Below are 140,888 nucleotides of genomic sequence, written 5' to 3'. Positions count from 1 at the left end.
AAGTTTTAAGAGAAGCAGCTAACATTCACAGGATTTTTATCAGCCAAACTTTTTGTCTCTCATCTCTTTAGTCTGTATGGTGTCTGCCTGTCCTGCTGTGGTCTCAGGTTGCAAATTAGCATGCAGATCACGTGAAGTGAAAGAGAATGGTTTTACAAACAAGTGGATTTTATTTTGTAAGGAGCTGGAAGTGCGGACACTAAAACCCCCCTCAGTGTACGTAAATCAAAAATAGCTCCTTGTAAAAATGCAGAGCAGTATTTGCGCCTCCATGCAAGCAGTGGTCAAAGCAACGTTCATGTTCATGGAGTTCTTATCGGGCCTGAAACTCACCGGTCAGAGGGTAATTAACCGGTCAGAGGGGGGCTCACCGGTCAGAGGGGGGCTCACCGGTCAGAGGGGGGCTCACCAGTCAGAGGGGGGCTCACCAGTCAGAGGGGGACTCATCGGTAGAGAGGGACTCACCGGTCAGAGGGGGGCTCACCAGTCAGAGGGGGACTCATCGGTAGAGGGGGACTCACCGGTCAGAGGGGGAATTGGGATCTGCATCCCGTGTTTTAACTGTATGGGCGTCCATGTTTCCTTCTAGTAGCTATGAAAACACAGAAAAGACAACATGCAGACTTTGTACAACATCCCATTCATGCTGATACAGAGCAACAGAAGAGCTACCAGCTAACAGATTGTATACAGGTCTCTGTAAACACAGTTACAAGCCGTTAGCCGGCTGCTAGCATTAGCTGAAGTTATCGCTAGCTGTCGCATGAATTAACAAAACCATGAACACAAAGACAAATGAAATGACATCATTACATGTCTCGGAGAAAATCAGCAACCATGGCGTCGCTTTAGAGACCCTTCAAATCCTTCAGCTGTTGCGGAAATGCAGCCCGAATATTCTTCTTCTTCCTTGGGTTTTTATTGGCTGTTGGCAAACAACGTCAAGGTGCATTACCGCCACCAGCCGAAATATTGACTTGTGCTTGTCTCTTTATCCAGCGTTTTTTTAGTCGTCGCTTTTTCCATCACAGTGTTCTTCTCTTTGCTCTGCATAGCGGCAGAACTTGAGGGTAGAAGTGGGGCTAAAAACGTTCGTTTCTCTCTCTCTGTCATGTTTGTCAGGGTTAGTGAACAGCCTGCTATGAGATGATCTCAGGTCACGCCGCAGTCTATGGGTCACGCGCGCACATCGGTAAACAGTAGGTGTGTCTTTCGGCAGGTCACAGGTCATCCGGCAGGTCATCCAATGACTGCACTCTGTGTGTGTGAAATTATTGGACAGACTTATTGCAGCCTAGCTCCTGACCATAGACTGTAAATAAAAATGGACAGCAGAAGCTCCGCCTCTTCCTGTTGTACAGTTTTGAAGCCAAAAAGTCCCACTCCTCGGCGCAGCCATTGTGCAGCCAGAACCTGTGAAAGCCACTGTAAGGAGCTCCGCCCTACAGCGTAGCGCCACAAGACGCTGTGTGTCCTTTGAAGTTTCCCTCTACCGCGGCTGTCAATCAAAGCAAACCCGGAAGTAAAACCCTGTATTTTAAAATCTAATAACTAATGAAAAATAGACTTTTCTGAAAAAAGAGGCCTTGGACACAAAACAGTCAAATACTAACTACATATCACCACAGCATACGGATGTGAGAAACATTTGTGCGACGTGAGTTTATTTCTTAAAGTTTGACTGCTCCCCCATTCAAATGAATCGGGGAGATGGATTTTTTGACCTATACTGCAGCCAGCCACCAGGGGGCAGACGCTCTGCTGAAAGCTTCACTTCCAGCCGAGCAAGATGCACCCCTGCTCCTGACACAGACAACTGAGATTTCTCATCTCAGTGTTAAATCACTTTGTGTATCACTCCCTATCGATGTATAAATCGCTTTTTTACAGTTATTGACAAAAATGTATCAAAATAACATGTCCTACTCCAGCTTTAAATTGACTGAAGTTGCTGAAAGTGCTCCATAAAAGGTCCCCACATTTGAATAAAAATTTTACTGCAGCCAGTGACTGAATAGCAGATCTTTTCCACAAAGTATCTTTGATTATATTTTCATTGGGCAGTTTGCTTCTACCAGAGTACCCCATGTGTACAGCTTAAATGGTAGAAAACGAAATTCAGTTTTACATTCTTTCTTTGTGTTTCTGCTCTCCAGCAGCCTCCTGACAATGTTTCATTGTGGATCTCTTCAGTTTCACCATTATCATCCACACACAGTCTCAGCAAGGCCTGCATTCTCCCCACCAAGGATTTGAAGTAATCCTGACAGTTGCTCAGCTACAGGAGGTGTTTTCTCACTGAGGCCAGTGGCTGAAAGCGTTGCTGTGAGTGATACTAACTAGCATCCTTTGAAAGAGGCTGCATGTGCGTTAGAGAGAGAGTGTGTGTGTCTTTAGAGTTGTCTGTAAAGGGACGGAGATGGCGGGTTGGCTGCAGCTGGCCCAAAAAGAGAGATTATCAAATTAATTGAGTTATTTAAGCGAGACAAAAGATGTGACAGGCCCATTGTGCTTCATTTAATTTTTGAAGGTGGATGGCTTTAAGCTCAGGTGATTCTGCTTTTGTACTGTGATTACTATCCACACAGTGCGCGTTCCCTCAGCCAAATTCATATTCTGATAAATGGCTCTGGTATCCATAACATAAATCTGATTTTGACTTGGTTAAAATGTTGTCTTTTTATAAAACAGGCCAGGCTAGAGCTACCACACATGGTGCTCTAAGTTAGTGCACCTCTGTTGTTTAATAATGAAAGGGTGTTCACCCTAATCCCACATATAGGAGCACACAAGCACACAAGTGTTTCCAGCGTTATGTATGCATGCCACATGTTCCCAGCATACATTGTGTGGTGACAGCGTGGAGGGGATTGAGGGGTTACGTGGTGTCAACCGGAGGAGGGGGGGGGGGAGGTGCGAGTAACATTGCCTCATAAAAAGAATGAGACCCTGTAGGTAATCCGATTAAAGCTGGTTTCATTCAAATTGAGGCTTTGGAGAGCCATTTCTGCACTCTGTCACCAGTAGCCGTCCACAGCGGATCTCTACATTCACAGGAAAGTAAGGAAAGCAACTGAGAAACAGCCATCATGCCTGCTGATCTGAACGGATATTGGAAAATGATTTCCAATGACAACTTTGAGGACTACATGAAGGCTCTTGGTGAGTTTGAGGTCAGGGGAGCAGACATCATTTGGTCTGGATTAGAATTAGGGATCTGACTTTATAACATGGATAATTCTTTGATAGTCCATAAAAAGCCTGATCTCTACACCATAGTAGAGCAAGATTGCAGAGAAATAGCCATGGTTTTATAGCACACATTGTATCAGTATGATAATGAGAGAAAGCACTTTTTTTTGTACATCTCGTAGTCACAATAAAGTCACTTGGGCATAAACTTGATTGAACAAGCAACAAAGGCAAGTAAATGCAACTCAATACCCTGCTTCTTACATTCCTCCACTGTTTCTCTCTCTTTCTTTGGACAGATGTAAATGTTGCCATCAGGAAAATCGCTAACCTGCTGAAGCCTGACAAAGACATCACTCACGATGGGGACCACATAATCATCAAGACCCTCAGCACCTTCAAGAACTACAACATGGACTTTCACGTGGGCAAGGAGTTTGAGGAGGATCTGTCAGGAGTCGATGACAGGAAATGCATGGTGAGAATTTGGACCGATGTATTTAGAGGGATTACATTAAAGTTGCATTGCTGTTTTGAACTTTGACAAATATACGCTCTACTGCTAAAGTGACATTCCAGCAAATGAAGGGACATGTTGCATTTACACATCTCTCAAACCAAAACCTATAGTTTTATAAAATGACACCCTTCCAGGATATAACAAGCATATGCTGTGTTGCGATTTGGCCATACTATAACAAACTTTCCACCCACTCACAAAAGTTTCCTCAAACTTTTCACACTTTTTAATAATTTGAAATAGTGAAAACTGATGTCAGATATTGCAGGAAAGAACAGGCAGACTCACATTTGTTGAATGTGAGATGTGTCTCTGAATACTAAGTACAATCCCAGCTTATCTGTGGTGTTGCTTGACCTGTCTTGTTTGCTGGTTCATGCTTTTAAGAGATTGTTAAATTTAAATAAATCCTCCCCGGGTGCATCCTGTATAATATAACATGTCTTCACAACCTTTGACCTCATGCAGACTACTATCACCTGGGAGGGAGACAAGCTGGTGTGTGTGCAGAAGGGGGAGATAGAAGGCAGAGGCTGGAGCCACTGGCTGGACGGAGACGAGCTTCATCTGGTGAGAAAACATGGCCTCCTGACAAGAATATTAATAGATGCAATTTAAACACTTTAGTCCAAATCCAGAACGCCTCTCAGCGCCGTATGTGCTGTGCATATATTTTTACTTGTGACGGACTCATAAATTGGCCTGAAAGTTGCAGCGGTGGTAATATTTTGAGGTGCATGCACACAGAGAAACTATTTATGAAAGTTATAAGAAGTATGTGGATATGACTCATGCACTGCCAAAGATGTAGTATTATTGCTGCATAAGGAAATACCTCTCCATCTGAGAGAAGGCCATTTTGCGGATTATTACTACATGATTCAAAAGATTTTTATACGCAGAGTGGGGAAAAACTATCCAGATCTGCTTCTCATTCATCTTGTAATCATTAGACCTCTGGTGATTGAGCACATATCAACATCAGCCTCTACTATCTTGACTATTCCAATTAAAGTTCTGTAACAAGGACTTCATTAACTCTTTCTTTTGAAACATCTTGGTGAAGTTCACAGTGCAGCGTATTATGAAAGAATTAGCATCTTAAAAGACTTTAAAGTAATGACTAATGCATTACCATTTTCATTAGCTCAGCATTATCAGATTTCCCTCTCTGTGATTACTGCTGTGAAAGCAAAGCTGAAATAATCTGCTTAATTATTTTGTTAAAATGATGGCAACAGATGTTTTGATCAGCAGCCTTGAAATTAGTTATAAATTGAAAGCTCTGGGGGAGGGTTTAAATGTTGAGCCACAGCGGCCTCTGGTGGCAAAATATAAACAGTAAGACTCAGGTGTAGAAGGATAAGGAGGTGCACTTGCAACTTCAGAATATAAACAAGTATTTGTAATGCGGTACATTCAGTGCCTCCATCCTTTGCCATTAACCGATCCTCATTAATAGCAAAGGATCCAATCCTCAGCTCTACCACCCGTAATTACTGCTGCAAAGGCTCACAACTTTCCTTTCTGTGTTATTTTAGGATTTTTAGACCTTTATTTTACCAGGTAAAAATGTTTTAGAACCAGTTCTCATTTACAAGCAACCAAGAGGTGCCAACAGGAACACATACACACACATAGACATATAAACATAAAACTATTATTAAGAGAAAATAACTTGAATACCATATTTTCTGATGCAAATAAAACATAATTTGACTGATATGAATAATCTATGATGCATGATAGATAATCTATTTTTCAAATACATTCTCCACCATGTGTGATACATTATCAACTGTTCCAATCATTCAATATACTATCCTACCTGATGTATTAATTCTTTACTGGTATTGGCACCAACTCCCATGCAGTATACATTATTTACTGTGCAATAAACATTAACAGCCATGCAGCTTAAATTATCTGCTATTTCACAGTGCAATAACATTATCTATAGAGTTACACACATTATCTTCTCTTCAATATATTGTCTCTAGCATTCAACATGCATTATCCACTGTTCAATACATGATTTATTATGCAATATACATTATCTACCATGCAATTTACATTACCTGCTGTGCAGCATGCATAATCTAATGTGCAAAACACAATATTCAATGTGTATTAAGCATTAACTACAGAGTAATATGCATTATCCACCATGCACTGTACCTCACCCACCTTCCAAATTTTCTACCACACAATTTACATTTTGTACAAAGTAATATGCATAATCAATATACATTATCTACTATGCAAAACACATTACTCATGGTGCAATTAACATTATCTACAGTGCTACCTGCATTATATACTGTTCAATATACTGTCTCTAGGATGCAGCATACATTATCTACTATTCAATGTACATTATCTACAGCTTAATATACATCATTCACAGTGCAATAACAATATCTATAGTGTTATATACATTATCTTCTGTTCAATACATTTTCTCTAGCATTCAACATGCATTATCCACTGTTCAATACATGATCTATTATGCAATATACATTATCTACTATGCAATTTACATTACCTTCTGTGCAGCATGCATAATCTAATGTGCAAAACACAATATTCAATGTGTATTATACATTGACTACAGAGCAATATGCATTATCCACTTTTCAATTAATTATTTACAGTGCAATATGCATTATCCTACTTTCCAATTGACATTTTCTACCATACAATTTACATTACTTAGAGAGTAATATGCATAATCAATGTACATTATCTACTGTGCAAAACACATTACTTACAGTGCAATTAACATTATCTACAGTGCTACATACATTATATACTGTTCAATATATTGTCTCTAGGATGCAGCATACATTATCCTACATTACGCATGCATTACGGGAAATAAAGACCTTCATTTTATTTTCAATTAGGAAATGTGATCATGTCATTTTCTTTCTTTTTTTTCTCTTTTTTAAGAGTTTCATTCCTGTTTTTGTACATATTATAACTTAAGATTCTCTTTTATTGTTTTCAGGAGCTGAGAGCCGCAGGAGTTGTTGCCCATCAGGTTTTCAAGAGGTCTTAAACTGGCTGTATCTGATCTGGACAGTGCCCACCCGGTTAAGATTGGCTCCGAGTCACAACGGACAAATACAACTTCCCCTTCAGCATGTATACATTTCTTCAAAGGTGCATCCATCAAACTGTTATCTATATTTGGCATATGAAAACGGTTATCTCTCCATCAAGAATGCCCAAGTGAATTCTTGTACAGTACAATAAAGGGCAGGCCCAAGAGTGTATCATGTATTATCACTAAATGCTAGGCTGTATATCTATCTCAGGGTGGTTGATCTTTTGATTACACAAGTTTAGTTGTGTTGAACGCATGCATACTGCGACTGTAGGTGAAGTTTTTCTCATTGTTGAGCCTGACAAATTGGAATGTATTGTACACAGAGAAGGAAAGAGAGCAGAAATAATACAAATGAAAAAGGGTTGATCCCTTATAAGTTCTCTGAATGATTGCGTGGGATAGAAGAAAAGACACAAAGCATGTTTGGTGGTTCTTGACCAGTTACTTTGCATATGGAATGGATATCAGCTGTATATATGTATGCCTCCTAATGTCTTTCAGACTGTCACTAATAGTTATGTAATGGAATCAATAAAGTAAGACGTGCACAATAATGTGGTTGCCTCTATCTCTCTTTTGTATTTATCATGCTTTTTCAGTAAAAGAAAAAGAGACAAAAGAGAAATGACTTGTTGTTTATAATTTGTAACAGAACAGGTATGAGACACATCTCTCCCAAAATGCCTCTCCAGACAGCACTGAGACTCTGAATGCTGCTTTTGGAGAATTTCAGAGAGTGAAGTGAAGCCTGCAGAGCTTTATCCAGACAGCTGGAGCCACGCTGCGCTCTGAATCAACTAATCTGTCAACTCACTTTCTGCATCACTGTTACGAATCAGCCAGTCTATATAAACTGTCCAGCTCACTTGCTCATTCTTTGCTGCTGCTGCTGCTGCTCACCCTGCTGTTCTGCCTCCCTCTGCTTTGTGGGCACTCACACCCGGCCACCTGCCTGACGTTTATACCTGCGGGCTCTGTTTATTTATGGTCCTTCAGGGGGTTGCTATTGATCACACTTTGCCTCCGGCTTTAGCTGGCTAGAGAAATTATGCACTCACAAAGGGGTCGAAATAGTCCGCTGCCAGAGTCAAATCTGCATTTATTCTCAATAAGAAGTGGATGGATTGTGAGTCCTAAAGCCAGTTACCCATTTCTTCTTTTCATTAGGAATATAATGTACGAACAGCTCAATACAGAAGAGGATGTTGATCTATTGCTTGATTTTTAAAGTCCCTTATTGTTGTTTTTCTTATTGTTTATTTGTGGTGTCAAGATCACAGGATCACAGGGATCCCCTTGCTGCTCTTCCAAATTTTATGGACTGAATCCGGACTTTACCATTTTAGTAACACCTTTATCCTTTATCCTTTTATGTATGTTAACCTACATTTAATCTACATTCATATGCTTTTTCCCTTGCTAAATGTGCAAAAAAACTGCAGTTAAAGTCTAAACTGTGGACACTAGTTTGCGTCTTATATTTGGGCTAAAGGTGTAGTGTGTTTTACATCATCTAGCCTTTGAAAGTGGACTTACCCTTGGGACTTACATCCAAGTCACTACACTTTTATTCACTAGCAAGGACCACGCCACACAAGGATATAAGTTTGAACATTTAATTAATAAGTTGTGCATAGTGTGCCCAGCAGAAGGAGACTTAGGATGGGGGTTACGTCTCAGCGTTATCCTGCCGGAGCTGATCTTGACCCCAGGTTGGACCTGGAAGTGGACAAGGGCACAGAAGAAGCAAGCACAAGTTGAGTAGGAGAGGATAAGGAAAAAGGTTAAGTGAAGTAGAGTAAGGTGAGGGAGGGTGGGTTGAAGAATCACAGACGAGCAGTTGGAGTAGGCTAGTTAAATTTAAGTAGGCTTATCAGGTGATTGAGGGTGTGGTTTAGGCGTGGTCCTGCTCCCGAATTTAAGTTAACACCTTAATGTCATTCCTGGCAACTAATGGCAAGTGCCAAGAAGACTTAGAAGAGAGCTATCGTAAATGGCTCTTCTCTGGCAATGGTATTAACACAAGGGCAATTCAGCTGAGTGTCATGCCAGGATTGTCGCCTAGATGAAGGCAGTTAGAAGAAAGGCATGTCTCCTCGCCTCCATCTTAAACAGTCCTCAGTTGGTTTTCCTCCATCTGATTGCCCCCAGTGGATGCTGAGTATTGAACCTTTTAAACAGAGAGCTGGACCAGAACGTTCTGTACAGGTGTACATCGGGTTCTAACAGTGGTTTGACCTTAACTGTTTGGTAATAAAAACAATAATAATAATAATTCTAATAAACTTTATTTATATGGCACTTTTCAAAACAGGGTTAGAGGTGCTATACAAATGAGAAAGAGAATACAAGAGAAGTGTAAGGAATACAATGCATAAAACAGGATAAAAAGTCAAAGATAAGTGAGATATAAAAAGAAATAAAACAAAATAAAGAGGCTGATAAACATCAATGGATAAAAGGAAATAAAAACACATTGTACAGCATATAATAAAATGCTAAAACAATCAAAGGATCAAAGAGATAAAAGAGATAAGATCCTACCTTTGATACTGTCTGAAATGGAATAAAAGCAGCATCTGGAGTATTGAAACATGCTTAGATAGCATATTAAAAGAGGATAAAGAGTTCGCCAATCCGATCTCAATCTAAAATAACAAGATGTGTGTGTTTTCACATTTTTCACATTCATCTCTAAACTCTCCTGAGAGCTCCTTTGGATGACTTTGTGATGATTTGGCGCTCCCCTGTGGACAAAGCTGTACCTGCTAATGTAAATGATGGGCATTGTGTTGCTTTGTGATTTAAAGTATACATGCCTTGACTCCAGGATACTCTTTCTTTCTGCACCTCCATTTATTATGGCACAAACACAGATAGAAGCAGCCGTTATGTAACTATTAAAGCCTGCTCCAGCTCCTACATGGATAAAAGAAATTAACATTGCACAAATTAGCTCAACTTTACTCGTTCATATGTTAGCTTTAATTGCCAAGAATTTTAAGCGAGCTCACTGACTAAAATAAGTATTTTACAAGACAGGGGTGTGAAACAAATATAAAGAAACAACCACAGAGGAAGAAAATCATAGGAAGTAGGGGCTCTGAGTCCCAATACTAACACATTATAGAGTTCTGATGTCCTCCTGGTTACACATAGACAATTGGCAGGTATATATTGTGTAATTGTAAAAGATACAGGTGCATAACTGACCATGTTACACTATGAACATTTCAATGATGCAAGTCCAAAAATGTATTTAGAAATGTATCATTTATCATTCTCTGGAACGAGGAAATTCACCTTAAGTACACAATTTACAGTTTCCTTTAAATGCCTTGTATATGTGCACTTCTTTTAAATCCAGTGTAGGAATGGAAAACTCTGTCACTTGTGATGCAGTCTACACTAGGCGTCCCCAAATTTTTTAGCCCGGGACCCCCAAAAATTAGGTGCCAAAGACTTGGGACCCCCGCTATCCGTCAAAATGATTTAATGTGGCTTCGTTTAGCTGGTCTGCAGAAAATTAGCTGAACTATATGTGGATGTGTTTCCTGTGCCGTTATTAATCTACTGCTACTGATGCTTTTGATAATTAACTGTTCACTAACTCTAAACTTAGGAGTCATCTGGCAAAAAGAAAGGAAGAAAACTCATTACATTTTCTGATTTCAAGGTTTTATTTCAAATTCAGCTACTATTTTTGTCGTTATTCTTTACTATAATGGGTAAAATGTACTATTTTTAGATAACTTAAAAAAATAAAAAAAACATGGAAGACATCTCACGACCCCCCATTTGTGTCTCGCGACCCCCCAATGAAAGGGTGGGGAAGGATATGTGGCAAAGGGCTACAGGTTGGAATTTAATCCTGACTGTCCACCTCAAAGGCTGAAGCCTCTGTACATGGGGTGCATGATTAAACCACTGAGTGAAACTGACTTACCAGGATGTATCTTTTAAATAAGGATACTTGCATGTTCAGATATTCTTGATTGTTAAATCCACAACTAATTGTAAAGCAGTTTTTTTTTTCCAGCAATATATTTATTGTGTTTTATGTGACAAGACAAATACTAATGGTACAACTGACATAAAATATACATTATACCAACAACATAATCCCTCCAAATAAATAAATGAAAACGAGTAAAATACAATAGAATAAGACATGAATATAAAAAAAAGGCAAAAAATAATAATAGTAATTAAATAAAATAAGCAAATACAACACAGCACCATTTTTCGATTAATTCACTTCGTAAAGTCCGAGAAACTCAATTAAAGGTGACCAAATTTCTTGAAAATCTCCCCCCTTTCCCCTGACAATATAAGTAAGTCGTTCCACTACAATGCAGGATGCCATCTCCTTCACCCACATATGCATTGAGGGCACGTCCACTTTCCTCCAGTATAAAGATATCAACCTTCTGGCCTGCAGGAGTCCAAAGGTGATGAGTTTTAGTTGTCTTGAGGTAGAAGTACAGTTCTCTGGGTGTATACCCAACACACACATCTTTGCTTGAACAGGCACACTCACTCCAGCGATCTTAGATAAAGTTTATAAAACTGACTTCCAGTAATTCTGTAGTTTTGGACAGTCCCAGACACAGTGAAACAGAGTAAACTGTCCTTCCTAACATTTACTACAGGTATCTAGGATGTTGGGTGACCAACGATTCAATTTGACCGGGGTAATATAAGTTCTCATCAACCATTTATATTGTAGGAGTTTCATCCTTGTATTAATTGATTGTTTTTGAGCCTTTAAACATGCCGCTTCCCAATCTGCCTCATGTATATCCTAATTGTATAGCAGGTAATTGAAAATAAAAAAGATTTATCTTCACTTTGCATCAATATTTGCATAAAGGAATTGCAAATGTATTTTTTCCATTGAAATAAATAGTCTGGTAATGAATCCATTTTTTTTTAACTACAGGACTTGTTGAACTTTATTAACCTCTATGCTGAGTTTTCAGCTTCTCTGGCTTAGTTTGAGCTTACCACAGAAAAAGTTCAAATAGAGAGTACACACTGTTGGCAGAAGTTACAAAACAGCCTTTTCTGTCTGCACACTGTACACTGACCACCACTGTACAGTCTGTGTGTGTGTCTGTGCAGAAGAGCTCTTGTGATTGGTGTAGCATATTTGCTACCTCCCCCAATGACCGTGTACAGACGAGGAGAAAAAGATGAGTTTGCCTCCTCCTCCACCAAAACAACTGACCCTGCCAATCCCCTTCAAGCTGTAAACTCACTTATCAATACTTTTCTGCCCCCATGCCCCATGACTCATTTAAAAGCAGAACACCTCCCTGCACCTTCCCCTGACCGAGACTGTCTAAAGTCTATGCACAGCAGTGTCACCAGCTGCCACCATGCCTGCAGACTTCAATGGAAGGTGGATACTGGAGACCAGTGAGAAGTTTGAGGATTATTTAAAAGTCCTGAGTAAGAAACTTTCATTTTCTGTTTCAGATCTCTCAGTGATGCTTTAAAGTATCTTGAAATACCTTTTTAAGTAATAGAATCATCCAATTTCATGCTCACTCACTGTTTTTTCTTAATAATATGTTTCTGAACTTGTGTTAATGCTCGTTTGAATTTAGAGCTAATGCAAAAATATTTACTCAGGCAGGTATTTTACCAAAATTCTCACAATTATGAAGTCGTATTTTCTAATTATTCTGATAAAAAAAAAACATGCATGGTCAGCCACATGAATTTTTGATGAAAGACTTTCTATAGCCTAGAAGAAAAATGATTCATGTCCGATAATCTGGACGTGTAAATATGCATAACAAAGTTGTTGTTTTTATTATTCTGGCTCCAGATATTGACTTTGCCACAAGAAAAATTGCCATCTCCCTGTCTCAGACCAAAGTGGTAACTCAAGACGGAGACCACTTTGATTTCAAAACACTGAGCACCCTGAGGAACTACGAGCTCTCCTTCACCGTTGGGGTCGAGTTTGACGAGTACACCAAGGGACTAGACAACAGAAATGTCAAGGTGAGTTGACCCTACACTTAAAGTGGTGAGGGTCAATGATAGTTATACTTATCTGATGGGTTAATATTTCCCTTTTTTCTTGCTGCTGCTGATAATGAGGCTGCTGTTATCTAAGTGTACCCAGGGCAAAGATTGGTCTCTAGTCTCTGTGGGCTACAACCTACAGTACTGGGCGGACAAAAGACATGGACAGAGAATAACAGTGATGGCCTGCAATAGTGAATGCCATCCAAAATAAGACTTCTGAAAATAAGTCCAGGGTAGAAGAAGAAGGTCTGAGAACCTTGTTAACGTCATTGCCTTTCTTACTGTCCTAAACAATCAATAACTTAGTTAAAGAAAATTACTTGCAAATGGTTATGAGACACCTGTAGGCATTGCAGCATTGATACATCTATAGGTGCATTTCGACCAAGAGTTCCGGGGTCTTTTAACCCCCAGGACTACTTTACCCTGAACTAAAAGGTTCCTGTTCCCCCATTGTTGTCTGCGTTTCCACCACGGGCTGAAGTCCCGGGTAGATTGTGCAAATCAGGCCAGTGACGTATGGAGAAAAATTTTGGAATCTTAATAAAAAACTAAACTAGTATGCATTCCCAAGAACTCCCTCTGTGTTTCAACAACTGTGTAAACTCCACAAACACTGTTACGTTCAACCGAAAGTCCCAGGACCTTTGAAAAGTACTACCCCCCAAGCAGGGGTTTTTCAGGGCGGAGATTATCTACTCCTGAACTAATTTTAGACCCTGGTTCCTCCGGTCAAAACGCACGTTGTTCAGGGGTAAAGTCCCTGGTTCCAGGGTAAAGTTCCTGCGGTCGAAAAACGCCTTATGTCATTACTTAGTCCCACAGAACATAGGAAAGGTGGATGGGATAGTTAAGTTGAGTAATTATTAGACCTGTTGAATGACATTTATAATCCCGTGTATAAAATTGCTTCCATTTGTATTTCAAAGCAGATTTAGTCCCTGTAACAATGTAAAGTAATTAATGTGAACCTAAGGATGTCCCTTAGATTCAAGTATTCCACAATGTAGACTGATTTGCAGTCAGTTGCCATCTATTTATTGTTAACTTCTTTAATTTAGTTTCATCCCCAGGTCTGATCCAATCACCAAAATAGTGTTCTAATGGCTTTTGTAATGTGGTTACCCCCCCACCCTCAGTCTGATTAGCTCCACTTGTATGCTTAGCTCGTAGGTGGTAGTTAAACTAAAAGAACTTTAATTATAATTTCATTCTTTTTGACACAGAGTGCATATTGCCTTGAACTTGCCAACTGAGCTGTCTGACAGTATTTTTAAGTTAAATATGGCCTTCAAAAGTGCAGCAGTGTTGTTAAACTCAATCACAGAAGCAGCAGGAAGCAGGAAGATGCTGCAGAAGCTTAACATGTTAATGCTGACATCCCTAGCAACTATTAAAGCTCCTGTGAGGGTTTTTTAGCGGGACTGAAACTTGTATAAATTCCACTTTATAAACTGCAAAAGCAATCAAGACTATCAAGACTAAGATTGATTATTAAAAAATGTTACTTTTAATATCTGAAATTGCTGTCAGGGGGTAGATGTCAGATAAACAGAGCTACAGCATGCCAAGGAAAAAAACTTTTTTATGTTTTCCACAAGACAGAATCTCAAGGAGTGATGCAAACCCAGTTCAAAAAAAGTTGGGACGTTGTGCAAAATGTTAAGAAAAACAGAATCTGATGATTTGCAAAAAAAATAAAAATGTGAAAACTGAAAAAATGTATTGACAAGTTGGGGCTGCATGTAGGTCAGTTTAGCACCTGGACTGTTATACTTCTGATCCACGCTGGTGTAATATATGCAGAATGGGGTTTTGCATTGTCTTGCTAAAATATGTATGGTCCCCCCTGAAAAAAAGCATTGCCTGGATGGATGGTAGCATATGTTCCTCCAAAACATATATATATTGTTCACAATTAATGGAGCCTTCCCAGATGGGCAAGCTAACCATGCCATGGGCATTCATGCACCCCATACCATCATGAATACTGACTTTTGAACTGCGTGCTGATAAAAAGCATGGTAGTAATTTAATTGTTACAGAATGCTCTTATACACAGTATGAAAAAGGTCAAAATATTAATAGAAAAAAGGAATAAATAAGATATACATACAAATAAAATAAAATAAAACAGAATGAATAATAATAAAGTATATACAGAAGCGCAGAATACTTTGCTTTAGCTATGTACAAAAGCACTGGGAATGAAGGTATTATATATGTGATGGAATTCATAAATAAGCTGGACACTGGACACAGACGACTCAGGAGACTCTGATGGCTTACGTTGAAATAGTTTATGTAGAACTTGGCCAAGGAGAAATAACATAACAGTACACAGGCAGGGGAGTGCAGTGCAATGCCAAGTCAGTTCTGTCAGACAATTCCTCAGGCATGTTCCTTTATTCCCCCAAAGACGACACTACAGTCAGATAACCATATTTGGACAATAGGAAACAAAACAATCGGGAAGAAGAGCTGTGCTCTAGTCTGGAGAAACTAAGTTAGTCACAACACACAGATAAAGACAGGAACGGGGGAGAGACCTTGATTACTGCACTGACCCTGTCTCGTCTATCCCCCCAGTAGCCACAGCTGACATAGAAGGAAGTTAATCTGCACCTGACACTTAGACTAGAAAAACACAAGAATTAAACATTCTTACATACATATAAGAAGAAAGGTACTTTATTAATTCCCAGGGGGTATTCAATTTTTTCACTCATGCTATTTTTGTACATGCTATACAGTTTTTTTTTTTGGTATATACATACAAATGCACACACATGCAGTGAACATGCTTAGGGAGAGATGTCAGAGTGAGGATACTGCCACCAACCAGCGCACCCCGAGCAGTTGGGGGTTCGGTGCCTTGCTCAAGGGCACCTCGGCAGTGCCCAGGCAAGTGAATCAGCACCTCTCCAACCACCAGTCCACTTGCCGAGCTTCTTCCATGCTTGGACTCGAACCGGTGACCCTTCGCTTCCCAAGCCAAGTCCCTATGGACTGAGCTACTGCCGCCCCCAATATATTTAAGACTATGAAAATTCCACGACAATATACAGGATGTTGAAGTGGCAGGGATAGTGCACAGTGTACTGCACAGTGTACAGAATATAGTTCAGTGATCAGAGGGAGGAGTTGTGCAGTCTGATGGCCACAGGCAGGAGTGACTTCCTGTGGCTTTCTGTGGTGCATTTAGGGGGAATTAGTCTCGCACTGAATGTGCTGCTGTGATTCACTAGCATGTTGTAGTGAGGGTGGTGGATGTTGTCCATGATGCTGTGGAGCTGTGACAGAGTCCTCCTCTCTGTCACCACTGTCAGAGAGTCAAGCTCCACCCTGACAACATCACTGGCCTTGCAGATGAGTTTGTTTAGTCTGTTGGCATCTGCTCCCCTCAGCCTGCTGCCCCAGCACACCACAGCAAACAGGATAGCACTGGCCACCACAGACTCATAAAACATCCTCAGCATCGTCCTGCAGATGTTGAAGGACCTCAGCCTCTTCAGGAAGTAGAGGCAGCTCAGGCCCTTCTTGTAGACGGCTTTGGTGTTCCTGCCCCAGTCTAGTTTTTTGTTCAAGTACACCCCCAGGTAGTTGTAGTCCTCCACAATGTCCACACTGGCCCCCTGGATTGAAACAGGGGTCACTGGTGCCTTGCTCCTCCTCAGATCCACAATCAGCTCCTCTGTCTTTTTCACATTGAGCTGGAGATGGTTCTGCTCGCACCATGTGACAAAGTTGCCCACCACAGCCCCGTACTCATCCTCCTCACCCTTCCTGATGCATCCAACTACAGCAGAGTCATCAGAGAACTTCTGAAGGTGGCAGGACTCTGTGTTGTAGTAGTTTGGCCTTGTCCCTTTGGTATAGAGATTTCTCCAGATTCTCTGAATCTTTTAATGATAATATCTACTGTAAATGGTGAAATCCCAAAATGATTTGTGCTGTAGAACATTATTTTGATTTTATTGGACTATTAATTAACTCAGTCTCTCACAGAGTTGCGAATCTCTTCCCATCTTTGCTTCTGAGAGACTCCGCCTCTCTGGATCATTCTTTTTATACCCAGTCATGTTACTAACCGTATCAGATTAACCTCATTAGCTGTGAGATGTTCCTCCAGGTGTCTTTTTTAGCATTACAAAAACTTTGCTGTGTTTCGTTTTCCCTGTCCCAGGTAATTCCTAAATTCTGTTTAAAATTCTGTAAAATTTTGTTTTTATTAACATTTTACACAGCATTCCAACTTTTTGGAATCAAACTTATTGATATGACCGTTAAAAGAAAGCTAGATTTTATTTTTGTGCTAAGAAACACTACCGTATACATGTAGAGCACAAAATCAGTAAAGAGATAAGAGGTACTGCTTTTGTCCAAGGGGGGGCACCATAATCTACATAAACTGAAAGTTTCCCTTGGGAGCTGAGAACTAAATTATAAAGATATGTATTGAACTGCTTGTTGTGTAGTCTGCTATGTGCTCCTTTGCTGTATTATTTTGAATTCATAGACAATATTAGTGACAACTTTTACTGTAGGGTGTCCACGTATAGGCATGCAGTCAAATATATTCCCAAAATGTTATTCTAATAAAGGACATATACATTGTCTACAACTTAGGGTGGTTACAGTATATTCATTGTTTATCAATATTTAGCAATCCTGAACTAATTAGTCTTAATAGTTGCAGTTAATGGTCAGCCTAAAATAGGGGTTACAATCCATTACTCATTTGCATGATAAAACAATGTAGAAAAAAAACCTTGACAAAAGTGTAAAGAAAGTCTTTAAACACAAATAAAATCAACAACTGGCAGTTTTATTAAAGAAGAGTTTTAAGAAGTTGAGTATTGTAGAAGACACAGAGCTTGCAGCCCTGGTCACATATGAATAATAATGAATGTACTATATGTTGTCATGTAGAGTCTTGTGACCTGGGAAGGAGACAAGCTGGTGTGCACTCAAACAGGAGAGAAGGCCAACCGTGGCTGGAAACACTGGATTGAAGGAGGAAAACTTTACCTGGTGGGTTTGTTGTACCTGTTTTGAAAGTTAGCTTATTTTTTTAAACATGTGAACTGGAACATTTCATAATAATCTTTTTATTCTCCCTCACAGGAGCTGACGTGTGAAGACATAGTTTGCATTCAGGTGTTCAAGAGAAAAGAGTGAATGCTTCAATTTCTGTTTCTGTTTAGGTCTTTTGTTTGCTCACCATTAGCATGCTTTCCCAGAATATATGGATCAAATGAATAAAGGTGCTTTTAATAAAAGGAATCATGCTGTGTAACAAACGCATCTGTTGCCATGTGAAATAAACTTTGGGTTTAGAATTGGTGTAACATTACAATTAGCTTAAAATTGGAAGAGTTTCATATTGTGCCAGCTCTCATTTTACTGAGGTAATTTAGCAAGCAATGCCTAATCCTGTACATGGCTATTCGGAATCAATAAATGTCATCACAAGCTTTTGACCAATCAGAATCAAGTATTCAATAGAATCGGGTAGGTATTAAGAACTTAGCTTGGTGCTTCACAACACACACACACACACACACACACACACACACACACACACACACACACTGTACTTATTCACAAATGATTCATGAAGCAATGAATGAATGCCAGAAGAAATCAGGTCAATAGGTTCATTACGTTTGTTTTGGTAGCTGTTTTTAATTTTCAGTCTTTGAGGATGACTTATGGAAAATTCGGATGTTTCTTTTATTGCTATCTGCTGGAAAAATGAACATTTTCTGCAACTTACTTCAGTGATTTTTTCAGCGTTTTCACAACATGAATCAGACACTTGGTCAAAGGTCATATGCTGGTCGAAGATAATGCCTGGATTTATAGCAGTGGATTCACTATTTGGTTGTAACAGGTAAAAAAAAAAAAAGGTCAAGGTGTCTGGTCCTATTAACAATATTTCAGTTCAGGTTAAAGATTTTTGAAGAAAAATAAATCAGAGTATCATCGGCATAACAATGATATTACATCATGGAATTGGTTAAACATATTACTCATAGGCAGCATGGAGAGAGATAAGATGATAAAGGGCTAAATTCTGGGGATCTCTATACAGCAGAGGATCAGAGGAAGACACATCACACACACACGCACACACACATAAGACAGGGTCAAAAATGCAAAGAAAAAAAAAAAAAAAAAAGCTCCAGCTGGAAAAAGCCTGCTGGTCATCAGGAAAGGGAAAACTGATTGGAAGGGGCTCAGAGGAGTGAAATAGACATAGAACAAAAGTACCATTAATGCTGCTCTGGCTCTGATTGGTCCGTGATAACGGGAACAAGGGGAGTAATAACATTGCTTGATACAAAGACATTGGAAACACAGAGATTTCGCCATAATCTCAAATTACTCCACTTACAGATGAGTACCTATGGGTATTATGACCTTTTCTCCAAACCCAGCAGAAAAAAGTAACGTTTTTTACACCATTCCTACCAACAGCAGCTTTCCTTTTTCAGAGCACATGCATTTTAATAGCTTTTTTTTATCACGTGTTTTTTTTATCATCTCCAACTTTTAGTCATGTCTACTGAAACCCTTGACATCAGTCTCTGAAATAATAAATATGGTATTTGTGTTGAGAAAGATTAACAATGAATCTAAGACAAGGAAATGCATGTAATATGGCTATTACTACCCCGAATCACAACAGGTTTCATGAATTTACCTCTAACTAATCTACAAACGATACGGATCATTCTTCATTTCAAAAACCTCTGACACGGGCTGAATATATGGACATGGGTGCTCAGGTGGAGAATTATAGCCATCATTACAACCTCTAAATGAACTGCCTGATCTGAGTGAAATGTTTTCTGTGTTTGCTCCATGTTCATCTGTTGAGACACATGATATACAGGTATGACTAAACCACTGAGACGAACAGAACTACACAAACACATTTTACTGTCTAAGGGATCAGATTTCAGAAAAGAGAAGGAAATTCATGAGCTGACTTCAAAGCAAAAGTAGTGAGTAACTAGAGCATTGATAGAAATGTAGTGGAGTAAAAAGTACAATAATTGTCTTCTGAATGTAGTGGAGTAAAAGTAATAAGTTTCCCCAAAAATAATACTTAAGTATAACACAGATACTCAAGTACATTTACTCTGTCACTGTCCACCACTGTTAACGTCGACCCACACTTTTTTTCCCCCATGTTTTTTTCCTCATCAACTCTTGGAGGGGTGGAAAGTCATGTCAGTTCACATGTCACGTCATCATTTCCAGAGCGCAACTCTCGCGAGATTTCGTTCCAGGAACTTCCACGTCAGTATCGTCCAGTCGTCTGTTCACTGTAATCGCAACACTCGAACCCCGACTGCTACTGTTCAGAGAACGTTTATCGGATTCTATTGCCACAACACGGGGATAAAACATGGTAAGACGGATTCATAACAGTCACTAGGATGTTTCATGACCCTACATCTCACCCACTAACCACATGTAGAGACCTTTAAATGTGTAATAGAATGATGTATCCTTGGAAATAGCTTAGCTGCTAACTAGCTTGAGTTAGCATAAGAGCTTTTGATATTTCTAACACTGGTTGTAAATAACATTAATTTGTGATTACAGTTACTATCAACCAGTTGTCGAGTGAATTCTAAAGGTGTTATACTTCCAGAATCAATGCAATGTGTTAGGCTCAGTGTGAGGATGTCAACATTTACATTGGGTTGTCTATCTGTCAGACTACTTCGTTCATTCTGTGTTTAATATCATCATTAAGTATTCGAAATCGATGATATTGAGATTTTAAAAAGCATAACAACCTTTTGATTTCTGTTGTCTCGTCAGCCTCTGAGGCTGGATATCAAGCGGAGGCTGACAGCCAGGTCAGACCGAGTGAAGAGTGTGGACCTTCACCCAACCGAGCCATGGATGCTGGCTAGTCTGTACAACGGCAGTGTCTGTGTGTGGAACCATGAAACACAGGTATGATTCCAATTCAATTGATCACTCATACAAAGTATAACCACACATTATTGAAAGACTGTTGCCTTGATGAATTCTTAATCAAAGAGAAACATTAGAGGAGCAGTGATGTCATTAACAAGTCACCCATGTTCTTTTTCCAGACCCTTGTTAAGACCTTTGAGGTGTGTGATCTCCCTGTCCGGGCCTCTAAGTTTGTGGCAAGGAAGAACTGGGTCATCACTGGAGCAGTGAGTGGCATCTGTTTGTTTGTTTGTTTGTTTTGGGATCACAACTCTGACAGCTGTGTCCGTTACACCGCTGTTTCACTAATTAGTTACATGAGACTGTATGAACTTGTATTTGTAAATTCAAATCCTGTCTTGTTTGTGAGTTTTCACAACAACAGAATTTTGAACTTTAATACCATAGCAACAAAATGTTTGGCTCCCAAAATGGATATTTGGTTATATTAGATTTCCAACGTGCACATTGTACTGGTATAGAAAAACGTTGAACACAGGCAAACTTTTGACACACTTCAGTAATGGAAGGTAAAATAATGTTTTTCCTAAAGGTGATGTACACATGTATGGGCATCAATCTTTGCACCCCAACATAACAGGAGGGTTAAGGACTGAACGAAACACCTGTGTTTTCCAACTTGTGAATGAGAACAGTTAGCAATGTAGTGGCTGTGACAGACGGCGGAGCAGAGACACACACACACAGCAGGCAAGAAGAAGCGTGACTTAAGTGGCAAAAAATATCCTGCACTCCTCCCTGCATGTTTGTGGAGAGGTGTATATATATAAGTTCTTTACAGCACAGCTGCTGTCAAACAAGAAAATGACATCTTAAGTCTTTATGTTTCTATTTTCTTTACAAGCGCTCTCTCTCTTTACTTTATCTCTGCGTCGGATTAACCCATCTCTCACTCTCTCTCTCTCTCTCTCTCTCTCTCTCTCTGTGTCCCTCTCTCTCTGTCTCTCCCTCCCTTTCTGACCGTACATCTTTTTGTTTAGGTGCTTTTAGATACTATCTTACATAACAGTAATGGAGATTGTATTGTTTTAGAGCACTTAGCATTGGAAATATCAAAGTATCAGACATTCTGACAACCTCAGAGGTGTCACACTGATTACATTTGGGCTACACATCTGATTATATAGGTAAATGTTTGCTTCTCATTATGCCTCATTTAAACAGCAAAACACAACAGTTAGTTTGTACTTTTATTTTATACATTTGTCAATCTTCTTTGTCAAGTTTTATGATGAATCAAATGAGCTGTCCTTTTGGCTGATATTCAAACATTTATTTATCCCTGCTCAGGATGACATGCAGATCCGTGTGTTCAACTACAACACCTTAGAGCGGGTCCACATGTTTGAGGCCCACTCGGACTACATCCGCTGCATTGCAGTCCATCCAACACAGCCCTATATCCTCACCAGCAGTGGTACGCTAATAAACTCATGTTTTCATTGGTATCACATGAGACTCCTGAGTTATCCATCCCAAAATCACAACATACCAGTTTTCTCAAATGCACACAACATTTGAATGTACATGTTTTCTGTGTAGATGACATGTTGATCAAGCTGTGGGACTGGGAGAAGAAGTGGTCGTGCAGCCAGGTGTTTGAGGGTCACACTCACTATGTCATGCAGATTGTCATCAACCCCAAAGACAACAACCAGTTTGCCAGTGCTTCCCTGGACAGGACTATTAAGGTAGAGATTGCTTTACAGTGAGTGGGCGAGTTCTGGTGGACATCTTAATACTACCACAGTACTTCAGCTCCTCTGTCTTACTTTACAAATATTTCAAGTTAAAGGTCTTTTGAGTCCATTTAGTGACTCACCATCATGTCCTCTGCATTATTTCAGGTTTGGCAGCTGGGCTCTTCCTCTCCCAATTTCACTTTGGAGGGTCACGAGAAAGGAGTCAACTGCATTGACTACTACAGTGGAGGAGACAAGCCCTACCTCATTTCAGGGGCTGATGACCGCCAAGTCAAGATCTGGGACTACCAGGTTAGGAAATGTTATTCTACTCTACTTTTGCTTTAATTTACCTCACAGGCAGCTGATCTGAATCACTTAGCCATGGCCTTTACTAATTTCAAAGATCATAGCTTGCTTTAAAAGTTGGTTGAGTAGCCAATAGCTTTATTTATAAATGCTGCAAGTGTCTTTTTTTGTTTATCTTAGAACAAGACCTGTGTGCAAACTCTTGAGGGCCATGCCCAGAATGTCTCTTGTGTCAGCTTCCACCCAGAGCTGCCCATCATCATCACTGGATCAGAGGATGGTGAGTAAGAAACCCCATAACCCCTATACAGATACAACCCAATACATCCAACCTCATGGCCCCACTGATAATTGCTCACTATATGCAACGTGTTCTCTTCTGTCTGTAGGTACGGTGCGTATCTGGCACTCAAGCACTTACCGCCTGGAGAGCACCCTGAACTACGGCATGGAAAGAGTGTGGTGTGTGTGTGGCCTCAGGGGTTCCAACAATGTGGCACTAGGCTATGATGAAGGCAGCATTATTATCAAGGTGAGCAGATGATTGTTTAAAAGTGGCTTATGAGGATTTTTTTCATGTTACATCAAATGTTGAACTGTTATCCTTTTTCTCCTTCTGCTGTGAAGGTGGGTCGAGAGGAGCCGGCCATGTCTATGGACACAAATGGAAAAATCATCTGGGCTAAACATAGTGAAATACAGCAAGCCAACCTGAAGGCAATGGGTGACGCTGAAATCAAGGATGGAGAGAGGCTACCATTGGCTGTTAAAGACATGGGCAGCTGTGAGATCTACCCCCAAACCATACAACATAACCCCAATGGAAGGTATGCATACACTGACCCACAAACTTTCGACAGAATTTACAATAAGACCTCTGTCAGCGAACCTTTCTCCCTCACATGTACATCCTTTTACGCGACAGGTTTGTTGTGGTGTGCGGGGATGGAGAGTACATCATCTACACTGCCATGGCTTTGAGGAACAAGAGCTTTGGCTCAGCGCAGGAGTTTGCCTGGGCACATGACTCATCAGAGTAAGTTTGTTTTTTGTTTTTTATTACAGCTTTAATAAAGGTGAGATACTTCTCTGCTTTACTGACCTGCTATATTTGTTGTATTTTCACAACAGATATGCCATCAGAGAAAGCAACAGTATCGTCAAAATCTTCAAAAATTTCAAAGAGAAGAAATCTTTCAAGCCCGACTTTGGAGCTGAAGGTAATGTTAATATTCAATGGAGCAGACTGGTAGTTTAGGAGGAGCATGTACTGACTGTGTTCTTAACTGGATCTGCTCCCACTCTTCCTGCAGGGATCTATGGAGGCTTCCTACTTGGGGTGAGGTCAGTCAATGGCCTGGCGTTTTACGACTGGGAGAACACAGAGCTGATCCGTCGCATTGAGATCCAACCGAAACATGTGAGACCAACTAACTTTTCATTTTGGACTGATATTCCTCATATGCCATATTTCTCTTTTGTTCGTGATCTTGTAAAAGCCCTGTGTGTGTAAATAGTTTATTCAAGGCCAACCAGAAACTCTTTTCCAACAACTTTACTGAAACATGATTTTCTTTTTACCTCTCTTTCTCTTAACGTATCCAGATCTTCTGGTCAGACTCTGGTGAACTGGTCTGCATCGCCACAGAGGAGTCCTTCTTCATTCTGCGTTACATGTCAGAAAAAGTAGCCTCCTCTCAAGAAAACAATGAAGGCGTGACTGAGGATGGTATTGAAGATGCTTTTGAGGTAGGTGGTAGTGTCAGCATACACATGATCAGTGCTAGGAATACTTAATGGATTTATTGAACCAATAGGATGTACTCCTTGCTTTTTTTACTTTAGAACCTTTGTATCCTTATTTCTGTCTCCAGGTCCAGGGAGAGATCCAGGAGATTGTAAAGACTGGACTCTGGGTTGGAGACTGCTTCATCTACACAAGCTCTGTGAACCGGCTGAACTACTACGTTGGAGGAGAAATTGTCACTATTGCTCACCTAGACAGGTACAAAAACAGATAGTTGGTCTTGAATGTAAGGGAACTACTGTAAAGACTGTGAGCACATATTGCAACTCCTTTCTTCTCTACCCAAAGAACCATGTACCTGCTGGGTTACATACCCAAAGATGACCGCCTGTATCTGGGAGACAAGGAACTCAACATTGTCAGCTACTCCCTGCTGGTCTCCGTCCTGGAGTACCAGACTGCTGTTATGAGGAGGGACTTTGGAATGGCTGACAAGGTGCTGCCCACAATTCCTAAGGAGCAGCGGACCAGGGTGGCCCATTTCCTGGAGAAACAGGTAAGAACACACAATGCAGGGCTTCAACTTTTTAAAGCAGAAAACAGGGAGCTGCTGTGTTCTTTCTCCTCTGTTTTATACTGAGCTTGAATCTTGTAATGATTTTTTTGTCTCGTCTCATCAGGGTTTCAAGCAGCAGGCTCTAGCTGTGTCCACTGATCCAGAACACAGGTTTGAGCTTGCGCTGCAACTGGGAGAGTTGAAGATCGCCTACCAGCTGGCTGTCGAAGCAGAAGTAAGAGCTTACTAAACTTTATTATATATAGCATCTCATTCTTCTCAATTAAACACAACCAGAATGAATAAAGACATTGTTGAGCCATTGGATGTCAGTCTTACACATGTGTAATGTTTTTTATTCTTACCCCTGCAGTCTGAGCAAAAGTGGAAGCAGTTGGCAGAGCTGGCTATCAGTAAGTGCCAATTCGGCCTGGCCCAGGAGTGCCTGCACCACGCCCAGGATTATGGTGGCCTGCTGCTCCTTGCCACAGCCTCTGGTAACGCCACTATGGTGGGCAAGCTGGCTGAGGGGGCAGAGAGGGATGGCAAGAACAATGTGGCCTTCATGACCTACTTCCTGCAGGGGAAGTGAGTACTATAAGTCTGAAAAGTGGTGGCAAAAGAGGACTAATAAGGGAAGAGATATGTATGCAGTGTGCGGTGACCTTTGTAACTTTTCCATATGTTCTGTTCTCCACAGACTCGATCAATGTTTAGAGCTCCTGATCAGGACAAACCGACTACCTGAAGCAGCCTTCCTGGCTCGCACTTACCTGCCCAGTCAAGTGTCTCGTGTGGTCAAACTGTGGAGAGAAAACCTGGCAAAGGTTAATCAGAAGGTCAGTTTAGTTTTCAGGGTATGAGGGCTACAGCAAGGAATTCATATGTGAAATGTAGGCATTAAAGCTACAAGTAGAGAAACTAAAGGGACAAATATTTGTGTTTCTTGTTTACCATGTACATAATTGCCCTTCCAGGCAGCTGAGTCCCTTGCAGACCCCACAGAGTACGAGAATCTATTCCCCGGGTTGAGAGAAGCCTTTGCAGCTGAGCATTACCTGCGAGAAGCCTGCTTGGGCACCACCAGGCCTGCCACAGATTATCCTCTTGTCACTGTAAGTTGTTTAAATTCATAGCTGTAAATATATGCAGACAGCATCTCTATCCTCTTTCCTGTATTTTAACAAACACCCTTACTTTTTCAGCTCAACGAAGACAGGAATATTCTTGAGGAGGCACAGGGATATGAGCCCAAAGGAACTTTCATCCCTCATGTTCCCAAGGTTTGTCAAAGTATCCATTGTTTTCTGCGGAGACAACTTTTCTGGTATCTTACTAAAAGTTTTTTAAAAACTAAAGCAACTGTAACTCACTCTTTTTTTTTAACATTCATTTTCTGATAGACTCAAGAAAGTGAGGAGTCTGTGGCAGCCGCTACTGTTGCTGTAGTTGCAGCTGCAGCTGTGACGCTTTCACAGCCTGAGCCTGCTGCTCCTACAGTAGTAGACAAAGAGGAAGAAGAAGAAGAGGAGGAGGAGGAGGAGGAGGAAGAAGAGGGAGAAGAGGAACAGGAAGAAATTGCTGCACTGTCTCAAAAAGAGGTCCGTCTTTACCTTTAGATTATGGATTTTTAAACAGCTCAACACTTTTTATAACAAATGGAATTACCTCCCTATTTTTAGAAATATGAAAGTTAATGTTTGCAGCTTCACCTGTTTAACACTGTTAATATTTAAAATAACATTTCAAGTCTGTCACATAATATCTGAAAAGAAACACAATAAAAAAATATGCACATTATATCTCTCAAACATTTATTTATTCTTCCGCTAAAAATCTTGTTATTTTGTCTCTATGTAGACCCTGGACGAGCTGGAGGTGGACTTGGATAACATGGAGCTTGATGACATTGATACCACAGACGTCAACCTGGATGATGACTTCTTAGATGATTGAGACCTGCCTGGCTGCTCTGCTCTGCTCTGCTCCCTTCAGAGCTTATTTAAAAAAAAACAAGAAAGAGACCAAACCCCCTTTCCCCCATTTGTTTTTGTATTTGTATGTAATAATATTATATTGTCATCTTCGCCTATTGCAATGACAGGGTTCATATGGATCATTTTGATGATGATTGGGGTGATGAAGAAATTAGTCATATTTTATTCTCAGAAGAAATAAGAGACATCATGCCTATTTACAGAAACTCCATTTTGTACACTGTTTAAAGATAGCTTGAAATGCTTTCACCGATTCTCCATTGAGCAATATGTTGTATTTACTTCTTGCTTTGTGTTGTCTGTACCGGCAAATCAAAATTAATTCTGTCCAATAAACTGCAGTAGCTGTACATATCCGCAACTGACTGGGGTGTTCTATGCTAGAAGCTAGTCAGTGGATCTGGATGAGGAGGGATAATGTCAATTGGTGGCCAAAACAGAATTAGGGAAATATTCATTAGGGGGGAGGTAGAGCACACAGCCTATACCGGCAGGGTCTAATAGCCTAGACCAGGGTTTCCCAAACTTTTCAGCCCGCGACCCCCAAAATATGGGTGTCAAAGACTCGCGACCCCCACTGTCCCTCAAAGTGATTCAATGTGGCTTCATTCAGCTGGTCTGCAGAAAATGTGCCTACCTACAGTTGTGCTCATAAGTTTACATACCCTGGCAGAATTTGTGATTTTTTTTTGGCCATTTTTCAGAGAATATGAATGAAAAGAGAAAAGCTTTTTTTCCACACATGGTTAGTGGTTGGGTGAAGCCATTTATTGTCAAACAACTGTGTTTACTCTTTTTATATCATAATGACAACAGAAACTACCCAAGAAATCCTAAATTCTGCCAGGGTATGCTAACTTATGAGCACAACTGTATATGAGCATGTGGCTGTGTTGCCTGTGCCATTATGAATTAACCTACTGCTACTGATGCTTTTGATAATTAACTGTTCACTAACCCTAAACTTAGGAGTCATCTGGCGAAAAGAAAGGCAGGACACTCATTACATTTTCTATTTTCAAGGTTTTATTTCAAGTTTAGCTACTATTTTTGTTGATAATTTTTATTATAATGGGTAAAATGTGCTATTTTAGATCACTTTTGTCCTTCAACGTTTTTATTGCATTTTTTCTGTATTTCTTCATTTACCACAAGTTAACAAATTATATATATGCCAAGCAAGAGAAAAAAAATGCATTCATAATAATAATGATAAAGAAATAATAATATAAACAGTACAAACAATAAAGGAAGATACAAAATAAGAAAACAGGGTAAATAAACAAAAATAAATAATAATAAATATTTTCATATAACTTAAAAAAAAAACATTCTGGAAGACACATCAGGACCCTGGCCTAGATCAGCATTTCATCTTGTTTCTACCTCCCCTGTCTTTTAATATCTGTCTGCAGACTTGTGTGTTGGGTGGTGGGGGCTGCTAGAGTAGGTAGTATTGGTGTTGTCACTACCTGGAGCTTGCATGTACAGAGCCTGAGTCCGTTGAATGTGGCAATACTGTACAGGTTGAGTTATTAAATTGTGGTGTTCTACTGGTGGATGCAATGGACAGTGGGAGCTGGTACGGAGGGGGGATGCTCTGGGATGCCAGAGTTAACTATATAGCCTCTCCGAGGTGTCGTGGGCCTAACTAAAGGAAACATCAGTGAAGGGAGGAGCCCACTTGATAACCCCAGTCATGTGCTGGCTCTCGCTCCCCATCTGTCCTTTCTATCTCAGGCTTTGGGGGACATCAGGAACCATGGGGTAGGCTACTTAATGTATCAGTATAGGGCATAGTGGGTGGGTTTCTATACTTTATATAAAAAATGTAAACCATGTAAATGTAAGCGCCATGGTAAGCACTTATGGTGTACATATAGTGTTGTCCAGGATCTTCTGCAAACCTCACTGGGATTGGGGTTGAACCAATCTTGTAACCAATACAAACTCTACCAATAAGACTAGAAGGGAATCAGTAATCAGCCAAATTTAGTAAATTGGTGTTCTGCAGATGCCTAAAATTTCAAATTATACTGACACTTTTAATGAGTCATACACTACATCCTTTTTTTGATAGGGCAAAGCACAGGATGACATTTAAAACGGTTAATATAATCAACTGACTGAGGCATTGAGATATATACTACCAATACCTGAAAGAGTTTTCAAAGATTAAAACACTTTTTTATTGTGTAAAATTATTAAAGAAAATATTGTGCTGTACCAAATTCATAGGTAGACAACAAAGGTATGCACAACAAAATTGATTGCCGCTACATTGCTTCATTGGTTACTTAGTTGAAAAGAGACTAAATGGTATCTTAACAGCAGATTGTAAATTATATTGTATCAGACTTTTTGATTGATGATGTCCCACCACATCCAGCTGATGGTGCTGTTTCCTATTGTCCCCTCAGACAGTATGAGTCTGCCATTGTTGGTTTGTTTCATTACATTGCTGTTCAAAATAATTCAGAATTTATATTTTGCTGGCCAAGAAGCAATATTATGAAGTCAACTGAAACATTTATATCAAGGAAATACTGAGAAAGCTCAACCCAAATGTTTTTAATTTATTCAAAACGGATTTTACCATTAAGCCTCCTCATAATGATTAAACATCTTCTTCACAAGAGTGTACTGGCCAAGAAAGGCAGCAGCACAATTAAACCCTAGTATACATGTCATTTGGATGTTCTGATCGATGCGCTTCAGGCAAAGATTCCAACAATGAGTCTTGTGAATGGGTCACAGAGTGAGGACCGGGGTGTCAAGCATTTGGCTTCTGAAGACCTTCTACCAGCCTGTGGGGCTTCTGAAGACCTTCTACCTTCTACCTTCTACCAGTCTGTGGTGGCCAGCACTCTGTTCTTTGCTGTGGCGTGCTGGGGGGGAGGCATCAAGACGGGTGAGGCCAGCAAGCTCATCAAGCTGGTAAAGAAGGCCCGCTCTGTAGTTGGCCTTGAACTGGACAGTCTGGAGTCAGTGGCTGAGAGGAGGTTGATGGACAAACTGTGAGCCATCCTGGACAACCCCTCTCACCCTCTCCATGATGAGCTGCTGACACATTACATTATTATTGTTTAATACAATTTACCATCATATTATATACCGGTCATGGTTTGGCCAAATATCTCTGAAGGAAAGGAATTCATTAAACCAGATTGTTAAATGGTCAAGCAAGTTGATTGGTGAGCCACAGGCATCCACAGCATCCCTGTACACTAATCAGTTACAGCGGATAGCCACCTCTATTTTAAATAATGCCTCACACCCTCTGCACAGTGATTTCAAGCTTCTACACTCAGGACGACGGTTTTCAGTCCCATGGTGCAGGACACAGCGTAACAAGAAAAGCTTTGTTCCTGCTGCTATTACTGAGCTGAACAAGCAATAGCGTTTATTTTCTAACACAGTCCGCCTCCAATTTTATGACTTGAGCCCAGATTGTCTTATTTATTCATGTGATTCTATTGTTTTTATTGGTTGACTGTTCTCTGATATGCATTTTAAATGGAATCCTTAGCACTTTTATCATTTTATCATGTCTATTCATTTTACCATGTTTAGTGTTAGATTGGTTTTAGGATATTTTTGTATGTTTTGCACATAAAGTAGTTTGTTCTGTCTGACATCTAATTTTGTATTGACCTAACATCTCACTGGCTGCAAAACAAGTTTACCTACGGGTACAAATAAAGTAACCTGAGTAACCTGATACACATATTTATTTATAATATTGCTTAATCTGTCATTACCAACCATAATCCCACCATGTCAACCTGTCAACATTTTTAATGCTGCCTGTAACTACTGCTATTGAATCTGTTTGAAACATTTGTACTTATCTAAATTCCATTTGTAACATTGTTTAATTGTATTCTATCTTTATTTATCTATTTGTATTTTTACTTATTTTATTTTATTAATAGGAACTTCTTCTTGATTGTACTTATGTCTGGGTTGCTGCAACAACTGAATTTCCCCCCCGGGGCATCAATAAAATAATATCTTATGTTATTTTTCTGGGGAATACAGTTATTCAAGTCAGATGGGAGCAAATTGAGAATAGCCTTATAAATAAAAACATGCTAGTTATTTACTCTATGGGTGGAAAATACTGCCCAGTCAACTCAAGCATACAGTGAGCAATTATGAGTTTGCACCTTAACACAAGTAATGAACATTAATAAGCACATTGTCTGTCCCACATGAAGGTGGCCTCCTGCTGAAGGGGTCAGTGCTTTTCCTCTGTATGACCGCCCTTATTGACTCATGCACTGCGGCAGGACAGTGTCACTCTCCTCCTCTCCTGTGGATGGCGCCCCTCTGAGACAGGCTTGAGCGATTTTGTGCAGTTTCGTGTGCAACAAAGTACCGAGCTTGTCAGCTAGCGAGAAGAGAAAACTGACCCCCCTTAGATTGTCTGTTTTTTTCTACGGTTTTACACTACTTTGAAATTATTTGATTGCTTTCGGGTGTTTTGTTGTGTGGAATACAGGGGAACCTACAGGATTAAGTTGTTGGACGGTGTTTGAACGCTTCATGGAGGGGAAGCACGGTGCTTTCTTTTAAAATAAAACGACAGGTTCAACATTGCGAGCTGGCGTAAAAAAAAACCAACAGATAACCAGGACTACTTAAAGGGTCGGTCCACCAGGGAGAGCCGGGGGAAAACCACCGTACAGCCGCCGCCAGCGCCACAGGGAGTCGGGGCCGGAGAGGGAGCCAGGCCCGCGGCTTGATGTACTCTGCCTGCGTCCCCTCAGCCGCAGTCCGAGATGGGGGAGACGAAAATTATCTACCACCTCGACGACCAGGAGACACCGTATTTGGTGAAACTGTCGGTACCGGCGGACAAAGTCACTTTGGCAGACTTCAAAAATGTCCTCAAGAAGCCGAATTACAAATTCTACTTCAAATCTATGGACGATGACTTCGGGTAACTGCTTCAGGTTTTATTGTGTTTAACCGAGCATTAGTAACACCTCTCCCTGGAGTGCCTCTTCTTTAGTACAGCTGGATCTACATTCACTGAGTGGCCCAGTCCGTCCTGCTGTCTTTAAAATAACCTGTCTCTGATCATTAGCTCGCTTCTTCCATTGCAGTCCCTTTGTTAGCCGTTAGCAGCTCTGTTTAGCGTCCCGACCCCGTTTGTTTACATTGCCTGTGTGGCTAGCTTACACGTCTTGTGTCTTGACTTGCTCTGACCAAGTTTGGTGTTTAAACACTAGCAGCAGCCTTATATGACGCTTCCTTGTAGTTTCAGCCCAGAGTTAAGTGGGGACAGTTGACAAACAATGATATTAAGCAGTTATTATGAGTAACTGCTGTCATGTTGTCGGCTAATGTATGGCACATTTATGCTAACAGGCTCAGAATGTAAAGGGTTCAGTTAGCTGGTCACTGAGTGCAGAAGGCCCCTGCTGCTGCTGCTGTTGTTGTCTATTAGCCCGAGGAATGCAGAGTTGAACACAGGAATGCCCTGTTCATCACTCTGGCAGCTTTATGAGCATGTCCTTTTGTGTTAGAACATGGCTGGAAAAGTATAAGTTTGACACTCTTCCTGACAGTGTCCTCTGAGTAGAATGTAGAATATCTTTATTGTCATTGTCACAAGTACAACGAAATTAAGTGCAATCAGTGGTGGACAAAGTACACAGCTTCATTACTTAAGTTAAAGTAAAGATACTTCATGTCAAATATTACTCCAATACAAGTGAAAGTTGCTCTGTCACATTATTACTTGAGTTAAAGTACTGCAGTACTGGCTTTTTAAAAATATTTTAGTATTCAAAGTACTTTTTAAAATATCTCTAAACATTGTATTTTCACAAAGCATGAGTGCAGTCAGGAATACATAGGAGTACATTCAGTTACATCATGTTTATCTAGAAACCATTATTTGAAATCTCTAAAACTATACCATGGAATAAAAACAGAAACTAAGTTACTCCAAGCACAGACAACTTAGTTTGAAATGTTCATCTGGAATGAAACAAATGTTCTGTAGCTCAGCACACTTTCTCAGGTTGGACTGTGAATGTTTGTATGTTTGAGCAGAGTGGGATTTCAAACGATACGTATCATTCTTCATTTCAAAAACCTCTAACATGGGCTGAAGATATGACCACGAATGCCATGGGGGAGAATTATAGCCATCATTACCACCTCTGAATGAACTGCCTTATCTGAGTGAAATTTGCTCTGTGTTTGCTCCACGTTCAACCGTGGAGACGCACGATATACAGGTATGACTAAACCACTGAGACAAACAGAACTACAAATACACATTTTACTGTCTTAGGGATCAGATTTCAGAAAAGAGAAGGAAATTCATGAGCTGACTTCAAAGCAAAAATAGTGAGTAACTAGAGCACTGATAGAAATGTAGTGGAGTAAAAAGTACAATAATTGTCTTATTAATGTAGTGGAGTAAAAGTAATAAGTCCCCCCCCCCCAAAAAAAATAATACTCAAGTAAAGTACAGATACTCAAAAAAATGTACTGAAGTACTGTACTCAAGTAAATTCAGTCTGTTACTGTCCACCACTGTACATTGGACATTCATAATAATTCTCTTAGGCAAGATATAGTTATACAGTACTGAATTTGGGGTAGAAACTTTTTTTCAGTCTATTTGTCCTACTTTTCACACACCTGTACCTCTTGCCTGATGGCAGTTCAATCAAATTGTGACCAGATATGAGGGGAAATATAAATGTTAAAAACATTTGAGCTAGGTTTCCAAAGTTGTTTTTGGCTAAACGTAAAACTACCCCATTCGGGTGGGGCATCAGCTTCTTAACATTTCAAGTGGGACAGATATGTTTTGAAAGGACCCACAGCTATTCATGTTGTAAAGAGTGGAGTGGATGTTCTGGAAATAAGGATTTAAACTTGTACTCCAAGCTATGGTATTGATCCAACAACCTGTCAGACCAGAATAAATACTGGTGGGCAGAAGTTTTTACTTCAAAGACTCCCTTCCCTTTACTATTTAATCCTTTACTTGAAGGCACAGTTTATCATGTCAGTAGTTTGAGGTTTATCCTGACCCCTCTTGACTGGGGGGCGGTGTGTTGTCAAGGTAACATCTGACATCTGATCCAAAGGAAGCAGTCTGTCTGGGAAGGTTTCCTGGAAATTGACTCAATGTAACTGGTTGAAACATTAACAACTAAATCCCTGTCTTCACTTTTTTATCAGCTAACACTAAGGCCTTTTTCTGGTAAATGTCTTAACACATTTAGGACCAACCTGCTGTAATGCAGTGATTACTCCCCTGACAATTTGAGATTGTGTTGGGCTGTAAATCTTGATTGGCAGACCTTGCATTTTATGACAGATTGCACAAACTCCTAATCCACATTCAGTTAGACTGTAACACACTTCGGCATGCATAAATGCTGCTTAGTTTTGTTTGCTCCTTAGGTATGTCTATTCTCCACCACCTGATCTCTTCTACAGGCAGTATTACATTTTCCTAATTGTCGCTGTGTAAAAACAAGGTTGTAAGTGCCCTGTAAAATCTGCATTTGTTTTCTCTATTGTCACTGTCTGTCCTGACTGTTGGAAGCGCTGCCCAGCTTTATGTTTTATTGCCCTGAGAGTGCCTTTGTGTTGGAAAAGGTTTACTGAAACAGAGCTTTGTTCTCTTCACAGGGTGGTTAAAGAGGAAATATCAGACGACAACGCTAAGCTGCCCTGTTTCAATGGACGTGTGGTTTCATGGGTAGGTTCTAAATACATCCTGAAGTAATTTTCTGATTTGTTTTTTTGTTTGTTCCATTTTATGGAATTTGTTTGGTATTTTGAAAAAATAATTCCCATCTGTTAAATCCCAATCATGACCATACTGCCTCTAGGGAGAGGCCCTGTGCATCCTTATGATAATATCATTATCGCATAATGATCCTTGTTGCAACAGACACATGAAAACACACATTGTATGTTCTATGCTTTGTATTTTCAAGTAAGAACTGCAGTGATTTGAAAGTAATTTAAATCAAAGTCTTTTCTCATGTAGACAAAACCTCCAAGACATATGTACACGCACTTGCATGTACAAACTCCTTCAGAGCCTCTGAGCAATAATTCTCCTGTCTCCACAACACAAGAGACATCTGGTCTGGGTGCACAGCCTCCCTTCCCGTCTTGTCGACATTGAAATTGGATTAGCAGCAAGTGAAATCACAGGATAGGAGGAAAATACCCCATAACAAAGAGCCTCACTGCATGTCATCTAACAAGAAGATTGAATCTCACAGGCGGGGTAGAAGAAGAGTTGAAAGAAAGGGTGTTCTGTTTCTTGATGTGAAAGGCTGATGCAGTCGGTTAATCTAGCACAGTGTGGTTGTGATTATAGGTTTTATTTGGGAGTCATCAACACAGTTTTGTCACTAGATGAGCGTGTGTGTGTGTGTGTGTGTGTGTGCGTGCGTGCGTGCGTGCGTGCGTGCGTGCGTGCGTGCGTGCGTGCGTGCGTGTGTGTGCGTGTGTGTGTGTGTGCGTGTGTGTGTGTGTGTGTGTGTGTGTGTGTGTGTGTGTGTGTGTGTGTGTGTGTGTGTGTGTGTGTGTGTGTGTTATCCAGCCTGCACGTCCTGATGTGTCCCTCTGTTGTGGTCTTTTTCACCAGACGAAATAGACAGTTGGGTTGGCAGTGGTTCAAAGCCAGTTTATGACTGTGTGTGTGTGTTTGTGTGCGTCTGTGTGTTTGCATATTATGTGTTACCTCAGGGGGGTTGTTGAAATGTTCCATGTACAATGAAACATTATCTCTGTTACAGTCCATTTGTTTTTCTCCACTTTTCATCTGTCATTTGGATGATCTGATTGATTGCTCTCTGGGGTCTGAGGGGCCCGGCTCGCTATCGTCACATCATAACAAGGCAGCCCTACACACAGTGTTGCCTGTCCTACTATTTTTGTCAGTTGATATAGAGATTATTATATTATGTTATTATTCTATTATAATATGTTGTAGTGCACCTTCACAGTCATGCTATAAACGCACCTCTCCTTCTGCAAACTGAAGAAGCCTCTGTGTTAGCTAAAAATAAAATGTAGAGGCAACAGTCGTTGAAGCAGAAGGCCCAGGTTTGGGTGGCCCTTTATGGCATGTCATTATCCTCTCTCTCTCTCTCTCTCTCTCTCTCTCTCTCTCTCTCTCTCTCGCTCTCGCTCTCTCTCCGTCTCCCTCTCTCCCAGTTTCCTGCTATATCCACTGGACTATCCTCTCCAAAAAAAAGGGCACAAAAAACAAAACAGAAATACACGTATAACCAGTGAAAAACGTATTTGATCAATCAGACTTTATTTTTAAAGCGCTTTTCACAAAAAATAGTGATTGAAAAACTATATATTATAAAAAAAGAAGTTGCTGAAAAAACTGAGGAAACACTGTCATGATATCTTAATGAAGAAACACTGGAGGGAAAATATGGTGTTAAAACTCACCAAAATAAAATAAATTACTAAGATAATACAACACAAAAATATTTAACTAGTAAAAGAAACTAACATGCTACACTAAAATTAAATGCAGCAAAGTAGACCAGAATAAAATATTAAAATGCTGAGACGTAATCTGTAAAAATCATAAAATGATATGATCTAAATAATAAAATGAAATAATCAACAATAAATTAAAGAAAGAAAAACATATTTTGACAGAATAAATATTACACATATGTCACATATGTCTATAATAATTTGCATTAAGACAGTATATACTTAAAAAAAAGTAGCTAACACTTGAACTAGATTATGAATAAATAAATAAAATAAGATGGAATAAGACTTTTATAAGAATAGGTTATTATTGAGATAAAGAATGTCAGCAGCACAGTTGACAATGTTTCTGACAAGGAGCAGCCATACATACAAACATAATACAAGATATAAGACCATTATACATTAAAACATAGAAAAATAAGTTAACCACAACCATAAATGTATCAGCCAAATGTGTCTGCCTTAAAGCTATTCAAAGACATCTTAAAAGTGAGAGACCAGTTCATTAAGTTTCTGATATTTTAAACAGACAGTAAGAAAAGTTCTTGGGACTGAAGATTATAAGTTCCTGTAGTCTCCTGTGAGATGTATGTTAGAAGGGAGGATGGAAGTAGACCTAAGATAGACTTATATATAAGAATTTGCCAGTGTCTTAGTCTATGTGTGGACAAGTAGACCAGCTAATATGTCCATAAAGCAAACAGTGATGAGCTTTAGAATTAGTGATTAACCTCATGTATCCTCTGAGAGGAGATGTGTCAAACACAGACACAAAATTGCAGCAGCGTGATTTGAATCTACACACAAACGCAGTTATTTTCATGTTGTTGCTTTTTTTGTTATTTAAGTTTTTATTGACTTCATCACAAGAAATGCAATCACTGTAAATGATACATGCATATTGAAGGGCATATTATCAACAGACAGCACAGCCAATTTTTCAGTTGAAGGATCCTTTCGACAAAAAACAAAAAGACAAAAAAAAAAAAACGCCCCCCCCCCCCCCCCCCCCCCCCCCCCCCCCCCCACACACACACAAAAGAGACAGAAACAAAACAAAATAAAACAACACTAAAAGGCGGCCTTTTATAATAGCTTATATATTTTTAAGTTAATCTTCACACCTGTACACACATTCTCTGACATTATATACAAACCTTGGCTAGATAAGCCCCGCCCCTTAGTACATTGTGCCCACTGTGCCCTTTTCATGTTATTTGTCCGTCTCTAAAATGTCTTCACGGATGTTTTTATATGTGCTCCAGTGCCCCCTGTTGCAGCAAAACATAATGAACTGGTCTTTTTGTTCGTGGATAGGTCTCATTTTATTCATTGGGGCATCCCTGGAACTGAAATGCTCCTGAATCTAGTTGCTTTTACGGACTCAGTTTTAAAACGCCCGTCCAAACTTCTTCACATTTTAATTCTGAGGATCTCCTACACAAGTCCAGTACTTGTTCTTTGAAATGATTGATCATTAAACGTTTGATAGTGTGAGCTTTTCAAATTAAAGGTATTAACTGTGTCTGCTTGATGTAGAGTCCAGGACTCTGAACATGTGTTTTGACTTTGACCCATTGACAAAAAGACAACTGAAGACATTACCACAGACACTTTGTAGTTCCCTCCAACTCATTAGCCAGTAACAAAAAAACAAATGTGATGAATTAGCTCTAGGGTATGTTACAGCTGGCAAACTCCTCAAAGTTTTTTTTGAACTTGATGACTGTGGTGATGCTAGTGAGGAATGTGTTTCGGCTTGTGCCTGCTGTGTATAAAATGAAATCAGATTCTCTGCAGTGGACAAACTGTAGGCTTCTCACAGTCGCACTGATTTTTGTGCTAGCTTGTTTTTGCATGCACACCATGCACGTCGTTCACGCTGCTTTTCTAGCATGGAAAACATCCAAAATACCACAGCACTCTAAACCCATGGCAGATTTGGGAAGAAAATAACATCTCGAGAGCAGGACTAATGTTTACTGGAATGTACTGAAGGTAAAAGGGGGAGATGATGGAAATATAAACAGGGAAATAATGTAACGGTACATTTTTACCACTTCTGTGCCCTAAAACACAGTCATGGTCCAGTGGATGCTCCTTTTTCCCACACGTTGGTAACTTAGGCAACACTGTCAGGTAGTTAAATCACAAGTCTTGGCACATGCTCCTTCTTTCACGTCTGTTTCCAACAACAGCAGCCTTTGTAAAGCTTCGCCATTCTAGCAGGAAATTTACAGAGGACGTGTATACAGTATAATTTAATGAGACATTTTAGCTCCTACACTGCTGGCACACCTTCACACTGTGACAATAAAACAGGATATTCCCAACCCTTGCGTATACGGCAGTGTAAACACAATACATCTCTGACGTGGGTCTTCTGCCCTCTTGCTCTATTTCTTTCAGTTTATTCTTTCCCTCTTGAGTGTTTGTGTCATCCGTCTGTCTGACCTGATTCTCCGTCTGTCGACAGCTGGTCTCTGGAGACGGGGCCCACACAGATGCAGGCTCAGTGGCAGATAGTTTGGAGGCGGCGCCACCTTTGGAAAGGACCGGGGGCATTGGGGACTCGAGACCGCCTTCCTATCAGTCAGTGTAATAACAAAATATTTCCTGATGTGTTTCTTTACACACAAATTTTTTCTGCATTGTGTGTGTGTGTGTGTGTGTGTGTGTGTGTGTGTGTGTGTGTGTGTGTGTGTGTGTGTGTGTGTGTGTGTGTGTGTGTGTGTGTGTGTGTGTGTGTGTGTGTGTGTGTGTGTGTGTGTGTGTGTGTGTGTGTGTGTGTGTGTGTGTGTGTGTGTGTGTGTGTGAAAGAGAAATAGATGCCACATGTAATTTGTGTTTGGCTCAGTGTGTGTTTTTCAGATGAGTCCATCTTTTTTTAGCAATAACAACATTAGCTGAGGGAATAGAAAATTGAATGTGAAAAGTCTGACACCTTGTGACTGCCCGGAACAAACTTCAAAATCAACTTTCTTTTATTTTGTATATGCCGTATATATTTTTAAAGGTTTTCTTCATCTTTGAAATGAATCACATTTGACTTAGTCATGTAGAAAACACATTCCTACTTCTCATAAGCCCTGTTTTAAGACTTTAAGTTCCTAAATATGTGTTAGATTATGTGGTAGAGTTTATTTGACTCTGAGGGGCTGGTCACTTTGTAAAGAGTGTCGAGTAATTCATTTTACACATTTGTTTTAGCAGCTGTCAGATAAGCTTTATTGCCTAGATAATGACACAGTGCTAGGGTTGCTAAGGGGTAGAAAGTTCCCGGAAAGTTTCAGGTAAATTTCCATGGGAATTTAAGCTGGGGAATTTTGGAAATATTCCATATTGGAAATTATGGGAATTTAGGGGAATGAACTGGGAATTGAGGGTAATTTAATGGAAAAGTATCATATCCAAGCATAAATATTTGTTTTATCAGCAGACATCCATCCAAAATAACACAATTAGAACAGATTCATTTGTAAGTAGAACTTGAACAAGTGTTAAATATTTTATTGAACAATCAATTCTTTCATTGAAGAACAAAATATGAATGTTGAGTTAAATATTACTAATTCCCCTAACCCAACCCATTCAAAAATTAGCAAAAATGCAATCCCAACAAAGTCCCATTCAAAATGTTAAATGAAAAGAGCTGCTCTCCCTCCAAAACAGTCCCATTCAACATACAAATAAAAAGTGCATGTAGGGGGCGTGGTCTCAATAGCCCTGCAGTAAGCAGTGTGCTATGTGCATGTGATTGAGGAATAGCATAGATATTCAACTGAACTTGCATGAAATCTGGTTGTTTTAGTCAGGATTATGCTAAATATATTTTCCCCAAACTATATTTGAGTTCCCTATTAAGAGCCAACCTTCAATTTAGTAAATTCCAGGTTCATTCCTGTTAATTCCCATGGAAAGTGTCCAACTTTGAAAATTCCCACAATTGTGCAACCCTACACAGTGCAACTATTTTTAACGCTAACTCTGCCTTCTGTGTATCGTCTCTGTGTGAAGCGGGAAGGCAGCGAGCGGTCGGGACAGTTTGGACAACGACACAGAGACTGGCTCCATGGTGTCGCAAAGGAGGGAGAAGGAGAGGCCGCGACGGAAACACACCAACGACCACGGTGAGAAAATGTTTGCTGAATACTGTCATTATTTTCTCGATGCACTGCAAGTGTCTTTTTCTACTCATACTAGTAATTAACTTGGTAGGTAAAGAGTGTTTCTATAGACTAATTTGTTTCCATCAGAAAAACGAGTCGCCAAGAATGTAGAGGCTCATCCTATAACACATGCATGACTTTAGGAATGCACAGCCAGCTGCTGTCACAGATGCAACAAACCATTGAGCGTTAAAGGGGAGTGTAGAGGTTCAATATTGCAATTTGAGTGAAAGGTTGTTGCTGAAGCTTTCACAACACTTCAATCTCAGAAACTGCATTTAATTAATATTTTAGTGAAGCAATCTGTATTTTTTTGTCCATCAAAACAAAACAAACATATTTTTAAATGATCTCTTGTATGTATGCTTCATCCTGATCATAACATTTAACACTGTACACTGCAGGTGGAAGGCAGAATGGTTTTTCATCGCGGCCTGCAGGGCGAGGCGGCCCCGAGTACGACAGCTGCTCGTCTTTCATGAGCAGCGAGCTGGAGTCCACTTCCTGCTTCGATTCAGAGGACGATGACGCAACCAGCAGGTCAGAAATTGTGTGGAGCTGATTAGCTTATTGTTCATGAGGGTAGTTAACAGTGAACTCTGGCATTCAGCCTTAAAGCAAGGCATCTGGATTTGTAGTTGGTGGTTTTTGGCACACTATCACAATCCAAGAGTCTGCTGGTTTTTGTGGTTACCCCCCTGAGCCTGAGCTCTCCTCTAGGAGTGGTGGAAGAATTTGTAGCCCACTGAAGAGACTGCTGTTCTCTATCTTCAGGCATCTCACAGGATTTTTTCCAGCCAATGCAGCTTTAATAGATCTGGATTCAAGATTTGTCATGTTTACAAGCATCTCTCCAATCCTGAAAGAAATTATGTGCGCCTAAACAAACATTCTGTATGTGTGAGTCTTGCAATAATTTTAGAATTTGTGAGTTTTATGCTTTTTTATTTATAATTACTCCTGTCAGGCACCAGGAGTTATGTAAACTGCTTAAAGAGCCTCTTATCATTGTGTAGGTAAGGGCTTTGATTGGATGTTCAGTTTAGATCAAGCGGCAACTTCCGGTCTAAAAATATGAGTCCAATGCGGAAGTGCTAAAAACTGTAGTTCATCAAGGACCCGCTTGAGTCTGGCTCCGGAAGTACCGAAAACCACATACACACCAATTCAAAAAAGACGATCTCTACAGCAGAAATAAACATGTTTACAGCCTGGTACAAAAGACGAGTGTAGTCTGGATAGCTCATTTCTCAATCGGCACACACTGAATGAATTTGGGTGATTTTTTTTCTAATGTGGCAATTTCAAAGATATTGAGATTACGAGTCTTCCAATGAGAGGCACAGCTGACTTGATTGACAGGCGGGAACACTGTAGCTGTTGGCGAGGAGGCTCAAAGCCTGTCTCTCTACATCACAATCGCTAAACAGCAGCAATATGGCTGCCGCCGACAATTGGCCTCAAAACAGCGCTTCAGAAACAGATGGGTGACGTCACGGATACTACGTCCATTATTTATACAGTCTATGATTGAGATACATGAAGGACATAGCTTCTGTGTCTCTCCACATATTTTTATAACAACATTGTTTTTATGAGCTGAGTAGAAACATTTTATAAAAACTGAATTGTGTTGAATGTGTTCAGCTTCTTTTAAGATCTGTCTTGTCTTGTATTCAGATTTAGCAGCTCCACCGAGCAGAGCTCCTCTCGTCTAATGAGGCGACATCGCCGTCGCAGACGGAAACCAAAGGCTTCCAATATGGACAGGGTGAGGCCTCAGCACACACTGGACAAACATGACTGCTTTACATTTCTGAAGTATCAGCTTTTTTCTAAGATTGCTCTTCTTCTCTCCAGTCCTCCTCCTTCAGTAGCATCACAGACTCCACCATGTCTCTGAACATCATCACTGTCACTCTCAACATGGGTAAGTTTCATTAACATGTGGAATCTGTACATAAAAAGCAGTTACATATGTTGGAATGAGTGGAGTCTGTCTCTTTTTTTTTTAATAAAGCTTCCACAATACAGCCACTCACTCACGTTTAAATGCTTCTTGGACGAAAGAAGGGATGATATGCAGATGTGGCTGATTGGCTCCATATTGATTCTGGCCTCAATTGTCTTTTCTGTCTTTGCTTACATCTGTGTCTGTTTCTCTCCTCCTCACAGAGAAGTACAACTTCTTGGGCATCAGTATTGTTGGTCAGAGTAATGAGAGGGGAGATGGTGGGATCTACATTGGCTCCATCATGAAGGGGGGAGCCGTGGCTGCAGATGGACGCATAGAGCCGGGGGACATGCTCTTACAGGTGTGTGTATTTGTATATGTGCATACCTGGGACTTTGCATGAAGTGTGAGCACTCACCAATCAAAATTGTTTATTCAGATTTACATGTGTTAATGATAAGATGATATGTTTTTAAGACATTCCTTTTATTCAATTTGTATCATTATGATCTCGCTCTATGTAATCTCAATCATACGATATTAATCTATGCAAATATCAAGCAGTATGCCATCATAGTCATTTCGTATTTTATACAAATAAAAAAAAAAACATAATTAAAATTGAACATAGTGCGTCATATTGAACATGGCCAGTCCCACATGTCTTTATAGTGTGGATTTCAATAACTGGAACTCTGTGAAACTTTATTATCCTCCTTATTAAATCAAATTTGTACAAGTATATTATACTTAGGGATGCACATTTTAAGTATTTTCCAGGATTGATTTTTGGAAATGTTAACAATCAATTATAGATCAATCAATAAAAAAAAAAAACCATTATGGGGCTCTTGGCCTAGCAGTCTAAGCATCCCACGTATAGAGGTTATAGTCCTCTTCGCAGAGGTCGCCAGTTTGACTCCCGGCCGGTCGACCATTAGATGTATGCATGTATTCCCCCGCTCTCTACTCCCCACATTTCCTATCTGTCTTCAGCTGTCCTTACCCAATAAAGGCAAAAAAGCCCCAAAATATATCTTAAAAAAAAATTAAAATAAACAACAAAAAAAAACATTATTATTCTTATGTCAAAAACAAGGCCAAATATGTTTATTCCCCCTAAATTATATTTTCCTCAGCAACAAAATGCATATAACTGACGGTATTGAAAAACGGGTACATGTTTAACACTGATTATCAACGATCAGGCTCATAAAAATACCCTCCGTGGACATAGTCTTAGTATCATAGTATTCGGTCAGGTGTCAGCCAGGAGCGCAACCGGGTCATAATCAGTCCAGCTGCAGAAAAGCCCAGACGGCTCTGATGTTGCTGGTCTGCAAACAGTGTACTAGCAATTCCCACCAGTCTGTTGGCTTTGTATCCAAAGGTGGAACTGTCCTGTTTAAAGTTGTCAACCTTCGTGTCTGTGTCGTTGTTGGCAGCCGTTGCGCATTGATCCTCCTTTAAATGAGCTGATTCACATCGAAACATGCTTTAAACTTTAAACACCTCCCTGATAGATGAGTGTAATATGAGACCACGTGATGTTTGTTCTACCTGAATGAAAATTGAAAACAAAAAAGGGTATTTCTACTAATGTCTTAATCAATTAATCGATAATTGATTAATTGTGTTCATCCCTAATTATGCTCACAACTTGATTTATTCTTTCATTGTTGTTTTTCCCTATAGGTGAATGACATCAACTTTGAGAACATGAGCAATGATGATGCAGTTCGAGTCCTGAGGGACATAGTGCATAAACCAGGGTAAGCAGCACATATAAACACCCACATCATTGTTCTGTAAGGGAAGGTTAAAGAAATGTTATTCCATGACTCACAGGATGTAGTAAAGGTTACCTTGTCTATGTGTTCATGAACAGGCCCATTACTCTCACTGTGGCCAAATGCTGGGACCCAAACCCTCGGAGCTGCTTCGCTCTGCCCAGGAGTGAGTCTCACTCTACGTTGTTTCTGTTTTTCAGCCATTTATTTTTACGTGTCACTCATACCCTTATGCTTAATCAAACAGGTGAGCCAATCAGGCCTATTGACCCAGCTGCATGGGTTTCCCACACCGCTGCAATGACTGGAGTTTATCCTGCGTATGGTATGAGCCCTTCCATGAGCACCGTGACCTCCACCAGTTCCTCCATCAGCAGCTCCATCCCTGAGACTGAACGTGAGTCACACATTTTCTACTGCTACCATTGCACTCTATCCAAAACTTACATCTAATCACAACATTCACTTTCCTCTTGTCTCTGCATTTATCTCTGTTTTTATGTCAGTTGTTAGGCACCAAAATAGCTCAAATGACCCATTAAAAGCCATTAACTCCTCCAGGATTGTATATGTTTCAAAATTTCAACTTTGAAACATTCATCTCTCTAGCTGGGAGCCCCACCCTCATAGTTTCCAACGTGCAGTGATATCAGTATCTCCCTGAGACTTGTTAGTAAATTTCTGTGTTAAGTGCAGCCCTGCCCTTTCCCTGCATTCCTGGGACGACTGTCTGTTCCAGCTTTTCTCTATGCTCAGGCTCACAGCTTCCATCTGCTCGATAACTCTTGTCAAAAGTAGGCCATAACTCACAACCTTCATCCCTCTGTAATCTTGTGGGACACTGATGTCTTTCTGTTCTGTTCGGTTTGAGGAAAATCTTTCCACTCTCTCGACACACCTTCTTGACAGAAATAATATAATCCACGTTTTTAGAGATTTTCCTCTCAAGCAGATAAATAGTTTCAAGTGATCACTTGTGAAAAAAAAATTATGCGCACATTTCCACTCCAGAGTGCTTGATTTAGTGGTTGGCTTACTGTATATAATTGATAATAATAATTATCTTTATTTAAACTTGAAAATCATTGAGAGTAAGCCCTCATTTACAATGAGGACGAGCATTTAAAAGAAACATTTAAATGCATGTCAAGCTAATAAAAGATATAACCTTAAAAGAATGATGATCAATTCAAAACAGTCAACAATTAAAAGTAATGTTACAACCATTGAAAAATAATGTTACACGAAGTCAGTTAAAACAAGTATAATCAGAGGTTAAACATTTTAAAACTAATTGATTAAAAGAAACCAGTGCATTCATTTTTAAAGTGCTTTGAAGTGAGTTCCATGCAGATGGTGCAAAAAAGCCAAAAGCAGATCTTCCCGGCTCCGAATTAACTCTGGGAACCTGGAGAGTGAGCCAATATGTGTGAAGACCTTTTTGATTGAAGCTACAGGGGGTGTTTAACCCCCCTGTTATGTTGCGGGTCAAACTGACCCTTTTTAAAGTCTATTTTAGGCAATATATGCCTTCCAAACCAGCTAAATGCAGCATAAAAACTGGGCAGCATGTGACAGAAGAGGTGTTGTGTTAATTTATCAACATCACTTCATAATTTCTAAATGTAATATAAAATATACAAAAAACTATGTCATGTAAAACTATTGTATTTATATTTAGGGCTCTCCAATTTACATTAAAAAAAGTTTTAACATGATTTTTTAAAAAACTTTTTATTTGCTTTTTTCCAATGTTGACAGACATAAAGCACAACAAATTATACACAAACAAACATAAATATAGTAAGGGGCGCCTTCTCAATATCTATATTGGTTTTTTTTATGAAGCCTTTTCCACACAGCAGTTATCACCTCCTGTCTTTTTATTCTGGTAATCAGTCCATTTATTCCAGCGTTGATCATGGGTCCGTGCTTTAGTCCGCAGGTAATGTGTCAGTTTTTCCATGGAATATATTTCTTCCACTATGGCCACCACTGTGCTGGACTTGGAGGATCACTTTTTAACCAGTTCCTTGTAAAGGCCTTTTTGCCGGCAAGAATCAAGATTTTAAAAAGGAAGATATCCTCTTTAGGGATCAAGTCATTGGGGATCATGCACAGATACACAATCCGGGGGTCTCTGGGGATCTTGAATAACAAGAAGACTGAATAACACTATCCCAGAATGTTTTTACACACAACCAGAAAATATGTGAGTGATTGACATTCAGCTGACCACATTGTCTCCAACATTGCTGCTGAGTACCAAGTTTTAACAGGAATTTTCATGAAAAACAAGTGAGTTATCCTCTTTGAACCATGATCTGTGAGAATTAAAGAACACCAATGGACTAAATGTTGATTTAAATGGTTAGTAATGGAGTTCAAAATTAGATTCATAAAAATGTGTATTGGGATTTTTGGGGGGTTCTGACACTTTTGGATAATTGAATATGCCCTGGGTCAAATTGACCCAGGAACATTATTGCTGTTCCAGAGAAATGAACATAACAGGAGGGTTAAAAGAAGATAAGGTGTCTATTATCATTCTATTGCTTTAGCTTAAATTTAATGTTTTTTTTTCTACACTCTGCTTCCATAATATGATGCTACCACTCTTAAGGTGGAGTTTTGCATAGATGATGCTACTGTTGTGAATTAAGAACAGCTGGCACCTCTCTGAAACACCAAAAAAAAAGAGTCAGGTCTATGTGAGAAGTGCTTCTGAATAACAGCAGCATTTTAAAACAGAGGTATGCTAAAGCCCAGAAAACATGGAGAGCATTTGGGAACAACAAAAGCCACATTATAACCCTCCATATAAAAATCATTGTATTCTGAAATGCCATGAGCCTTCTTGCAATTATATCTAGTGATACAATACTCAGACATCTACTTAAATGTGATCATGGTCCTATTGAGAAACAATAAAAGAGCTCGGTTTGAGTCCAATTTTACCAAGATCCAGTATGATTCATGATCAGGACCACACAAGGGTCAAATTATAGTCCAGACCACAGGAAACCAAACATTATCTGAGGCAAATTCCACAACAAACCAACATTTTTGTACATGTTTAGATTTAGAGGTTGCTCTCTCTTGTGCTTTCATAAAATCTGTCACCAAAGAAATCCAAATCTCCTTCACACTTTTGATTTTTCGGACAGTTTATTTAAATTGTTCTGGAAACAGGTTTAGTGATGTACACACACACAGTTCTGAGACAGATTTAAAGCAACGTCAGCCCTTTTTTTTGGAGGACGTGGTTCAGCTCCTGACTCCTGTGGTATCTTCAATATGTCCTTTTTTTTAATGTTTTCCAGGATTTGATGACTTCCACCTTTCCATCCATAGCGAAATGGCAACAGTCGCTAAGGCAATGGCCTGCCCAGAGTCAGGTCTGGAGGTGCGAGACAGGATGTGGCTCAAGATAACCATCGCTAACGCCTTTATTGGTACGTCTGTCAGAGAAGAGGCCATGGCTGGGCGTTTATTACATCTCTGCAGTCTGCTGAGTTCAATCAATGAAACAGTGTTGTAGTATTGTGGCTGGGAGACGCCTGGAGGCCTGTTGCATCCAGTTTTTACATCCAATCTTGGATCTAATAAGACTTCAGAATATGATGGGTAAATGACATGTGTAGGATCTAATCTGTGTGTATCACTGTGTCTTCAGGTTCTGATGTGGTGGATTGGCTCTTCCATCATGTCGAAGGGTTCTCAGATCGCAGAGAAGCCCGCAAATACGCCAGCAACCTTCTCAAGGCCGGCTACATCCGACACACAGTTAACAAGATCACCTTCTCTGAGCAATGCTACTACATCTTTGGAGACCTCTGTGGCAGTAAGTGGACACAGATCTTTCATGAACTAGCCTCAGTTCTTCCTCTTGTGAGGCTTAAATAGCCTCTTACTGTGGTGTGTTCTTAAATTAGATGTGAAGTCTAACACAGGACTTCCACCAGCTCTATCTCCGAATTTGCTGCGGTCCGGCTCCATGCTCTCTCGTCCGTCAACACCCACCAGTTGGGTTTTCGGAACGCAGCATGGAGCAGGACCGCCAGGCAGCTGGGGTCATGTGAACGAGGTTTTCTCGCTGTAATTACTGAATCAAGGATTCTCCTCCTCCTCTCCTTGTCCATGGTGTCTTTATCAGCCTCTGAAAACCTCTGACCTGTTGACTCCAGGCCTGCCTCCGCTCTAAATGACATTTTGTTGTCATAGTTAAGTTAAAAACGGTCTAAACGATAAAACGTAGTGTTTTATTCTGAAAATTAATGGATGTTTTTATTTTGTTTTGGTGCCTGACTTCCTGTCCCGCTCCATCTGCTCTGTGCTGAATTATTACGTCGTGCTCCGGCATCCGGCAAAAATAGAAGTCTTGCGTATCTGATCCGTTGTGTTCCGACTTGCTGAATCAGAGACGCAGCAAGAACGCAAAGGAGCAGATCCAGTGGGGGTTAACAGATTGACTGGAATAGAAACCTATCAGATCCGGTGCCATGATGGATCGGAGACGACCGGACACGGATCTGGTGGAATTTGGCCTTCAATCCGTTCCTTCTTTTATCTCCCTCAGACATGACCCACTTGTCTCTCCATGACCACGATGGTTCCAGTGGGGGCGCCTCAGATCAGGACACACTCCCCCCTCTGCCACATCCAGGAGCGGCTCCCTGGCCCATGGCTCTGCCCTACCAGTTTCCCATTCCACACCCGTACGACCTGCCGCAGCCATTCCATGGAGGACCAGCAGCTGGCAGTGCAGGAAGCCAGAACAGTGGTGAGTAGTTAGAAAATACGATGTGTTGTTTTCGGGTATTTTTGCCTTTGTTGGATAGGAAAGCTGGAGGGAGACAGGACATGTGGGGAGTAGAGAGTGGGGGAAGACATGCAGCAAATGGTCGAGGCCGGGAGTCGAACCTGTGACCTCTGTGATGAGAGCTATAGCCTCTGAACATGGGGCGCATGCTTGGCCAGCAGCGCCCTAATACGTGCTATGGATCCTTTCTTTCCACCTATATGCCGCAAACACTTTGGTGCACAATATGTCACAGTCACTCACAGAAACAGAAATATTGATGAGTTGTTAGACTTATTTTATCTGATGTGAGTATATGCAAGCTGTGACGGATTAGCTTATAAAGGCGCAAACAAACCTTATGCAACCAATCTCCAAACTGCATAGATTTTGGTTGCTGTCACTCCTCACAGAGGTATTCCAAACACTACTCTCCTCATTTGACTGTTTTCCATATTTTGTTCACTCTCGCACACAGAACCACATGAAAATAAGTTAAACAGTGACAGTTTCAGTGCATGCCTAACTTAACTTACTTCAAAGACTTAAAGAAAAACAACCTTCCTCTGTCAAGACTGAACATTTTTCCTACCAATAGCTCCTCGCTGCGTTATTTACATGTTTTATTTTGTGTATTTAATGTGTGGAAATAGAAAACCAGACGTCTTGGTTTAAGAAGCTGTTTGCTTACGCAATGGAGGTATTTACTGACTAACAACAGCTGGGCCTACTGGCTGCAGAGTATCTCAGACGTTCTGTCCTTATTTTGTGGTAGCACACTAGCATTGAATATGTTTCTGAATAGTTTAAAGTGGAATAAGGTGGTGCAACATTTGGAGTTTTTTGTAGCTTTCAGTATTGATGCTAAGCTGTTCCCAGGTCTACTTTTCTACAAGATTCAGAGATGTGAAAAATCTTTACATGTCTTTGGTTTGATGTGAATGAGCATGTTTTATTCAAATGTTTGACTGTTCCTTGAGAGGAAGAGAGTTTTATTATCAGACAGAAGACCTTGCCTCAGAGACAGACAGCCTGTTTCTGGTAATAAAAAGACAAAGGTGCAATTGCCTTTGGCTACGTATTTCAGCCTGTGGGAGGCCGTGATTGCTCAGTGACCATGTCTGCATTAGTCATGCAGCTCTCATGAGAGTCTCCCACAAACTGGGTCAGTACTGCCTGCATCATTTCACTTCTACTATCAAAGCAAGTGGCTTAGTTAGGGCATTTTTATCTCAATGAATGTTACATTTTTGTATTTTATGCTTTGATGATAATCGCTGCATCCTCTATTCTGTCCATAGGAAGCAGCGGTTCCAACTGCAGTAAGAACGAGGGGCGAAAGTCTGGGGGCAGTGGCAGTGAAACTGAGATAAGGAGCCACAGAGCTCCTAGCGAGCGCTCAGTGGCTCCCCCCAGTGAGCGAAGTGTCCGTAGCTCTGTCAGCCACCGCAGTGCCAACTCGCACTCCATAGCCTACGGTCCTGGCCTCGTTTACGGCCCCCCTGGCCTGCCCCCCCAGCCCCAGCATCTGTCTTCAGCAGCACCTGGTGCACCCCCGGGAAGAGAGCTCGTCACTGCGCCGCCTGAGCTCACCGCTTCACGCCAGTCACTGCGCATGGCAGTTGGAAATGCGGGAGAATTCTTTGTCGATGTGATGTAACCCAGGCTGTAGGCTGATAACAAAGTAGCAGAAAAGGACCTTCTAGTGTCATTGTAAGGAAGAGTAGGACAGTATGAAAAGACAGGAGGGAGGAAGGGTTGCGAAAGCTGTAACCCAAGGCCTTGATCCAGCTTCTCCAAAAGCAGAAATAAAAACCGTGCTGTATGTGTTGAGAGAAAATGTTCCTCCTCTCTTATGCTTTTCTTCCAAGTAGTAGTGGCCATACTTTCTTCAGTGAAGAAACCCCCTCACTCAAGATGGAACCAAAGCGCCTCTCTGTTTCCTCTCTTCAGTAGGGAAGAGTTTGCATGAGGACAAAAGAGCAAGAGAGGGAGGGAAGCGGTGGAAATGAAAAGCTGGGGAAGATGACTCAGCGCTTTGCTACATGGATGTTTTTCATTTGTTCTTCTCTTTCACTCTTCACTTTGCCTTCCTTATCTTTCTCTGTCCTCCTCCCCCACCCCTGCTCACCACAAACTGAGAGAAAGAAGCCTCTTCCTTCCTTCTGTTCTTTCAATCCCCAAACAAAAAAAAAAGAAAGCTGAAACGAACGCTTTTAACTTTATTCAGACTTTTTAACTGTTTGCTTGACTTGAGAGAGAATGAAATGGGAAAATGTGTTTGTAGTGCAAGAGAATCACAGTCCTTACTGTAAGAATGCATTTTGTTTGATTATATATGTAGTTGTCTACAACTAGTCTCATTTATCAACGCTAAAAATGAGCATCCAGCTTGAAGAGTCATTTTTACACTACATAACTGCATTTTCATCTGTTAACCAGAGCATTTTCCGACTCTGTTGTGATAATGTATAGTGAAAAAAAAAGTTTCTTAACATGTCTTTCACACTACTCTTTTATCAAGGAAAAATGTCTTTTTATTTATAAATATAGTTTTATGACTTAAATCTGCTGCTTTGTGTCATGGTGTTATTTGTGTGAATGTGCATGTGTGAAACAAGAGGCTGCAGCCTGGTGTGTTTATTTTCCTTCACGGTATCTGAGGTCATATTTGCATTTAAAAGGCACTGGATTCCAGACAGTCCAAGATCAGGAATGTGAAGGTTAGACAATGTGGTGCACAGATGTGTGTGTGTGTGTGTGTGTGTGTGTGTGTGTGTGTGTGTGTGTGTGTGTGTGTGTGTGTGTGTGTGTGTGTGTGTGTGTGTGTGTGTGTGTGTGTGTGTGTGTGTGTGTGTGTGTGTGTGTGTGCGCGTCTGGGGATTGGGGGCATGCAAGAGAATTAGCTTGTATACATTAGTTGCCTAAGAACAGACTGATCCAATGCAAAATGTTCCCTTTGGTGTGTGAGTGGAGTACCGATTCTTTGTGTAGTTTAATTTAAAATAAATTAGAGTTTAATCAGATGGCTTCTGTAGGAAGCAGTGCAGAAATACACCCTTATATATATATATTTTAAAGGACTTCTATCAATTTACTGAGGGCGGAAGTAGTTTCAGATCAGTTCTCTGCCTCTGGAGGGAGAAAGATTCCACAAATTACATTTTGATGGAGAAAGTTGAACACATGCCAACATGGTGTTAAGTTATTTTAACATGTTGAGTAGCCTTCCATTCTGACTTAGGCAGGCTGTGCAGGGTCATTTAGTTAAGCGAAGACCCAGAACTGATACAGTGAGCAGATCTGTTATGTATAGAGTCATCACAATGGGGAATAAGTTACCAGTTACTATAATTGAAGCACTCAGTAAAGCCATTTGTTTTCTTAAATGAAAATGTGTTTTGGCCTTGGTAAAAGTGTTTTGCTATTGTAATTTGTTTTATAATCAGAGGTGTCAAAAGTACTCACATTACTCAAGTAGAAGTATAAATACTAGGGTTTATAAAGACTTCTGTAGAAGTTGGAGTATCAACTCGAGCTTTTTACTCAAGTAAAAGTGTAAAAGTACTGGTTTCAAAACAAAAGCTTTTGGATGGGCCACAGGGGCCTATAGTGCACTACCCCACCTCCCAAAAAAACGTTTTTCTAAAGCCCATAATGACTATAATGATATATTTATATGTTAATGTATCATGTTCATACTTCTCATCCAACCACAATCAAATTCACTCTATCCGGACAGCGCAATTTATCGGGATAGGTTTTGTTTTTTTGTGTGTTTTTTTGAACAATGACAAGCCGGAATGAAATTAGAGTAAAAAGGTTATTTTTAAAATGTAAGGGGTAGAAAGTACAGATAATTGCGTGAGTAGAAGTAAAAAGTTGGCTGAAAAATAACTACTCCAGTAAAGTATAGATACCCAAAAATTCTACTTAAGTAAGGTAATAAAGTATTTGTACTTCGTTACTTGACACCTCTGTTTAAAATGTAATACCCTACGAGCCAACGCGTGCACTGAGATCCTCGGGCAGAGGTTTACTGTGCATTCCTAACACAAAAATGATAACAAAATGGGACAGGGTGTTCGCAGTGAGGGGTCCGATACTCTGGAATCATCTGCCCGAGAATGTCAGGTCTGCTGAGTCAGTGAGCTCTTTTAAATCCCTTCTTAAAAGAGCTCACTGACTCAGTGAGTGAGCTCTTTTAAATCCCTTCTTAAAATATACTTTTATCGCAGAGCCTTCCCGGATTTTATTTGAATTTTATTTGACTTTATTTGATTTCAACCATCTTAAGAAATACATTTTGGGGCAGCAGTAGCTCAGTCCATAGGGACTTCGCTGGTTCGAATCCCAGTATAGACAAAGTTTGGCAAGTGGACTGGTGGCTGGAGAGGTGCTGGTTCACTTGCCTGGGCACTGCTGAGGTGCCCTTGAGCAAGGCACCAAACCCCCAACTGCTTGGGGTGCGCTGGTTGATGGCAGCATCCTCACTCTGACATCTCTCCCTAAGCATGATCACTGCATGTGTGTGAATGATTGTGTGTATATACTGTGTGTGTAGCATGTCCAAAAATAGCAAGAGTGAAAAAATTGAATTTCCCCCCTTGGGATTAATAAAGTACCTTTCTTTCTTTCTAAAAATAATTGTATTCCTTTAGAGTTCTTTTAGGGGAATGTTATGTCTTTTAAAATAAGTTTTATTACTTTAAATTGACTTGTGTGTTTTTAAGATCTGCCTGTTTTTTTTTTCTGCCCATGTGAAGCAGTTTGTAACATGGTTTTTGAAAAGTGCTCAACACATAAAATTATAATTATTATAATAATAATAATTATAATATTATTATTATTATTATTATTATTATTATTATTATTATTATTATTATTATATGTAAAAATGTTTTTCCATATGTAAATTTGTTTCCAACTTTGTAAAAGTGTTTCATCTTTTGTAGATGTGTTTTGTCCTTCAGGGCCACCGTACTATGATAAAAACAGCACAAACTGAGCAGTGGTCTTTGGAGCTTATCGAAACACGGCCTGGGTGCGGTTTACACATCCCTCCAGCCGCGCCTTTTCCTGTCACAGCGGAACGGCGCTGCGTCAGGACGGCGGGTCAGCTGACAGCGATCAGAGGACCAGGAGGAAGGAGGAGCGGAATTAGCGGGTGTGTGGACTAGGAACCTACCGGATCCTGACATCGGCTTTAACCTAGGAGCGAAAGACCGGTGGCGCTCGTGAGAGAACTAGGGTAAGCTTAGCTCAGTCGAAATGATATGATGTTTCCCATCAAATCCATCAATTACAGACAATTAACCGTTTACAGCAGCCAGGAAAACCTTCAGTTGGAGTCGCTGTTAGCATTAGCGCCGTTAGCTGCCGCGCCGTTAGCTAACGTCGAGCTAGCAGCGGCAGCTAGTGGGAAAACGGATGTGGGCGACGTGTTTCCTTCAAAATAAAAGCACAAATAATCTGATATATGTGCTCAAAACAACAAAATTATATCGAGTATTGTATTTAAAAGCCTGCGTGTTCACATGTAAGTGAGTGAGAATGAAATGAGTAAGCTGTGAATATATCTTCAAACAGTCTGAGTCTTTTTCCTCACCGGAAGTCAGTGTGGGTTTAACGCTGCTTCGCTGAGCGTCACCGCCAGCTAGCCTGCTATCCAAGCTAAATTAGCTTACTATCCTTCAGTCGTTGTATTCTCCATCACTTCGATCCCACCTGAAGGTCAAGTCTCCATCAGTGCAAGAGCAACAAACCATTAATCGAACTGAAGGTCTCGAGGAAACATTTCATTCACAGGAGGAGGAAGAAATGAGAAAATATGAAAAATGTATGAACGATAGGAAATGGCCTGAGTGAGCAGACATCTTGACTTCGGCCAATAAAACGAGAGATTAACCCAACTCGGGTCATGTTGACGGATATTCAGTCACGATTTAACATTGTTAACATAAGGAAAATATGCCCTTAATGTTAGTAATATGATGGTGTAATACGAGTCTTTCTCAGGGTGTTGAAGGTGTCTGGCCTCTGTCTTCGAGGAATTTGAAGCATGTCCTTCATCCCTCTGGATTCAAGAAGCTTCATTATTGAATGAGGGGGGGAATCATGTTTGTCTTGGTCTATAAGCATTTCAAACCTAGTGTCAAATTAATTTGGTGTGTTTTGGTGCTACTTCATGTAAAGCCTCGACCGATGCAAACTGCATCTTGTAGTAAAATGCAACCCAGTAAGATCAACAGATTTGTAACTGGCTACCTGATTGCATCCTGCTTATAACTGGAGGCTGCTAATCTGGTGTTAATCTCACTTTAGAAGGAAAACAAGGACTTGGCTGTGAGGGTGGTGACAGCAGAGTTGTTTTAGCCTATATTGCAGTGATTTTCTTTCTTTCTTGTATGTATGTATGTGTATGCACATGCACACTTCAAAAATGAGTCACCATCTCAGGGCAGCTGCAGGGTTTATTCAGTTGGCAGTAGAGTGATCTGTGTGTGTGAGAGAGAGAGAGAGAAAAGGAGAGACAGAGAAAGCGGATGTGAGGGACAAGTGGCTCCCTGTACTGATGATGGTCACTCACATTTCACTGCTTTCACTTCTCTATCACCCCTCTTTCCTTTCCCTGCTTCCTTCCTGCCATCTCTATCGCTCTGTTTCTTTCTCCCCCTCAGGCGGGGTTTGGTTCCACCATGGCCAGTTGGGACTGAGAAGCAGCCACAATGATTGGAGGATTGTTCATCTACAACCACAAGGGGGAGGTCCTCATCTCCCGGGTCTACCGAGATGACATTGGGTAAGTTTCCAGTAGCAAAACCTCCTAATGATATTTCCTAATTATAAGGGACTCTGTGTGTGTGTGTGTGTGTGTGTGTGTGTGTGTGTGTGCGTGCGTGCGTGCGCTTGAATGCCCAGATCAGTGGGGGGGGGGGTGAACAGATTGGGACTAATTCTTCTAGGATAAGAAAAGATTATGTCTCTTTTCGCAGTTAAGTAATTTTTCTGTTTTGTTATATCCTCTATAAAGGATTTAATATACAGGGAAACTGCAATCACACCAAGGACGCTGCTAACATTCATTAAAGAACAGTGATACGCGTGTTTAGAATTTAATAAGCATGAATAAGCATTAATATTCTACAATTCTACAATTTCATTTAGCAGACGCTTTTGTCCAAAGCGACCTACAACACAAGCAAGAATTTAGACTGGAGGGAAAAACCTTAGTAAGTGCGACAAAGTGCTTCAAGTTGATTGGCCACAGGTTCTGCCAGGTTTTTTTTTTTTTTTTTAAAGATAATGTAGCCACAGATAATCACAACAAATAATTCTAGTCAACAATATCCGAATATACGAAGACAAAGATTCTACCTATACATTGATGGTAGGTGCAAGTGTGAAAAATGTCCCCAGACAGTTCTCCAGGTGATCATGTTTTCCGAACCGTACTATGCAGTTTTATAGATCAGATGCAGCTGCATGAAACCCCATCCAAATGATGCAATTGAGCTATTAATAGGGAAGTAGCTTGTTTATTTATGTGTGAGTTGAAGTGAAGCTATGTTCTGCAACTGAAAATGTTGACATTTTTTGAGAATAGACAAAATAATCCAAACAAGGTAAAAAAGAAAAATATTTCCCCTGTTTTTGGCATGGTGGAATGGGAGTAACTAATTTACATTTAGTTGATACAACACATTTAAAATGCTTGAAAATAATAACTATTGTCTTAAATGGTTCACTATGATATGGCCCTTTGAAGAGACTTTAACCCCAAGAATGCTGAGGCAGAAGGTCATAAAAAGAGGCTGAAGATAATCATCTGTGAAGAGGAAATTATCCCACTAGAGCCTGGCTGACCCTTCAGATGAAGACTGAGATTAATGTTGCCTAATGTTGTGAAAATACGTGGGGAAAGGTGTGGTACTCATCATATAAGGTAACACACCATCACTTTAATCCACATAGACCCATACAGGGTAATGGGATTTCTACGGAGGGGAACTCTTCTTTGTTTTCTCTCTTCCTTTCCTCTTTCTTATGTTTGTGTGTTTGTTTGTTCTAATGTGATACACCTATACAGTAGATCTCCATGCTTACATCCTATTGTCACGTTCTGTTTTGTGTAAACTCAGCCATCCTTTGTAATTGACTTGATTTGTAGGTTTTTCTCACGAGCAGACACTATTCCAGCACCATGTAGACTTCCAAAGTGAGGGCTGTAGATTCAGAGCGGACACAAGGAAAGAAACTGATTACCTAATGTTAGATTTGTGGGTACACAGCTGGGTGATTGGGGTTAAAACACCACGTCTCTCAGGACAGTTTTTGTTGTAGTTGCAGAGTAAGGCAGAGAATAGTACGCGCTGCATCCCGGTAACGTTCGGTGTTGCATCACAGCAGACTGAGCCGCTTTAAATACTGTTTGTATTAGATTAATGTGAGGTCGGCAGGTTTGTTTCAATGGCAGACAGACTGATGTGTACACGGATCTGTTGGATGTTTTGTCCTGCTTCCAGGCTGTAGTCAGTGATGTCATTGTGGTTACTTTATTAACACTCCTTCTGTGTGTAGCACTCGCACAAATACAGTGCACCACAAAGTCACCATTTTAATACAAGTAGTGAAAAACAGGGAAAAGACATACTGACTTTTCATGCTGTGTTTAGTAGAAAACTAACATTGAAAAGCTGAATTTGCACATTTTCAATTCCTTGTTTTCTGCCACAGTCCAGTATATGATACAACTGCAGTTCCCCATATTGGCCCTAGCTCTTTTCCTCTCCTTTAGGCTTCCATGCTGGTGAGTCAGTCCTCTCATTGGTGAAGGGGAGTAGTGGTCATTTAGCCCTGCATGGGAGTCTTACTTATTTATATGGTAGTAAGGAAGGAAGGAAAGCAAGGTGTTTATCAACCTGACCCTGTGTCATTGGCCTGTGTCTGTTATATTTCTATTAGTTTTGAGAAGATCTTACCTCTTCTGTCTCATAAGGGTCAAATCACATATGATGAAACAAAACAATGTCACCCTAAGTCAAGATTTCAACGTCTACCTTTTGTAGATCCACTGTGAAGTGCTATTATCCAGTCTGGGACACAACACTAGGAACATGGTCCTTGGGTCCGGGGTTTTAGACTCATGACGCTGCTCTTTTAATATTGAACTGACACCTATGGCACACCTGTTTCATGTTGCAACAAAGCTGGAAGTAAATCAAGTCATAAATGAAGCATATGATCCAATAACACATGGATTAAAGAGCAACTTCCTCCCCCAACACCCTGTTTCAGTGATGGCGCCATTCTGCACACCATGTTACTCACTCTTTCTGTGTACATGAAGCACGAAAATGTCTCTTGTGCATTTTTGTCTCTCTCTCCTCTCCTTTTACTTCATTCTTTGTTTCCTCTCTATCCTCCGTATCACCATTTTCCTCCATCTGTCCATCTTGGCCCCTGTAGGAATAGGTAAGAGATACTCCAGCCTATCAAAGCATGACCCCCCCCCTCTCCTTTCTCTTGGCCACCACCAATCAACGACCCCCCCCCCCCCCCTGAAAAACCCTGAATTGCATGCCCATTGATTCCACATCGACTTTCCTCGATACTCCCTCTAAGCATGAGTCACTTGTCATGACTTTACAGTGGTGGATAATCCACAGAGCTAAGATACCATAGCCAGCCAATCAACGCCAAAGTGTTCAGCCCACCCGAGCATTAAAGATGCTAAAAAAGTCAGCGCTACCAGTGCTTACGCATGGAGTCTGAGCATGGGATATGTTAAATAAATGAAGTCCTCTAAACTGTCGGTTCTACCCTGATTTTCACAGATCCAAACAAGTGATCCTTTTCATTGTTTAAGTATAGTTTGATGGTTCTCATTGTTAAAACTTGGTTTTTGAGTTGAGTGACATACACTGGAATCAAGTGGGATTTTGTTTGAATTGAAATATGGTAAAAAAAAAAAAAGGGCAAAATGCCATTTAATGGTTTTAATTTCCATAGATATAACTAGGGATGCACGATATTATTGGCACATTATCGATATCGGACGATATTGGCTTTAAAATGAACTATCGGATATCAGCCAACACGCCGATATCTGCCGATATAATTAACCGATATAATGAGTTGCTGCACACATGTTGGACTCATGTTTAAAGTTAAATTTGGATTTAAGCAGCAGTCTGTAAGGTACATGTAGCTGACTAATTTAGGCACATTTACTGTCAAAGAGTAAACCATTTTATTTAATTTGGGTTTAATTGCTGTACAGTTGCACTTTTCACATTTTCCCTGTGAACAGAGGTTAGGTTTACTTACTATGTCAAATGTGAAATTGACCAATTTGCCCTGGTTGTGGGAATTGTTATCATTGTCTCAGGGAGAGCATCATCCAAGTTTTAAGTAGGATGTATCCATTTGTATGAATTTTGTTTAGGCGTTTTTCCACCGCAGGAACTTTACCCTGGAACTAGGGACTTTACCTCTGAACTACGTGCGTTTCGACCGGAGGAACCAGGGTCTAAATTTAGTTCAGGGGGTAGATAATCTCCCCCCTGAAAAGCCCCTGCTTGGGGGGGTAGTACTTTTCTAAAGTCCTGGAACTTTCGTTTGAACGTAACAGTGTTTGAGGAGTTTACACAGTTGTTGAAACACAGAGGGAGTTCCTGGGAATGCATACTAGTTTAGTATTTTATTTAAGATTTAAAAATATTATTTAATATAATTTTTTTTCTCCATACGTCACTGGCCTGATTTGCACAATCTACCCAGGACTGCAGCCCGCAGTCGAAACGCAGACAACAGTGAGGGCACAGGAACCTTTTAGTTCCGGGGGAAGTAGTTCTGGGGGCTAAAAGACCCCGGAACTCTTGGTTGAAATGCAACTTTTGAAAGCAATTGTCGTAAATAAATATGCAGCATGAAGTATTTTTCTTATTTTGCACAAAAAATGAATATGACATAACAGATGTGAGTGTCACCATAATACTGTACGCTAATTCCAATGCAGAAGAGAATTGATGATCTCTGTTATTAGGTGTGTGGGAAAAAAATATCGCTATCGGTGATCGGCCAAATGAGTTGTAAAACATCGGCATGTCGAATATTGGCAAAAAAATCTAATATCATGCATCCCTAGATATAATTATATCATAAGGTCATCAACCTTCTTAGTTCTTACATAGCTTGTTAGATGAAAAAGCTGGACATCAAGTCAACCTCCTGGACTGAACTGATGTCCCTTCTGTCCCCTTCTCATTTATGAAATTACAATTGTTTTTCTTCACAAGCGACCAAATTGACCCAACCATAAGATGAATGTGGAGATTTTAGAAAATGTTCAAATCTTGTTTTTATAAAGAAAACCGTATTGGAATAAAATGGAGAATGTTGCTGTCTTTAACACTTTTTAAATTAAGCAATCTTTTCATTGTATTTTGAAAGTGTCACATTGAAATGAAACTAAATATCATCACGTGTCCAAATGAAGCACTTATGTCATCGGTATTTAATGACCATAAAAATGAAGATAACCTGCAGTATACTGGGTGGATGACAGCTCTGCTAATGGGCACACTTGTGTTCTTTTTTACAGTCACACACTCACGTGCGATCTTTTCTGCCAGCTATCTTCAGTCATTGCACTTGGCGAGTTGACAGTTGTGTCATGTCTCTGCTGCAGTGACGACTTAAAAAAGGCAACTCTACAGTTTAGTTGTGGGGTAACTTGTCCTACTTTGGTCCCCATGTCTTTTCATCGGTCATTCCTCTGGGACCATAGCGAGTGAACTTGCTTCACAGATAAGTGACACCATCCGCTGTTGTAAAAAATATTCAATCATCAATCAATCTTTATTCATATGGCGCCAATTCATAACAGATGTCATTTCAAGACACTTCCTTTTAACAGGCAGAAACCTTGAGCAGAACTAGACTCATGTTGAGCAGCCATCTGCCTCAATGGTGTCGGGTTTGGAAAGGGAATAGAGGGAGATGCAGAGAGAGGGATGGATATAGACAGATGACAATAACAACAATATCATTAAATACTATTGACATTCAATTTGGCATCAAATGTAATTAATACTGGTACTAAAGCCTGAATATAAGACAATCCCACTTTTTTCAGATGTATTTGGATGAAAAAAAAACCTGTCTTATATTCGGGTCAGTATACAGTACTTCAATTTAAATATGATGCTGATCAGCTAAAAAATCTGACACTGGTAATGTTTTTGGAATATTTCCCATCATTGTACTGTTCATTACTCCTTAGAGCATCAATAATGGAGGGATTGAATTGTCAGTTGGGTTCTTTTTGCATAAATAATAAGTCCAGTAGAGGTGTGAAAAAATATCGATACAGCAATGTATCGCGATACTTTGACCTCCAATATGATATTGATATTTCAACTCTTAATATCGATATTTTTGTAATAATAAAAATGCACATTTTAGCTGAGTTGGAACTAAAATACAACTTCAGAATTTCAAAAACAATGAAGTGGAAAAGTTGTTTTCAATCAAATAGTTTTGACGTAATTTGTCCTTTCAATTTTGAATAATATTGTGTGATTGACATAAACACCACCCTTATTATTTCTTAGTTTACTGTGTAGAATATCACAATATATCACAATATTGTGATATCGTGATACATCGTGATACTATCGTATTGTGACCCAAGTATCGTGATGCGTATCGTATCGTGAGGTAATTGGCAATACTCACCCCTGAGGTCCAGTAAAAAAAAATTTGACAAGACATGAGGACAATTTATTTCATTACACTCAGCTGATAGTATCTTATCTACACGTTTAAAAACAAAGTAATTAAAAGTACTTTTGAAAAACAAAAAAAGAGCGTCTCTATATGTTCTCAGTTGGATTTTGTATCCCGTTCTGAACGTGCTTCATCCTGTCCACTAAGCCCTGTTATTTAACCAGAGTTGCATCTCCACAAAATATGCTTGCGCGTATTTATACTTATAGGTGAACTTTTTCATCTTTCAAAGATTCAATTAAGCCAAATATGAATGTATGTCCAGATAAAGATAACTTTTGGACCATCTGTGGTTAAAATGGTTTAGTTTCCATGGAGTCCTGTTAGTTATGATACTGTTTAGATTTCAACCCCAACTGCCCAATTATCTTCATTTTACACTAAACATTATTTTCCTCTTCCACATGCATCTTTGCAAACTCTCTCAGTTCACTAGAAAATGTTTTGCTATCAGCTGTTTTTGAAAAGGTGGGACGTTGTGTTTTTTCAATGTATGACAGCTGAGTGGTAACATTTTTCCCAGGATCTCACAGGGTGGGAAAGTGCAACATGATCCCACAGTGTGATGTGAAACATATTTTTGAACACCTAAAGTAAACGTCTTTCTCTTTCTCTCTGTTCCTCTCTCTGTGCCTCCTGGCTTGTCCTCCCATTTCAGACGTAATGCAGTGGACGCGTTCCGTGTGAACGTGATCCACGCCCGGCAGCAGGTTCGATCCCCGGTGACAAACATCGCCCGCACCAGCTTTTTTCACGTTAAGCGCTCCAACATCTGGTTGGCAGCCGTCACTAAGCAGAATGTCAACGCCGCCATGGTGTTCGAGTTCCTCTACAAGATGTGTGACGTCATGACTGCCTACTTTGGCAAGATCAGCGAGGAGAACATCAAGAACAACTTTGTGCTCATCTACGAGCTGCTGGATGGTATGAGACCTCATTTCTATGTCAGATCAATTGTGTTGCATAAAATAGATGAAGTAATTGCTCTGGAAACATTATAATCAAAGCCAGAGCTCACTCGCAACCTCAAGCACATCTGTACAACTTTATAATAACATCTAAACTTAAACTTTGTATCAATCCTTCCAGTCATAGGGTTATGTTTGTCCTACCTTTTCCTGTATCTGGTCTTATCTCTTACCACCAGTTATCTGTTTGTGTTCATACAGAGATCCTGGACTTTGGCTACCCCCAGAACTCAGAGACCGGAGCTCTGAAGACTTTCATCACCCAGCAGGGCATTAAGGGACAGGTCAGGGAGACAAGTTTGCTCTCAAATCCAGAGATTAGAAGGATACACTCTCAGATGCCTGTTAATAACGAACACTTCGTTAAAACCCCAGCTGACTCCTGTCATGATGGTTGTTAGATTTGTATTATAATGAGTCTTATAGAGATTTTAAGGGGCTGTAGTTTGAGGTGTATTGTATTATTAATAGAACCTATGTATGCCTGTGAGGGTAGACTTAAAATTGAATACAGCTGTGGTGTAACTCTGGACCTTACAGTTAAATCCTGATGGATCAACACATCATTTTATGAGATTAGTGCATATTATAATTTAAATTCCTTTGTGAATCAAAATCCATCAGACTTTTAGTAGCAGCTGTCAAGCCCTCCAAACATTGCATTACACTTGAACCTGCAATAACTACAATTTAATTTGATTATATATATGCTGACAGTGAGGAGAGTCACATTAGTGTCTCCATGAATTTTAAACATTACATTGTTATAGGCAACCACTTAAGGAACACTGGTACAGGCATTTCAGCATAGCTATTAGACCCTTGTTTAGCCCATCATGCCAGAAAATTCGAAATATTGGATTTGCATATATTCATTATTTTGACCTAAAAAAAACCTTTACCTACTTTTCACCTCACTTGTTTACTTTGGGAACACGTGCTATTGGTGTGATTGCTTGGAAATAACTTGGTCTCTTCTCTGTTTCCTCCATCTTGGTCTGGACTCTTCAAACTTCAGCACCAGGTAATAAACAGATCCTATATATATATATATATATATAGAAAAAGTAATTCGATCCATTCATGGAGCTGTGTGATATTTGTTATTCTCCCTGCCCCTCAGTGCTAATGATCCCCTTTTCATAGCTTTCCTTCTATTGTCAGTCTGTCAGCCCCCCTCTCTTTGTCCCAAAGTGATTCAGTTTCTGCTCCCGTCCCACAGACAAAAGAGGAGCAGTCTCAGATCACCAGCCAGGTGACGGGGCAGATCGGCTGGCGTCGCGAGGGCATCAAGTATCGCCGCAATGAGCTTTTCCTGGACGTACTGGAGAGTGTCAACCTGCTCATGTCGCCGCAAGGTCTGTTTAAGTGGGGACTGCTGACATGCATGATTTATGGAAATTGTTACTCAAAACAAAAAGTGGCGGTGGTTCATCTGAGAAGAGTGTGTGGTTTTCATGTATTTATGAGTTTCAACAGATTAACATATGTCAAGACTGCCAACTTGTACAGAAACATAGCAAATCAACTCACCAATAGGTCCTGTTAGTGCCTGATTTGTGGTTTTTAATAATGTTAAGATAAGATAAGATACTCCTTTATTCATCCCACAACGGGGACATTCATGGAGTTACAGTAGCAAACAAAAAGGTGTACAGTACAAGAATTCCAACAAAAATATATATAGAAAAGAAATGCTCATCAGAGACGACAGCTTTGCCATAATTCTCCTGTCAGCCACCACCTCCACAGGGTCCAGGACTGAGCTGGTCTTCTTCACCAGTTAGTTCAGTCTTGCTCTCCTGTATCCTGTCCACCCACAGCAGGTGAAATCCTTCCAATGTGGCGTTCGTGTCCGGTGTTAGCTCTGTTAGCATGGTGCTACTCTGGTGCTGGGTTAGCTCGTCCACCTTATCGTAGATAGATCTTACATTCCCCATAACGGTGGGTGGGTCAGTTGTTTTTTTGTTTTTGTTTTTTATTTGGAATCACAGGAGTTCATAATTGTACAAATTACATCTGTCACTTGTCATCCATAGTGATCCACCTTGTTTTTTAATGTTACAAGACAGAACTCGATAAAAACAAAAACAAACAAACGTTAAAGAAAAGGACAATGACAGAACATTGGGTGTCTGTTTCACAAGAAAATAATAAATACAAATACTTGTATTCACAGAAGTAAGTTTGAATACCTTAAACCAAAGAAGGTCTTTTTTTTAGAAATATAAGACATCCACGTACTCCACACTTCCTCAGATTAGTCTTTCTGAAGCTTCAAAGAAAAGGTAATCTGTTCCATTTTAAAAATGTCATAAATTATATCATACCAGTCATCGAAGGATGGTGGGGCAGGTTTAAGCCATTTTCTGGTTATGGCTTTCCTGGCAGCTATGCTCAATATTCCAAATAAATAAATAAATGAATAAATACATTTTCTATCATTGAATTTGTGGAGGTGTCCAATGAAGGGCTGGTTCCAACTAAAAGTCACATTTGTATAAAACACCTCCCTTAGTTCTTTATGTATATCAAACTAAAAAGGGTGTATTTTGGGACAGGACCAAAACAGGTGATGATGATTTGCTTGCTTAATGCCACAGTTCCTCCAACAGCTGGAAGAACCCGGCGGTGTAATTTCTGAAGTGGTGTTATAAAATATCTGATAAGACACTTCCATCCAAAAAACCTCCATGAGACTGAGCTCGTTATCTTCCATTGCAGTTCACAATATTTTTCCCACATCTCCTCAGAAATACATATATAAATGTATGAGGTTCTTTCTGTTCTCTTCATTTATAGACCTTTGTATAACCTTGAGATTAGTTGGTTAGTTTTTAAGACTCATAAAGTCACATTTTTGTCTTCCCCTCTCCAGGCCAGGTCCTGAGTGCCCACGTGTCGGGCCGAGTGGTGATGAAGAGCTACCTGAGCGGGATGCCCGAGTGCAAGTTCGGCATGAATGACAAGATTGTCATCGACAAGCAGGGCAAGGGAGGAGCGTCTGATGATGCAGGGAAGAGGTGAGCGACACAAGGAGGGTCAGCAAACCCCAAAAAATTGATGATCTTAAAAATCAACTGTCTTTCAAGAGAGTCTAAAAAAAAACCTGCGTCTTTAAGATTTAATATTCAGTATCTTTACGGGGAATGTTACTTTTGTTTCCGTTTTGTAAACCTTGACAAGGAAGTAGTTTTATTCTTGAGACCACCTTGTCTGTTAGCCCCGTGTCTGTGTTATGAGTGTTGTCTTGCTGTTTACAACAAGACAGGCTTTACAATTTATTTTATTTTTCTTTCCTTTGGATGCATCTCTCCTTTCTTTCCCTCTCTTTCTTTTCTATGTGCTGTACCTCAGTGATTTAGGGGGAGGAAGGTACTGTACTGACAAGAGTCCTCACCATCTGCCATATCAGCACATACACACACACACACACACACACACACACACACACACACACACACACACACACACACACACACACACACACACACACACACACACACACACACACACACACACACACACACACACACACACACACACAAACACACACACACACAAACACACACACAAACACACGCACAATATCACACTTGTCTTGTCAAAGCCTATAAGCACATTAAGAATCTGTACATCTCATGCACTTTTGCTTCCAACACACACAATACAAATCAAACACACCTCCTTAACTCTTAAGTGTTCTGCCCGGTGGTTGTTTCCCTCTTTGTGTTAATGTTGGTTAGTTTGATTTCCTCACCTCTTCCTGCTTGACTTGAATCTCTGTACCCCAACACATAACAGGGTTGTGATTGTCTTGTTTTTCATTTCATGTTTTAGTCCGTTTGTCTTAGTTGTTGTCTTTATGTGAACTCACATGTTTGTTTGTTTATTTTAATATGGACATTACTTTAGGGAGAGTAGTAGTTCTCTGTAATTGTCATATACAACTTCTTCAGAAATATTTGATACATTTACTAATATTCTCCGTCTCATTATCTGTCTCTGATGTTTGTTTGTTTTTGCTCCTGGCAGTGGGAAGCAGTCCATAGCCATCGATGATTGCACTTTCCACCAGTGTGTGCGCCTCAGTAAGTTTGACTCAGAGCGTAGCATCAGCTTCATCCCCCCTGATGGAGAATATGAGCTCATGAGGTCAGTAGATGGAGTTTGTTTTTAAGTCTTTATTTTGAAGCATGAACTTTTGTTATGAAGCTCTGCAGTTGTTAAAGAACAAGACTCAGGCAAACTTTGTGACGTGTGTTAGCATAACTAGATCCAGTCTAGCTTTATTTTGTAATGTGAAAATGGTGCTTAAAAAACAACTCTAACATTTACTTCTATTCTTCATGCAGATATCGCACCACTAAAGACATCATCCTGCCCTTCCGAGTCATCCCTCTGGTCAGGGAGGTTGGTCGCACTAAACTGGAAGTTAAGGTGGTCATCAAGTCCAACTTCAAACCCTCACTGCTGGCCCAGAAGATCGAGGTTAGTTCAGATAACTGTTTTAAACACAAGTACTCGAAACACACATGCTTTTTTTTTTTTATGAAAGCTTTACCATCACCAAATATAAACACAGACATCCCTTAGACCAGGGGTCGGCAACCTTTAACACTCAAAGAGTCATTTGGACCCAACAAAACAAACACTGGGAGCTGCTAATCCTTTTTGACATCTAAAATGAAGATAACAGTGCATATATGGGTTTTCTACCTTTTATGCTATGTATAAAAAACTATAGTGTGTTGCTTATGAAGTAAATGAAATGCTACAGAGAAAATGAAATTTTATTTCTGTAAGCAAAGAAAACATTTTGAACATTTTAAACTCCAGGGGAAAATAAACACTCTGGGAAGGTTTATGTCATAAAAAGCCAAACTTAAATTATCCGTCTGCAAAACAAAAACGCTGTTGGCCATCATCCTTTGTGTAACAGAGCATGTAACAGAGTGTTGACCTACATTTATTATTTTTTTAAAAAGCGAACTATTTCACTGAACAATATAAAATACCTATTTGCAAAATATAAGTGCCGATGTGTAAGACCCGCCGGTGGGAATTTTGAAGATTGTGATGCATATTTTGAAGGACAAAAAAAATTTAACAAATTATGCTGCTTTTTATTTTAATATTACAAACTCACAATAATCTTCAAATTTAGAATTATAATTTAAAAACTGACAAACAAAAATAAAATACATTTCAGTTGAGTAATTTTTTTTCCAAAGCCACAGGGAGCCACAGCATAAGGATGACAGAGCTGCATGCGGCTTCAGAGCCGAGGGTTGCTGACCCCTGCCTTAGACACTATGTTTGTATTTTGTTTGGTCTAATCTCCATTACTCCTCCTCAGGTGCGTATCCCAACACCCCTCAACACCAGTGGTGTGCAGGTGATTTGTATGAAGGGAAAGGCAAAGTACAAGGCCAGTGAGAATGCCATCGTGTGGAAGTGAGTAGCCGGTCTGAATGTCTTTACACACAACCCACACTTGTTTTTATGTTCTCTGTGTCAAGTTAATGATCAACTGCTTCTCTTTGCTGTTTTTGTTTGTTTAACCTTCTCTTTTACAAAACCCCTTTGTCTTACTGGAATTTGCTCTCATGACAAAAATGAAAGAAAAAAGTGTGCACAGCTTTACTGTTTGTTTGTGTTCAGGATCAAGCGCATGGCAGGAATGAAGGAGTCACAGATCAGCGCTGAGATCGAGCTGCTGCCGACCAACGATAAGAAGAAATGGGCCAGGCCTCCCATCTCTATGAACTTTGAGGTCAGACATTTTTTACACACACAAACACACTTGGTACTAATTTGGCTTTTTGTCTCGATTAAAAATGAAATATCTTGTTTGTCACACAGCTGACAGTAAAACATGACCAGAATGAGCAGCTAAGCAAATTATCTGTGTCAGCCATGCAAATCACAACCTGCTTACCTCACACACTTCCTGCTCATCTGGCTGTTCACATCCAACCGGTGTTGCCTTCATTTCCCAGCATGCCCCAACTTGTCCAAAACCTTCCTCCTCTGGTCTCTGCAGGTTCCTTTTGCTCCCTCTGGTCTGAAGGTGCGCTACTTGAAGGTGTTTGAGTCCAAGCTCAACTACAGTGACCACGATGTCATCAAATGGGTGCGCTACATTGGCCGCTCCGGCATCTACGAGACCCGCTGCTAAAGTTCGAACCCCCCTCCAGCCAGGCAGCGAACTGACCACTTTTACACCTTCATCTATGTTGTTAAGATTTTTTTCTTCTGCCCCCCCAACCCTATTTTGTCTCTCCCCTCCCTTCGATCCTTATAGCTTCTCTCATACACCCTCCACCTCCCCCCCTCCCTCCACCTCCACCCTCACCCCTTCTAATTAGGTGTTGGAGATTGAATTTACCTTGTTAAAAAATTAAAAAAAGTATGATATAACGCACAGATATATGCAAAATGTGAACCATTGTATCGTATATATCTCGTAGTGATGAGTAAACCTGTAAACCAACTGGTGTCCGAGAGAAAAAAAAAAGACAAGTGATGGAGGAGGGGACCAGGGGGAGAGGACTAGAGACGGTCTTTTTTTCAGGACGCCTTGTCGTGTTTATTCAGTGTTATTGTTCCACTATCTACCCCCGCCCCCAGTTACTTTAGAAGCCTCATAAGTCCTTGAGTTTATCCCTGGTAAGATGATTTGTAGCTGATGTGGTTAAATGGAAAACTGATATAGTTCCTGTGTATGAACTTTTGTCTCAGTAGAGTCTACCCTTCAAATTGAGATGAGTTGTCTGATTCTGTATTGTGGAACCTGATTGATATTTGATCTGTGTTTTTGGGAGCGGTCATGTGGATCAAAAGTGTCATTTCAATGTCTCCGAATGAATAGTTAGGAAAGAGAAGGAATTCATAGTGAGAGGTTTTTTTTTTTTTTACTTCCTAGAGGGTGCTCCATTTACTCCCACTTATATCTCCCACTCTTAGTGAAGTAAACACAGGTGAATCATTCCAGACAGTTTTGAGGTTTGACCGTCACCCTGATAAGTGAGTATATGACTTTAAATTTCCTCTTTCTAAAGTACTTAGATCAACTCTGTCACACTACTCAGATTCTGAGACGCTTCCTGGGTTCTCGGACAGTGGGAGTGTGTTTGCAGCAAGGCGAGGTCTCCCCCTGGTGTTCGCCTCGTCACTGTCCACTTCTTAATGTTTGTAGACCTGGTGACCGTTCTGTCCAATAAAATCTGACTATGTAACCCACCCTCTCACTCTCTCTGTGTGTGTGTGTGTGTGTGTGCGTGTGTGCGCGCGTGTGTGTGTGTGTTGACATTTGTTTGAGACTCACTACTGATGAGTCAAACTTAGAACGAGCTTTTTATATTTACATAAGGAGAGGGACCCCTTCCATGGAGGCCGCCATCTTGCTCTGCAACATTTTTACAGAAGCACTGAAGGAACAAACTATACACCAAGCAGATTTTTTATAAAGATTACTTGATAAAGGAAGGATCATACTTATCCAAGCGGCAACCTCCAGTCTCAAAATATGAAGCCCATGTGAAAGTGTTATAAACTGCAATTCATTGAGAATCCGAAACACCGGAAACCACATCCACACCAATTCAAAAAAGACAATCTTTGCAGCAGAAATAAGCATGTTTACAGCCTGGTTCAAAAAAAGTATTGGGTCTACGTAGCTAATTTCTCTATTGGCACACACTGTACGGGGGCTGAATTTTTTTCAGAAGATGTTAAAATTACGAGTTTTTGCCCAAATAAGGACATGACTGACTTGACTCCCGGACAGGAACACATAGGCTGTTTCTTAAACGGCCTGCTACATACTACCTACGAATGTAGTAGTCAGTATGTACTGCCTACTACACACTGCATTTGAATTTAGTATGTAGTATGACTGTCCTGTTGGATCTGGTCTGCAGTATGCTGGGCCAAACATCACTGAATTTCGGTTTGGGAAAGCGGAAGTAAACAACAGCCAAACTGATCACAAAACTGCTTCTTTAGCATCACTTATTATTTAAAAAGTTAAGAGGTGGTTTATAGTATAGTATAGTAGGCGGTTTCAAAACAGCCATAGCTGTGAGCTAGGAAACTCAAACCCCGCGTCTTTACGTCACACTGTGGCTGTTTCCAAAACCACCTACTATATTAGCAGTACGTATTGATTTGGCCAAAATTCAGTAAGTAGTATGTGAACAAGAGCAAAATCTGTAGTATGCCGAAACTCCACGGATGTCTACTGATTCTGGAAAATTTCACAGTATGCATCGGACCAGTCTGCCTTGCGTTCTGTTTCCCACAATGCACAGCGCTCGTTCCACTTTTTCATTTTCCTTCTTTTTTTGATGGGTGGGAAATCTGTTTTGGGCTAATGTGAAAGTTATTGAGTTCCATATAAACCATTTCTCAACTTTTTAAATCATAAGTGGATGCTAAAGAAGCAGTTTCTCTCTCAGCTTGGCCGTTGTTTACTTCTGAAACCGGAAATCCAGTGACGTCTGGCCCAGCATACTGCATGACAGATCGAACAGAACAGTCATACTAAATACTAAATTCAAACACAGTATGTAGTAGGAAGTACCCATTGCCTACTATATTAGTAGGTAGTATGTAGCAGGCCGTTTCTAAAACAGCCAATATCTTGAAAAAAATTCATTTGTGTGTGCCGATCGAAAAATGATCGGCACACACAAATGCTGTGTGTGTGGTTTCCGGTACTTCTGGAGCCAGCCTCAAGCGGATCCTCGATGAACTGCAGTTTTTAACACTTCTGCATTGGACTCATATTTAGACTGGAGGTTGCCGCTTCACTATACACCATGCACATTTTTATAAAGATTACTTGATAAAGGAAGGATCATACTTAGCACGCATCACAGGAGCTTCTTTTCTGGGGGTTGAGCAATACCGTTATATTCTCTTTTCTACACACTGTACCTTTAAGGCTTACTCATCAGGAATTATATATATCCCCAAATAATGGATCCAATTATAAAAGAAATAATTTATTAACCTAGTTTTTGAATGTATGCATTTCCTGGTTCTTTAATTCTTATGTCGGTAAATTGAATATATTACTTTGGTTGTACACAAAGCACAGGGGCTTTAAAGTTATATTTTTTGGGGCTTTTTGCCTTTTATTTAATAGGACAGCTGAAGAGAGTCAGGAGATGTGGGGAGTAGAGAGCAGGGGAAGACATGCAGGAAATGGTTGCAGCCGGGAATCAAATCGGCGACCCCTGCGACAAGGACTACAGCATCTGTATGTGGGGTGCTTAGACCGCTAGGCCACCAGCACCCCTAGCACAGGGGCTTAAGGGACATAATCATGACTTTAAGAAACAATAATCAATATTTTTCACTACTTTCTGACATTTTTTAGACCTGACAACTAATTATTTAGTATATTAAATTATTGTCAGATTAATTGACAATACTGATCATTTTCAAGAACACATTAATGGGTCAAGATCAAAAATACTTTGGCCAACATGTTTTAATACATTATTCCTGTCTTGCTTTTCCTCTACATCCAGGACATAAAACAAAAATAAACCCAAACAGTGAAATAAAACAGGATTAAAACACTTGCTGTTAAAAACAGTTACATTTGTATCTTGCAGTAGTGGCTGCTATAGGCCTGCCACTCGAGCCTTTCCCACTATGAACTCGTATCGTGGACATGCTGTTCATGAGAAGTTCACACTGATTTAAAGGAAGAGATTCCACAAGAATCAAGGTGAGACTTCAGAAAAAGTAGCGTAGCACCAAAATCTAGGCTGGATTTCTGCAGCAAATTATACACTCACTGTACTCTTGTACCAAAAGTTGGATTTAATGACTGTGAGCAGTGATTTTCCAACGTTGAAATCTGATTTTAACACACAGGAACAGAAGGAGTCTTTGTCCCAACAACTTTGACAAGTTCTTTCTGGAGACTGAGCCTATAACAGATCAATCTGACATCTGCCAACATTAACATTTGACTCATCTGACAGTAATGCGGTTCATCTTCAGATTACCTGCGATGGTACAATTTTTGACGGTTATACAAGGAAAACACAAGACATGCTGAATCAATGGAGATGCACACAACAGCCGGAAAACATCTAAAATATTCGACCCAGTCGTGTTACGTCAGTGCTGCAACAATGGCTCAGTTCAGAAGGGAGGAAGAAACACTCTAACTTTGTGCTCGTCTTCAGAAATGGGGAGGAAGGAGGTAGCTATAAACAGAAAATGTTGTTCCAGAGTCTCATTGGTGCAGAAAAATGGATCCCTCACACCATACAGGGTAATCTGACAAACTGGACTGATGAGGATTTTGAAAAATATTAGGTTCATCCTTTATATTCTGCCCTCTGTGTGCTGCAGGCTTTAGTCATGTGCTCATAGGGTGTAGTAGGGTGTTTGAAGAGTTCTTTGGTCACTGCAAAGATGTAATACTTCATACTGTAATCTTGTGTTTCAGATGAAGTTTATTATTTGTTAACAGGCCCAGGCGACGCAGGGTCTGCACTACAAAAATACATAGAACTCCTCTATCTCTCATCATGTTGATCCACTGCTCAGCCTGTAAAGCACTTCTAAACAGGGACGACTAAGATCACTTTCTGTACAGAGGCGAAAGAAAGGACAGAACTTCTACAAAAATAAGTATTTCCACATCCATATTTAAACGGGTCACGACTTTCTCAAACACCACATCCAGTTTGAAATTCATCCTTTGAGGACTGAACGTTTAAGAGTTAATTTGTTACTATTAATGAAAGCTGAACCCAGGTCCATCAACAGATGAAGTATGTTGACAAGAGACATTTCAAACATGCCGACGCAGGAGCTTGCACGCAAAAACATGACATGCACATACACACAGACACTTGCAGCCCCAAAGCAGGCGAACAAACGTGGGGAAAAAAGCTGCTGTTTAGAAGGACATTTAACACTTAATCCTCAGAGTCAGCTCAAATTGTAATCTGGAGTCCCCGCTGTTATTTCAAATAAAAAGACAAGTTGATTTGTTGTTAGTACGAGCAGATTATAAACCGCCCGGCATGAGCAGATCATTAGAATGTCCAGTTTTCCTGACCTGCTCTAGAAAAACTTCCCACCACAGATATCCATATAACAGTGTCTCTGCGAGGTTTCAGCTAACCTCTCCCACACCAAACTCAATGTGCTGATCCAACATGTGACCAAAACAACCTGGGAGCCCTCCTGCTAAAGAAAGCTGTGAAAAAAACATAAACAAGATCTTTTACCTCACTAGAACGCCACTTTTAAGAATACGGAGTATAATAGCCACACGTATTCCTAATCCACAGTGAGGGGCTTAAAAAAACTCAACATCAAAAGTGACTGTGACAAATTAAACTAGCTTTCAAATAACTCAGGTGACTAGTGGAAACTTTACTGACCGTTACACAAAAACAAAAAGAGTAAAACTGGCTGTTAAAATCAAAAACTGTGGGGGAGACTGGCTGTCATGGTTAAAGTGAAACTGACGCGCTAAAGGTCAGAGTAAAATCCTAAACAACAGAAAGAATATGGAAGCAGGAGCTTGGTGAAAATTGCGTTCCTTGACAGATCAGATAAAACTGACTGAGGCCCAGAAAAGAGCAAGGAAGTCATAAACGCTCTAGTTTTCATCATCTTCGTCATCATCATCGCTGATGAGGTATCCGCGGGCCCCGCTGTGGTGGGAAGGAGGCGAGGGAGGCGGGGAGGTTTTAGTGAAGAAAGGGAGGCGGAAGGTGGGGGACGGGGAGCGCTCCTCTCGAGTCGGGCTGCTGTTGGGGCTCTGCCTGGGGCTGATGGCCTGCAGCATGCGGCCTTTTCCTTCTTTCAGCATGTGTTTCTGTGAGAGGAGGAGAGGAGAGACACAAAAGAGATTATGTGTTATGTCACGTGATTAAACAGTCGGTTTAGTACAGCCTCTGGATTCAAGAGCAAAAGCTCTGTCACATCTGTTTGGAAGGACCTTCAGATTATTCCAGCTCTGTCCTTTTAGATTTAGTGACATTATGTAAGTTTGGCCTTGTTTTCAGCTGAATTGGTGAGACATAAAACTCAGGCACTCCAGAGGATTATACAATAAAATCTTTGTCATTCAATATTCACCACGAGTCTTATCTGATATAGTTGTCTATATAAGAGTAAGACAACAATATTGATGAACTGAAGTAAGAGCCTCAGTCATTAGCCTGGCTTGTAACTAGGGGTGTAACGATTCATCTACTACATTGATGTATCGATTTACATCCCTACGATCCGACTACATCGATCTGTGCTCGGCAAGTTGGCCTTCCGGACGACATATATCGATCTAACATCATTTTAAAAGGTAATAAATCGATTGTATCGATACTAGGAAATAACGCATTGGACTTGAACAAGGCAGACTTTATATGGATGTGGTATTTTTGCACTTTTAATGATAAAGATGTTAAACGTTACTCACTTCAGGCTGCCCGTCTGTGACATCATTGCCACGCCCCAGTAGACAACAAAACATACTACGGCGAATGGCAGAGGAGAAGCCGGCGAGCGAGAAATTATCAAGCCACCATTGCTTTATTTTTTAATCTGGTTAAATTAAATTAATTTTTTCCAATTCCACCATTCCAGTGTGTGGAAACATTTTTGCAAAGACAGAGATATTCTAAATAAGTTGATCGCTGTTTGTAGGATATGTAAAGATCAAGTAAGGTACCACGGCAACACCACAAATCTATCCAACCACCAACTAAGGCACCATGGGAATTCACACGTTTATATCCATAATTGATTTATACCAAGGGAGAGGTTCCGTTGGCTGGTGGTGAGGCTTTCAGCAGTGTGACTGCCCCCTGGTGGCTGGCTGCAGTATAGGTCAAAAAATCCATCTCCCCCATTCATTTGAATGGGGGAGCAGTCAAACTTTAAAAAATAAATACAAGTCGTACGAATGTTTCTCACATCTGTATGCTGTGGTGATATGTAGTTAGTAATTGAGTGTTTTGTGTTCAAGGCCTCTTTTTCCTGAAAAGTTTATTTTTCGTTAGTTATTAGAGTTTAAAAAACGGGGTTTTACTTCCGGGTTTCTTTTGATTCACAGCCGCCGTGGAATGAAACTTCAAAGGACACACAGCGTCTTATGACGCTACACTGTAGGGCGGAGCTTATTACAGTGGCTTCACAGGCTCTGGCTGCACAATGGCGGCGCCCAGGAGCAGGATTTTTTGGCTTCAGAACAAGCGGCAAACTCCGGTCTCAAACGATGAAGCCAATGCGGAAGTGATATAAACTGCAATACATCGAAAATCCGCTTGAGGCTGGCTGCAGAAACACCGGAAACCACATAGATATGAATGGGAAAAAGACGATCTTTGCAGCATTAATAAACATGTTTACAGCCTGGTTCAAAAAACGGCTTGGACCTACAACGCTAATCTCTCTAATGGCACACACTGTACGGGGGGTGAATTTTTTTCTAACGTGACGGTTAAGAAGATATTAAGATTATGAGTTTTGCCCAAATAAGGACATGACTGACGTCAATCCCGGTCGGGAACACACAGCCATTGGCTAAGAGACTCACACTACGTCACACTCTGCCTAGTTGAGTTCCGCATTACCAATATGGCTGCTGCCGTCGATTTGCTTCAAAACAGCGCTCAGGAACAGATGGGTGACGTCACGGATACTACGTCCATATTTTTTTCAGTCTATGCTTCAGAACCGTAAAACGGGAAGAGGCGGAGCAACGCTGTCCATTTTTATTTACAGTCTATGATTTATACCTGGTTCCCTTACAAGAAACAACAGGAATCTAGGACAATCCAGTATGAAGGTATTTATTTCACAGTCTCACTTGTTGAATTTTTTGATAAAAAGTTACTTAATCGATTTCATGTCACTGAATCGCTTTAGATCGTATCGTTCTAAATGAACCAACATTGTCCTTTAATGGTATCGACAACCACGAATCATGATACGAATTGAATCGTTGTGAAAAAGAATCGTTAAACCCCTACTTGTAATCAAAACTGGAAGCAGAGGCTATCAGTGCTAAACAAATGTCTGCAGATACAGCTGTCTGTCTGCAAAAATCAAAATATCCAGAGAGTAACATATCAGATGATAAATAGCACTCTCAAGTAATTATGAAATAAGAGCCACAAGATCATTAGCCTAGCTTAGCATACTGTCTGGGAGTAGGTGGGAAACAGCTGGCCTTGCTCTCAGGAACTTCCTGGCAATCATGTGACAGTCTCAGCCCAATCCTCACACTCACTGACTCATGGGCTGTGAGGTTCTTACTCTTTAAGTGTGCTTCATGCTGTCCCATTAATGCCAGTAAGGGTTCAGTACTGAGGCGTTAGGGTGGACATTTGGATTGGGACATTGAGTCACCAGGAAGTTACTGATCCAGGCTCGTGAGCAGGCCAGCAGATACTGTCAGTACAAGTACAAATCCTTGCCTTAACCCTTCAATTTTTACAGTTGAACAGACGTTTTAGTTTATATTAACCCATATTAGCTAGAGAGATTATATGCCAATTTCATAAAAAGATGATCTATATGTTTTGAAAAGGATGCATGAACACAATATGTTCATCCTAAATCTTCTCACTGACATCTTCTCGTCCCTCTACCTGATCAAATAGTGATTAAAAAAAAACACCATCCGTACCAGAGCTCCCTCAGGGCCAAACATCTGCAGAAAGTTGCCGATGAACTCCCTTGATTTCTCCTCCCATTTCTGGATGAGGTCGATGCTCTTCTCCTCCACCTTCTGGACAAACTCTTTGCTCTTCTCCTCCACGTCACGGACCTTCCTCTTAACCTTGTCCACGCGCTCCTGCAGGTGATACTTCTTCTCCTGAGATGAGCAGAGGTTACAAAATAAGACACCACATTTTCAACATGAACTATCACAGGGGGGGGACACTACCACACAGCTTTTACTACACAAACAATGAGTCACTGTATAACAACTGTAACCCCTCACAGAGTTAAGCCTGAGTTTAATTTCCTACATTTATGAAGCTGACGTTGAGCTCCTTTGCTGTGTATCCCCTCTGCAAGTTGCGTCTGACGTACACGTCATAGTCACGGACTATGCGTGTGATGATGTCAGAGGTGGAGATGCCCTCTGTCCGCTGGGTTGGAGCAAACATTCCTATGGAGAGCAAAAGCAGTCACTGAGATGAAAAGGCTGCCTGACAGGTTTGCTACAAAAAAAACATAAACAACAAAAAACATGCTTTTTATATCGACTGGAAAACAAAGTTTTAAGGAAAAAAATGTCAGGGTGAATTTTTTTTAATGTACAAAAAGGAAACAACTATCTTTAATAGTCATTCCCAACATCTTAAAGCATAGTGTTTCTTTTTTTGCAGTTCCATTTGTGAGGCTAAGTGTGTCAGGATCAGTTTTACATTTTAACACATTTATATTTGAGCATGAGCTCTAAGCGCTTCTTCTAATTGCCTCCTTTAAGACAGACACACTTTTGAATAGGTATCAACATGCACCTTGCATGTCCAAGTATTTCTATCATCCCAGAATCTGGTTTCATCTCTAAATTTTGCATGATGTGATACAGAGGTATTTATAAAGTAAATGCAGTAGTACCTTTTTAATGTTCCTGGTGTGTCTCACAAAGGCACCGGCCAGAGAGCTCTCTGTTTTTACACCCCTAAGCTGTGGAACTGTCTGACTCTGGACATTAAAACGGCGAGCTCTCTGGGTGTTTTCAAAAGTAAACTTAAGACTTACCTTTTTAATCTAGCTTTTAATTTGGAGTATTTTAGCCCTGGACTGCATTATTGTTTTTATTTTTATTATTTTTATTATTTTAATCATTATCTTTTTAATCATTGCTTTAACATTTTTTTATCTTATGTAATTATTTATTTATCTATTTATTTCTTGTAATCATCTGATCTTAACACTACCTTATTTTTACTTTTCTTCCCACTATTACTTATTTTATTAATTTTACTGTATTGATTTTATTTTATTTTTAAGTATTTTATTTGTAATCATGCCTTTTATAATTTGACCATTGCTGTTGTTTTCTGTCTCTCTGTTATTATTATTAGTCTTTTCTGTTGCTTAGCGCCTCTCGAGTGGCTGCTTGTTGCAGCAGTTCTTTTTTCAACTTTTTTTTTCATATCTGTTTATTTATCTTTGTATTTGGAGCCTGTCATGAATTTTAATGACTCATTTGTTGGCCATCGACACCACTGGCTTTGCAGTGGTGTTTTTGCTATTTTTGTTCCTGTCTGTGTCCAGAGATCCTGCGTGTATCCATGGTAACATTATTTACATACGAGATCAGCTGTTAGCATTCCGTAGCATGTTGATGCTAAATGATGTTAGGCCCCATGTTCCCTGTGAGCTGAGGAGGCAAGGATGACGTGCTGGTACTGAGGTGCAAGCTAAAAAAGACGACATCCACCTGTCCTTCCACCCACCGTTATGGGGAATGTAAGATCTGTCTACGATAAGGTGGACGAGTTAACCCAGCACCAGAGGGAAAATACTGGCAGAGTAGCATCATGCTAACAGAGCTAACACCGGACACGAACGGTGGAAGGATTACATCTGCTGTGGGCGGACAGGATACAGGAGAGCAAGAACTAACTGGTGAAGAAGGCCAGCTCAGTCCTGGACCCTGTGGAGGTGGTGGCTGACAGGAGAATTATGGCCAAGCTGTCATCTTTGATGAACTTTATATATATACATATATATATATATATTCTTGTTGAAATTCTTGTACTGTACACCTTTTTGTTTGCTGCTGTAACTCCATGAATTTCCCCATTGTGGGACGAAAAAAGGAGTATCTTATCTTATCTCATCTTATTCTGTGAAGCACTTTGGGCTGCATGTTTTTATGTACGAAAGGTTCTATATAAATAAAGTTGAGTTGAATTGAGTACTTACTGAACTGTATTTTGTAATTGTTTGAGTGCTTTTTCACTTACCAGCTTCCTTAATGTGCTTGTACACGTCATCACTGCCTGCCGAGGAGTATGGGATGTCGTCATGAGCCACAAAGTCAATCTAGAGGTCATTACAGCGAAAAAAATCAACAAAGCATGTTCACATCCACAAAATTAAAACTAAAAGAAATACAGTATGTTTCATCAACTCACTCTATGTTTCGCAAGGAACTCAGGCGTTAACGTCCAGGGAGCGTTTCGCACCACTTCATCCACGTAGCGGCAGTGTCTGATGGCAGCGTAGCGCTCATCCTCATTCATCACTGTGAAGCCTTTGTATTTGTGGGTGAGGTCATCACTGCACACTTTAAATAAAACATACTGAAATTACTAAGTGTGTTTACAAGTGAGATCCAATCATGAATGATCACTAGAGAAACAGGTTTGATGCAAGGTATGAAGAACCTCAAAGTGGCTCTGATATGCCAGGTCTGCAACGCCACAGTAGTCTCATATTTCCCTGATTTCAAAATTGCCGTGCTTTAAGAAGTAAAAAAATCAACATCACAGGCACCCCGGCAAATAAGATGCAGTAATCAGAAAACAGAATACCAATATTTATCATGTATACAGATACATGAATAAGCAGGTTTGTCTGTGTGCATGTAAACACCATATCCCGAGATAAAGCTTGGGATACCAGCATACTCAAGTCCATGTGAATCCACTCATTGTTTGAAATGCCTGAATGTGATTTAATTTCTAACATTCAGTCTATTTTATTGTTCTCCAAGTCTTCCCCAGCTGTTTGAAAACATTAGGGCTTTTTTTTATGTCACTACTATATCTCTTTTTTTTTAAATGTATTTTAATTGGAAAGGGTAACAATACAAAAATTACAACACTTTGATAATTGTATTCCTTCTTTTCCAAACTTGTATATGCGTATGCATAGAGAGAAATAGTATGTCCACATAGCCACTCAGTCCTGAAATGTTTCTGTCCTCCATCTTTCCAGGTGAATGCATTCATTTATACTCTTGACATTTAAACATATAAATTAATCCTCACCTCTTCAGTCAGTAATCAACACTCATTTCCATGCATACATCTCTTACACAAACCGATATATAACTATTTACATAAGAACTAAGGGAGCTTACAGTTATGTTTTATTCTCTAAGTAGGGGGAGGGTTAATACCTTGTTGGTGGAGTCCTTCAAAATCTGCTCACACTGGGGTTATAAATTAAATCCACTTATTCAAGATTTGATAAAATGCGTCCTTTTAGATCCTCAGAGAGTAAGTCAACTTCTCCATTTTAAATATTTCCAAAATTATTCCAAACCAGTCATCCACTGTTGGTGCTGCTGGTTTAAGCCACCTTCTGGTGATTGATTTTTTACTGGCTGCTAGAAGCACTTTCAGCAGCTTTATATCACTCTTCTCTTTCAGACACAGAACATGACCCAAGTATAGAACCTCAAAGGTCATGGGTACTTGAGTCTCAAACACCTTGCCTAGTGTCTTGTGGATATCATTCCAAAATAAACTCAGTTTAGGACGGTCCCAGAAGAAATGAAAATGATTTGCCTCTGTTTAGCCACATTGTCTCCAACACATCTGTCTTGTATCCCTATATTTTTCTTGGTATGGGGTCTTAAAGTACCTGATAATATTTTTCCAGCAATGTTCTCTCCAGTCTCTGGAGTTAGTGGAGGACCACTGAAAACTACAAATCTGCTCCCAAACCTCCACCGACAGCCCTATTCTTGCTTCCTTCTCCCATTTATCCTTGGCATATAAGGTGTTGTCAGTCACTACTATATCTCAATTGTCTTCTGATTTTAAAATGTTCTGTCTTAGGAAAGAAAAATGCCGGTAAGTTGTCTATTTTACCCACAGACTTGAACTTACCTCCAACAATGAGGTGTGTATTTGGGAAGAGGCATTTCGCCTGCATGAGCGCTCTGGCATGTCCTGAGTGGAAAACGTCAAAGATACCATCTGCATACACCCGCACCGGTCTGTCAGCTGGACGGAGAGAGACGAGGTGAGACATGCAGCAAAGAAAGATCTATCTTGTACAAAGTGGATTAAAAACCTGATTGTTTACATGTGTGGTTAAACTAAACTCTGGGAGGGAACTTGAAGTACCAAAAGATATCAACCAGGGAGGGCAATTTTTAACTAAAAATATACAAACTGAAGGGATCAGACTCACGGGGTGTTCCCCTCTTGGCCTCTTCCATGTTAACTCTCTCGTAGGGTGTACCGTCAGCCGGCTCAAGCTCATCTGCGAAAGGGGCAGGGTGCTTCAATCCCTAAAGGACCCAACAGGAAGGAAAGATGTCATTGATTGAATTTAGTATAGAATTCTCTCTACTCCCACCATGGAAAGATACATTATATATTTCATGTTTTTGTATGGCTTGTAACTTTTCATCCTTCTATGAGTATATATTGTTTCACAAGCATACAAACATTGGTGGACACAAGGGAGCATGTGCTAATAGTCATAGAAGAGCTAAAAGCATCTAGGGTAAAATAAAATGAGATATAAAAGCAAGAAAAGGCATTTGAGAGACCCTTAGACTAAAAAAAAAATGGACGTCATCTTGCTCGGCTTGAAGTGAGGCCGCCGGAAAAAGCTGCTCCCTCTGGTGGCTGGCTGCAGTACAGGTCAAAAACTCTGTCTCCCCCATTCATTTGAATGAGGCTGTGGTCAAACTTTAAAAAATAAATACACGGTGTACGAATGTTTCTCACATCCTTATGCTGTGGTGATATGTAGTTATTATTTGACTGTTGACTATGGTGATCTTGCAGAGAGATAATGTATTACCTGTTTGCCTGTTTCTTTTAGTCTTCCTTATTTTTCACCGAAATTGGCAATGGACATGATCCCTCTCTCCTGTACTTTTCTTTTTGTTGTCTGTGTAAACTTTGTTTTTGGATTTCTCTTTTGTAATATATATTAAAAAAGTCATAATTAAAAATTGATCACAAAAAAAGATGTCTGTGTTCTGGAACGGGATGTTTTGGCTTCAAAACCGCACAATGGGAAAAGGCGGAGCGACACTGTCAATTACATATATATATATATATATATATATATATATATATATATATATATATATATACAGTCTATGGAGAGACCTCTGGGGTGCATTTCCAAAAGAGAAATTATTCTGGTTTTCCTTCCAACAGGGAAATTTGAAATATGAATTTGTCACCATTCAAGCATACTCGCAGTTTCAATAAGAAGGGCACACCTTCATTTATTCTTTGACATTTAAATAAAAAAGGTTAAATGAAAATGAAGTGACCTTTCAAGTCCCCTCTATGATGCCACTCCAAAGGAGAACACATGATCCTTTTAAGATGCCATTCAAATTAAAATTACATTTTAAAGTGCCCTCTGAGGTGAGGGTGGAGGAAATGTGAAAAAGTACAGTGTAGGATGTCCTAATGATGGAGTGATATACTGCATGCTAAAACAGTTGGGACAGCAGCCCCTCTGCATGTAGGTGTTGCCATCTTTATTCATTTGGACCCTTCTCCTTGAGTCCACTCCTGCACATGCATTTCATGCATAAAAACAGCAAAGGTTGCTCTAAGCTGATAGAAAGTGTTTTATTAACACACTGCTCAGCAGCAGTTAAAGCACAGCTGACTCACCACAGTACATCTGGGGATTTTCCCAAGCCTCTCTCCCTCCTCCGTCTCGCCATTGGAGCCATCTCTCCTTCTCTTTCTGGACAGCAGCAGTCCACTAGAGCTCTGAGCTTCCATCTGTGTCACAGGCCGAAACATAAGCAATGAAACACAGGTTAACTCAGGAGCACCGAGCACTAGGGTGACTTTACAGTATTATTAGAGGAAAATGTTACACAGATGCAGAAACTGAGTTTTAACTTGTACAGGTTCAGGTCATGAAGTGTACGTTACATAACTATAGTACGCATACAGTGCACAGACGGTAAATCTAGACAGCATGGTGTCCTGCCAAATGACATACACAGTCAACTTTCACCCAGTAACGGTGACAGAAAGAGGACACAGCATGTGCCAGCTCAGTGAATAGCAGCTGGACACTGGATAAAAACATAAAATCATATTTCACCACTACATGAAAATCAAGCAAACACCACCCGTCTCAAGTTTAAACCACCCGTCGTTGATACACAAACATGTTTACCCTGTCATACCAATATTTACCTGCGTGATATCTTCACTGTTTTCAGTGTGACTCAAATAAGTTAACATAACATTTGGCTCAAGGAGATCCAGCTCCACCTCCCAAGACTCCAGCTGACTTTGTTGTGAACATAACAGCCAGCTGGATGACTTTCATGTGACCACATTGATATCTTTAGTGCTACTCTTGAGCATAATGCATTACAAAGTACAAAGTAATCTAAAATGTCTGAAAGTATTGTGAAGATTTTTAGGTTTTTAACAATCTCAATCTCCTAGGCCAAGGGTTCCCAAACTTTTCAGCCTGGGACCCCCAAAATAAGGGGGGCCAAAGACTCGCGACCTCCACTGTCCCTCAAAGTGATTTAATGTGGCTTCATTTAGCTGGTCTGCAGAAAATTAGCCTACCTAGATGAGAATGTGGTTATGTTTCCTGTGCTGTTATGAATTAACCTACTGCTACTGATGCTTTTGATAATTAACTGTTCACCAACTCTAAAATTAGGAGTCATCTGGCAAAAACAAAGGAAGAAAACTCATTACATTTTCTATTTTCAAGGTTTTATTTCAAGTTTAGCTACTGATTTTGTCGATATTTTTATTAGAATGGGTAAAATGTACTATTTTTACATAATAAAAAGAAAAACATTCTGGAAGACATCTCAAGACCCCCCATTTGTGTCTTGCGACCCCACAGGGGGTCCTGACCCACACTTTGGTAACCCCTGTCTAAGACATCTGTGAAAGACATAATATAAAACGTTTCTGGCATATATATTCATTTATTTAATTATTCATTATCTTCTCAATACCCTATCAATTGTGGACAATAAAACATCAGAAAGTGTACAAATATGATTTGTTTTCCATTCCAACGCTCAAAAATACGATATAGTGTTTATGATCATTTAAAAAAAACAAAGGAAATTGTCACATATTCCCATCGCAGAAGTATTGATAGACAAATGTTGCAAATGAATTAGTGAAAAATGACCAATGTTCAATAAATCTTCAAAATGCATAAATTTTCTGACAACACAGTGGGGATGATGAATTAAATACACCAGAAAAGGTCCAGGTTAAAGGATAGATCTTTTGGGGGACCTATAACTGTCCTGTGTTTCCAGGAAGATCAAGATCAGGACCTGTAAATGTTGTAGAATATTGAGACCTCATTACGTTTCCTAAACAGAGTATTAAACAACTTCCTCAGTAATAATAATGTGCAATCCATCCTATCTACTTTAAAAGGTAGAAACAAAAGGCACAGCTATTGCTCTATCACAAGTGTTCCTGTGTTTTGAGTTAAGGCTCTGCCCCATTCCACACATTCCATTACGCCACATAGGATGAAGCCACAGGTCATTGAAGGGAGGGCCCTGTTTGGAAATGTCTAATTTTGCCACTTCTTGAACTCGTGATTTATTCTTGCCCACTCTTGGCTGGACTTGTGCTGCAGCGTCAGCAGTTATGAAAGTGTGACTCAGTACAATGCGTGACAGACATACCAGTGCACAATCCTGGCAGTGACAGATACCTGATCCAAAACTGTGCCCTTGTGCAAGAAGCCCCCTGTCTCTTTCTCTCTCTGGGTAACAGCTGAGTAGATAGGGCGAGGAGCCCTGCAGGCCTCTCACTCACACTGACAGAGAAGATTTACATGAGCTGCATTTGTCATCATAACTGGAACAGGCTGCTATAATAAGAAAGCAACAAAAAGGACAGTGCCAAGTCTGGTGTAACCAGATGCTTTGCAAGAGTGGTTATTCACTGAAACCTTGTCAAGTAAGATAGTGCCTCAAAAAATGCAATCTGGGAAAAAAAGGTTGAAGAAATTGATTCCAAAATGTAATCAATAGTCCAGTGAAGCAAATATTCTTTTTAAAATCATGTGAGATACAGTTGATTGTGAGGAATCACACGTCTAACATTCACATCCAAAAAAGCTGAATGTTTGGGATATTACCTTGTGGTCAAAATGATTGATCAGGTATCATAAATAGTTCCACATGGTTTTCTTTCCACCTTATAATCATCAATTGTTGTCTCCTAACTTGTGGAAACAGAGATCTGGTAAAAACACTATTCTGTTACTGTACTTAAATGAACAGAACACAAATAGTGAAATACATTTCTTATCGGATCACTGGAATCCTTCACTTGCTCTCTGCTAGCTCCTGATCACACACTGAGAGCCAGAAGCTCCAGCTGCATTTCACAAAATGTTCCCAATGTCTTCTGTTTATTTCACTTTACTGTGTCACGCAGGCGAGGCCAAAGAAACAACACCAAAGTTGTTCAAAGTGATCACAGAACTTACCAGTGACTGAAACATCTGAAAAGGAGTTGTTAATGTACAGGTGACATTAGATCTACAGCTTTGTTTCCCTGTCATACTGGACACTTTAGCTTATTGGCAAGAACCTTCAAATCAATAAGCTAACTAACTCGGCTAGGTAAGTCAGCTAACGTCTGCCAGCTTTCTGCTAACTTACCGTTCACTCTTTTTTCCCGGAATGCTGCTCTGCAGGAGTGGGCGGCTTCCTATCCTTGCACTGCCAGTATCCCGGCTAGCTAAGCCCAGAAAGGAAGCTTACGCTGCTAGCTACAGTCGATGCTAGCTAGCAAGCTAGCAGTTGAGTTTGTTGTGTGCTAGCCGACTTTAGCCGTTAGCTCGCCGGTCAGCTGACAGCAGCAACAACGTTAAACACGAACAGATCTGTGTGTCCAACACTCTGCTGCTCGATGTGCTGCTGGAGAAAACTGCAACACCGCGACGAACTTACAAAATTTCAGCAGTGACAGCTTGTACTACAACGCTGACAGGTCAACTACACAGGAACTACAAAACTGCAACATCCGCAGTGGAAGTGACGTAACATGTGTAATTATTTCCGGTGTAGTGTTCTTAGCCGCCTAGTGGGCTTAAAAGAAATTACATTTTAACAACTCTAATTGTTTATATAGCAAGATACTTCCCATAGATCAGGGGTTCCCAAACTTTTCAGCCCACGACCCCCAAAACATAGGTGCCAAAGACTCGCGACCCCCACTGTCCCTCAAAGTGATTTAATGTGGCTTCATTTAGCTGGTCTGCAGAAAATTATCCTACCTACATGAGCATGTGGCTGTGTTTCCTGTGCCTTTATGAATTAACTTACTGCAACTGATGCTTTTGATAATTAACTGTTCCCTAACTCTAAACTTAGGAGTCATCTGACAAAAAGAAGGGCAGAAAACTCATTACATTTTCTATTTTCAAGGTTTTATTTCAAATTAAGCTACTATTTCTGTAGATATGTTTTACTATAATGTGTAAAATGTACTATTTTAAGATAACTTGGGAAAAAAAAACATTCTGGAAGACATCTCACAACCCCCAATTTGTGTCTCCTGATCACCCAGGGGGTCTCGACCCACACTTTGGGAAACCCTGCCATAGATGACATGAAGGTAGAACTTCTTTTGTTGTTGTTAAATGTTAGTATACACTGTCCATGAACAAACAGGAGCAGGAAGAAGAAAAACTTATAATACCTGCCCCTCCCCTTAATCACAACATAATTTACCACTGAACCAGCCCGTTGGTAGTCACCTTCTCTTTTCACCAAACATCAAATTTAACAATGAACACTGAAACAATCAAATACAGCTTTACTGGATGAGTTTGTAGTTTTACTTTACCCCCATTACTTTACCTTTTAACATTCTTTTAAACTGTAAAATATTAGAGCAGCATTTTATATCATCATCCAGAGAATTCCAAAGTTTAACTCCAGAAACTGAAACAAACATTTGTTTTAATGTAGTGTGTGCATATGGACTTTTAAAATTACATTTCCATCTATGAGCCTCCTCATGAGATGTAAACACAAACAACTCCTGTAAGTTTTCAGGTCTCTGTCTCTGGCTTTAAACATAAATAATAATGCTTTAAAGTTAACTAGGTCTTTAAACTTCAACAAATAGGAGCTGATAAACAAACTGTTAGTATGTTTTCTGACATTCATCTTACCAACATTCAAAATAAGTCAGCAGATGAAATAATAAACCAATTTAAAGAAAATAAACCAGCAAATAAAACATGACACTTTGAACAAGTGTCATGTCGTATAAAGCTCAGTCATAGATAAAAGTAGATGACTGAATAAACTGAAACGCATTGGCTTGAGTCTTTAATTTGTTATCTGTACCACTCGTAGTCCTTACATTGGGAAGGTAGGGAAATCATAAAGATAGTTGTTGAATCTCATGCAATGGTTATTTAACCATGTAGTTGTGGAAAGGCTGCCATATTTTATAGATAATATTATCCTATTCCTAATGAGTAAGTTATTTTTTCCAGAGCCATGCAACTAATCACCTCACAGTCCAGCTGGCAGTGGGAGATCTGGTTTCCATTTCAATGCAACACTTTTTTTTAATAATGACCAGAAGGATTTGACACTAAGGTAATTATGTGGTTAACTGTGGAATGACGATTGGAAATCCACTCACACCCAGTTAAGCCGTAACCCCTTTTGTAGATGTTTGCATTGAATATTCAACCATTGGATATTTGTTATTAGTTCTTTCCATTTGACTAAATACTTTTTTTTCTCCAGGAGAGAGAGAGAGTAGCCACATCCAAACATCTACAATGTTTCAGGATTTATCAATATGTAATCTGTGAGCACAACCTTTCCACATGTGTAAGTAAATCAGAAAAACAGAACTCAGTTTTTTATATTGTTTCTTGGTAAAGACAGCACAGAGGCACTATAGCTGGAATGAAGGGTGCAGAGCTGAAAACATCCCTCTGGAGCTGGTCCTCTGTGTCCTGCAGAGAGCTCCAGGACAAGGTGTAATTTCACTTAAAGATCAGAAGGGCACTGGTTAGGATAATTGATACCCTGGAGGTAGTGGTTGAGTTGTGCAAGAAAAACTGCCACTATGGCCTTCTTCATTAGTGAACTGGGACAGAGAGAAACAGGGTGATGGATTATCAGTATTTAATGCCAGAAAGGAGAATGATTGCAAGTAATGGGTGATCATTTTGTTAAGGTGTAAAATCATTCCAGTATATTTTAATTTTTCCATCACAAGATAATGCAAATAAAAACAAGGATCTTAGCATAGATTAAGCATTTTAAACCCATTGTACTGTTTTGTCGTTTATTAAATACACATGAGAATTTTTCAGGCCTCCTGTGTTTTTAATCAGTTTTGTCCTGCTAATGTACTCAACTAGGGGTTCCTTCATAATATATCTAACAATCCTACTTAATGAAGGTAAACTTAAATACAAAGATAAAGAGGGTTTTTGTACCATTTCTGCAAAAATGATGATAAATCATACTAGATATGTGAGGGCACTGTGTGACTTATGTCCTACATTCAATTATGTAAAACATGTTGATTTATTATCAAGACGGCTGGTTGTCTCACCGTAAAGGTTGAATAAATGTATATCATTTAAGAGTAAGAGGCACCCTGACCCTTCCATTTTTTGTCCTGTCACAGAGCAATTACAGTATGATGTTTACCATTAGCCACCTGGTAGCGCCCCATACAGACTCCCTGTCTCCTTCTGGGGCTCTTTGATCGCAGTCTTACCTGCTGGTTTGAAGGAGTGAGTTTGCTTCACTGTTGAAATGACAAATTCTGAGCAGGTGGCTTAAGGAATGTTGAAATCAAGACAGTCTGAAAAAGTAAAAAACATGAGTATTTGAACACTGGAAAAAATACCCCTCTAAAAACAAGAAAAAATTTATTTCAAGGTACTTTTACCTTGAAATAAGCAAAAAATACCTGCCAATAGAATGAGTGAAAATTTGCTTGGTAAGATTTCTTAAAATAAGATGTAATATTTAGAAAACTGTGATCTTAAAATTAGCAGGGAAAACTTAAATAAGCAATATTTGACCAGTATTTTAAAGCTTAGTGTCTCAGAATAAGCCAGGAATGCCAACAATTAGTATTTTTTCACTCAAAAACAGATTTTTTCACTCAAAAACAGATTTTTGCACGACTATATTTCATGTCAACTTCTTCATTTGAGACATATTCACCTTAATTTGAGTTGTATCATAGCGGCACTTCTCTAGGTTTAAGATTATCTTGTACTTGAAATAAGATTACAAAGTTTAATTTGAGCATTTTGAGATATAATCTCTTCTCATAGTGAGCTGGATATATTAATATTCAGTCATGTTGTTTTTTAGGATAAGCCAGCTATGATCAAAAGTAGGTGTTTCATTGTGTGCATGCAGTTTGAGGATGTATATTTTTATCTGATTTAGAAGAAACAGTGTCTGAAAACTGTAACCCACCCTTAAAAACAACTTTTCTTTCTTTCTTTCTTTCTTTCTTTCTTTCTTTCTTTCTTTCTTTCTTTCTTTCTTTTATCAACGGAGCTGTTTTCTGATAGATTCTCCAATAAAATGCATTTACTTAAATCAAGTAAAGTGTTTGTCTTAAATCAAGATTATCTGTCTTCTACAGATAAGATCTCAGCTTGAAAAATGTATGAAATGTAAAATAAACCTTGTTTCTTCTAAATTACAACTCAAAACAAGATCATTTCAAGATTGTTTGACTTAACAAGATTTTTAAGATGCATTGTCTTAAAATAAGTCCCTCTATCTTGCTCAAATGTTACTTGTTAACTAAATGTATCTTAAATCAAGTAGCATGAGACATTTTTTACTAAAAATGAAACAATTTCACTTGGTAAGATTTTGAGTTTTTGCGGTGCAGTGAGGATCTCCAGCTCAATGGTCAACATGATCTATAACATTATCATTTTGATCAGTCACTACATAAATTATCCTTTATGCAGATCGTTCAAATTTAAAGACATTTGAAGACCTTTGTGTGGTTTTGTGCTAAGAGGTCCTTCAACATTTTCATCTATTTAATTCAATCACTAAAATCCTATTCCAACAAGAGAGTTTTTTCTACATGCATCATTTCTGATACTAGCTTTTATGCTAACAGTTGTGCTATAGGTTTTGTATCTTTTTTTTTTTTACCTACATTGACTGTATTCAAATGGGAACAGTCATGAACATTTAATATTTTTTTAATTGCAGTTAATTATTGAACTGTATAGTTTTAGTAATATTTTAGAAAAATGTAAGAAGACATTTGACAAAAGATGCAACAACAGTTGGCTAGCTAGCAAGCTACGAGATGACAACCTATTTTTCCCAAAATGAGTCTGCATCTTAAAATGATACGTTTTGGACAGTATTTTTTCTCACTGAGGCAACTAAAAGCATATATATGTTCAATGTAAGGATTTTTTTTTCATATTTTTGTCTTGAGTGTGTTTTGAGATGTGTTCATGAGTCAGAAAGACCGTCAACGTAAGACAAGGGCGAGTTAATGTCAGAAACAACTCATAAATAGTTTGTCCTCCAAATACAATTACATTTTTTATTTTGTGCTCTTCTGTGAATATCTGTGCTATCTAGGCATTCAGAAATATATACGCATTGAAACAATGTTTTTGAAGTCACAGAGCAACAGTTCCCAGGCTGTGTTACAATGACTTGGTGTTAGCTAGCCCATAATTCCTGCATATTTCTTGGGGACTTAAACAGCAGTTGACGCCGCTCCCCCTCTCTTTTCTGACTGTCCAGGACTAAAGTTAAAAGGACATATCCAGCTGTTTTGGGACAGAGTGTTAATTTTTAGCTGCCGGACATGTTTTGTCAGGAATTACGCTACAGTAGCACTGTGCATGTCGCCATATCCTCAAATCTAGTCCACAAAACAGAAAGAAGAAAAAAAAAAACATGTTTGGCAGGTGTAGGCTATGGACTAAGTTTTGGAGAGCATTCATTTAACCTCCATTGATGGCCTCAGCTTGGACTGTGACACATATAGAAAGAGATGGGAAACTGGACAGCATGTGCACCCAGTAGGTGCCCTGCTGTTACAAGGCTGTTTCTTGTGGCTTTACAAGGAGTCACATTTTGTTTGAAGTTCTTCTTTTACTGCTGGTTCATGCTCAGTGTGCTAATGAGCTCTTCCACGTCTCAGCTGAAAATGCATGAGGGGTGGAGTTCAGCTCACTTGCTGTTCAGTGGCCAATGGAGCAGCCCCAGTATTTTTGCTGTATTTATGAACAGTTATGTTGTGCTGCAGATTAGACCAGGACTGGGGAGATGCAACAACAGGTGAGATGTTCTCTATTTTACTCTGGCTTTATCAAGTTTTACAGTGAAGTTTGTAAATTAAGGCAAATAATATTGTTAATGTATATTATATATTTGTTTCATATAAGATCAATGTCCACAGTGCTGGAAATTTCTATGAGGGAGAATTTCCACCAAATTCAGTATTTTTAGGGGAACCTGTTCATGTGTGTGCAAAATAATTAGTGTTGCAATGAAGCTACTTTACAAAAAGACCATGGAAGATTTACTCACTATCAAAAGAATCTTATTGACCAGTTATTCTATTATCCTTGTACTTGTTTTATTCCCAGTGAAATATCTGAATCTGTGGACATACCATTGCATTGTTTAGTCACTGCATTTTTTTCTTTAACTTTTTGTTTATGTGCTCTCAAAATGCCTGATAAATACTTAATTGTTAACCTCTCTGAATAACTGCAGTTGCATGAGATATCATGTCAAATATTTGTATTTGTGTGTGTTATTGGACTTGCAGATGTGGAGGATGATTTCCCAGGTGTCCCTGTTGAGGTCACTATGCTGCCTGCTGTTAATGCCAGGTTAGACTGAACAAAATTCAGAACGCTATTTTTCTTTCAACTGCTCAATTTTGAGGGGTTTAAAATGTACTATTCCAAAACTGAGTGTCTTATGTAGTTGCTGTGAAATGCTTTGCAGATATGATTATTTTGTTCATTGTCTACCTGTAGCTTTTCTGGAAGCCACATCCCTGGTGAAAGTAAAGAATCCTGAAGGTATTCAACATATTTTTGCACATTGTAAACATATAAGTAAACTATTCTGTTGACTGTATTAACAAAATTAATGGTATCTGGGAACTTTTTGAGTAGAGCTTTAAATAATTTTACATTAAAGTTACCCTTTAAAGAGGTGCAGCTATTTTTGAAGAAATACTGTACTGTACTGTGCTTTTATTGTTCTCATTCCTGAGTGCAGAAAATACCTTTCTTAACAAAAGAAAGGTTTCAATTTACGTGTAGTCACTTTACCACCATAATAATATGACAGTTTATTTTTTTCCTGTGGGTCAATGCAGTTATATTTTCACACCAGAATCAAAAAATGCAGTCCTGACTCTGTGCTCTTTCACAGGGAGATCACTAAGCATTGCCTCTGATCAGGCTCACGATTTCCTGACTAATTCTCGTCCCAAGAGGAATATTGACCCAAAGTGGTACAAAGGGAATCCTGATTTTCAGTCCTACTACCGCTTCTACAACAGCATCGGACACATCGAGGGAGTAAGTTTCAGTTGATTGGAGATTTATAGATGATGATTTTCTACACAACTAACCTCTTATTTTCCTCTCTGACTTCTCTCTCTGTTTTTCTCTCAGCTCTACGAGATCGACAGGATCCGGATGTTATACCAGCAGATGCGCCACTTGGAGGTGACCTATGGCCCTGATGCCTCCAGTTACCAAAATGTAATGGGTGTACTGACCACCACTGAAGCACCCACTACTACTACTCAGCCTCCTCCACCCCCCACCACACAAGCTCCCACACCCGACCCTCTAGAGAATGCTCAGAAGATCTATCTGTGTCACCCCAAAGACCCTCTGTGCAAACCTCAGATCGTCTACCTGCCAACAGGGGCTGTTCCAGTCCTGTGCGACCCACGTCACAACCCCGCCTGCAGGCCCAAAACAGAGGAAGAGATAAAAGCTGCTGCTCCTCCCAAACCCGCTCTGCCTCCTCCTGCTCCACCCGCCCCCAAAAAGTCAGACTTACCTCCCCCTCCCCCTCCCCCTATCACTGCTAAAGGTATGGAGTATGACTGCGACCCATACTGGGACCCTGATTGCCTCATAGATCACCCACCCCGCCCTGTTCAGGAAACAGCACCAGAAGCACCTGCTGAAGAAAAAGTTGTGAAAGAGGAGGTAGCAAAAGTAGAGGAGAGTGCCCCTGCAGCAGCCACTGAGAAACCCCTCTACCCATTCTTTGATCCTTATGATTTTAAACGTGACCTGTATGACCCCTTCAATTATGCCGATCCAGATGCTGAAGAGTAAAAACAAAGCCCCTCAGAAAAGATGTGTCTACAGAGTAAGATGACAAGATGACAAGATGAAAAGACAAGACCAAAACCAATACAGGACAGACATGTAAACAAAGCTTTTATGCCAATATGTCATGCCAACCACTCTCTGTGTGTTTGTTTGGGTGTTCATAAAAATGTACAATAACCTTTTGTATAGGAGAACAATGGAAAACAATAAAAATTGATTTATAATGGTAATAAATGTGTGACTTTTTGTTTCCATTTATTGTGTTATTGTAGGACATATGTAGAGGTTAGATTTGTTTTCTCTTTTAATCTTTTAAATAGCTTTAATTAGTAGGTGCTTTGAAGGTTATGGTTCTATTTAAAAACATATGATATGAATAGTAGGACCAAGATGTTTAATGTTTTAATTTAATGTAATGAAATACAAAACACACTGAAGGAGAAGAGACCGAATTTTATGCTCGGAAAATGAGAATTTTGCCCTTTAAGTATTTTGTTCCATTTCAATTAAGAATTTGAATTCTTTTAAATAGCTCATGTCCTAAAGAACCATGTTTAAGTGCCCTCTTGGATTCCACTGTAGTAGATAAAACATTGAAAACTGCCTTCTCAGGTGCTCTTGCAGTGGAAAATGCATGAAAAAGTGCCTTCTTAATTCCACTCACTATATAAAACACAAAAAAGTGCCCTCTGGATGTACCTCAAATGTATAAAATGTAAAAAAAAAGTGCCTTCTGGATGCCTCTCAAATTTATAAAACATTAAATAGTTCCTCTTGATACCCCTACAGGGAGTTCAATGTAAAAAAAAAAAATTCCCTCTATATGCCCTTGAAGTTATTTATGGTATGCTATGTTATGTTAATTTTGTTATATAATCAATAATATAGAAATAAATAAATAAATACTTTTGTGTTTTCCTTATTTCTTTATTCAATTTTCCCCACAATTGGTCACAGAAATATTCACCAGAACGCAGGAATTAAGTGTTAGCAGCTCAGAATTTTCTGGGGGAGGAACCCCAGACCTCTTGTTAACACTGCCTCATTTCATTTAAATTCACCCTGTGAGTACCAGGGGTTTTTAGGGTTAGTTTTCGCACCAGCCTCTCAAACAGTCTGAGTACGCCACTGTTCTTTACCATGTCAACTGACAGGTAACTACACTGCTTGACAAAAGTCTTGTCACATAAGGATGTAGTGGAAAAGTGGCAGAAGGTTGATTTTTCTGATGATTCATCCACTGAACTGCATCCCAATTGCCGCAAATACTGCAGAAGACCTGTTGGAACCCGCATGGACCCAAGATTCACCCAGAAAACCGTCAAGTTTGGTGGAGGAAAAATCATGGTTTGGGGCTACATCCAGTATGGGGTGTGTGAGAGATCTGCAGAGTGGATGGCAACATCAACAACCTGAAATATCACAAAATTCTTGCTGTCCACAACATTCCAAACCACAAGAGAGGGCAAATTCTGCAGCAGGGTGGTGCTCCTTCTCATAATTCAGCCTCCACATTGAAGTTCCTGAAAGCGAAGAAGGTCAAGGTGCTCCAGGATTGGCCTGCCCAGTCACCAGACATGAACATTATTGAGCATGTCTGGGGTAAGATGAAGGAGGAGGTTTGGAAGATGAAACCTAAGAATCTTAATGAACTCTGGGAATCTTGTAAGACTACTTTTTGTTTGCTATTCCAGAGGACTTTGTTGATAAGTTTTTTGAGTCATTGCCAAGACGTATGAATGCAGTCCTCCAAGCTCATGGGAGTCATACAAGATATTAATTATTTTTTCCAAGGCACCATGACTTTATGTTCAGATGTTATTGTAGCATGTTTGTGTATTCAAAGTAAAGCATAAAAGTATAAAGTATTTTTGGAAGCAAAAAGACTTTTGTCCAAGCAAAATCTGACCTTTCTGTCCTAATAAATGAAAAAACTCAATGAATAATAAAAAACTTTGTTTTGGTAAAATAAAAATATTTTAAAAGACATTGACTTTCATATGAGCCATTTCTGATTCCAATTGATCAACTACAAGTAAAGTTGTTATTTGTTGTTCCTACAACTTGGATAAGTGACAAGACTTTTAAGGACTGTGGTAGATATATCCAGTGAGAAATCCCCTCGATTGATATATTTCCTGCCAGTAGGGGGCAGACGTGCTCTATGTTATCTGTTATGCGACCAACCTCTGAGGAAGAAGAGCGCAGAGGAGTAAAGTACCGTCTCCCTTCCAGCATCATCACTTTTAACCACCACCACTCCTCTTTGGACTTAAACCACACCAAACTGGATCCTATTGTCGTCTGTTTACTAACATCTCACATCTGATATCAGGTATTCTCCTCTGCATTAATAACTATGTTGCTTTTGAAGGTATTTGTGACAGTGAAGGAGAGAGGCTCGGGCGTTGGTTTGAGATGTGACCGTTATTCTCTTAACAGCAGGCCTGCCGGCTGCCATGGAGATTAGCATGCTATCACCCTTAAGCTAGCTGGCTGATCGGACATTGTTGCCTTTAGTGAGATAATAAAATACATAATATGACATTTGGAAATGTTAAAACCGGGAGACGGCTTGCATAAAATTAATTTCCATCGAAGCAAAGACCCCTGGCAGAGACAAAGAGATGAAGAGAGAAACAATAGCTAGTTTTGCGTCTTATATCAGCTGTCAGTATGGCGGTGGGTGGAGTGATGTTTTTGTTGTCCTTTTATAATGACTCTCACGCTGCAAAACAACAAGATTAGGACATTATCAGTTTGTAAATACAATGTTGATCACTTTTTTAACAGCTGTAACCTTATTCATACTGGAAGCTGCTATCTGTGATCTAGTGTATACATTTATACATTATATATTGCAAACTTAAAACAGCGAAATGTATTAAAATGATTCACTATCACAAGGGGTAAAATCATACAATTTGTATATTTTCGGAATAGAACACCCTCTCAGTCATTGACATTATGGAAAAAAACAGATAAAGAGATCATTGTTATCAACAACTGGATGTGATTCACATGTTAGCGGTATGACAGGCCCTGAGGTACCACGTTAGTGCTGCACAACCAGCCACTAGTCCAAACATCAGACTGAGGGTTTTTTAGCACTAATAGTCAGTGGTGGACAGTAACAAAGTCATTTACTTGAGTACTGTACTTAAGTAATTTTTTTGAGTATCTGTACTTTATTTGAGTATTATATTTTGGGGAAACTTATTACTTTTACTCCACTACATTCAGAAGACAATTATTGTACTTTTTACTCCACCACATTTCTATAAATGCTCTAGTTACTCACTACTTTATCTGTGAAGTCAGCTCATGAATTTCCTTTCTTTTCTGAAATCTGATCCCTAAGACAGTAAAATGTGTTTGTGTAGTTCTGTTTGTCTCAGTGGTTTAGTCATACCTGTATATCAAACACAGAGCAGATTTCACTCAGATCAGACAGTTCATGTAGAGGTGGTAATGATGGCTATAATTCTCCACCTGAGCACCCATGTCCATATCTTCAGCCCGTGTTAGAGGTTTTTGAAATGAAGAATGATACGTATTGTTTGAAATGTTCTCCCTGTTTCCCACTCTGCCCAAACATACAAACATTCACTGTCCAACCTGAGAAAGCGTGTTGAGCTACGTAACATTTGTATCATTCCAGATGAACATTTCAAACTAAGTTGTCTGTGCTTGGAGTAACTGAGTTTCTGTTTTTATTCGATGGTATAGTTTTTAGAGATTTCAAGTAATGGTTTCTAGATAAACATGATGTAACAGAATGTACTCCTATGTATTCTTGACTGCACTTACACTTTGTGAAAATACAACGTTTTTAGATTATTTAAGAAGTACTTTGAATATTTTTAAAAGCAAGTACTTCAGTGATTTAACTCATGTAAAAATTTGACAGAGAATCGTTCACTTGTATTGGAGTAATATTTGACCTGGAGTATCTATACTTTGACTTAAGTAATGAAGCTGTGTACTTTGTCCAACTCTGCTAATAGGTGCAGTTACAAAAGCTTACTTACTTACTTTACAGAAAGGCATATGATGTTATGAAAAATATCTAATTTGCATGTGTTTATATACCTACATGACTGATGATCTGGACCAGCTGGGCTTCAGCCTTGACCAAGCAAATCTTCCACTCTTGAAAAATAAAACAATCAGTTAATTGCTTGTCAAAACTGTTGATTTATTCTCTGTCCATTTATAACTAATCTACTCACTCTAGAAGAGATTTGTGGGTAATTTTGAAGCAATAATACCATTACCCAAACTGTTGCTCAGAGCTGATTAGTAGATTAGTGTAGGATTACATGCTGATAATCTAGCAATCTCCGAGCTGCAGAAGTAATAAAATGATTTTTATTTTTAAAAATGACGGTTTACTTGCATAGCTGTTTACTTTGGGAACTACTCCTCTTGTTATCTGTGTATTGCTTCTTGTGCTTGTAATGGGGCTATGCCACCTTTTTGCTTTCCTTCTACAAAACAAATGATAAATATCAATCACTCAAGCTTTATTTATATAGCACCTTTCATACAAATCAAATGAAACCCGAAGTGCTTTACAGTGATTGAAAAACAAGAAAGAAGCAGAAATAAAAGAGATATTAGGGGAAATAATAATAATATTAATATTAATACTACTACTACTACTACTACTACTACTACTAATAATAATAATAATAATGATAAAATAATAATAATAATAATAATAATAATAATAACAACAATAATAATAATAAAAAGAACAATAATAAAAATAATAATAACAATAATAATAATAATAATAAATACTAATGATAATACAAAAAAATAATGATAATAATAAAAATAAAAATAACTTACGATAAAATAGAGACTAATGCACACCAAAAATAAAATATGTGTAATTAAAATAAGTTAAAGCATGAAAATTAAGAATACAAACAGTTAAAATAAATCGATTTAAAAAGGGTAAGGATAAGAGTTGAAAATAAAACTTAGGCTAAAAATATCAATAAAACTGAGTAGATAAATAAAATAAATAAATAAAAAATAGAATAAGATAACAGTTAAAATAATAAAGCAACATTTTAATTAATATCACAGTAAAAGGTAAGAAATAAAATTGTTAAACCCTACATAAAAGCCAGACTGAATAATACGTTTTTAGTTTATGTTTAAAAGTCTCAATATCTCTAAATATAGATTAGATAAAGACTGAAACTTAAAGTGATCATGAATACATCTGCATGTTTCAGCCTTCTTAAACACCTATTCGTTTGATTTACACAGTAGTCAAAGATCCTGATAAGAGCAGCTTACTTTAAGTGGAGGAAGTAATAAAAACAAACAGCTTTGCCGTACAAGCCATAGACGCTCTAAGGGGAAATAAAGAGAGTGAACAGTTCTTCATCATGTTCTTTTCTTTCTACAGGATGTCTGACAAGAGCGAGCTGAAGGCCGAACTGGAGAGGAAGAAACAACGGATTGCGCAGATTCGAGAGGAGAAGAAGAGAAAAGAAGAGGAGAAGAAGAAAAAGGATGTACGTATTGGAAACTTCCTTACATGTAGAACTTACTGAGCTGCCGCTCTGTTTTTCAGCCTGTTCTTTGCTCTTCACAGGGAGACTCCAAGCGTGGTGCCGAGGCCGGCTCCTCCGCTGGCCATGAAGACTCGGACCTGGACAGGAAGAGGAGGGAGGCAGAGGCTCTGCTGCAGAGTGTCGGCATCAACCCTGACATGCCCCACGGTAAACCCCCCAAAAAACCTCAGCATGCTTCTAATGTTTTATCCTTCACCCTCACTTTTCTCCCATTGTTTTCTGGTACTGTGCTTGATTGATTCTCTGTGTTTATATAAGTCGGCTCTAACTTTGCTGTCTGGCCCGTCACTCTCCTCAACCCCAACACCCCCCAACCCCAACACCCCCCAACCTCACCCGATATCTGAACATTTGACATAACTTTTTGTGCATGACACCTAAACCTGCCTGCCATTTATTTTCATTCTCTCTTCTCTCCCCCTTTGTGTGTCTTTTTTATTTTTGTGTGTCTCTTCCTTACTGCATGCAAACTCACTCACTCACTCACTCACTCACTCACTCACTCACTCACTCACTCACTCACTCACTCACTCACTCACTCACTCACTCACTCACTCACTCACTCACTCACTCACTCACTCACTCACTCACTCACTCACTCACTCACTCACTCACACTTCTTCCATGCCTTTCCCCACCCACCCTCATTCATCCACTTTACGCACTCACACACACACACACACCCACACACACACACACACATATGCACTCACAGCTCAGCCCCTGAGGGTAGTAACAGAAGATACATGTCTGTTTCACTACCTAGTCCCCGCCCCCATGTCTCCCTCCAACAAATCAGTGGGCAGCGATGCAGGAAGCCAAGATTCCGGGGACGGAAACGCAGGACCAAGGTCTGTGAGTGTGTGAGAGACGGAGCGAGAGATGGGGTTTGGTTGTTTTTAGATGTTTTGATTTGATGTCAGGTTGTATCTGCATGCCAAGTCTGTTTGTGTCCACATGGTGAATATACTTGATGAATTCTAACGTGTGTCTCCTCTTTGCCTTTTCACCGGCACGCTGATGTTTCTCAATTAACACGCACTCTGTTCTTCTTCTTCTTCTTCTTCTTCTTCTTCTTCTTCTTCTTCTCTGTCTTTCTTCTTCTCTGTTTGCTGTCTTTCTTATCTTTAACATCTCATAACTGGCTCCCGTCCTCTGCATTTGCTTTCATCCTCTTGTCTTCCTCTTTCTCTCTGTCCGTCCTGTCTTTCTCTTACTAACACCGTCTGGTGGTTTGGCTGTATAAGGACATTGCATTGGGATCCTGACCCCTCTACTCTGCAACTCCACTCCGACTCTGAGCTCATGGGGTACTGCTCCTCCTCTCTCCTTTAGCTTGTCTTTCAGCTTTATTCAGTTTTTGTGGTTTCATCTTAGATTTGTCGTAATACGTTACTGTTATGTCTGTTTATCATTATTTGTGTCGCTACATTCAAATCTGCATTGATTCTTCTTCCCTGTTGGAAACCTGTGTATGTGTGCTTGTTTCCATGATGGCGTGTGTAGACGAGGAGCAGTGAGACTGGGTATGTCCAAAATGACCCAAGTGGACTTTGTCCCGAAGGAGTTAGTGTCTTACTGCAAAGAAACACAGACACCCACTGAAGCCCAGACACACACCGATCAAAAAGCAGGTAAACAATTGTAAATGTGTTTTTTATATAATGCCTGAATTAGAGGTAGATATAAAAATTTGTAATGTTTTTTTTTTTCAGATGAGGAAGAAGATGAAGAGATAGTTGCCCCCCCACCAGCGGAGGACGCTCAAGAGGAGAAAGATGAACAGGGTGACCAGCAGGAGGATGGTGAGACGTCTTTCTAGAAATGTGTGACCAAAGAGCGATAAATCACCTGTATTCTCTGCTCACTCATGTTGAGTTTTCTGTGCATAGACACCCCCAAAGAGCTGACAGAGGAGGAGAAGCTGCAGGTCCTACACTCTGAGGAGTTCTTGTCGTTTTTCGAGCGAGGCAGCAGAATTGTAGAGAGAGCTCTGGCCGAGCAGGTGGACGTCTGCTTTGACTACAGTGGCAGAGATCTGGAGGATAAAGAGGGGTGAGGCACATTCTTTTTTTTCAATTTATTTAATTTTTTTAATCATTTTGTTTTTATTGGCAACCATAGAGCAATTGCAAACATTTTGCGTTGTGCTTGTTTTGAAAATTATACATCATTACAATCTGGTGAAACAGATAAGCAAGTGGAATGGTAGTAATAATAGGGAGAATGATAACAAGAATTTTACTAATAAATAAATAAAATAAAAATAAATAAAGTAATATCAAATCAATAAAAATACATACATAAATAATATTAAGAATGTTAATAATATCCCCCCCAAAAAACAACAACAAACAAACAAACAAACAAATAAATAGATAGATAGATAGATAGATAGATAGATAGATAGATAGATAGATAGATAGATAGATAGATAGATAGATAGATAGATAGATAGATAGATAGATTAAATTGAATTAAATTAACAACATCCAGGTTCAAATCAACTGTCATCAGATTCATCAATCACAAGTGATAAGAAAATGAGTGAAATACAATACATAAAAAGATCATGAGATAATAATCAGTATGGAAAATTACCTATGTTTTGGGTTTTTTTTTAAACCTGAAATTTCTCACATCTAAAGTTTATAAATAAAATAACATTTTCAAATGAAGATACATCGAGTTCCTACCCCACTAGTCGTGTTTCACAAGCATCAATTGCTGGTACCGAACAGAACTATGTACAACATAAAACTGGGTAACTGGGTGAGGCACATTCAATTCAATTCAAAACCTTTATTTATTCTTAACAACATTGAGGTTTCCCTCATTTACAATGTCGTCGAGATCACAGGCACATTAGAAACAGCAGACAAACACACACAATCATTCTCAAAGTAATACATGAATTAAAGCAGATACAATTTGAGACACAGTGGTCCGAGATCCAAGCCTTAAATTCTGCAAAAGAGGGAATGAATGTGAGCTTTAAAGTCAGTTGGAGGGTATTCCATGATTTAGGGGCATCAATGGAAAATGCTGATCGACCCAGTTCAGTGTTAACTCGAGGGACTTTCAGAATGAGCCAATCAAAAGAGCGAGTCAACCAACCTTCTCATACAGGACACAGTGATGGGTGTCATATCTGTCACCAGTGATGAATCTGAGTGAAGAAAAAGCTGATGGAATTGTTCTAGTGAGCGGTTAAAACAACAACTAAGACAGGACAGGACAGTCAGGGTTGGTAATCATTTCTTTCATGTCCTTCCCAGTGACTTGCAGGCCGGTGCAAAGCTGGTGCTGAACAGGCAGTTTTCAGAGGAGCGCTGGACCAAAAATAGAGTAGTCACCTGTCTTGATTGGTCTCCTCAGGTGAGTCAGAACACGGACATAAGGGTTGAAGACTTTTGATGGATGCTTCAAAAGACTTCTGAGATCATTCTTTCCTGGCTTCACTGCTTCTTTTTCCTCCACATCTAAAATTGGCTGCTCTGTTTCCTCAGTATCCAGAGCTGCTGGTTGCTTCTTATAACAACAATGAGGATGCTCCCCATGAGCCAGATGGAGTGGCTCTGGTCTGGAACTTGAAGTACAAGAAGGGCACACCTGAGTACATTTTCCACTGCCAGGTAAGGAAGAAATTCACATTTGCGTGGCCTACAAACCAAAGGCCCCATGTTCTTCTTTGTATGATCAACTATGGAGACAGAAGAACTTATATGTCAACTGTATATTGTTTTCTTCCAGTCAGAGGTGATGTCAGCAGGGTTTGCCAAGTTTCACCCAAACCTGGTTGTGGGTGGAACATACTCAGGACAGATCGTCTTATGGGACAACAGGAGCAACAAGCGCACCCCTGTGCAGAGAACTCCCTTGTCTGCAGCTGCACACACAGTAATGCACTTTATGTATTCTCATACACACAACTGTGTTAAAGTAGCTTTCTGTCTGACTCAGCTCACATCTTTATACATGGCAGACTTTTCCTGCTGAGCTTACTTTGTTTAACCCTCCTCTTTTGTTTTCAGCACCCAGTCTACTGTGTGAACGTAGTTGGAACCCAAAACGCTAACAACCTGATCAGCATTTCCACGGATGGTAAAATGTGCTCTTGGAGCCTTGACATGCTCTCCCAGCCGCAGGTATGTAAAGCCAGTACAGATTAGGTAAGATACAATGTTTTGAGTATCAGCTGGTTTGTTGGAGTCTGAGTCTGTGTGTGTGTGTTTTGTCCCTGCAGGACAGTCTGGAGCTGGTGTTCAAACAGAGCAAAGCCGTGGCTGTCACTTCCATGGCCTTTCCTTTGGGAGATGTCAACAACTTTGTGGTGGGGAGCGAAGACGGATCCGTCTACACCGCTTGTCGCCATGGGAGGTGAGGGCTCTTTGACCTCCGGCACCTTACATCTTCTCAGAGCAAGATTTTTGAATGGTTTACCAAGATCATTGTGGCTTTAAGTTAAGAGGGTCATTGATAGAAATTCTCACAGTTCTTTCTATTTGTGTGTTACAGTAAGGCTGGTATCACTGAGGTGTTCGAGGGCCATCATGGTCCAGTGACTGGGCTGAGCTGCCACAGTGCTGGAGGACCTGTTGACTTCTCCCACCTCTTCATCTCATCCTCTTTTGACTGGACTGTCAAACTCTGGAGCACTAAGGTGAGGCACCTAAATCTATGTTTCCTACTTCTACTTTCAGTGATCTTGCTTGCAATTCCACAGCTAACTGTACCCTGGCAGGTGATGTAGGAAGTATGTTGGCTGCGTGCCAGCTACAGGATGGCTTGATCTTCATTTTGGCATGCATGTTAACAGATTAGACTGGATTAGACTATTCAGAACGCCAGCATGAGTCTCACATGCTGAAAATCTAGAGAATAGATGGCTTGCCATTTTTTTCTGTCAGCTGCATGCAGATTTTGGCCAAAATTGCAATATTAATGACAAGCTGAGGGCTGTTCTGTCTCTGTATCAGCTATGTCTTTGTCACAAGCATGCATATATAATATTGTAGTACTTCCATAATGCTTTTCAAAGCAAAAGCCTGATCTACTTTTTTTTCTGTGAGATTTCCCTTGTTTTCATATGATGCTTTTATTCTGAAGTTGTGTCCAGTAAAAAAGTAACATGCATAGCTTTAACCCCCCTGTTTGTTTCTCTGGAACAGCAATAATGTTTGTGGGCCAATTTGACCCGGAGCATATTCAATTATCCAAAAGTGTCAGAACCCCAAAAAATCCCAATATAAATTTTTTTAAATCTAATTTTTAACTCCATTACTAGCCATTTAAATCAATATTTAGTGCAATAGTGTTCTTTAATTCTCACAGATCATGGTTCAATGAGGATAACTCACTCCTTCATCATTAAAATTAATGTTAAAACTTTTTTTAATGTACATTGGAAAGCCCTAAATATAAATACAATAGTTTTACATGACATACATTTTTGTTTATTTTTTATTTTTTATTTTTTTTTTATGAAGTGATGTTGATAAAGTAACACAAAACCTCTTCTGTGACATGCTGCCCAGATTTTTATGCTGCATTTAAGCTGGTTGGAAGGCATTTATCGCCTAAAATAGACTTTAAAAAGGGTCAATTTGACCCACAACATAACAGGAGGGTTAAATTTAAGCCTATGGGGAATTTTTGATTGAAAAAAGTTGTCATTAATCACAATGGCTGCAAGTCAGCTATGTTATATTAATTAAATAACATCAGTTCACAGTAAATATTTCTTCTTGTATCCATCTTTGTAACCCTCTCACTGCTCAGCTGGTGTCTGTGTAAATCGAGCACCCGTTTTTACCCTTTAGTGGTGCATCAGTACATTTGGTACCCCAACAGAAGGGTGACAAAAAGCAGCCCAATACGGATCGGTTATTTTGTACCTTTACCAACTCAAATAATTGCGTACTGTCCCAAACCGGACTGCATGATGTAAACAAAGAAGGCACATATAAAAGTATCTGATGCTCTTGAAGTTCTTCTTTTGACATGATTCAGTATTCCTCTTGTTCTCCTGTACAGAGCACCCGACCTTTGTACTCGTTCGAGGACAGCTGTGACTATGTCTACGATGCCATGTGGTCTCCTACACACCCTGCTCTGTTTGCCTGTGTGGACCTGGCTGGACGCTTGGACCTGTGGAACCTCAACAATGATACTGAAGTAATAAAGCTTTGATTTGACTTTTCAAAGGGATAGATTGACATTCAAGTAAATATGCTTATCCTCGTTTTAGGCAAGGAGTTAAATGATATAATACTCTCAATTCATCGCAGGAGACAGCATGTACGTAGTTAGCTAGCAAAATGAAAGCAGAGGAAACAACCATTCTGATTTTGTCAAAAGGTAACAACATTGTCTTTGGATACTTAAACACTTTTGCACATTTTATTTTATCAGTATGAAAAACAACAACACTTTCTGGATGCATGTGAAAGCGGTAGTCTTGACAAGTAAGCGAAAAAGTAAAGTTCCTTACAAATGCAGATAAGCTAGGACCTTGTGAGATAAGATTTCAAGTATTTCAGGACAAACATGAACTGGTAGTGTTCTTAGCTTCTGGAAATGGCATACCACCACTCCATCTGCTCTTTTGTAATCTACTTTGTGTTGTTTTAGGTTCCCACAGCCAGTGTGAGTGTGGAGGGGGCTCCAGCTTTGAACCGCGTGAGATGGGCTCACTCGGGCAAAGAGATCGCCACTGGGGACTCAGACGGACAGGTCCAGGTGTATGATGTAGGAGAGGTGAGATGTCATCCAGTGCTGTCCTCAAATGGTTATTCTGACAGAATATTTGATATGAGTGTTGGCATGCTAATTGATACCTTTTGTCTTCCCGCAGCAAATCTGTGTGCCCAAGGCCGACGAGTGGACGCGCTTCGTCAGGACGCTGGCTGAGATCAACGAGAACCGAGATGAAGCCGAGGAACTGGCGAACGCCTGATTGTTACAAAGCCTGCACTGACAAAAAGCTCTAATTTCCTCTCCTGTAATCGATATATAGCACACCACACCGGCTTCCAGCTTTTCCACCAACTGCGACATGATTTGGCCTGAGGAGATGTGCAGAGCTAGAAGGGACAGAACAGACAGTTTTAGACCAGCTTTAGAAGTGTTATGAAATGTGTCTTTAAGAGTTTTAGGGTATGTGTAGGAACAAAGAATGTCACGTGTAGCAGTAGTATTACAGAATGCGATTGGAATTGGAGGGAAGTGGTTTTTCAGCACTGACGTGGCTGTCCACTCTAAACTTCTAGCTTTGATAACATCCTCAGGGCTCCAGAAACTGCTCTTCTCCTGAGGCCTCAACCAACTCAACCCTTTTTTAATATATGCAAACCTTTGTACCTGCACCTTTTTATTACCATTTGAGTGTTTTTACATGTTTTAATATTTTCCAGACATGCTTTTGCAGCTGGCCAGGGAAGTTTTTCAACCAAGTGACAAAAGAAAAGTGGACATATCACATTTCTCAGCAGCACTTAACGACTCAAACAGCTGGTGTGCTTTTACATGCACTCTGTGGCCTGTGCAGGAGTGTGTCAATCTTATATTTTAACCACTACAATATTTAATATTTATTCTGGTGGTTACACTTATTTAAATATTTTGTGTATGTTTCAAAGTTGCTGCTTTGTACCAAGAGCTTGAGTAGTACATTCCTAAAATTAGCACTACAAGGCTTTTTACCAGGCTAAATCTGATGCTATACTTGCCTTGAGTTTAATGACACTAGTACAGTTCAAAAGTGATGTTTTCTGTACCAAAGGACATTGTTTTATACTATGTACCTGTGCTACAGTGGATAGCAAAAGTCTAGACTCCCTTGTTAAAATGCCAGGTTTTGTGATGTAAAAAATTGAGACCAAGATAAATAATGTCAGAACGTTTTCCACCTTTAATGTGACCTATAACATGAACAATTCAACTGAAGAAAAAAAATGAAAATATTTTAGGGGGGAGAACAAGACATACAAATTGTAAATGATGTTGTTGCAAAAGTGTACACACCCTTTAACTAATAATTGTTTGAAGCACCTTTTACATTTTATTACAGCACTCTGTTTAATCTTTGTAGGAGTCTATTAGCATGGCACATCTTGACGTGGTAATATTTGCCCATTCTTCTTTACAAAAAAGGTCAAAATCCATCAGATAGTGAGGGCATCTCCTGTGCACAGCCCTCTTCAGACCACCCCACAGATATTCAACTGGATTCAGGTCTGGACTCTGGCTGGGCCATTCCAAAACTTTAATCTTCTTCTGGTGAAGCCATGCTTTTGTTGATTTGGATGTATGCGTATTGAAAGGTGAAATTCCTCTTCATCTTCAGCTCTCTAATGGAGTCCTGGAGGTTCTGTGTTAAACTGACTGGTGTTTGTAACTGTTCATACTTCCCTCCACCTTGACTAAGGCCCTGGTTCCAGCTGAAGAAAAACAGGCCCAAATCATGATGCTGCCCCCACCATGCTTCTCTGCGGGTCTGGTGTTCTTTATGTGATGTGCGGTGTTGTTTTTAAGCCTAATATACCTTTTGGAGTTATGGCCAAAAAGTTCAACCTTGGTTTCATCAGACCATAAAACATTTGATGCTTTTGGAGACTTCATGTATGTTTTTGAAAATTTTGCCGGGCTTGGGTGTTTTTATTGATTAGAAATGGCTTCCGTCTTGCCTCCCTACCCATAGCAGAAACATATGAAGAATAGGAGAGATGTTGTTTCATGTAGTACACAGCCAGTACTGGTCAGAAATCCCTGCAGCTCCTTTAATGTTGCTGTAGACCTCTTGGAAGCCTCCCTGAACAGTTTTCTTCTCGTCTTCTCATCAGTTTAGGAGGAATGTCCAGTTCTTGGTAATGTCACTGTTGTTCCATATTTTCTCTACTTGATGGTGACTGTTCTCAGTGTGGTCCATGGTATATCTAATGACCATGAGATCCCTCTGCTGCTTTTGAAGCTCTGTGGACCATGGCTTTTGCTGTAAGATGCAACTAATGAAATGTCAGGAAAATCCTCCTCGAACAGCTGATCTTTATTGGGATTAATCAAAGTCACTTTAAATTATGACGTGTGTATACTGAATACTATCTGTCATGAGTTTGAATGTGATTGGTTAATTCTGAACCCAGCCACATCCCCAGTTATAAGAGGGTGTGTACACTTATGCAACAATTTAGTTATTTATTTTTTATTCTTCCCTTTAAAAGATTAGATTTTTTTAATTGAATTGTTCATGTTATAGGTCACATTAAAAGGTGGAAAAAGTTCTGTCATGATTTATCTTGGTCTCATCTTTTACATCCCAAAACCTGGCATTTTAACAGGGGTGTGTAGACTTTTATATCTGGTGTATATGTAGTAAAGAACAGTTACCTGATGCGTCCTCTTTGAGAGGATCTAAATGAAGTTCATGGAGTTTTAAACAGGAGATGTAAAGCTGAGGTTGAAAAGTATTTTATCACAAGACGTGGATTGATTTGTATTATTTTTCCTTTTTTCATCCAGTTTATCATTCCAGGACGCAGCAGCCCAAACTCATAAGGCTGGTTTGAGATTTCAGTATCCACAATGCTTCTATTAAATGTTTAGAAAGAGCTTCAAAATGTACTGTAGCAGCCATGTTTGATCAAACATGAAGATCAGTATTCTGCTTAGACTCATTGTACTGTACTTTTCCCTGTTACTATTCTACACACAGTCAATGGTTGCACTTTTGCAATGGAATAAAACTCTAAACATATTGTTAAAATTAAAACCATATGGATGATTTATTTCAATAAAATACAATGACTGAATTTAGATACATTTAATTTATTAACCTAATTCTCTGCTCATGATTCTTGTTTCACCAAGAAAACACTGAATTGAAAAGTTCTGTACATCAGTAAGAGCGATTCTCAGGGGACCCAGGACCAGAGGCCCCGTGTCACCGTGACATGACAGTAACTGGACGTTGTAACGCTTTGTCTTGCCAACATTTGTTTCACTGCTTCCTGTAAATGTACTCTCCGTACAGTTATACAATATATACAGTATATAGCCTCCTGTCTGAGGACCAAGCAAGAGTGTAGCCCCCTTTCCGCACACACACACACACCGTGCTGACCAATCTAATATATATTATGCCCGCCGTCCAGTACAAGAAGTCCTACTCAAACTGAGTATCAGACAGAAAAACAAATTAAAATCATATGCGCTACTCATGAAATAAAGAGAGGAGTGCAGAGGCTCCGCTTTATACAAACACCGCAGAAAATGAAAAAAAAAAATGTAGTTTCCAGGAGCGTACAGCCACTGAAGATACAACCGTCTGGTCCCGTTTGCTGTCTGCTTACTTACATCCACAGCTGGTTTGAGACCAGTGCAGCACGCCTTTACGCTGTAGCTGCTGTTGTTGTTTGTTCCTAAGTTAATGGCCCTCTATTTGTGGAGTGTATTTTCAATTTGTGCGTGTTTTTGCGTTGCTTGTGTATCTATCCTAGTGTCTGGCTCCTGGTTTGAGGAGAGAAGGGATGGCGAAGGTGACATGGAGCTTTAGATCTCTATGGGTCCTGAGCCGGCGTGGCGGTGGCTGGCTCTGGGTGATGGATGGAAACCACACCGGAGGACTTGAATTTGGGAAGATGGAGGCCAAATTTGTTCTCCACTCCAGCGAAGGTCGCTGCAGCCAGGCGGTAGCCTCCGACATGGTCGGCGTTGATGGGTGGAAGCTCGGAGATGCGAGACTTGGGTGTGGGCTCGGATCCTACTGGACGGCTGTGGAGAAAAGGAGGATGGGAAAAATGTACTTTACTGATTATGTTTCACATTATTAAAAAGACATACAACAGGGGTACTGGTGGCCTCGCGGTCTAAGTGTCCCACGTATAGAGGCTATAGTCCTCGTCGCAGAGGTCGCCCATTCGACTCCCGGCCGGTCGACCATTTCCTGCATGTCTTCCCCCACTCTCTACTCCCCATATTCCGTGTCTCTCTTCAGCTGTCCTATCCAATAAAGGCAAACAAGCCAAAAATATAACTAAAAAAAAAAAGGGAAATACAACAAAGTCTTATTATTGAAAGTGGAATAATGACAGCAAAATGCAAACTAAATCATATTTGTTACAATATTTGTCATATTGTAGAACAAATATGATGACAGATAATTGCAATCAAATGTTTTGACAGAATTTAAAAATTGAAGTTCTGCATCTAAATGCATTTTAATTTACACTAGATGTTGTGTCCCTTCATACTGTCCATTAATCTTCCCCATGCATCCTGACCATAGACTGTATAAAATATGGACTTAGTATCTGTGACGTCACCCATCTGTTTCTGAAGCGCTGTTTTGAACAGTCAGCTGTGCCTCTCATTGGAAGACTCATAATCTCAATATATTCGAAATTGCCACATTAGAAAAAAATTCACCCCCCTCACAGTGTGTGCCAATCGAGACATGAGCTATCCAGACTACACTCGTCTTTTGTACTAGGCTGTAAACATGTTTAGGGGGCGCGTCCACTGCCGGCGTTTTTGGCGCTGGCATCGCCGGTTTTCTATTCAAACCATAGACTGTATAAAATATGGACGTAGTATCCGTGACGTCACCCATCTGTTTCTGAAGAGCTGTTTTGAGACCAATCGGCTGTGGTAGCCATATTGCTTCTGTCGAGCCAGTGTGACGTAAAGAGGCGGGCTTTGAGCCTTCTAGCCAACAGCTGCAGTGTTCCTACAGGCAGCTGTGCCTCTCATTGGAAGACTGGTAATCTCAATATCTTCGAAATTGCCGAATTAGAAAAAAATTCACCCCCCTCACAGTGAGAGGACATTGAGAAATTAGCTAGTCAGACTACACTCATCTTTTGTACCAGTCTGTAAACATGTTTATTAATGCTGCAAAGATTGTCTTTTCCCCATTCATGTGTATGTGACTTCCGGTACTTCCGGCGCCAGCCTCAAACGGATCCTCGATGAACTGCAGCTTTTAACACTTCCGCATTGACTCATATTTTTAGACCGGAGGTTGCCGCTTGATTCAAACGCAATGTAATTCAGCATTTTCAGCGCTCAGCAGCCTCAGCATAAAAACGCTCTCAGCATCAGCTGATTTTTGAAGCAGCGCTCTGAGCGCTCTCAGTTGAAAATATTTCAGCTTTTGGAACACCCCCGCGCTCATCAATGTCACTTCTTGATCACAGACCAATTAGAATCAAGAAGGGGCGGGACTTCTGCAATCATCTTTGTCAACACAATGGCAGAGGTCTGTGCGGGGGAGAAAAGTTATCAAATTGTTTTGTTGACATATAATTTCCTGGTTTAGAGCTGCTGCTGATGCTCTTACACGATTCCTATCAATATTTTTTTAAAGTTTCATGTTAAAATGCCATTGAATGAAAGCATGTATGAATCATATGGGCATTTTAAAACAGACCTACTGGACGTGGAAGTTACTTTTTTTGGACTTTCGTTACCTAGTAACAGTAAACGCTGGTGATAAGCGCTCTGAAACTGATGTTATGGGCACTCCCAGCGCAAAAAACGGCAGCAATGGACATGCCACCTTATTTCTTCTGTAAAGATCATCTTTTTTGAATTGGTGTGTATGTGGTTTCCTATACTTCCAGAGCCAGCCTCAAGCAGATCCTCGATGAACTACAGTTTTTAGCACTTCCTCATGGACTCAGATTTTTAGACCAGAGGTTGCTGTTTGATCTTGACCAGTACATTCCCAACCTTAACCCAAGCATAGCTTTCCAATTCATGACTTAAAAAACTGCAATAGAAAGATGAACATACTGTCCTCCGAAGTCGACATAGAACCACCGCTGTAAGAGCTCGTAAGTCACCAGAGTCACACCAAACTGAGGAGAGGATCGGCACATACGAGCTGAAAGACAAAAAATGAACACGGTTTTATTTCACATAACAATCAGAGAACTTATTGTCTGTGAGCACAGAACTACAAAACAAACCAACCTCCAGCTCCCTTCCACAAAGCCCTGAAGCCCTCCTCTCTCATGATCTTTCTGAAGCAGTCGATGACTCCTGTATAGGTGGTCTGTCCTGCCCTTGCTGCAACCTGCAGACGTGTCTTGATGACATCGGCAGGCGTCACGAGGGAGGCTGCAGGGATACCTGGGAGGCAAAGACATCAGATGGTGCGCGGTTACATTCAAGCATTGTGAAAACAAGTGTCCTCAAAGGGAAGGAAAAGCAAGATTGTTTTGTTTTTTATTTGCTGGCAGCTATGGTGCCAAATACTGTCAAATTTGGTGTATAAGATGCACGTGTAGACCTTTTTTCTCATCAAAATGTTGGCCACATCCTGTACATGAGTGTGACCAATATACCAGCATAAAATACAGAGAGGGGTCCTCTGTTGTGTTGCACTATTTTACCCAGAAGATGGTGCAGAAGCAAGTGATCGCTTTAAGGTTTTCTCAGTCCCTTTGGTACATTTCTTGAATCAGAATTGAAATTCTCAAAACTACTTGTTCAATCTTCACATCATTGCGTCACTTGTGCACATCAATTCTCATTTCTTTGAACAAGTTACAAATGCTTTGGTACATCCATGCAAATTATTATGTACAATTCTCTGCTGTTTCCTACATTATGGAGGAGTTGGGAGGCAAAACAGGGGAAGAGGCAGAGGAGATATGCGCGTTCCTGATGAGATAAGAGCCACAATACACTAAGGTGTAACTTACAATTTACAATAACTGTCATCAAGACTTTAGCCATAGTTTACATCAGAACGTCCCTCCAGAGAACACTGTTATATTGACAACATGACTCAGCAATTTGACTGTCTTATCCGTACACAATGACACAAGGACTTGTCACTCTGATGGAACTGTCATGTTCATTGACATAGATATTTACTTTTGAGAGATGAACCAAGGATTTTGAGCAAGATACTGGCTTATGCAGGTAATCCATGGTGTTTTTCTATTTGTAGGAATTGTTTTGAGAAATGCACTTACTGTTTTGCAAATGTCGAGGATGATTCGAGAAATGTACCAAAGCGACTGAGAAAAACTGTAATGTGCAACACATGCGGTCCAGTCTAGCGACGAAACTTGTCCCCCTCTATTTGCCCCACCAAACAGACTGCATCTCATATACTGGTGCCACTTGTGTTCCTGATTTTACTCTACATGATTGCATTTCTCTGATGAGGTGTTCAATTAAACCTGGTGCAGGTGAGTCATCAAAATGTGTTCTGAACAAGCACTCACTAACTGCTTCTATAGTTTGAAGTTACCTGCAATCGCTCCAGCAGTGAGCAGCTGAAGGGCTCCCAGTCTGCCTTGCTCATCAGCAAAGCTGGTCTTGAGGTGGGCATACGCCGGGAAATAGATGGCAGAGAAAGGGATGTCTCTCAGGAAACATGCTTTAGCACCCTGTTGAGACACACGAAGAACAGAGAGATATGTGAGACAGTGCTTGGAACGATGAAGATTAAGAGACCTTTTGAAAACATGGGCTGCATTCAAAGACACATTACCTTGTAGAGGCCGAAAAAGCCCAGATCACGAACCACGCTGAGCGCACTGACTCGAGGTCCAGTGGTGATCTCTCCTGCCACCTGCAGTCGAATCTTCACAATCTCCAGTGGGTTGGTGAAGATCACCTGAGAGCCTCCAGCCTGGATAATGAAACAGCTCGTTTTAACACCTTTGTCAAAAACAAAGAAAACCTCTCCTGCTCCTCACATGTACACAGCTCAAGGACGGAGCTAACTCTTGCTCATGAACAGTAAGTTAAAAACAAAAGAATCCTGATCAATCATTACTTTGCCATTTCCTTGGATGGTAAGGTGTGCTGGGCCAAAGTTTGTGAAAGGATGAACAACGCTATCGAGAACAAAAACAGAAAAACACATGTTGTATTGGACAATGACATCGTAACCCTGGATGCACTTTTGTTTTGCAGCCTGCTGTTAGTAATTCGAACTTGGCAAGCCAGTTAATGCTAAATCTAAAGCAGACTGCATGCATTTGATACAGGTTTATTGGACCAAACAACCGAGGAGGTACAAACAAGGTGACTGCATCAGCACTTTTCTTCTCTCAGGTGTTCATTCCTGCATTCATACACTGGAAGGAGAGAAATGGGGGTTTGTAACTTACGCAGCCACCAGCCATGACCTCAGCAAAGAAAGGAATGGTGTTGTCTTTCCCGGTGAACTTGTCTCTTACTAAGTCGTTCACCTGTGGCACACAATCACAAACAGGTTTGAGACTGAAGACAATGTAAACAAATATGTGACACCCAATGTGGTAAATGTAATCCTGGATTAGATACGCATATTTCTTTGACAGATTTCATGTTTTTTCTCCACTTATTTTTCATCCTGTGGACCCCCTAACATCACAATGAAGGTCAAAAATTTAGGAGTGACATTTGACACAGATCTCTGCTTTGACACTCATTTAAAAAATAATGTAAAATCCTGTTTTTTCCACCTCAAACAAATCTCCAAAATAAGATCTTTCCTTTCCCCCTCCGATCTGTCCAAAGTCATCCCTGCTTTTATTTTTTCTCGTCTTGATTATTTTAATGCACTTTTAACAGGTATCAGTCAGAGCTCCCTCCACAGACTCCAACTAGTTCAAAATGCAGCCACTCAGATTTTAACAGGCAGAGCAAAATACCAACAAATCACTCCTGTCCTTGCCAGCTTACATTGGCTGCCAGTTTTTTATCGTGTCATTTTTAAGATCTTATTGATTACTTTTAAAATTTTAAATGGACACGCCCCAAACTATTTAAGAGACCTTTCAACCCCCTATGTGCCAGGGCGGCCCCTCAGGTCTGTGGGTACATCTCTGCTGGTTGTGCCAAGATCCCGCCTTAAAACAAAAAGTGACCTTTCAAATCAGATCTCCAAGTTTGTTGAACTCCCTGCCACTGACAATTAGAAAGTCCACAACCTTAACTGCTTTTAAATCCTCACTAAAAACATTGTTATATAAGAAGGCATTTCCCCACCCCTAATTCTTGAATTTGCTCTGCATTCAGATGTCTTGTTTTGCTTCTGTCTTTTTTCTTCCACCCGTTTGCACCATTTTTATGCTTTATAATTCTCTGCTTTTTTGTTGTGAAGCACTTTGTAACCTTGATAAGAGAAGTGTTATATAAATAAAGTTTATCATTATTATTATTATTATTGTTACCTAATGATTTCATATGACTTCATGGTTTTAAGAGGACTGTGTGTGGTGTATGCAGGTGAGGCACTCACTGTGAGTTTGATGGCCTTCTCAGGTGCCACACCTATGAGCTGAGGAACCAGACCTGTGGGGCATCAAGAGAGAGTGATTTGACCTGAGGATCACGTTTGATTAGTATTACCAGAAAAACAGGATGAAGGGAGGAGGAATCAATCTGTGGTACAAAAAAATAAATAACAAGACATGAGGTAAGAACAAAAGGGAAGAGTGACACATTCCAAAATATGGAGAGAATGAGAATATTCTTGTTTGTGGAAGACAGATGCTGAACAAAAATAAAAGATCAACAAAAGTAAGGCTGAGTCAGCATTTCTGATACGGCAACCACAGATGATCGGCTTCAAAACTTAGGGTTGCAAAGGGGTGGAAAGTTTCTGGTAAATTTCCATGGGAAGATAAGCTGAGGAATTTTGGAAATATTCCAAACTGGAAACTTTCCATGGGAATTTATGGGAATTTAATGGAAAGGTATCATATCCAAGCATAAATATGTTTTGTTATAAGCAGACATCCATCCAAAATAATACAATTAAAACAGATGTATTTGTAAGTAGAACTTTATCAAGTGTTAAATATTTTATTGAACAATCAATTCTTTCATTGAAGAACAAAAACATGAATGTTGAGTTAAATATCACTCATCCCCCCCGACCCAACCCATTCAAAAATTAACAAAAATGCAATCCCAAAGAAGTCCCATTCAAAATGTTAAATGAAAAGAGTCCCTCTCCCTCAAAAAAAGTCATTTTCAACATTGTATATAAAACAGCATCGTCCCTCAAGCTTCTCAAGACTAGCCTCTGCAGGATTCTAGAAATCATCTGTGCATGTGATGGAGGAATGCACAGTGCATGCAGGGGGCGTGGTCTCAATAGCCCTGCAGTAAGCAGTGTGCTATGTGCATGTGATTGAGGAATAGCATAGATATTCAGCTGTACTTGCATGCTATCTGATTGTTTTAGTCAGGATTATGCTAAATATATTTTCCCCAACTTTATTTAAGTTCCTTATTGACAGCCAACCTTCAATTTAGTAAATTCCTGGTTTATTCCCGTTAATTATCATAAATCCCTGTTAATTCCAATGGAAAGTTTCCAATTTTGAAAATTCCCAGAATGTTGCAACCCTGGTGATGTCCCGTAAACCACATCTATTTATATACAGTCTGTGTTTTTTTCAGCAATATTTGGCTCATATGTAAAATATAGGCCGGCTGACTACCATTTTATAACAAGTGTTCAAGAAATCAAGGGTTTGATGAGGAAAAATGTGTCTTGACATTGACAAATCAAACAAAGCCTAATATAAAATTCATAGGAAAATAAAGAACAGGACACTCAGCAACAAATCACCAATGTTCAACTGAGCCCTGTTTGAACATCATTTCTAAATTATAACGGAGATTACACTCTACTGGTGTAAGGGGCTGCACCAGCAGTGAGCATAAGTTACAAGTTAAACCATACGCCTAGTCTAAGTAAGTGTAAACTCCTCCTTAAAACTGCTGTCATGGAGCATTGTTTTGAAAGATGGTAACTTGGAGGATGAGGAGAAGCAGAGGTTGTTACAGGCTGCTTTATGTTGTCAACGTGTTCTCCACACTAGATTATCTCCATTAAATAATTGTGATGACTTTGATCTGTGCTTTTTTTCTACAAGTGGAGATTATTAAATCTGCACAATATAGAACTGCTAATTAAAGGTTGTTAATTTACTATCGATGTAACTGTTGTTATTTTACATTGCAGATTAGTTATTACCTTGTCATAATGCTTAGTCATGTATTATATACCCTCACGTTGCTGTTAGTCTATAGGAGTTAGCAGCAGTTTTTTTTAACTTTTAGATTGTTTGGATGCAATCAGGCAAGAGAGTCAACACTTAAACACCCCATCTAGAAAAGAGCTCTTCTCTTTGAAAAGAACAAAATATTTAATTTTGAAAACATATGGGGTAAAGTATTACACGCACTTAGTTCATAAGTTTGATTTGCAAAATTTGATTTGTGATCAAAGATTTTCTGTTATTTCAATCTATATATATTATTTTTTAACAGCTAACATTTATTTAAAGAAGAAAAAATATGAAATTATAGAGGTTGAGCTTGTCGGTGTGAGGAGTTAATGTCTGTATAAGTCTTTTTTTTTTCTCTCTGTTCTGTTTGTGGATCTTGTTTTTGTTTGTTTGTTATTTTGCGTTACTGTTAATTATTTGTCCCCTGTGTTTTATTGTTTATTTGTTTTGGTGTCATGTGTATAAAAAAAAAAAAAAGAAAAAGCCTGAGAATGTCCTTTCTGCGACAATATTTTGGTGGGTTTGGACATTAAGTTACAAACTAACTAGACTGTGCACCAAAACTTAAGAAGCAACTTATGTAGAGCTGGTGCAACCAACCACAGGTGAGAACTCTTACCTCTGTAGAAGCCGAAGAAGCCCTCATAACGAAGCACCTTCTTAGCACAGTCGAAGCTGTTCTTGTACATCAATTCTCCCACAAAGGATCCTGTGGACCTCTGGTTCTGCATACGAGTCTTCACCAGGTCGATGGGGTACACTGCAGTCGCTCCAGTAGCTAGGTTAACACACACAAACACAACCTCAGAACAAACACTACATACTGATGTAGATCCTCTACTCATCCGTCTGTGATGAAAGGATAACTCACCTCCAGCAATGGAGCCCAGAGTGAACCTATAGGCCGACTCTGCAACCTGGAGCCACACAGGCCTGGTACCGTCCCCGGCCTGATGGACATATGATACCATTGTGAATATTGTTTGTGATGACTTTATCAATGCACTTAAACTATGCAAGACAAGAAAAATGAAGACAAAACATTGCTGACAAATCATGATGCAAATGTAACATATCATTAAAGCTACACACAAACATCGTACCTGTTTTTGGGTTTCAGCCAGGTGGTAGGGCAGACATCCTTCCTCTAACGGAGCTATCCTCTCGATGTCAGTAAGATTCAGACGCCTAAAGGCACAGATGTTAAAACCCCCATGATGTTCATCACCATCATCACACACATACTATTCTATGCAGTCATGTATTTAGAGATTTGGGTTTCACAGATAAGTTCAAAGACTTTGAATGTGTAGCAGAGTGTTTACCCAGATGGGGAGTGCAGGCCAGATAACTGGTACAGGATGTCAATTTCCATGGGAGTGATCTGACCAAACTTGTTGGCAGCATGAACAAACTCCTCTACAGGAAAACAGACACAAGAGAGCATTATCCTTTGATTGACCGTGGACATTCCCGGCATACTCTCACACACTTTTTCAGTTGACAGATAGGATGAAATATTACATTGATGTAGCCGTCAGTGGGTACCTTTGGTTACCAATGTATCGTTCCGCGTTCCAGCCAGCGTGCTGTAGATCTTGCGAATCAGCTCCATGTTGTTCAGGAGGGAGTTGAAGGCGTTGAAGTAGGAGAAGCTGACCATGTGAGAGGTGCTGCCACCTGCAGCCTGGGAAGGGAACAGGACAGGTACGTCAGGTATCAATTGATTGAGCTTTAAAGGTAGGCTTAAGTTGAATCTTTAATTTACAATGACAGAGCTAGAGAAGGGCTATTTGATCCTGCACAATTTATGTGGTTGCTAAAAAGAGACTTTAAACTTTTTTATACACACCTCAACTCTAAAATAAAATTTGGAATTACTGAATTTGGTCATTGTAAGGTAGATGACTTTTAAAACCAGCCCAGAGGGGGAATTCAACACCAGAACTAGATTATACTAAATTATTTTTGAGGGAACCAAGACTTAAAGTTGCAAATGTTACTGTACAATGCATTATATGAAATGATATGTTTTTCTATATTTACTTAATCAAGGGTTAAGGGTTGAACGATGCCTTGAATCTATTCTTTGACAAATTTACTTTTCCACTAAACCCTGACTTTTGCCGTAATAATTTACCTTTAAAAGAAGCCATTTTAAAAAGTTATACTTTACTGCTAAATTCACAACCTTTTTAAAGCTAATCTTTTTTTTAAATTTTACTTTTTACACCATATTTGTTTTTAACAGAGGAGACGACAGCGGAAACTGTCAGAGAGTGGGGCAATGACATGCAGGAAAGAGGCTGGATTCAAACCTGTGCCGCTACATAGGCGGGTAACTTAACCATTAGGCTAAGTCTGTGCCTTTTAGAGCTATTCTTAGCAGGATATCTAACTCAATGTGACAGAATCTCAGTGAAATCAGGATAAAACTTCAGAGCTCGCTAAGCCCTGTTAAGAATGTCGGACATTGGGCCTTAGAAAAGATGAAGAAAATAATAAAATGAGATATGAACAAAGCCCAAATAAAAAAAAAACAGTGATTATGACCAGTGTTATTCATTACAGCAAGAGAGCCTTGATGCATGACATGAGGATTAAGGGTGTGTATTATCTTTATTATTTTAATTATTATTTTAATCATTATTATTTAAATCATTGTTTTAACACTTATTTATCATATTTATAAAAGTATTTATTTATTTATAAACTTTAATTATTTATTCATCTATTTATTTCTTGTGATCATCTGATCTTGTTAACTTTTCTTTCCACTCTTACTTATTTTATTAATTTTATTGTATTGCTTTCATTTTATTTTTAAGTATTTTATTTATAATCATGCCTTTTTTAGTTGCCATTAATTCATTAATTACCATTGCTGTTGTTTTCTGTCTCTGTGTTATTCTGTGAAGCACTTTGGGCTGCATGTTCTTATGTATGAAAGGTGCTATATAAATAAAGTTGAGTTGAGTATGTCTTTGTACAACCACTGCTCAGAGTGGAATTTTTTCATACAGTAAGTGGTTTAAATTATGTTTTGTTTTTTTATTTGGGGCAAAATTATAAACTTTTAGATCTACTTAAGCTCAGAATATCAGCTCCTAAAATAGTGGAAGCTTCTGGAGTCTATTAAGACTTTAAATGGCTGAGCTTCAAGCTATGAAAATAAATGTAGAACACTCAGAGATGTGATTATCTGAAAATAACTCCCTCTCTTCCTGTCCAATTGAACACAGTATTCTCTGTGCCCTGTGTGAAAACTTTACACATTACTGTGAGTTAAATGTTCATGCTCACTCACAGAAACAAGGTTCTCCTCCACAAAGGGTGTGAGCATGTGGTGTCTGATGGTGGCCATTATGTCGCTGAAGTCCATGGAGGAAATAACGCCGTTCTTCCCTTTGTCCTTTTGGGCGAATGCCTGGCGTGCATGCTCCAACTGTAGCTCCTAAACAAGACAGCACGACAGGGCTGAGTTTAAATATAGACAAGTAAATTAAAAAAGGGATTCAAGAGCAAAGAGACTGATCAATGTGTGTGTGTGTGTGTGTGTGTGTGTGTGTGTGTGTGTGTGAGTGTGTGTGTGTGTGTGTAATCAGCAGACCTGCAGGAACTGGGTGAACTCGAGGTAGCTGAGGCATTTCTTGTTGTCGTGCCCAAAGTGCAGACGGATGAATTCACAGTCCCAGTTGAAGGGGATGTGATGGTGCACTGTGGTCTGACCAAAGATGTCCCGCACATTCTCTGCAGCACAAATACAAATACACATTCAAAAAGAGGAATTAATCATCCATTTGGGTTTTTTTAATCATTTTAGTAAAATCATTTTAATACCATAGATGATACAGCTTTGTGTGTGTGTGTGTGTGTGTGTGTGTGTGTGTGTGTGTGTGTGTGTGTGTTATGTGTGTGTGTGTGTGTGTGTGTGTTATGTAAGAAGAAAGAAAGCAGAGAAGTGCATGAGAGCGATTGTGTAAGTCCATCTATGTTAATGACTTAAACTGAGGAATAATCTGGTTAACAATGTTAGGAAATTCTCTCTCCACGTGTAACATGGGAAAGTGTGTGAATTGCTCCGACAACGGCACACACACACACACACACTGTACATAATACATAACGCAAAGTGCTGTGTTGTCGTTTTTTCAAGTGACAGCAAAGAAAACACACACTGGTTCCGTACCAAAGGAAATGGTTCCAGTTCCAGTCTTGTCGAACAGCTGGAAGGCTACGATGAAGAGCGTGTCGGGTGCACACAACACCGACTCAAATGCAAGAAACTCCTGGAACGAGATCAGCCTGCCGTTGTAGGTTCATATGAGGGGAAAAGAGACAGAAGATAAATGGTTACACATCAGTAAATTGGAAAAAGACAAGATCAGATTGACAAAACTGCCTAAAAACACACATCATTTCTTAGGGCTGTAAAAGGACTTCAAAATATAACCTGAAAATTGTACATTGAGATTATCTCTGTCTTTAGTTTCTGTGCCTTAAAAGCTAATGTGTCACTATAGGCATTTTTGGACCGCAGGAACTCTACCCCAGAACTAGGGACTTTACCCCTGAACTACGTGCGTTTCGACCGGAGGAACCAGGGTCTAAATTTAGTTCAGGGATAGATAATCTCCCCCCTGAAAAGCCCCTGCTTGGGAGGTAGTACTTTTCAAAGGTCCTGGGACTTTTGGTTGAACATAACAGTGTTTGTGGAGTTTACACAGTCGCTGAAACACATAAGGGAGTTCCTGGGAATGCATACTAGTTTAGTTTTTTTATTAAGATTTCAAAATATTATTTAATATATGTTTTTCTCTCCATATGTTACTGGCCTGATTTGCACAATCTACCCGGGACTTCAGCCCGCCGTCAAAAAACGCAGACAACAATAGGGACCCCGGAACTCTTGGTCGAAATGCACCTTAACTTTTCCTAGCTGATCTAAACATAAGCCTCATGATCAGCTGAGTGCCTGCATAATGTGAGCACACATCCCTGCACACACAAAACAGTCTAATTCATGAGGCTCATTGAGACATTTATCTTATCTGGAAGTGGCTATAATCCTAAGCAATATCAGACATACCTCAATAAACGGTCAATTAAAGATAATAAGCTGTGTGCCACCACGGGTGTGTGTGCTTCTGTGTCGGTACGTACCCGTCTTTTGTGGTGTCGGCCACAGCAGCGATGAGCTGTACGGTTTTGGGGTTGTGGTGGATCTGTGTGTGTAGTCCTAGATACCTCTGGACAAAGTCACCCGGGGTCATGAACTTTTCGCCATCCTTGTCTGCAACACTGGCATACTGAGGAGAGAGAAATCAAAACAAACATCAGCTGTAATACTTAACCCTGCACGGGCACTTACGTGGAGTTATTTACATAACCGAGAGTTAATCCTGCTCAGAAGCGTGGCTTACAATCACCTTTTTTTAACCCTCACTGTGCCCTTGCAGAAGGCGAGTGTGTTCACTGCTCAGAGATGTTAGAGAGAAGTACAAGTCCTGTATGAATGATCAGGCATCAGGACTTATCTATATACTACAGACCTGACTTTCACGAGTAAAAAAGGCTATATAATAATCACTGTGGACCTTTGATCATCGAGCACAAAAGCACTTGGTTTATTGAGAAAGCTTAAGCTCAGCTGGTTGTATAAGCAGAAAGAATTTGAGAATGCTTTTATGTGTTTTCTTACACAACAACCTTGTACTCACTCATTATTGCACTGACTTCCTCTTCCAGTCCTAAGCTTTTCTTTGACACAGGTGCATATCTCCAATTTTGCACATGTGCAATACTTGATTTCAGGTGCAATACCTCATAACCATGTGCAATATTGTAATTTATTCCATAACATGTTTTATTATTATATTAATCTACTACATGTGCACTCTGGCTTAGGCTAATTTAACTTATTTCATGTCTTTAAAAGTACTTCTATACCTTTCTTTGTACAGATAGTATTTTTATTTTTATTTAGAATTTTTGGATTTGTGTTTAGGTTTATATATTTATTGTCCTTACTGTCTTGTTGTTAAGTACCAGTGTTCCATTCACCACGTCAAATTCCTTGTGTGTGCGAGCTCACTTGGCAATAAAGCTTTCTTGAATCTTTTTGGGATTAGCTGCTCATAAAAACATCAGCTCTATTGTCGATGTTTCCCCACACTGGTCCATGCAGCACCTTAATAAAAACCCAGGTCACTTCACTTGCAGTACTGGCATGACATTTCAGAACTCCTCCAGCTCACACTTATGCACGCATGAGCAGGCACATTGAGCTTGTGAGCTATTTGACCCATGTATTTCACGGTAACAACAACAATCACACACTCAGCACGCAGCAGACACTTGAAGAAGGTGAAGGTCAAACAAATCCACTCTTCTTACAGTCAGTCATGACATCTCACGGTCATACACATACATAAGTCTGCCTTTGATTCATCTGACATGCTGCAGCCTTAGACATGGATGCTCTGTAGCTTTAAATACACTGCATGAGCACTGGTGTGACAGTGCGTACGGTGATAATCAGGTTCTCGCCTGTGCTGTGCAGAGGATAGTGAAAGAAACTGAAATGTCTTGAACCCTGGACTTTCAAAATAAAAGTCTGATGCCTTCTTGTCCCAACAAACCAGAACCACTTCTGCATTTCTAACTGCTGCTGCCTCATCAAGTATGAACCACATTTATGTTCCTATTCCAGGGCAGATTATAAAGTGTTACTGTTGACTTTTAAAATTGTAAATGGCTCTGCACCCTCTTATCTCACAGACCTAGTGGACCCATATGTGCCTGCTGGGGCACTTCGCTCTCAGGGGACTTGCCTTTTAAGCGTCTCTAAGGTCCGAAACGCGAATATTGGTGAGCTGGCCTTTTCTCTACGTGCTGCCTGTCAACATTAGGTTAGCATGTTTTCTCTCAGTTAATGTAAATTTTAAAGAGATTTGTTGCCACAGCTGTGTGATTTGTGACTGTATTGAAAAGATGAAAAGCAAACATTTATATTTTTTGTGTTACCCTTTCTCCTTGAGCATTTTTTTTTTGTTTGTTTTTTTGGAGCATGTTCAGTTGATGTATTTAAAGCAAAGCTGAAGACTCACCTGTTTACTGTTGTTCACTGCTGTTTCTTATGGTGTGTTGTGTCTCTGTTTGTTATTTGTTTTTAAGCTTTGTAAAACACTTTGATTAAAAGCGCTCTATAAATAAAATTATGATTATTATGATTATTATTATTCAGCCTCTGTCTAAAAAAGCAATGATGCTATGCAGCTTGATGAATATCATTGACTCACTGACAAGTTTTCCAGTCTCAGTTATTCATGTTCTTATGTAACAACAGCTGTCTTGTTAGACCTTTAACTGTGGCTAATACTGTAACTTAAACCCCATGACCAAATTTACATGAAAACAGTCCTGGGTGAGATTGTTTCTCCATCCAGAGCTGTGTCACAAACACATCTGTTGTGCTTGTAAACAAGTTATAGCTTGAAGGTGTCTGAGTAATCTGACAAACACTTGACACTGATTTTGTTTGGATGTAATATGTGTAAACCTTACCTTCTGGAAGATTGCTTTCAGCTCACTTGGGTCCCCGCGTTTGGTAGATTGCACCTAGAATAGCACACAGTATATTAACATAATGATGTTTTAAGAGGGTGCAAATATGTGTTAGTTCTTTTCACAAAGGCTACCAAGTGAAGGAGGTTTCGGATGCGGTGTAAGTAGCAGATTATAAAGCAAAACAATCAACCTGCTAATGCTTCATGTCTCCTTGAGACGTTCACTGCCCTGAAGGAGAAAAGAGACTCCACTGCGACAGGAATGACACATAATCACAGCTACACAATACAGACTCACATGCATTAAAGTTAGTCCAAAGCGGCTGTCTAAACAATCAAATGTCCACCAAGCCAGAGCTCTATGCAAGCTTAAACTTACTCATGAACCAGGTAGCCGACTAGCAAGCACTAACTCCTCACAGGAGGAGGACACAACCTGCTGCAATGACATGAGACGATTTAAAGCTGGACGACGACTGCAACCTGACTAAAAGAGTCGACTGTGGTGAAAAGGAGTGACTGCAGCTCCCGTGTTTTAGTCTCACACCACAGTTTTGTCTGTTTTTACTTTATCTCGCTAACTTCGAGGTTGTGGATGTCTCATCAAGGCCAGCCACCGCCGGGCGGAGGCTAGCCCCAGAGATGCTACAGCCTCAGAGAACATCGCATCCGAGCCACCGTACCTCCACAGCAACACACAATCTAAGCTCGGTCACTTCCCACACATGAAAACAATTCAAAGACATGCAGAAATGCGAATGTAAAGGTATGAAAATTGCAAAGAGAGCGATGCCGAAGTCACCTTGGCCGCCATGCTGGATTGACGTCACGTACAGTGAGCCAGGCGCAGCGCACGCTCACGGACGTGTGTAGTATGAAACGAAACCGCGCAGCCTCTCATGAACCTCATCTAGTGACTGAGGAGAGAGCCGATACATATAACACACGGTTACTGCATGTCTTAACTACTACAGTTATCATGAGGGAACATGTTTTAAATGTTTTGATGTGGCAGGGAAATATATGAAGTATCCTCTGCCGCATACGTTGACATTTCTCTCTCTCTCTCTATCTCTCTCGTTTCTCTCTCTCTCTCGTTTCTCTCTCTCTATCTCTCTCTCTCTCTCTCTCTCTCTCTCTCTTTCTCTTTCTTTCTCTCTTTATTGGCATGAATGTGACAGGGGAAATATTCAAAAGCATTGCGTAATGTACAACAATTAGATTACGTAATTGTAATGATAATAAATAAAAGTATAAAATAGTAAGACACTAATAAAAAATAAGTAGAATATTAATATAATGTGATAAATATAGAAAATACAATATTTTTTAAACCAGCAGCAGATTTAAAAGTTGTGTATTATTGTGTGTAAGTTAAAAAGGAAGTACCATTTTTGATGACATGAACAAATTTGACCCAAATTTTAACTAAAACCAAGAAGAGAGAGCACATTACTCCTGTTTTAATGACATTACACTGGCAAGGTTTTACTTATCACTTTTAAAGCACTTCACAGCCTGGCCACTGAATATATCTGTGATTTGCTGTCACCCTACCAGCCCGGGCGCAGCCTCAGATCCTCAGGCAGGAACCTCCTTACAGTTCCTGCCACAAAGTGGCAAAAAAACTTTAAGGAGGTTCCTGTGTTTGCTGTGCAGGCGCCACAACTTTGGAAAGGCCTGCTTGAGGACCTCAGGCAAGCTGCATCAGTATCTTCTTTTAAATCAAAGCTGAAAACATATTTTTAACGAAAGGCCGTCCTATAATATTGTTTTATCCACGATGCTACATTTATTTTTAATCTACTTTTATTCATGGTTTCACTCATTGTTTTATTTGTTTTACTGATTTCAATTGTTTTATTGTTTTGTTTTAGTGCTTTATCAATAAACTTTATTATTATCATATTATTATATATTTGCATTAATGTCCTTAATTTGCTCTGCGTTTTCTTTACGCTCAACCATGGATACCCACAACCAACAGGTATGGTAACACCCCTTAGACAAACCACATGTAGAACTGCACTACACAGTTTATTGTCTTTCAGATCTGATTTTAGAAGAAGAAAATTCATCAGGTGATTTTTTTTTGTTTGTTTGTTTTTATTTTGGTTAAGGCAACATGAACACTCATTTATACATCTTTGCTGTATCTGTTGTTATATATTTTTATAAAATATAATAGAATAATAAACAATACATAAAAGGCATACCTTAAAAAATGAATTAACAAATTACAGTAAATAATGAATTAAAAAATAAAAATAAAAACATTACCAACATAATCAGAGCAGGGCTCCAACTTCCAACAAACATATCTCTCTGCAGTCTCATAGAGTCAATATCTTTCCCATTAAATACGTTTCAGAAACCTTCTCAGACCACAAATTGAGTGATGGGGACTCAGGTTTTTAACCACTTCATAGTGTTACATTTGACTGCTGATGTAAACAGTATTTGTCATCAGGTGATTTGATAGTAAAAGTAGTGTGTAATAAAAAAAACCATAGAAATGTAACAGATAAGTACAGTACAGATACTCAAAAAATTAACTCACATACAGCACTCAATTAAATGTACTTAATCACAGTTCACCACTGGGTCTCAGCATGGCTCCTTTGGGTCATAGGCACATAGATGTTGATGATAATCACAGCAGTACTATTGTTCAGGTCAATATCAAAACAATGTTCAGTGCAATATTGTACATAACACATAAAGTAAATGCACAGCAGCTTTTCCAATAACAGTACTGAGCTTTATCTAACATTTAAATCAAATGTATTTGTTGAATACAATAAACACCAACAATGAGGAGTCAAGTCTAACAGGCAGGGATAAAGCTTCCTTTGGGGTCTATCTGTGCACGTGCCAGAGGTCCTCAGTGTAACCAACCAACTGCTCTGTCTGAGAGACATATGCTGTATATAGGATGTGTGAAATATGTTAATGGACCCATATGTTCCTGGTTGTCTTGGCCAAGCAAAACTCATTAGTGAGAGACTGACAGAGGGCAGTTAAATCAGGGATTTAAAAACAAAGTTGGAGAGATTTGAAGGAAAACATACCATTGGGTTTGTATGAAATTCTGTTTTAAGCCATATTCAGTCTATTGTTGACTGTAATAGAACATGTTTTTGCTTACATTCAATTCAAGTCAGGTCAAAATTATTTATAAAGCACATTTAAAAACAGAGCAGAAGCTGAGACCAAATGTGAGACCAAACATTTAAAAAGAGACAAACAAATGACAAAGAAAGCACAGCATTGGAAATGAGAACATATTCAGGGCTGATTGAGGAGGGGAGGCTGTTCCAAAGACGTGGGGCCTTTACACTAAAAGCACGGTCGCCCTTCAGCTTATATTTTGACCGGGGAACTGCCAGGAGACCCATGTCAGAAGACCTCAGAGGCCTGGAGGTTTTGTAAGGGCTCAGGAGGTCTGTTATATAGGAAGGGGCCAGACCATTCAGAGCTTTAAAAACAAAAAGCAAAATCTTAAAATCAATTCTGAAGCGAATTGGAAGCCAGTGGAGGGAAGCCAAGATGGGGCTGATGTGATCCCTCTTCCTGGTACCAGTCAGAAGCCTGTTATGGAGGACTCAACTGTTGTTTCAAGTGTACAAAGTCACAGGAGCTTATGTGTAAAGACCATTTCTTACCATTTAACTCACCCCTATCCCTTCTACAACACCCAGTATATTGTGATTGTTTACTTTTGTGCTGGGAAAAGCTTTCCCTTCTTCTCTAGTTATTCAGTATCAGCAGCGGGAAAAGCTTATCTCATTGACCTTGTTGAGGTGTCTAAATGAGATAACCAGTGTTATCTCCCATTTTGTTCAGTGTTTGTTGTCACTGATAAGATTACCTTTTATCGTTTTCTCCACTACATGAGCTGTACCAGCCATGGCTATGTAACTTTGTATGCAGTAATATAGTTAGCTTTTATAGATGAACTGAGGTATTTAAAGTATGTTAGGTTTCAGAGGAATGCATGAAGGGGTGGGATTATGGAGTCTGAACACCCTCCTGCAGGCTTAGAACACAGCTTTTCTTTCATTTTGTTTGTTTGTGTGTGTGATTTTTTAAGTGGTTCAATAAGTACACTACTTTTTTCTACCCATTCTCTCGGTTCTGTACGTTGTTTTTAACCTATGTTACAAGTCTGTGCACCAACTGCATCATTGGTTTTGTAAATACATGTACATTCACTTATTTAGTTGTGTATATACGTTCGTAAAATATACTTATTTTACTTCTTTAACTTTAATTGCATATAACTTTTAATAATTGCTATTTTATAGGCTCTTGTTTACTTTATACTGTTTTGCACTGTCTACACTGCTGCTGTAACACTTTAAATTTCCCTGTTGTGGGATGAATAAAGGATTATCTTATCTTATCTTACTGTTACTTTAATGTGTTTTTTACCACCTTTTTCAGATTTTATTTCTCTTTTATTCAGTTTTCAGTAAGAACAAGTAGTTGTCTATAGCTTTGGCATATTTGAAAATCTTGAATACATTTTTCATTCAAAGATGAGGAAAAAATCAGGAAGAGCATTCAACCTTTATAACTAGTTGAAACTATTTTTGAATAGTGTCACACCTCCATGTACATTTGTGAGAGTTCCCAAAGACTGCCGAACGAGGTTCTTGTCAGGATCGATCTGCTTTGAAGTGGAAGAATCAACCCTGACGTTTTCCCAAATTGTAAAATGTTTTGATTCTTGGAGTGATAATGTAACAGAAATCAAAATACTTGCAAATTTTGCCAGAAAGTGAGATTCATGTATCTGCTGTATGGCACAAGGGCGCCCTCTCTTTGTTGAATTATATACTTAATTGGCAGCAGTTATGCTTTGCAAGTTAATGAGAAACGTGTCTGCGTGTGAGTGAGCTGCCCTAATGAGCCAACTGTCTGACGGGCCAATGCATATTTTGTTCCTGTTCAGATAAATGGCTGCAAGATCAGACAAACAAGCCTTCAGTTCTTTATTCTACACGCAATACAGAGTCAAAAGGTTTACTGAACCAGCCAGCTGCAATAAAGTTACACTGAGAATGGTTACAATGAGAATTTCTGCTTTCTTAAAGTTTTTTTTAACATTAACCCTCCTGTTATGTTGCGGGTCAAATTTACCCTTTTTAAAGTCTATTTTAGGGAATATATGCCTTCCAAACCAGCTAAACGCAGCATAAAAATCTTGGCAGCATGTGACAGAAGAGGTGTTGTGTTAATTTATCAACATCACTTCATAAAAAAAATAATTCAAAATTTAATGTAAACTATCGTATTTATATTTAGGACTTTCCAATGTACAAAAAAAAAGTTTTAACATGAATTTCAATGAAAAACGAGTGAGTTATCCTCATTGAACCATGATCTGTGAGAATTAAAGAACAACAAATGGACCAAATCTTGATTTAAATGTTTAGTAATGGAGTTAGAAATTAGATTAAAAAATATATGTATTGGGATTTTTTGGGGTTCTGACCCTTTCGGATAATTGCATATGCCACGGGGCAAATTGACCCAGGAACAGTATTGCTGTTCCAGAGAAACAAACATAACAGGAGGGTTAATAAAATCAAGCAAAACCATGAAGCTAATTATTATCTATTCTTCACAAATATGATTTTCACTTTCAGCGCTTGATGCAAATGTTATGCTTATATTTACTTAAATTTGAATGCATAACTATTGATTTCAATGGGGGAAAACCAGTCCTTCACACAGTCATGGAGTAATAATAAAACTCAACTCAGTCATATGTCTGCCTGCCTATGACTGGGAGGCAATGCGTCAGTACTGTGTCATGATGTTGCTGCACTTATTTCTTATTTTAGTCTTTGTATGTTGCATGACAGGGGCTGATTCAGTGGGGTTTTTATGGTAGTTAAAATGCTACCAATATTTTCTATAAATAGTTTCATGTTGTTATAGTCTATCTTAACATAAAGCTCACATATTGGTGTTTATATTGGTCAGCCTACAGAGTTTCTTTCAACAATAGCAAAAAGCATGTATTTAACATATATCTAATAATATTTGTCTGTACCGTATTTGCATTATAATACTGAAATGTAGTTGTTAATCAAATATAGTGGAAGTAGAGCTTTTACTGAACTTGAGTACAAGCATGATTCCAATACAATTGTAATCAGCTATTGTCATATTAAGGGTTCTTTAAAAGAGGCCAGTTATAGGGCGCTGGTGGCCTAGCAGTCTGGGCACGCCGTATACAGCGGTCATGGTCCTCATGGCAGAGATGCTGGTTTGACTCCAGGACACGACCATATGCTGCACTCCACTCTCTGCTCCCAACACTCCCTGTCTCTCTTCAGCTGTCCTATTAATAAAGGAGATAATGCCCATTAAAATATAACTTCAAAAAGGGCTGGTAATATACTAATAGTATGAAGTATAGTAATATTGTACTAATAGTGACTCTTGGAGTAGCCTTTAATAGGCATATAAAACGATTGAACAGATATCCAATTGGATGTCTGCAGAAAATACATTTATATAACATTAAAGGTATACTCAAAGGGCTAAAGACATACATAAAGAGAACCTCAAACATTGCATTTAAATCAATTTAAATGTCCTTCACTGTAGCACATACTTAATACAATCAAATCATTTTTAGTTGTTCCATTTTAACACACTAGCTTACTCAAATGTAGTGCAAATAGCTTACATTTTAAATTGAGCATATCTAAAATAACACACTAACAGTTTTTATAGCATATTTAGCATATTTAAAATGTGTTAGGTAAATCCTAAATTAGTAGTTTTTTTGTTTTTTTTTACCTGGGAATGCATGGTACAGTCTTTTTGCCTGTGTCTTCCTGTCTTTGAAGGAAGTATGTCTCTAAGAACCTCATCAGAATGTCAGTAAACAAACGGCCCAGAACAAAACCAAGTGTTGAGATAGGCATGGTGCTGTGGTAAAAATGTCTCAATCTAAAATAAAACATACATGAGTCTTTCTATATGACTGTTGACTTTTGAGTGTTGTGACTTGAATGTTGCTTTACAAAGGGAGGACATGTTCAATACATAACATAAAGATGTTTTTTTTTTTTTACATTCTGGAATGGAGCACTTTTATTTTTCAACCACGACATACTGCAATGGGTCATATGCCACTCTCAGTACAGGTGAATCCATATGATGTGACCTAAAGAGCCATGCAAAATGGATTCATTTTATCAGTATTAAAATTAGTTTTGGTGCAAAGGCTGTTATTTTGTGAGAACATATTATTATCTTGTGCACACAAGTTAATTACTTTTGTGAATGCAGTAGAAGTAATGTTTTGACTTCACATCATTAGCAATTATTTGTTATCAGTACTATATTTGTTGCCATTCATTTTGTACTTTGCTTGCTTTAACACTGTTTGTAATGTATGCTTATTGGCTTTACTCTTGGTCTTGTATTTCATGTGGGACATAAGCTCCCTCTTTTGGGCAGAGAAGAGGTTGCTTCCATGGTGTGGCACAGCAACACTGCACCACCAAACCTTGGAGAGAGACAGCTGATGTTACAAGTCATGTAGAATCTGGATGATAAAAACTTCTACAGAGTCCTTGTGATTTTCAATTTATGTGCAAGATAACCTTGGTCCCTGATTGGTTGTTTGATTCAGACTACACCAATATTTTTCATAAGCTAGTTACAATTTGGTCAAGTTCTTACCAGCTTGGTGTTCTTGCAGAAACTATGAAAAATTAAAAATAACCCAACAACCCTAATTTAGCAAACACAATCTTAATCCAGCTCATTCATTACTCTGACTTGCACTAAACAGGTAGATATGACCTTAGTACTTATCATATTACTATTAATCAGTAATTCAAAGACTACCTTACTTACCAGTTTTCACCAAGGAGCACGAAACATGGAATCCCCAAAAAGTTCAAAACCAGGACTTGAAACAAGAATATTGATGAGCATGCAAGTAGACTACATTCATGTTTAGATCCTCTTTTATCCTCTTTATTGAGTTTTATCTTTGGGAAGTAGGCAGAATTTTAATTACTTATTATGGTATACAGTCGAGCTTCAAGCTCCAAGTTTGTATGTCTTCTCGGTTGCGTGTCTAGATTATTTTTTCCTTTACAGACAAAAAATAGCAATAAAAAAACAAAGGCTATCAAGATGTACAGAATGGAACCTGAATATATGGCAAGCCGTTCAGGAAATAAATATATATTAAATGGAAGACTGAATATATGGAATGAAAGTCTGAATATATTGAATGAAACTCTGAATACATTGAATGAAAGTCTATTGGTATATTTAAGGTAAAGGAATAAAATACGAGGTATCTGATGACAATGACACAATACACTATAAGTGGTGTATTCAGAGTACTTATTTTAGCTTTCATTCCATATATCCAGACTTTAAGGCTATTATGTATATCGTAATTTCCCGAACGGCTTGCCATATTAATATCTTCTTCACTTAGACAGTATGGGTTTACTCTGCCCTTTAAAAAAGTACTTTTTACACTTAAATAGGTCATCAGATTAAAGAGGAATTTGCAGTATTTTGCTATCTTGTTTTGTTCTCACTTTACAGCAAATTGAACTGTACAGAAAACGGTGCTAATTACCAATCCAATTACCTATCTAATCTCAGGTTACAGTTAAATAACTCCAACATTATGAATTAGGTTACTCTAGTGGAGATTTGATGTAACATGTCAGTTAAAGTTTACTGTTATATCCAATTACTATGGTGAACATTTAATATAAAATGTTACATCTCATCTCAAAGGAAGAAATGATGGCTGGTCACTTAAATTCTTCTGTTTTTAGCTATGGTTTTTAGAAGAGAACAGAGGACAGTGTACACTGTACATAAGAGGTATTTGACTGTAAACCAGTCCTTGTGGTGGATTGGCTGTATCCTATCACGTGACTCACGTACCACGTGACCCATAATAAAGATCCATGGCGGCGCACTGTTCTGCAGGACTGGCAACAAGATCAGGTACAGAACTCAAACAATCTGCATCATTGAGCAGGTCACAGACTTTATGTTAGGAGACTACCCTCCTAACAAAGCAATGACTTGGACAACAAATACTTTAGAGATAGCAGCACTTCACATGTTTTGTAAAAAGGGGCGTTGTTTGCTATGAACTAGTGCTGGCGTGCTAAATAGGTTCAGCTAGTTGAGAAGCATTAGGGAGTTTAGTGAGTAAGTCCAGTTGATTCGCTTTACTCATCTACAAACGGAATTTGAACGTATTTTTATGGCAGTGCTGCTAAATTACTTTAACGAAATGCAGAAGTAGGTGTACATTAAATTATATCCATAACAAATGCACTTAGTGCCCAATTTCAAATGCACACCTGTTTCTTTTGGGAGCAAAAGGATATTAATTTAAATAAAATATATGTAGTTTGTCATTTTTATCTAAGTCAGACACCCACCTTATTTGTCCACAGTGATCAGCAGCAGCTCAGTTGTTGGAGTTTCATTAAATAAAAATGACCAAGGGTTGTTAGTAAGACAGTTTTTAAATTATTGAATACACACATTTTATTGAAATATGTGTTCAAAAAGCATAAACACACACTTTTTTACTTTGTCTTTACACTACACTATTCTCAATCACTTTGTGTACTTATCAGAAGCTCGTACTTACCTTTTTGACCCTCAATGAAAATCAGCAGTTCAGGTATAGAGTAAGAAGAAGGATGAATACTCTTGGAATGGCTCAAATATGGGGCTTTATGAAGGCTGTGTAATAAGTGAGTAATTCAGGAAACGTTTCCATGAATGTGTATCTTTAATTGTTTTTTTTGTTTTTGAGGTAAAAGCTAAGTAAGTTGATGTGTTGGTTTGACCACGCTATATTAAGATTTTTTTTAAAAAGTTTTAACTTACAGTGAAATACCAACAGGACTTCAAAAGTGTTCACTAAGTGTTGTGAACACTTGTGAAGACACTATGTTACACATAATTGCACTCCAAACCTTCTGTACTGGTTTTGTACCAAGTGGACACAAACTAGGGTTGCCAACTTTCTCACTATTAAATAAGGGACATGTGCACAATGCCATGGTGGTGTGAGCATGATGTTTGAATTCAGCATATTCATATTCTGATTCTGAAACTGGAAATGCAGAGAGTGTGTATATTCCCTTTAATCCTTACTGTATCATTATGTAACCTCATATGAATAATCCTCAGAGAAACCACAAATTGTCTCTTTACATCAAAAAACAGGCAAAAGAAAAATTAAATGCAAAAGAGGAGTATGACTCACCAAATGTACTTTTTCTATGGATACTTTTTTGCTGCTCTTATAATAATAATAATAATAATAATACCTAAGTTTTATACAGCGCTGTTCAAGAACTCAAAGACGCTTTACAAGAGAGACAATAAATAGATACAATAAAGACATATAAGACAAGCAAACGACAAGGGAAGAGGTGGAATAATTAATGTGTGGGGAATGCCTGTTTGAAAAGGTACGTTTTTAACTGTTTCTTAAATGAATGAAGTGAGTCAGAAGCTCTTGACTGACTCAAGCAGTCTTTTGTCCTTTTGCACAGCCAGACAGAAGTCCTTACATGACAAGTCACAGTTTACAGATATTTGAAGTTCATTTTTGATCAGCTCTGTGCTGCATCTGTTTCTTGACCATCTAATGGCCATCAGAGAGAAAATCCTCTCCACACATTTTTGCAGGTGTGATTGGCACATGATCTGCTACTGCTGTTTTATCTGATCTATGATCTGTAGAGTGCAGTCTACTGTATTTACAAGAGTTAATAGTCAATATACGGGACAATTGAGGTCCCATATGAAACAAACCAATTTAGCCCAATATACGGGATGTCCCTGCTAATATGGGACAGTTGGCAACCCTAACACAAACCATTTCTGTTGTGCTGGGATAATAAACACCTTTTTTGTCATTAATGGTCTGTCAAATATAGTCTGTGATTTTACCATAGGTCCAAGCCATAGACTGTATAAATAACAAACCAACAAAGACTTTAATCAAAGGACCGGTCCTAGCTGCTATTTAACATTGTTGCTCAAATTTTAACAAAACGTGGCAATACTTCAATTATATTCAAACTTAATCTATGGGCTTATTTCTTGTGTCATTGGTGTTGCTTACATTGTTACATTAGTGTTCATATTTTCCTGTTCCTCTTGTGTATTTTAGCAAGATATATTCTTGTAGTAGTCAGTGTTCTATGGTCATTGTGTTATGCCTTTAACCTTGACTTATAGTCAACAGATAAACTAAGATATTTGTTTGTTTGTTTGTTTGTTTGTTTGGTTTTAATTGGTGTCTTTTGAGATAATGAAGGTGGGGGTATCCTCAAATTCAAATAAGTTCTTGGCCAGACTCCTACCTGGGAGCAGTTACATGATCAGTGACTGAAACCTTGGGGCCACTGGCAACTTCCTCCCATTTAGTTGGATAGTTGTGAGATGAAGAGCTGCTATTGGCTCAATAGCGACCGACACCGTGGGCATGATTGTGCTGATCTGTCACCTTTGGTCAGCCTACCAAAATACATAGACTAATATAAAAACACACATTGTTGTCAGTCTAGTTTTCAGTAGTATTTCGATGCAGCGGTCCCGTCTTAATTGTGGTTATTTCTTTCTTTTTTAAATCAAGGATTGGGTGCCTTACTACGGAGAAGAGTTTGTTGTGTAACAAACTGCGGTCCCCCCACAGCCCTACTGTGTCAGCAACATCGCCACTTCTTCTGGAGGAAGTGGGAAAGCTCTCACAATGTAGTTCGTCCTGCTACTGTTAGGCCTGCATACGCCGTTCCCAAGGTAAAGCAGCTTACACCGCCACAGTTACAAGAGCAAGGTTTCATCCAATGTTGACTTGAATAAAGAGGATTTCCTTAGATTTTTTGTCCTTCGATTATAGCTATGTTAGTAATTGTGCAGTAAAAGAAAATGATTCCCACTTCACTTAGGGCGTTGCTGAGCCCATGGTACTGTAGTGATCCTCTTTGCTTTAAAAAAAAAAAAAGGAGAATTATCTTCTTTTGACAAGGTTTCATGCTTATAAGATATTTGAGACCTCTAGTTTTTCTCAAGGCCAGTTTAGAGTTTACATCAGAATTCTGGAAATTTCCATTCAGGTGAAAATGACTGTCACTAATTTTTATGGGGATTTAAACTATTATTCAAATACATTAAATGTGTTTAACCCTCCTGTTGTGTTGCGGGTCAAATTGACCCATTTTAAAGTTAAAAAATCTAAAAAAAAAAAAAATGTTAAAAGTATTATTTTGCATTTCTAATGTCACAGTGGATGAAAGGCTAGTGGTATTCAGAGGTTTCTTCCATGTTAGGTAATATATGCCTTCCAAACCAGCTAAATGCAGCATACAAATCTGGGCAGCATGTGACAGAAGAGATGTCTCTTGTTAATTTATCAACATCACTTCATAAAAAATAAAAAGATTCAAAATGTAAAATAAAATAAAATAAACGAAAATCTATGTCATGTGAACCTATTGTATTTATATTTAGGGCTTTCCAGTGTACATTAAAAAAAGTTTTAACGTGAATTTCATAAAATTGAGTGAGTTATCCTCTTTGAACCATGATCTGTGAAAATTAAAGAACACCATTGCACTAAATATTGATTTAAATGGTTAGTAATGGAGTTAATAATGAGATTTTAAAAAATGTTTATTGGGATTTTTTTGGGTTCTGACACTTTTGGATCTTTAAATATGCCCTGGGTCAAGTTGACCCAGGAACATTATTGCTGTCCCTAAGAAACGAACATAACAGGAGGGTTAATTGTAGGCCATATTAACATTTAAGAAGTCCTATTAACTCTGAATATTTTCTCTTAATTACTTACTTTTTAAATGGACATTATGACAGCGATATGACCTGCCCTTCATACACAGTATTTTCTCTCCTACCTCAATGTAGCACATTGTGCGGCCCAACTATGTAGGCTCTGGTTTGGTCCCAGAATGGCCAGACTACATAGAAATCAAGGGTCAAGAGGAGGTTGAAGGCCTCGCCAGAGCTTGTCAGTTAGCCAGACATGTACTGCTGTTAGCTGGAAGCAGTCTGAAGGTAAGCTGTCACTCATCATAAGCTATCTTTTTTTATGCCATTAAAACAACAACAACAACATAACATCTATGAACTGTGGCCTCCAGGTTGGTATGACGACCGATGAAATAGACTTCATCGTGCACCAGGAGACAATCAAGCACAATGCATACCCATCCCCGCTCAGATACGGAGGTTTCCCCAAATCGGTCTGTACTTCTGTGAACAACGTGGTCTGTCATGGCATACCTGACTGGTAAATGGGCTCAATATTTAAGTCTTCCCTGTCATAGGAAAAAATAAAGCATAGTCCTAGGCCATGCTATCAAACTGAATGCTCTATAAGTATTAGGGATGCACCGAGAATTCGGCCACCGAAAATTTTCGGCCGAAAATGGCTCAAAAGTGCATTTTCGGAGTGAAAACAATGAAAAGTACACTCTTAGAGTCTGTCAGCACACGTTTCACTGAGATCTATTCGGATATGTTCAATGAGATCCTTGATTTTAGTGAGGTTAGTACACAGTCATAGCCATAAATGCAATGGTAGGGGTGACCGGGGACAATTGTGACATTTTTGACATTTCTTTCTATAACTTTGAGCTCTTTCAACCCAGTGTGTTCGAACTACTATACAAACTAGCTTCAAGTGTCTGCTAATAAATGGCCTAGAAAATTACCTGTGCAACACAAACAGAAAATGCATGGCTTAATCTCAAATACAAGTAGTGAAATGTTACAACTGTCCCCAGTCTCCCAACTAATAATTGGCATAATAATTTATTTTGGTGGGGTTTTTTTCGGTTTTCAGCCTTGGTTTCCTCATTTTCGGTTTTCAGTTTTGGCCAAGAATTTTAATTTCGGTGCATCCCTACTTAATATGGTAAAAAAAAGTCTTGCATGTAATGATCCAGAATATTTTTTAGCTCCCTGTCTCTGAAAACAGACTTCAGGACAATCAGGCTGAATTTTCAATAAATTAAATATCAAATAACAAACATTTTGTCTATTTGAAAAGTCTTTGCATGCACTATAAATGTTTTTACACAGCTAAATGTTTTTGTCCTGCAGTCGGCCACTTCAAGATGGAGATATTATCAACATTGATGTCACTGTGAGTTGATGCCACAACATACGCACACATGCACACACTAGGTCAAAGGTATTGCTGGGAGGGAAATCAGTAAGAGTAACACTGCTTCCATCACTACTTTCTGTCTATTTGTGTGTATACAGGTGTACTTAGATGGCTACCATGGTGACACTTCAGAAACCTTCTTAGTTGGCCAGGTGGATGAAGTCGGACAGCGACTGGTTGAAGCTGCCAGGCGTTGCAGAGATGAGGCGATCGCTGCTTGTAAGCCCGGTGCACAGCTCTGCGTTATAGGAAACACTGTCAGGTAGACTGACTTACACTCACTAAAACAGGGGTTCCCAAATTGTGGGTCGGGAGATGAATTCCAGAATGTTTAAGTTACCTTAAAATAGTACATTTTACCCATTATAGCTGAAAATATCGACAAAAATAGTAGCTAAACTTGAAATAAAACCTTGGAAATAGAAAATGTGATGAGTTTTCTGCCTTTCTTTTTGCCAGATGACTCTTAAGTTTAGGGCTAGTGAACAGTGAATTATCAAAAGCATCAGTAGCAGTAGGTTAATTCATAAAGGCACAGGAAACACAGCCACATGCTAATATAGGTAGTTAAATTTTCTGCAGCCACGAAGCCACGTTAAATCCCTTTGAGGGACAGTGGGGGTCTCAAGTCTTTGGCACCTATATTTTGGGGTCTAGGGCTGAAAAGTTTGGGAACCCCTGCCCTAAAACATACACACTATGATGTTTTTCCAATATGCTGACTAATAGATTTTGTACTGCTGACAGTGAAATAGCCAAAGCCAGCGGTTTCAAGGTGTGTCCTTATTTTATTGGACATGGAATTGGCTCCCACTTTCACTGCTATCCAGAAATCTGGCACCATGGTAAGCTCTAACACACAGTCCACTCTGGTATGGGTCACATGGGCTTGTGTCATTGCGTGCTCATTTCCATCAGAATCACCTTTTTTTCTCTTTTTTTTTTGCAGCAAATGATAATGACATG

At 39.5% G+C, this 140,888-nt stretch overlaps 10 protein-coding genes and 2 long non-coding RNA genes across 22 annotated transcripts in view; 9 read left to right on the top strand and 3 right to left on the bottom strand.

Annotated features, from left to right (window-relative positions):
• The first annotated feature begins 2,186 nt into the window (after nt 1-2,186).
• rbp1.1 (retinol binding protein 1, cellular, tandem duplicate 1) lies at nt 2,187-7,351 on the top strand. Of its 2 annotated transcripts, XM_034703474.1 has the most exons (5): nt 2,187-2,325; nt 3,057-3,162; nt 3,492-3,670; nt 4,181-4,282; nt 6,723-7,351. In XM_034703474.1, exons 2-5 carry the CDS (start codon nt 3,090-3,092, stop codon nt 6,771-6,773), a joined length of 405 nt encoding a protein of 134 aa, XP_034559365.1. In that variant the 5' UTR covers nt 2,187-2,325; nt 3,057-3,089; the 3' UTR covers nt 6,774-7,351. The 2 variants fall into 2 exon arrangements, with proteins under 2 accessions (XP_034559365.1, XP_034559366.1); XM_034703475.1 differs by lacking the exon at nt 2,187-2,325 and having other exon boundaries at nt 3,035-3,162.
• A 4,758-nt stretch (nt 7,352-12,109) lies between these two features.
• On the top strand, nt 12,110-18,208 carry rbp2b (retinol binding protein 2b, cellular). Its single transcript, XM_034703473.1, has 4 exons — nt 12,110-12,278; nt 12,661-12,839; nt 17,799-17,900; nt 17,994-18,208. Exons 1-4 carry the CDS (start codon nt 12,206-12,208, stop codon nt 18,045-18,047), a joined length of 408 nt encoding a protein of 135 aa, XP_034559364.1. The 5' UTR covers nt 12,110-12,205; the 3' UTR covers nt 18,048-18,208.
• Nucleotides 18,209-20,147: 1,939 nt separating this feature from the next.
• Nucleotides 20,148-27,515, top strand: copb2 (COPI coat complex subunit beta 2). The gene is made up of 22 exons (XM_034703360.1): nt 20,148-20,289; nt 20,709-20,846; nt 20,990-21,076; nt 22,161-22,287; nt 22,413-22,561; nt 22,718-22,864; nt 23,042-23,141; nt 23,251-23,393; nt 23,489-23,688; nt 23,787-23,897; nt 23,993-24,081; nt 24,175-24,281; nt 24,467-24,610; nt 24,736-24,866; nt 24,957-25,164; nt 25,289-25,399; nt 25,538-25,752; nt 25,865-26,003; nt 26,142-26,279; nt 26,370-26,447; nt 26,568-26,765; nt 27,025-27,515. Exons 1-22 carry the CDS (start codon nt 20,287-20,289, stop codon nt 27,118-27,120), a joined length of 2,859 nt encoding a protein of 952 aa, XP_034559251.1. The 5' UTR covers nt 20,148-20,286; the 3' UTR covers nt 27,121-27,515.
• A 3,948-nt stretch (nt 27,516-31,463) lies between these two features.
• On the top strand, nt 31,464-51,621 carry LOC117826761 (segment polarity protein dishevelled homolog DVL-3). 3 transcript variants are annotated; one of them, XM_034703065.1, is made up of 15 exons: nt 31,465-32,106; nt 34,830-34,899; nt 39,157-39,278; nt 40,698-40,810; nt 41,254-41,389; nt 42,530-42,620; nt 42,710-42,779; nt 43,025-43,164; nt 44,499-44,575; nt 44,692-44,759; nt 44,841-44,990; nt 47,917-48,048; nt 48,270-48,437; nt 49,173-49,376; nt 50,696-51,621. In XM_034703065.1, exons 1-15 carry the CDS (start codon nt 31,946-31,948, stop codon nt 51,052-51,054), a joined length of 2,061 nt encoding a protein of 686 aa, XP_034558956.1. In that variant the 5' UTR covers nt 31,465-31,945; the 3' UTR covers nt 51,055-51,621. The 3 variants fall into 3 exon arrangements, with proteins under 3 accessions (XP_034558955.1, XP_034558956.1, XP_034558957.1); XM_034703066.1 differs by having other exon boundaries at nt 31,466-32,106; nt 39,157-39,272; XM_034703064.1 differs by having other exon boundaries at nt 31,464-32,106; nt 39,157-39,272; nt 44,692-44,990.
• A 2,776-nt stretch (nt 51,622-54,397) lies between these two features.
• LOC117826463 (AP-2 complex subunit mu-A) lies at nt 54,398-70,397 on the top strand. 2 transcript variants are annotated; one of them, XM_034702531.1, is made up of 13 exons: nt 54,398-54,645; nt 56,075-56,196; nt 62,845-63,110; nt 63,356-63,438; nt 64,173-64,178; nt 64,377-64,512; nt 66,033-66,177; nt 66,512-66,529; nt 67,190-67,309; nt 67,510-67,645; nt 68,514-68,611; nt 68,819-68,930; nt 69,201-70,397. In XM_034702531.1, the coding sequence occupies exons 2-13, from the start codon at nt 56,123-56,125 to the stop codon at nt 69,333-69,335; spliced, it is 1,329 nt and encodes a 442-aa protein (XP_034558422.1). In that variant the 5' UTR covers nt 54,398-54,645; nt 56,075-56,122; the 3' UTR covers nt 69,336-70,397. The 2 variants fall into 2 exon arrangements, with proteins under 2 accessions (XP_034558422.1, XP_034558423.1); XM_034702532.1 differs by lacking the exon at nt 66,512-66,529.
• A 2,241-nt stretch (nt 70,398-72,638) lies between these two features.
• pcyt1aa (phosphate cytidylyltransferase 1, choline, alpha a) lies at nt 72,639-87,169 on the bottom strand. 2 transcript variants are annotated; one of them, XM_034702682.1, is made up of 9 exons: nt 86,790-87,169; nt 83,776-83,889; nt 82,319-82,418; nt 82,012-82,128; nt 80,308-80,459; nt 80,137-80,215; nt 78,181-78,323; nt 77,835-78,023; nt 72,639-75,017 (listed from the first exon to the last, which is right to left on the bottom strand). In XM_034702682.1, exons 2-9 carry the CDS (start codon nt 83,887-83,889, stop codon nt 74,799-74,801), a joined length of 1,113 nt encoding a protein of 370 aa, XP_034558573.1. In that variant the 5' UTR covers nt 86,790-87,169; the 3' UTR covers nt 72,639-74,798. The 2 variants fall into 2 exon arrangements, with proteins under 2 accessions (XP_034558573.1, XP_034558572.1); XM_034702681.1 differs by lacking the exon at nt 86,790-87,169 and adding an exon at nt 86,615-86,728.
• Nucleotides 87,170-88,637: 1,468 nt separating this feature from the next.
• LOC117826553 lies at nt 88,638-89,471 on the top strand. Its single transcript, XR_004634063.1, has 2 exons — nt 88,638-88,745; nt 88,899-89,471. It is a non-coding gene; the product is annotated as an uncharacterized LOC117826553 (long non-coding RNA).
• A 1,932-nt stretch (nt 89,472-91,403) lies between these two features.
• Nucleotides 91,404-94,712, top strand: and3 (actinodin3). The gene is made up of 6 exons (XM_034703467.1): nt 91,404-91,569; nt 92,428-92,459; nt 92,956-93,019; nt 93,170-93,214; nt 93,573-93,721; nt 93,818-94,712. Exons 2-6 carry the CDS (start codon nt 92,448-92,450, stop codon nt 94,496-94,498), a joined length of 951 nt encoding a protein of 316 aa, XP_034559358.1. The 5' UTR covers nt 91,404-91,569; nt 92,428-92,447; the 3' UTR covers nt 94,499-94,712.
• Nucleotides 94,713-96,670: 1,958 nt separating this feature from the next.
• Nucleotides 96,671-109,901, top strand: LOC117826415 (dynein, cytoplasmic 1, intermediate chain 2a-like). Of its 5 annotated transcripts, none has more exons than XR_004634039.1 (17): nt 96,671-96,830; nt 99,924-100,032; nt 100,113-100,239; nt 100,808-100,943; nt 101,340-101,402; nt 101,599-101,726; nt 101,808-101,897; nt 101,985-102,147; nt 103,371-103,470; nt 103,602-103,727; nt 103,846-103,992; nt 104,127-104,240; nt 104,339-104,472; nt 104,611-104,755; nt 106,129-106,269; nt 106,383-106,452; nt 106,726-106,834. XR_004634039.1 is itself a non-coding variant. In XM_034702445.1 (17 exons), the coding sequence occupies exons 2-17, from the start codon at nt 99,925-99,927 to the stop codon at nt 107,048-107,050; spliced, it is 1,899 nt and encodes a 632-aa protein (XP_034558336.1). In that variant the 5' UTR covers nt 96,672-96,830; nt 99,924; the 3' UTR covers nt 107,051-109,861. The 5 variants fall into 5 exon arrangements, 4 of the variants coding, with proteins under 4 accessions (XP_034558336.1, XP_034558335.1, XP_034558337.1 ...); XM_034702445.1 differs by lacking the exon at nt 106,383-106,452 and adding an exon at nt 106,949-109,861 and having other exon boundaries at nt 96,672-96,830; nt 100,859-100,943; nt 106,726-106,851; XM_034702444.1 differs by lacking the exon at nt 106,383-106,452 and adding an exon at nt 106,949-109,861 and having other exon boundaries at nt 96,672-96,830; nt 106,726-106,851.
• Nucleotides 109,850-126,757, bottom strand: LOC117826414 (calcium-binding mitochondrial carrier protein Aralar1-like). 2 transcript variants are annotated; one of them, XM_034702442.1, is made up of 18 exons: nt 126,492-126,757; nt 125,688-125,741; nt 123,285-123,430; nt 122,311-122,426; nt 121,732-121,871; nt 121,429-121,575; nt 119,670-119,808; nt 119,447-119,540; nt 119,225-119,309; nt 118,993-119,071; nt 118,741-118,899; nt 116,339-116,391; nt 115,224-115,304; nt 114,599-114,739; nt 114,356-114,494; nt 113,065-113,223; nt 112,885-112,975; nt 109,850-110,862 (listed from the first exon to the last, which is right to left on the bottom strand). In XM_034702442.1, exons 1-18 carry the CDS (start codon nt 126,501-126,503, stop codon nt 110,649-110,651), a joined length of 2,049 nt encoding a protein of 682 aa, XP_034558333.1. In that variant the 5' UTR covers nt 126,504-126,757; the 3' UTR covers nt 109,850-110,648. The 2 variants fall into 2 exon arrangements, with proteins under 2 accessions (XP_034558333.1, XP_034558334.1); XM_034702443.1 differs by lacking the exon at nt 126,492-126,757 and adding an exon at nt 126,069-126,335 and having other exon boundaries at nt 109,898-110,862.
• A 5,039-nt stretch (nt 126,758-131,796) lies between these two features.
• Nucleotides 131,797-132,723, bottom strand: LOC117827091. Its single transcript, XR_004634146.1, has 2 exons — nt 132,509-132,723; nt 131,797-132,044 (listed from the first exon to the last, which is right to left on the bottom strand). It is a non-coding gene; the product is annotated as an uncharacterized LOC117827091 (long non-coding RNA).
• Nucleotides 132,724-134,601: 1,878 nt separating this feature from the next.
• Nucleotides 134,602-140,888, top strand: part of metap1d (methionyl aminopeptidase type 1D (mitochondrial)) — an 8,030-nt gene continuing 1,743 nt past the window's right edge. Inside the window, exons 1-8 of the mRNA XM_034703106.1 lie at nt 134,602-134,701; nt 137,367-137,530; nt 138,656-138,805; nt 138,892-139,040; nt 139,856-139,898; nt 140,021-140,184; nt 140,670-140,767; nt 140,872-140,888. The exon at nt 140,872-140,888 is cut by the window's right edge and continues 31 nt beyond it. Of these exons, the coding sequence (XP_034558997.1) occupies nt 134,662-134,701; nt 137,367-137,530; nt 138,656-138,805; nt 138,892-139,040; nt 139,856-139,898; nt 140,021-140,184; nt 140,670-140,767; nt 140,872-140,888 (825 nt within the window). The 5' untranslated portion in view covers nt 134,602-134,661. The remainder of the gene's footprint in view (nt 134,702-137,366; nt 137,531-138,655; nt 138,806-138,891; nt 139,041-139,855; nt 139,899-140,020; nt 140,185-140,669; nt 140,768-140,871) is intronic.

This window comes from Notolabrus celidotus, chromosome 15 (assembly GCF_009762535.1).
Source record: "Notolabrus celidotus isolate fNotCel1 chromosome 15, fNotCel1.pri, whole genome shotgun sequence".
Classification (NCBI taxonomy): Eukaryota; Metazoa; Chordata; class Actinopteri; order Labriformes; family Labridae; genus Notolabrus; species Notolabrus celidotus.
Note: the sequence above shows the minus strand (reverse complement) of the source record. Positions and strands in the feature narration are given on the sequence as shown.

Excerpts from the sequence above, each read along its gene's own strand:
- rbp1.1 (XM_034703474.1), top strand. The coding sequence starts at position 3,090 with ATGCCTGCTGATCTGAACGGATATTGGAAAATGATTTCCAATGACAAC. Across the intron at positions 3,671-4,180 it reads TCGATGACAGGAAATGCATG|ACTACTATCACCTGGGAGGG; the intron begins GTGAGAATTTGG and ends GACCTCATGCAG. Across the intron at positions 4,283-6,722 it reads ACGGAGACGAGCTTCATCTG|GAGCTGAGAGCCGCAGGAGT; the intron begins GTGAGAAAACAT and ends TATTGTTTTCAG.
- rbp2b (XM_034703473.1), top strand. The coding sequence starts at position 12,206 with ATGCCTGCAGACTTCAATGGAAGGTGGATACTGGAGACCAGTGAGAAG. Across the intron at positions 12,279-12,660 it reads GGATTATTTAAAAGTCCTGA|ATATTGACTTTGCCACAAGA; the intron begins GTAAGAAACTTT and ends TTCTGGCTCCAG. Across the intron at positions 17,901-17,993 it reads AAGGAGGAAAACTTTACCTG|GAGCTGACGTGTGAAGACAT; the intron begins GTGGGTTTGTTG and ends TCTCCCTCACAG.
- copb2 (XM_034703360.1), top strand. Across the intron at positions 22,865-23,041 it reads TCAAGATCTGGGACTACCAG|AACAAGACCTGTGTGCAAAC; the intron begins GTTAGGAAATGT and ends TGTTTATCTTAG. Across the intron at positions 26,280-26,369 it reads CAGATTATCCTCTTGTCACT|CTCAACGAAGACAGGAATAT; the intron begins GTAAGTTGTTTA and ends TTACTTTTTCAG.
- LOC117826761 (XM_034703064.1), top strand. The coding sequence starts at position 31,946 with ATGGGGGAGACGAAAATTATCTACCACCTCGACGACCAGGAGACACCG. Across the intron at positions 44,991-47,916 it reads CTCCATCCCTGAGACTGAAC|GATTTGATGACTTCCACCTT; the intron begins GTGAGTCACACA and ends AATGTTTTCCAG. Across the intron at positions 48,049-48,269 it reads CATCGCTAACGCCTTTATTG|GTTCTGATGTGGTGGATTGG; the intron begins GTACGTCTGTCA and ends CTGTGTCTTCAG.
- LOC117826463 (XM_034702531.1), top strand. The coding sequence starts at position 56,123 with ATGATTGGAGGATTGTTCATCTACAACCACAAGGGGGAGGTCCTCATC. Across the intron at positions 67,646-68,513 it reads TGCTGGCCCAGAAGATCGAG|GTGCGTATCCCAACACCCCT; the intron begins GTTAGTTCAGAT and ends ACTCCTCCTCAG. Across the intron at positions 68,931-69,200 it reads CCATCTCTATGAACTTTGAG|GTTCCTTTTGCTCCCTCTGG; the intron begins GTCAGACATTTT and ends TGGTCTCTGCAG.
- pcyt1aa (XM_034702681.1), bottom strand. The coding sequence starts at position 86,689 with ATGACAGGGAAACAAAGCTGTAGATCTAATGTCACCTGTACATTAACA. Across the intron at positions 80,216-80,307 it reads AGTTCCTTGCGAAACATAGA|ATTGACTTTGTGGCTCATGA; the intron begins GTGAGTTGATGA and ends AATGACCTCTAG. Across the intron at positions 78,324-80,136 it reads CAAGCACATTAAGGAAGCTG|GAATGTTTGCTCCAACCCAG; the intron begins GTAAGTGAAAAA and ends TGCTCTCCATAG.
- and3 (XM_034703467.1), top strand. Across the intron at positions 93,020-93,169 it reads CTGCCTGCTGTTAATGCCAG|CTTTTCTGGAAGCCACATCC; the intron begins GTTAGACTGAAC and ends GTCTACCTGTAG. Across the intron at positions 93,722-93,817 it reads GCATCGGACACATCGAGGGA|CTCTACGAGATCGACAGGAT; the intron begins GTAAGTTTCAGT and ends TTTTTCTCTCAG.
- LOC117826415 (XM_034702444.1), top strand. The coding sequence starts at position 99,925 with ATGTCTGACAAGAGCGAGCTGAAGGCCGAACTGGAGAGGAAGAAACAA. Across the intron at positions 103,471-103,601 it reads GTCTTGATTGGTCTCCTCAG|TATCCAGAGCTGCTGGTTGC; the intron begins GTGAGTCAGAAC and ends CTGTTTCCTCAG. Across the intron at positions 103,993-104,126 it reads TGTCTGCAGCTGCACACACA|CACCCAGTCTACTGTGTGAA; the intron begins GTAATGCACTTT and ends TTTTGTTTTCAG.
- LOC117826414 (XM_034702442.1), bottom strand. Across the intron at positions 119,541-119,669 it reads CGATACATTGGTAACCAAAG|AGGAGTTTGTTCATGCTGCC; the intron begins GTACCCACTGAC and ends GTTTTCCTGTAG. Across the intron at positions 115,305-116,338 it reads AGAAGGCCATCAAACTCACA|GTGAACGACTTAGTAAGAGA; the intron begins GTGAGTGCCTCA and ends TGTGTGCCACAG.